This window comes from Castor canadensis, chromosome 3 (assembly GCF_047511655.1).
Source record: "Castor canadensis chromosome 3, mCasCan1.hap1v2, whole genome shotgun sequence".
NCBI classification, from domain to species: Eukaryota; Metazoa; Chordata; class Mammalia; order Rodentia; family Castoridae; genus Castor; species Castor canadensis.
Window position 1 is genome coordinate 35,818,194 of NC_133388.1, and position 144,179 is coordinate 35,962,372.

Here is a 144,179-nt window from a genome sequence, read left to right on the forward strand (position 1 = left end):
TAGTTTTTGGACAGGCATTCAGGGTTGTTCCAGGGAGACTGACAAGACCAAAGGATCCCATTCTTCAGGAGTCTGTCATGATGCTTTTGGATCGCAATCTGGGCCTTGCAAGGAATGTAGTATTGCCTCTGGCGAACAGGGATGGCTCCCAGTTTTAATTCTACCACCACTGGAGGTATGTTCCAAACCAGTCCATACTCCTCGAATCTTAAAGGGAGGTTCAGGAACTCCCTTTAAGGTTGTCTCAGGAATTTCTTTTTTAGAGGCATAGAGTCACGATTCCTCCTCCTGTGCAAACATGAGGGTCAGAATCTTGGCTTCAGGTCCTCTCAGCTTTGAAGTCGCTGTGCCATCAGAATCAAAGGTTATCTGTGCCCTTAGTTAGCACAAAAAATCTCTGCCCATCAAGGCCACAGGGCATTCAGGAAGGTAAAGGAACTCATGTCTTACTTCATGCTTTCCAAGATTGCATTTTCTGGATATGAGAAAGGGACAGTGAGTCTGATCTCCCATGGCCTGACAGTGACTGCATGTCTCTGTAAGAGAGGGTCCACAGGTTGTATTACAACTGAATGGGTCATGGTAGTGTCCACCATTAGGTCAACAGGATGGCCCCCCTATCTTCATTCAGACCATTGGCTCATGGGGCCCAGTAGAATGGAGCCTGGTCTGTCCTAGTCTTCACAATCCTCAAAAGTGGCCAGTCTAATGATGTCATCTTCCCAGGGGTCTCTTCTCCCCGAGCAGGCTGATACTTTCCTTCAACAACTTAGCCTCTGCCTTTGGTTGGAGGAGCCTTTTGGGGGTTCCTGGGCCATTGGGAACATTCATTTTTCCAGTGTCCTTCTTGATGACAGTACACACACTGGTCCCACCTTACTTCCTCTCTAGGGTGAAGCCATTCCAGGGGTGCTGTCGCCATCCATGGGGATTGCCTCTTCCTCTGCCATGGCCTGCACACTGGGACTGCCTGTCTGCAGCAAGAGGAGGGCCACAGCAAGGAGGTCCACCTTCCTTTTCATCTCTCATTGGCCTCCCGCTTGGCCTCCTGATCTCAATTGACAATTACTTGTGGCCACCTCTAGAAGCTGGCTGGTGTTTATACCAGCAAACCCCTCAAGCTTTTGCAATTTTTGCCTACATCCCCCTGGGCCTGGCTAACAAAGGCTGCATTAATCATCCTCTGGTTTTCAGCTGCTTCTGGGTTGAAAGGGGTGTACAGGCGGAAGGCTTGTAAAACTGACTGGGGTTCTCATCCGGCCCTTGGTAGATTTCTGTAGTCTGACTCATATTCATGGCTTTTTTTCCTCCTTCCTTCATGCCTCCTAATAATGCCTCCTGATACTGCTCAAGTCGCTGGTAATTTCAGTCATCATTAGGGTCCCAGTGGGGGTCCTCCTGAGCATAGGCTTGAGCATTTAGAGTGTCCACAGGGGCATGGTCTTCAAGCCACTTTAGAGCCACCAAGGTCATACGGCATCACTCCTCAGTATTAAACAGAGTCAGAAGAAGCTGTCGACAGTCTGTCCAGGTGGACTTATAAGTTTGGATGATGGACTGCATTAGATCAATCAGGACCTGAGGCTTTTCCATAAAGGAGGGGGTATGGTGCTTCCAATTAAGGAGATCTGTGGTGGTGAAGGGCTGGTAGACAAATATTTGCCTTTCTTCTTGTATTTGACGATGCTGGTCATAATATATTTGGCCCTGGACCTCTCTCAGGGGCTTCTGCAGGGTGGTGAGTTACAGGGGAGAGGCTAGGTCCATACTGGGACTGTTCAAATGTTCCTGGTTCAACCTAGGGGTCAGTCTCACAGGGAGCTGTGGAGTGAGGACTGGTGGGCTTGGAGTGAGCAGGAGGTTCATGGGGCCTGAGGAAAGTGGTGGTGTTGCAGTCTCAAGGACTCCTGGGCTCAGCCTTGTAGGTGTATTTGCTGCTGGGGCTTCCCTGTCTGATGCTGCTTCCCCTTCTGAGGGTAGAGGTTAAGAAGTGGATGGCGGTGGCAAAGGTGGGTACAGTGGCACATAAGCAAACGGGGTCCCTTTGGGGTCCCTGTTAATATGGGTTTCTCCAGCTTTTTACATTTTTCCCCGCACTTGGAAGCTGATGCCACCCTGGCTACCATGACCCTACATGACTCCTCTAGGTGGAGCTTTGTCCACATGGGCCAACTGAGGTCTGCATCCTGCCAGCAATCAATATAAGGAACTTGATCTAGGAGTCCAAGTTCCCCTACAACCACTACAAAAACTCTATTGACTGTGACTTTATTGAATGACCCCTCCAAGGGCCATCCTACACCAAAAGCAGGCCAGTCTATTTCACAGAAGGTCCTAAGCTTGCCAGGAGTCAGCTTGACCCTGTAATCTCCATTAAATCCCCTCTTAAAGTTCTTAAGCATGCATTCTAGGGGGGTATTCTTACTCTGACCTCCTCCCATTCCTCCAATTTGCCAGATGTCAAGACAGAGACAGAGATGGAAGGAATGAGGGCTGTGGAGAAGAGGTAAGGGGTCCTCCTCTCCAGCACACAGGAGAAAACAAATAATACCACTTACTCTTCTGTCTCCAGTCACTCCCCACATGGGGGTTTAGGTGTCTCTTGACCATAGTGAGTCTGTATAAGCCCCAGATCAGAGGTCCTGTTAAGGCTCACCCTAGACCATATGAGTTTGCCATGGACCCGCAGTTTGGGACTCCACAGTCAGTTTGTAACCAGCCTACGTCTCAGGTTCACACTTTCACACAGCACAGTACTTCCACCCCACTCCCTGAAACTGAAAGACACAGTTCCACCCCCAAAGGAGGTTACTTGGATGTCCTTGGGAATTGATCAGACTCCCCTTCTGCCTCCTCAGGCAGGCCTGAATTGAAACCCTGGTTCTAACCAGTCTGATGAGCGGGGCTCCCAAGTTGGTTTCTGAGCCTTTCCAGGTTCCTTTGTACAACTGGAACTCACCCCCTTGGCTCTCTGGGAGAGAGGTTCCCTCAGATCAACATAGTCTGGTGGCACCTGGCAGGGGCAGCTCTCCTGGCAGGCCAGGGATGCTAAGATGGTGACAAGGAGGTGAAAACACCACTCTCTGAATCCTGGACAAGTCTCACATCCCACACAAGCTTGTCCTAGAAACCTAACTGAGGGCAATGGGAGATGTAGAAAAGACAAAAAGACAAAAGACCAAACATACATAAAGCTGGGGCCAGGTAGGCTGAGTGCTCAGATGGAGACACACCAGCACCCCCACCTCCAGTGCATTTATTATATACAGTAGGAACACGAGGTGGAGAGGCAATTCTTGGGGGAGGGGGCGTGACACCATGAGCCTCCAGAACAGGAGGAACCTCTGACAGCTTCTCTCCAAATGTAAACATTAAAGGAAAAAACAGCTGTACTGCATCTTGCCCATTTCTGCAACTGAGGCTGTGCCAATCAAGTGTGCAATTTTACTGGGCATAACTATACTTGTTCTCTTCTGTGGTTTGGGGCTGTGCCAAACTCAAACATGCAGCTTATTCAATACACCTGTCGGCTCCCCACAGACGAGCACCCCAGAAATGTTGCAGGAGGGCTCAGAGAGAGAGAGAGGGCACCAAAGCTTTCTGGAAGCAAGTTTATTAAGCAGGCCGGCAGCAACTCAGCAGACTTGAGTCCAAAGGCTGAGCCCTGAGAACAAAGGGGGCTTTCCTTATATACCATTTAGAGCAGGTAACAGAAATGGGGGGTACAGCTTGTCCCATACATGGTCACATGCTATTTCATTGGCCACTTTAACTTCTGAGGCAAGGTGACCTTTCTCTGGTCTCACCCAGGTAACATTCCCCAAATCTGTTTTTTCTCTTTCACTGTAGCACTCATTATCTCCTTTCCCCCTCCCTGCCTTCCTGTCACAATGCATGTATTTATTCCTTCAACAAACATTGTTTGGCACTTACGATATGGAAGACACCCTGTCAGGGACAATGTAAATAACAGGACAGCTCTTCCCACCTCCAGCAAATAGTTATCTGGCCCCAAATGTCACTAGTGCAAACCCTGATCTATAGGATGTCCTGCTGACTATGTTCATGTACAATATAGTCATGTTAAAAATAAGTCATTATCCACTTTTTCATCTACTTGTTACTTGTTATTCCTCATCTGATTAATAATGCCTGGTCATATAAGTCAGTATCTCAAGACTTATTTTTAATTCCTCACTCTCCCTCACCAGGCTCACCTATTAATCACTAATTGCCTTTTGATTCTATCTCCTAAACATCTGAAATCCTTTCTCTTTTCTCTCTACCACTTCCTTTGTTTTACTGTAGACCTTGTTTAGTTTGCAATGACCTATATGCACTCTCTGTGTTGAGTCTTATAAACCCCTCTGAGTCCTCCTCAAATAATCTTCCCAAACTATCTTGGTCACATTTCTTCCATTGACTATAAGGTAAATGGTTGAATACCCAGGTCTGGTTTATCATGTTTACCATGTGTTTTATTATCCACAGGCCCTGTGCAGTCACAATTCTTCCTAATTGTCTCTCCTTGTAAAAACACAAGGAAACAATATCAGTAAAACAAAAGGCTTGACGTTTCCTCTTGGAAAATTCTCTCTTTCAAAACCATGCTAGGTGTAGGTACTACATGTGTTGGGACCCTTATTTTATACGTACCGTTTCAGGCATAAAATTGAAGTACAAGCAATATGCTTTTATTACACTGAGATTTTTAAACATTTGAATTACCCATCTATGAGGTGGAAAATCCCAATTAAATTAATAGTCCTCCTTTTTTGGTCCTGAGTCATGGTTAAATTCTGGGAGAGTCTTCCTAGTTCCTAGTTTAGCAGAAGGATATGATATAGGTACCCAGCCCCACTCCTCCTTCAGCTTTTTGGGTCTTTCAGTCTCTGTGTCATTTGCAGATATCTCCATTTTGCTTTTGCATAGTCACCTAGGAGCTTTGGGATTTTTCTGAGGCTTTCTATGCCTTCCCCATACCACAGGATCATTTCATGTCTGAAGTCTTGCTACCTGTTCCCAGACCACCTGGAATGCAGACATTAGGCCATTACACTGGGCATTCCTTTTAATTTTGTTCATAGTTTACTTCAGAAGCACTTTCTGTCTTGTGATTTTGTTGTTTTAATTTGATTTAGGTTTCCATTTTTTTGGGTGGGGCTGTGATTTGAACTTAGGGTTTCATACTCACAAAATAGGTACTCTACCACTTATACACACCTTCAATCCATTTCACTTTGGTTATTTTGGAGATGGGGGTCTCTCAAACTATTTGCCTGGGCTGGCCTCAAACCTCAATCCTTGTGATCTCTGCCTTCTGAGTAGCTAGGATTATAGGTATGAGCCATCGACAACCAGCTTTGGTTTAGGTTGTTAATTGGTTTAAGTTTTTAATGGGTTTTTAGTTACAGGGAAGCCAGTGACTGAAGGTGGGGCATGTCTGAAGTGGTAGAGCACCAGCCTAGTAAGCACAGGGCCTTGAGTTCAAATCCCAATACCTCCAAAAAGAAGAAAAAAACCTCTCAAATTCTTTCTGCTAAATCCTGTCCTCATTTGAGACAGGGTGAAAAATAGAAGAGCCAGTAGCTCCTAAATTCGTTGAATACACAGTCATACTTATTTATTTACCTATTTACTTAGTTTGCGAAGGGTCTCCCTATGTAGCCCAGACTGGTTTTGAACTCATGATCCTCCTGCTTCAGTCTCCTGAGTGCTGGGATTACAGACGTGTACCACCACGCCAGGATGACGCAGAAGCTTTTAAAGTTAGAGACCTTCTCAACTTCCAGCTCTGCAGTATTACAATTTGTCATTTTGGCAAATCTGTCATTTTTGACCAGGGAGATGAACTCCGCTCAATGTGTTTGCCTGTAGGAATTCTACTTTTTAATCCAGTAGTGGACCCCCTACCCCTTCGCCTTCGCCTTTCTTTGGCACTGCCCTCTCCTTCCAGCCTCTTCCCGCTCCGGAGAGCCTGCCTTGCCGCGCCCGCCCCGCCCCTTCCAGTCCTCCTCCCACCTCCCCGCCCCGCCCCTCAGCTCCCCGCCCCGCCCCTCAGCTCCCCGCTGCTCATAGCCACGCCCCTTTAGTTCCAGTCTTTCTCCCATCTCCTAATCCACTCATCTCTTTTCTAGCTCTACCGCTTTCGTACGTTCTTGCGACTGCTTCGCGCTTGCAGTTCACATTTTTGACCCTCTTCACCACCCATCCTTACTTTCAACCCGCGGTCGTCATTACCCTGCGCCGGAAGGGAGGACCTGTAAGTGTTTTTGGAATTATGGCGGCGGTGGATATCCGAGGTAATTATGCTCCCCTGCCCCTGGTTGTGAATTGGCTTGAGGGTTTATAGCTGTCCGTAGATCCTCTTGTTAGGTCTCTCAACTTCTGAAAGGTTTCTTCCGACGACCTAAGGCTCTAATTTGGCTAAAATGTGCCGAATTTCCCCGTTTCTGACGATGTCTTAAAGGCATTGACGCGGAGTTAGAAGCGGCTCTGAGCTTTGAGCACTTAGCCCTGGAGCACCGTTGAACGCACATATCTCTGCAGCAATATTGGGGCTGTTTTATCAGGGTGAAGGGACTGCCTTTGGGTAGAGATGGCTGTGGATTTAGCCTGTTCTTGACATTATACTCCATGGTTCGCTAGGCAGAAGTCCCTACATCTTTTATTGTAATTTTTATTTTGAGTCTGTAATACCTCTGTCTAACATAACTGAGGGCAGCGATGTTCTTTTTCACAGCTGAACTGTAGAGGTAATGAAATATTTGTTGAATTAGTCAGTATATGGAGATGCAACCCCTTAATTGCTTCTTGATCTTGGGTAGCATGTAGGGCTCATTTTACTTACCAGAATCTCAGAAGAGTTAATAGGTATGTGCATAAAATGATGATGGCCTGGTTGAAGGCAATGGCAATGCACAGAAATATAACGACAACATTTTTAGGAAAAAACGTCAATTTCCTAAGGAAATTAAAGAGAAATGCCTTAAGTGGTTCTGCCGTAAACCTGTTAATAATTGGGCTGTAGAATTTAAAGGTGAAGGTAACAATTATCTTTATTTGCTTTTCAACAGAAATAATATCTCATTCTCAAAAATGTATTTTCTAGTCTGTTGTGTATTTGGCTATAGCATGACCCATGTATGATGAACTGTATGAATGGTATCTCATTACTTTGGTCATTGACATACTTTATCTGTTTGTGTCTTTATTTTAGAGCACATAAAGCACATTTTGTGTTTTTACTTTTTAAAATAACTTTCTCCTTTGATTCATTTTGTTTAGAACGGCTTGTCACCTTGAATTAGGTCTGACTTTTTCAAAGATGTCATAAGTACTTGCAATATAGGAGAGGCTGAAGCCTTTTAACTAGTATATAAATGTTTTGATGTTTATAACTTAAACCTAGTATTGTTTACAATAAAAGCTTATAAATTAAAGGTATTTATTTACCTTTTTTTTTTGAGACAGGTTCTTTTGTAGCCTATGCTGGCTTTGAACTCATGATCCTTCTGCCTCTGCCTCCTGAGTGCTGGGATTGTGTGTGTGCACCAACATGCCCACCTCTACCATATCTTTTAAATTAAGATTGAATTCAGCTCTGAAATATGAAACAGTGTTGCAATAATAAGGGAATTTTACTTGCTCTTTGCTCCTTAACTTTTATGTCATTATCTTCTTATTTATAATGATACCTTATTTGTCCCTAATTGAGAGATTAAACTGCTGGTTATGGATGCTTTGAAAAATTTTTAATTAGTTTTCAACATAAAAACTCAGGATTTCCAATCTTTAGAAAGCTCTTTCTAGATCTCAAATCTTAGCATTTCTTTACCTAATCAAATTATAATCTAAGCATATAATTTATTTTATATTTTCATACTTTTGTATATGAGTACTAAGTGCTTAGAATTACTTTATCTTTTTTTTTCTCCATGGTGAATCTCTGTTTTTTAACATACAGTGCAAAAATCTATTTCCTACCTATATGAAAAATCATTTCCATTCCATGCTCTCATATCTCATTTATCCTTACCTTCATCATACTACTTATTATATTGTGTTGCCACTGTTTTCTTGTGTATATCTCTCTTCTGTTAGATAGTGAGAGTATGTAGGTTAGAATCTATGTCATTCTTATAGTCATAGTGCCTACTACATTATGTGCATAATAGATATTTGTTGGATTGGTTTCTTTCTAATCCTTTATCATTTTTTCTTTTTTATAGATAATCTGCTGGGAATCTCTTGGGTTGACAGCTCTTGGATCCCCATTTTGAACAGTGGCAGTGTCCTGGATTACTTTTCAGAAAGAAGTAATCCTTTTTATGATAGGACATGTAATAATGAAGTGGTCAAAATGCAGAGGCTAACATTAGAGCACTTGAAGTAAGTTATTATAAAAAGGTAGCATCTTTGTCACCTAGAGATTTTGTAGTGAATAGTTCTTGTGAGTTGTAGATCATGAAGTACAAAGTAGAACTTTTGGAAAAAAAACTAGTTCTGTTTGTGTTTGTCCAAATTTAACATGCAAGGAGATTATTAGTAGTCACTTGTCTTTTCTATATAATTTCATAAATCCCTTTAAAATAGAACTGAGGTTTAGATGTTGCTTTGATGAATGATTTTTAGCAATGCAACTGCTGTCAACCAGACAACCATAATTATCACCTCTTTAAATCTAATTTAATGTCTTATAGTCTGGTTTATAGTAGGCTTTCCTTTGCATTATAATACAGGAAATTTTGACTCAACATACACAAAAGATTCTTTAGACTCTAGGATGCTAAATAATTAAGAATTTCTTACTATTAAAAAAATTTCTGAAATAGCTACATAATTTATCATTTGTCACCTAAATATTGAAGATGGAGTGGGTTTTGTGAAATTAAATTTCTATGGTGTATTTTAAATTGTTGTTATGAAGTAAATATTAATAGCTGTTAAGACAACTTATTGTTGCTTTTAAACATAATCTGGTCAAAAAATACGTTGGGATAAGATAAAGCTTTGGATATTTTCCATTTGGGTAGAATATATAATTGGGTTTTCATGTCTATTTTTATACCTTATGTATATTTATTATAGGTCTTGGTCAGGGAGTATAATGGTATTTTGATTGGCTTCTTGAAATAGACACTCTTCAGTGTACTTTCGTGATTGAAAATACTCAGATTTAAATTCACGACGAATTTTTGTAGAGAAATTTTGTTTTTGTCCAAAAACCAAGTAATACTTTATCTATGTACCATCTACATAGAAAGAAAATAGTTTTACTCAGCAGCCAGGTTTTAACACCAAACATAGACATTTTTAATCCTATTTACAGTATTGCCACAATTTATTTAGTAATTTGAATGCCCTACAAAATTGTTATGAGCATTCATAGATCTTTGGATGTTTGTCTGTTTCAGTCAGATGGTTGGAGTTGAATACATCCTTTTACATGCTCAAGAGCCCATTCTTTTCATCATTCGAAAGCAACAGCGGCAGTCCCCTACTCAAGGTAAATGTATAAATTATAGGCATTGTTTTCATCTTAAAATGCCACAATTTATTTACTTTCTGACCTAAATATTCTCATTTTTGGGGGATTGAGTTCTGTTTTCAGGGTCCATCAGATCACATACATATTCAGTCCTTTGTCAGGTGGACTCATTAGAATCAGCCTGTCATTGTACTCATAACTAAAATTTATTATGCTACACAGTGAGAATATACAGCCAGATTAGTAATGGAAAAAGACATACTGGGTGGGGTCTATAGGAATCCACATACAAGTTGCCTGTGCTTTCCTTCCTGTGAGGAACCACACAAAGTATGCTGGCCATTCAGCAGACAAGCAGCCATACGTGTCTGTCTGCTTAGGAAAGCCCATTTGATACCCTGAGACCACGATTTTTATTGAGAACTGGTGATGTAGGCGTCCTCTGCCCACTGGAATTTCAGATTCCCAGATGGATATCACTGGGAATCCTGTGTCCACTTCCATTGTTTGTACATCTTGGCTGAGCCAGCTGGTGTAGCAGGTATAGAAAATATTTCAGAAGCCAAGGAAATATTTCAGAAGTGAAGTTCCACTAGTGATATGCTTAGACACCCAGACTTTTGCAACATGCCCAAGGACAGCTCCCTAAGCTCTAACTATCAGAGCAGTTACCTCTGACTGTGAGCACAGTTGTAGGAATCCCACAGAACCTTAAGCATCCCAAGGAAGTTTTCTTCTCATTTCAGTCACGGAGTTAATTCTGTTGTAAAATACATGGCAGTGCAATTATATCACATTCATAAGGGTCAGTTGAATATTCTCAAAGATACCTTCAATCAAAACTCTTACTTGGGTTTTACTACCAAATGGAAACTTGTTTAAGAAATAACATTAAAGAGTAATGAATCTAGATTTGGTTTTAAATCAACACCTATTCTGAAGACGGCCAGAACTTTAACACACCTTGGAATCAAACAGAACTTTGGGAAAAAAATCACACTAAAGAGATGATTCAAGGTAGAGAAGCCAGGTAGTGTTGTGCCAGCTACATCTCTCAACTAGATGCCCACATTAAGATATTTAGGAGTAAATGTTACTCTGGTATTGATTTTAGAGAATGAATTGCTGAACAAGTTGTGTTTCCAGAATCCAAATTTAGTTTCAAAATGAAAGATCTAGAGTCTCTTCCCAGAGAAAAGAGAACCTTTGAAGAAAGGCAAGACCGTGTGAGAGGATTCAGGGTATAAAAGCTATACAAGATGGCTCCAGACTCAGTAGTAGCTGTTGTATTCCGTAGAACTCAGCCCTGGAACTCAGAGGCAAATTTAGTGCATCAGATATCTTCACCCTGGGCTTCAAGTCTCTCTGGCTATAAGGACTTACTCCCCAAAGTTTGATTGACTAATAATACCATTAGCACCACTTGGGAACTTGTTTGAAAAGTACTATGCCTACCCCTTAAGAATCTCATTTTAACAAGCTCCAGAATGATTAGGTGTAATTTAGATGTGCATTAAAGTTTGAGAAACACTGCTCTTGAGTTAAGAGTTGGCATACTTTTTCTGTGAAGGAAAGTAAATTCTTTAGACCTTTTGGGCCTAACTACTCAACTGTTGCCAAAGTAGCTGCAGGTAATATATAAATGAGTGGGTGTGGCTGTTTTCCAGTATAACTTTATTTACAAAAAAAAAAAGGAATTACCAAACCTTCTCTTAAGGTTTAATATGGGAAAATGTCATGATGTCACATACTAGGATTCAAGCCCACGGCCTCATACATGCCAGGCATGTATGTACACTTAAGCACTAAGCTACATCCCCAGCCCTATTGGTTGTTACTTTTTTTTTAATTTTTATTTTATTAATATGTGCATGCAATGTTTGGGTCATTTCTCCCCCCCTTCTCCTACCCCTCCCTTACTCCCTCCCCGCTCCCTTCCTTACCCCCCCCTTACCCCTTGCTATCCGGCAGAAACTATTCTGCCCTTATCTCTAATTTTGTTGAAGAGAGAGTAGAAGCAATAATAGGAAGGAACAAGGGTTTTTGCTAGTTGAGAAAAGGATAGTTATACAGGGAGTTGACATTCATTAATTTCCTGGACACGTGTGTTACCTTGTAGGTTAATTCTTCTTGAACTAACCTTTTCTCTAGTTCCTGGTCCCCTTCTCCTATTGGCCTCAGTTGATTTTAAGGTATCTGCTTTAGTTTCTCTGTGTTGAGGGCAACAATGCTATCGAGTTTTTTGGGTGTCTTATCTATCCTTATACCTCCCTTGTGTGCTCTCGCTTTATCATGTGATCAAAGTCCAATCCCCTTGTTGTGTTTTCCCTTGATCTCATGTCCGCATATGAGGGAGAACATACGATTTTTGGTCTTTTGGGCCAGGCTAACCTCACTCAGAATCATGTTCTCCAATTCCATCCATTTACCTGCGAATGATACATTTCGTTCTTCACCATGGCTGCATAAAATTCCATTCTGTATAGATACCACATTTTCTTAATCCATTCATCAGTGGTGGGACATCTTGGCTGTTTCCATAACTTGGCTATTGTGAATAGTGCTGCAATAAACATGGGTGTGCAGGTGCCTTTGGAGTAACCTGTGTCACAGTCTTTTCGGTACATCCCCAAGAGAGGCATTGCTGGATCATATGGTAGATCAATGTTTAGATTTTTAAGAAGCCTCCAAATTTTTTTCCAGAGTGGTTGTACTAAGTTTACATTGCCACCAGCGGTGTAAGAGCATTCCTTCCCCCCCGCCCCCGCATCCTCGCCAACACCTGTTGTTAGTGATGTTGCTAATGATGGCTATTCTAACAGGGGTGAGGTGGAATCTTAGTGTGGCTTTAATTTGCATTTCCTTTATTGCTAGAGATGGTGAGCATTTTTTCATGTGTTTTTTTGGCCATTTGAATTCCTTCTTTTGAGAAAGTTCTGTTTAGTTCACTTGCCCATTTCTTTATAGGTTCATTAATTTTGGGCGAATTTTAGTTTTATATACAGTTTCCCTGTATATTTTGGTTATCAGTACTTTGATGTGTAGCTGGCAAATATTTTCTCTCACTCTGTGGGTGGTCTCTTCAGTTGAGAGACCATTTCTTTTTTTGAGCAGAAGCGTTTTAGTTTTATGAAGTCCCATTTATCTATGCTATCTCTTAGTTGCTGTGCTGCTGGGATTCCATTGAGAAAGTTCTTGCCTATACGTATTAATTCCAGAGTATTTCCTACTCTTTCTTGTACCAGCTTTAGAGTTTGGGGTCTGATATTAAGATCCTTGATCCATTTTGAGTTACTATTGGTATAGTGTGATAAACATGGATCTAATTTCAGTTTTTGGCAGACTGCTAACCAGTTTTCCCAGCAGTTTTTGTTGAAGAGGCTGTCTTTTTGCCATTGTGTATTTTTAGTGCCTTTTTCAAAGACAAGTTGATTGTAGTTGTGTGGCTTCATATCTGGGTCCTCTATTCTGTTCCACTGGTCTGTTTTTGTGCCAGTACTATGCTGTTTTTATTGTTACTGCTTTGTAATATAGTTTGAAGTCGGGTATTGTGATACCTCCAGCATTGTTCTTTTTACTGAGTATTGCCTTGGCTATTTGTGGCCTCTTGTGTTTCCATATAAATTTAACGGTAGATTTTTCAATCTCTTTATTGAATGTCATTGGGATTTTGATGGGAATTGCATTAAACATGTAGATTACTTTTGGGAATATAGATATTTTTACTATGTTGATTCTACCAATCCATGAGCATGGGAGATCTCTCCACTTTCTATAGTCTTCCTCAATCTCTTTCTTCAGAAGTTTATATTTTCTTTGTAAAGGTCATTCACATCTTTTGTTAGGTTTACACCTAGGTATTTCGTTTTTTTTTTTGAGGCTATTGTAAATGGAATTGTTTTCATATATTCTTTCTCAGTTTGTTCATTATTAGTGTATAGAAATGCTAATGATTTTTCTATGTTGATTTTATATCCTGTTACCTTGCTATAGCTATTGATGGTATCTAGGAGCTTTTGAGTAGAGTTTTTTGGGTCTTTAAGGTATAGGATCATATTGTCTGCAAATAGGGATATTTTGACAGTTTCTTTACCTATTTGTATTCCTTTTATTCCTTCTTCTTGCCTAAATGCTCTGGCTAGGAATTCCAGTACTATGTTGAATAGGAGTGGAGATAGTGGGCATCCTTGTCTAGTTCCTGATTTTAGAGGGAATGGTTTCAATTTTTCATCATTAAGTATAATGCTGGCTGTAGGTGGTTTGTCACATATAGCTTTTATAATGTTGAGGTACTTTCCTTCTATTCCTAGTTTTCTTAGAGCTTTTATCATGAAATGATGTTGGATCTTATCAAAGGCTTTTTCTGCATCTATTGAGATGATCAAGTGGTTTTTGTCTTTGCTTCTGTTAATGTGGTTTATTATGTTTATTGATTTTCGTATGTTGAACCACGCCTGCATTCCTGGGATGAAGCTTACTCGGTTGTGGTGAATGATCTTTTTGATGTGTTGTTGAATTCGGTTTGCCATTATTTTATTGAGGATTTTTACATCAGTGTTCATTAAGAGTATTGGCCTATAGTTCTCCTTTTTGGAGGTATCTTTGCCTGGTTTTGAGATAAGTGTAATACTGGCTTCATAAAATGTGTTAGGCAGTTTTCCTTCCCTTTCTATTTGGTGGGACAGTTTAAGGAGGGTTGTTGGTATCAGTTCTTCTTTAAAAGTCAGATAGAATTCAGCAGAGAATCCATCAGGTCCTGGACTTTTCTTTTTAGGGAGACTTTTGATTGCTGCTTTAATTTCATTTTGTGTTATAGATCTATTCAGGTGATTAATTAATTTCCTCTTGGTTCAGTTTTGGATGATCATATGTATCTAGAAATCTGCCATTTCTTTTAAGATTTTTGAATTTATTTGAATATAGGTTCTTGAAGTAGTCTGATGATTTCCTGGACTTCCATGGTGTTTGTTGTTATCTCCCCTTTTGCATTCCTGATTCTACTAATTTGGGTTTTTTCCTTCCTCATTTTAGTCAGGTTTGCCAGGGGGCTGTCAATCTTGTTTACTTTTTCAAAGAACCAACTTTTTGTTTCATAAATTCTTTGTATGGTTTTTTTAGTTTCTAGTACATTGATTTCAGCTCTTATTTTTATTCTCTCCTGTTTGTGTTGGGATTTGCTTGTTCTTGTTTTTCTAGGAGTTTGAGATGTATCATTAAGTCATTGATTTGAGGTCTTTCAGTCTTTTTAATATATGTACTCATGGCTATAAACTTTCCTCTCAGGACTGCCTTTGCTATATCCCAAAGGTTCCGGTAGGTTGTGTTTTCATTTTCATTGACTTCCAGGAACCTTTTAATTTCCTCTTTTATTTCATCAATGACCCATTGTTCATTAAGCAATGAGTTACTCAGTTTCCAGCTGTTTGTATGTTTTTGGTCTTTATTTTTGTCGTTGAGTTCTAGGTTTATTGCATTGTGATCAGATAGAATGCATGGTATAATTTCTATTTTCTTATATTTGCTGAGGCTTGCTTTCCTATGATATGGTCTATATTGGAGAAGGTTCCATGGGCTGCTGTGAAGAATGTACATTGTGTAGAAGTTGGTTGAATGTTCTGTAGACGTCAAGTAGGTCCATTTGATCTATTGTATATTTTAGATCTAGGATTTCTTTATTGAGTTTTTGTTTGGATGACCTATCTATTGATCATAATGGGGTGTTAAAGTCTCCCACAACCACTGTGTTGGAGTTAATATATGCTTTTAGGTCCTTCAGGGTATGTTTGATGAAATTGGGTGCATTGACATTGGGTGTATATAGGTTGATAATGGTTATTTTCTTTTGGTCTATTTCCCCTTTTATTAGTATGGAATGTCCTTCTTTATCTCATTTGATCAATGTAGGTTTGAAGTCTAGTTTGTCAGAGATAAGTATTGCTACTCCTGCCTTTTTTTCGGGGGCCATGGGCTTGGTAAATCTTCTTCCAGCCTTTCATCCTAAGCCTAGGCTTATTTCTGTTGGTAAGATGGGTCTCCAACAAATTGTTGGATCTTACTTTTTAATCCATTTCATCAAATGGTGCCTTTTGATGGGGGAATTAAGTCCATTAACATTAAGTGTTAGTACTGATAAGTATATGGTGATTCCTGTCATTTAGTTGTCTCAGTTGTTTGAAGGTTTGATTATGTGTACCTAGATTGAGGTTACTGTGTACTTTCTTGCTTTTTCTTTTCCTGTAGTTTGGTGCTGCCTGTCCTTTCATAGTTATGTTGGGTTTCACTTTCTGTGTGCAGAATCCCTTGAAGAATCTTTTATAGTGGTGGCTTTGTGGTCACATATTGTTTTAGTTTCTGCTTATCATGGAAGACTTTTATTGCTCCATCTATTTTGAATGATAGTTTTGCTGGGTTGAGTATCCTAGGGTTGAAGTTGTTTTCATTCAGTGCCTGGAAGATCTCACCCTAGCTCTTCTTGCTTTTAATATTTCTGTTGAGAAGTTTGCTGTGAGTTTGATGGGTTTACCTTTGTATGTTACTTGTTTTTTTCTCTCTTACAGGCTTCAGTATTCTCTCTCGGGTCTCTGTACTTTGTGTTTTAATGATAATATGCTGTGGGGTAGTTCTATTTTGGTCTGGTGTGTTTGGTGTTCTGGAGGCCTCTTGCATCTGTATGGGCATATATTTCTCTATATTTGGGAAATTTTTTGTTATTATTTTGTTGAGTATATTGTGCATTCCCTTTGCTTGCACCTCTTCTCCTTCTTCAATGCCTGTGATTCTCAGGTTTGGTCCTTAATGGAGTCAATGAGTTCTTGCATTTTCTTTTCACAGGTCTTGAGTTGTTTAACTAATAGTTCTTCAGTTTTTCCTTTAATTACCATTTCATCTTCGAGTTCTGAGATTCTGTGTTCTGCTTGTTGTATTCTGTTGGATCATCCTTCTATTTTGTTTTGCATTTCTGTTTCGTTCTTTTTTCTGAGGTTTTCCGTATCCTGGGTGGTTTCCTCTTTAGTGTATTCTATTTTCACCCTGAGTTCATTTATCTCTTTATTAATTGTGTTCTTTGTTTCACTTTGGTGTTTTTACAGTGCTTCAATAGTTTCTTTAATTTCTTCTTGTGCTTTCTCAAATTCTCTATTTTTGTTGTTTTGGAATTTCTTGAGCGTCTCCTGTACATTTTGGTTGACCATATCCAGTATCATCTCTATAAAATTCTCATTGATTACCTGTAGGATTTCTTCTTTCAAATTATTCTTGTCGACTTCATTGGGTTCTTTGGCATAGTTTATCTTCATTTTGTTAGAGTCTGGTTCTGAGTGTGTTTTCTTTATTTCCCTCTGGTTCTTGTACTAATTTTTTGCTGTGGGGAAACTGGTTTCCCTGTTTTTTCTGTCTTCCCATCATTGTCCTTGGTATTGTTACTGTCCCTGTACTGTGTGCAATTAAGTATTTTCTAGCTCTTAATAATAACAATGGTGATATTTAGAATGGAAGGGTGAGAAGAGAGGGAAAGCAAAGAAGGTAAAGAAAAAGGGAAAAACAAATAAGTAAAAAAAAAAAAGCCAAAACAAACAAACAAAAAAAGTTTCAAAGATATAATCAGGGAGAGATAGTGTACTAATCAACAGTAAGCTAAACAGGCATTAGAGAGACAGAGAGAGGATTAAAATAAAAAAAAATCTCCAAGTTCAAATGCAATAAAGTTTCAGACTTAATAATTTTGGTGTTAGTCCCTCAGCTTCCAATCCTGGAGATGGTGTCTCAGAAGTAGTTCTGTCATCTCATCAAAGGGGAAAAAAACCAAAAAAAAATCAAAACACAACAAGGTGTCCCAAGTTCAAATGCAATATAGTGTCAGTAAGTTTTTCAGCATGCAGGTGTAGATTGGTTGTTGTCTCATCAAAGGAAGAAAGAAAAAAAAAAAGTCTGGAGATAGCTTTGTGAATGTCTATCTGAGGCTGCGGCTCCCCTGCCCGCTACTGTCAGCCAGCTGTTGCTGGAGGCTTTATTTATGCAGATCTCAGGAGTCAGCTTAACACTCACCTAGCCCCTCAGGCTTTGTTTTCTTAGAGTTCTCCTGGGCAGAACTGCCACTGTTAACAAGCTTTCCCTTTCCAAGCACATTGGGGTAGGTGTCACTACACATGCCTTCTCCAGCTGGCATGTTTATTTACAGTTCATGTGGGAAGTGGCCCTTCCCCCCTCTCCAGTGGAGTTTTCCTCCCATTGCCACTTTTACAAGCTTTCCTGCTCCAAGTTTCCTGGGAAGGTGCCTCCACTCTTCCCTTCTCCGGCCAGCTTGTTTATTTACAGTTCTGTGAGGGATTTCCCCTCCCCCCCACCCAACCGTCTTCGGGGCTGAGGGCGCTCCGCCCTCTTTGCTACTTGTGTTTGTTGTTGTTGTTGTTTATTCAGTTTGTTTTTTTTTTTCTCTTTTTTCCCTGGGTGGTGGTCGGTCTGTCCAGGGGGCTATGCTGATCTGGCTCAAGGTTGTCTGTGGGAGTACCGAATGCCGCTTAGCTCACCTTGTGGTCTGCGTCTTCCCAAGTGGCCTTGGAGCTGGCGTCTGGCGGTGGCAGAAGCCCTCCTGGTTTCTCCGTTTAACATGAAGTGGGGATGGTATGCATGGGCTGGGGGTGTGGAAGAGTCAAAGTTTTCCGTCTTCTCAGTGGTTTTTCCTACCAGGTTGTGTCTCCAGCGTCTCTCCAAGATTTTATTTTAGGAAGCATACTTTCTGCTTCCTCTCTCTAGTTGCCATCTTGGAATCTCTTGCTTGTTATTTTTAAGAAAATCTGTTTAGCAGTTTATATTTAGAGATGTGTTCATAACCAAATTTTTGTTCCTGCTGCTGTAGTTATCCCACTAGCTGATTACTATATCATTGCTGGAGTGATCTATCAGGCACCAGACTTGGGATCAGTTATAAACTCCAGAGTGGTAAGTGTCCTCACATTCTTTAAACATTAAAGAAAACTTTTATTGAGATACCCTGCTTCCAAGAATCAAACCAGAGCTCTTTTCCCTTGTGTAAAATGATATAAAATGTTGATTACTAGAATGTCTTCAGAATTGTTTACTGTGGACCAAGTCAATGTTAACATGTACAGTTAGCCTTCGTTATTCATGGGTTCCACATCCATGGATTTAACTACTATGGATTGAAAATACTCAGAAAAAACAAATTGCACCTGTACTGAACATGTTCAGAGTTTCTTACCATTATTCCCTGAGCAGTACAGTATAACAACTATTTACATAGTATTTACCTTACATTAGGTCTCATAAGTAATCTGTAAATGATTTAAAGTATATTGGAGAATGTGTGTAGGTTATATGCAAATGCTACGTTATTTTATATAAGGGATTTGAGCATCTATGGGTTTTAGTATCTGGGGTTCTTGGACCAAACCCTGGAGGATGATTGAAGAACTCCAAATTACATAATAATTTAGATTCTGAAAAACAGGAAAGTACTATCTTTGCATATGTGTTATGTTGTATTTACTTTAGAAGTTTTGGTTGACCAAATGAGAAATTGAATATTTGTTTTCTTTTTTACAAGCTTACTGCAGTGCATGGTATTCAGTCAGCTTTTGATGAAGCTATGTCATACTGTCGATACCATCCTTCCAAAGGATATTGGTGGCACTTCAAAGATCATGAAGAACAGGGTAGGTAGAGTACCTAGACCCTCCTAAAATGTTTTGTGTGTGTTTGTGGTAATGGGGATTCAACCCAGGGCCTTTTCTTACTGTACAAGTGCTCTACCACTGAGCTACATCCTCAGCCCTCTAAAATGGCTTTTGATCCTTTGGGGATGAAGCCATTTTCTTTAGGAAGAAGGCTGTTGATGTTTTTTGATGTGTTTTACTTTTTCATAAGACGATAATATCATTGTAGCTGTGATTCATGTAAATAGGTATAGTAGTAATAGCTTTCACATAGGAAGAGATAAGTTTCATCTGTTAAGTAACTGGTAATTTTTATAAAGGTGATTCAAGTCACCTTTATAAAATCTTAAAATATTTGGAGTATAAAGAGGAGAAACAGTGGTGAAGAAAAGGAAGGACACTTCCAACTTACCTAAGTGTTCAGTCATTTGGAATTTGCAACCCTTTATTCCTTTAGTTTTCAAAGAGGGGTAGATGAGAAGTTGCTCTTACAGCCCTTTCTCCAGGTGGCCAGGCTGTTTCTGATCCTTCTATGTTATCACCTTTTGTGGCACCAGGTCTTCTGTTCCCCATGGCTCTTAATCTACCACTGTTTTTCACTGTGTTTTGCCAGAAAAATTGCAACCAGAAATGTTTCTATAGCAGTATTTCTATACTTTCTATTTCCTTCTCTGATAGTAGCAAGTCAGTACAAATTATTATGGCAAAGGTAACCTTTATATAGAATTTAGACCTGTGGAATGGTCTTTCAGACACAGTTCTTCTGACTTAGCTATTTTTGGTGATGCTGCAGTTTGAACTCTGGACTGTGTACTTGCTAGGCAGGCATTCTACCACTTGAGCCACAGCCCTATCTCTATTTTGCTTGAGTTATTTTTTGGATACAGTCTTGTGTTTTTGCCTGGGCTGGCCTTGGACTGTGATCCATCTACCTACTCCTGTGTAGCTAGCTTTACTGGGACACACCATTATGGCTGACTTACTGCTTAAGATGGGATCTAGCTAACTTTTTCCCTGAGCTGGTCTCAAATTTTGATCCTCTTGATTACCACCACCCAAGTAGCTGAGACTATAGGCATGAATCACTGTGCCTGGTCCTATTTTAATTCTTAATAGTAGGTGTAGGCAACAATGTTTGATGTAGGGAAGTTCGCCTTAGTTAAATAAAGGTGGCCCCAAGGGCTATTTTTCCCTCACCTAATGGAGTGGAATAACACTTTGCAGGAACCCCTTAATTTAGAGACAATTCTCCAACTACTTCCTTTGCTCCTATATATGCGAATAACTTCAGAATTTCTCTTTCCTTCAGGTTTTTGTTTAGTGAATTACAGTCTTTATAATTGAGCATAGTAGCTTCAGTTTCTGAAACCCACTTTTTGTTCCTATTAGGTTTTATGGGAAAACATCATTTAATACAATTAAAATACTCAAAAGTAATTTTCACACTAATAATCTGAATTGTGATTTAGGCAGTTATGAAAAACTTTAGCCTTAAAACTCTTATGTATCCATATCATATACTGAAATTGAAGTATCTTTAAAAGATATGTATATCAGTTATTTATTTAATCTGTTAAGTGGTATAGGGGGTTTTTGCATTGGCTAGTTTTGAGATAGTGTCTCGCTTTATGCGTGAGCTGGCCTTGACCATAATCATACTATTTGTGCTTCCCTGAGTAGTTGGGGTGACAGGTGTGCACCACTGCACTCAACCATTGGTTGAGATGGAGAAGGTGGGGTGTCTGTCATTCTTTTTGCCTTGGCTGGCCTCTAACTGTGGTCGTCCCTATTTTGAACTCCCAAATTGTTAGGATTACAGCTTAAGCTATTATGCCCAGCTCAGCCTTTTAGATGTTAGAATTTAACATCATTTGGGAAAAAGAGTTAGAGCACTTCTTTTTATATGCTCTGTTTAGCTTATTTGGGGAATTGTCTTGGTATAGCAGTCATTAAAAATAATGAAGCTTAATGCTGGGGGAATGACTCAAGTGGTAGAGTACATGCTTAGCAAGCCTGAGGCCCTGAATTCAAACCCCAGTACCACCAAAAGTAATGAAGCTTAATATGTTCATAATGGATAAAGATTTATAAAATATGAGACTGATTATGTAATATATTGATTTGGATTTCATATTTTAATAGATAAAGTCAAACCGAAAGCCAAAAGGAAAGAAGAACCAAGTTCTATTTTTCAGAGACAGCGTGTGGATGCTTTACTCATAGACCTTAGACAAAAATTTCCACCCAAATTTGTGCAGGTAATAAGAATGTGTGGTTAATTTTAATTTAATATTTTTTCCTGATGTGCATATTTACTTTTAATTGAGAGCTCTTTTAGGTATGACCTGAAAATACTGGCTTTTTCCTCACGAGATGAAAAATTACCAGAGGGAAGGTTTCAAAAGTCTTAATGGAGGAATGAGTAAAGGGAATGAATTTAATATTGTTCTGTGTTCCTTAATTGGATTTTTGCAAATTCTTGAGGTCTGCGTATAGATAACACTTATTCAAAAGATTGCAAAACTAGAAAATGACACTTGCATTTTCTACTCTACATGTTGCCTTTCCAGTATAATGTAAGTATCTAAGCTCCTTAAATGATGGAATAGTTAAAACTTTTGAAATAAAAAGAATAGAACATTTGTGGTAGAAAGTATGGTATGAAAAAAGGGGGAAGTAGGATTAATAGTAGAGTTACACCATATTGGTGTTTAAGTTATTTAATTCCACTGTGTGATTAGGGTGGTGGGTGTTGTGACAGCAATAGCAAATCCTCCTGCTGTTCTGTTAAATGAACTTTTGAAGTGAAGTAAAGAGATAGAATATATGAATATGTTTTTCTCATGGTTAGTCTCAGTTCTTATGGATCTTTACAGGACTATATATACTCATCAACATACATACTGAGTTCTTAGGAGCTATTTAAGGGATCTTCAAAGGTTGTTTTAAATTAGACTTTTCACATTATAAGTTAAGATGACTGTAGAACAGGCCTCCTCTTCCCCTGTCCCTGACTCTATGATAGTGAGAAATATGTTATTAGAATGGTTTTGTGATAGTGAAGGGAGCAGAGGACTGAACTTGAAACAGAGAATAAGAAAGCCAGTTTAGAGAAATCTCACAAATTGTACTTGAAGATGGAACAGTGTCTATTGAAGAAATAAATAAATGAATTACAGCTTTGTGTCAGTAGATGAGTAACCACCATAAGACATACATATGGTTGATAATACTGATTCGTTGGTATATAGTACACACTAAGTTGCCTGAGGGAAGAACTCTAGACTTGTGCTGTCTGATACAGTAGTTGCTAGATACATGTGACTATTCGACTTAGAAGCACAGCTAGTCCAGATTGAGTTGTGACATAATTATAAAATATAAACTGGATTTAAAAGACTTGTACCAAAAGTTTTTTAATAATTTGAAAATACCGATTAGATATTAAAATAATATTTTTGCTTTTAGGTATATTTTGTTAAAACATAAAATTCATGTGTTTCTTTTAAAAACGTGGCTAGAAAATTTAATATTACATATATAAGTTGCATTGAGGCTTATTTTTGAACAATGCTAATCTAGAAAATGTTAATAGAACATGTAAAATCAGAAACTTAAGTATTAGAATATGCTCTGAAAATCCTTTGAGAGTTTTCTCAGAGTATTTGTGGAGAGGAAGAATAATGGAAGATAAGACTTAAAAGATGGATTAAAGTCAGATTGAGGATTTTGTGTGCTATGCAAAGAAGTTTGGGTTTGATCCTATAGGCTAGTTTTTCTTAACTATTTAAACTTATAATCCATTACTGCCCTCATAAACATAGCAGGCTTCCATCTGCATTCAAAGTTATTTGAAGTATTAAAACAATAGCTATTACCCAAGGTCCTGGGTTCAATTTTCAACACTGCAAACAAAACAATAGCTATCATAGAGGCAAACAAAATCAGTGATAAATTTTGTAAATATATATAACATTTTTTGGTGGTGCTGGAGATCAAACCCAGGGCCTCACAAATGCTAGGTACATACTGTACCTCTGAACTACCCCCCTCCCCCATATATAAATATATGTATATATTAAGTGCATACTCTCTTGGAGTGTATTAGAATATCCTCCGCTTATCTCAAAGATCATTTTCAGTGACCAGCTGATACTTATATTACTCGTGGCATTAGAGACCTATTGGATGTTTAAAAGCAGTCACAGGGGGTAATGTGTAATAACCCTCCTTTTCTGTAGTTTTATTCTCTGTAGTTTGAGTGGCAGTCAGTCATGGTCTGAAATAGTAAGTGAACAATTCAGAAATAAAAAAATGTGTAAGTTTTAAATTACATGCGTTCTAAGTAACATGGTAAAGTTTGGTACTATCCTGCGTGTCCCTCCTAGGATGAGTCATCCCTTTGTCTAGTGATCCATGCTCTATATGCTACTCATCCATTAGTTACTTAGTAGCTGTCTTGGCTATCAGATGACTGTCCTGGTATCACAGTGCTTGTATTCAAGTAACCCTTATTTTACTTAATAATGGCTTCAAAGTACAAAAGTAGTGATGCTGACAGTTTTGTTATGCCAAAGAGAAGCTGTAAAGTGCTTTCTTTTAGTGAAAAGGTGCAAGTTATCAATTTAAAAAAAGAAATGATAAAATGTTATTGCTAAAATCTGTAGTAAAAATGAATCTTCTATCCATGAAATTGTGAGAAAAGTTAAAAGAAATTTGTTCCAGATTGGCGTTCACACCTTGAACTATAAAAATCATGACTATAGTGTATAAGATAATAAATTAAATTTGTGAGTGGAGATATGAACAGTAAACATGTTTGGATTGACAGCAATGTGTTGCACCAGAAAACATTGAGCCTACACAAAGACTTAAGCAAGGGAATCCCTGAAATGAGAGACACTAAGCCATTTACTGGAAGTAAGGGATGATCACACAGATTCAGGACTAGGTTTGGATTAAAAAATATAAAAATTACTGGGGAGGCTGTGTCTGCCAATGAAGAACCTCTTTCTGGCAGAGCTGAAGAAGTTGATTAAGGAGACATATTGGCAGGAGATCCGTAGTAGCCTAATGTGTTACAATGCCCATGTTATTCACTTCACTTCATCTTGTCATGTAGGCATCATTACTTACCATGACAAGTAGATATTCTCTCACTTCATTAAGAAGAAGGGTAGGTACAATACAATAAGGTGTTTTGAGAAGGAGAGTAATCTCATTCGCATAACTTTTTATTATACTATATTGTTAGAGTTGTTTTATTTATTGTCACTTACTGTTCATCCCCTTTTGTTCGTAATTTATAAATTAAACTTTATCATAGCAGTATATAGGAAAAAACATAACGTATTTATGAATTGGCACTATTTGCAATTTTAGGAATCCATTGGGGATCTTAGAAGGAAGCCTCTGTGGATAAGGGGAACTGTTGTGGTCACTTTTGTATTTTTGGAAAATTACTGAAACAGTATAGGGAATGCTTAGGGGACCAACGTTTGAAGTCAGGGAACTTATACTGAAGAAGGCCTGAATTTATTCTGTGGCTCTAAGAGAAGAACAGATTCAAGAGCTATTTCAGAGTTAGGATTTTTTAAAAAAAATTTTTATTCATTTATTCACATGTGCATACATTGTTTGGGTCATTTCTCACCCCTTCCCCCGCCCCCTCACTCTCCCCTCACCCCCACCTTGCTCCAGGCAGAACCTATTCTGCCCTTTTCTCCAATTTTGTTGAAGAGAAGACATAGGCAATAATAAGAAAGACAAAGCATTTTTGCTAGTTGAGATAAGGATAGCTATATAGAGAGATTCCTAGCATTGCTTCCATACACAAGTGTGTTACAACCCAAGTTGATTCATCTCTACCTGACCTTTTTCACTAGTTCCTGATCCTGTTCCCATATTGACCTCTGTTGCTTTAAGGTTTCTGTATTAGCTCCTCTGCAGTGGGGACATCAGACAATTTAATTTTGGGTTTTCTACCTATCCCCATTCCTCCTGTGTGTGCTTTCCCCTTAGCATGTGACCCAAGTCCAACAACGTTGCTGTATTTGCCCTACATCTAAAGTCCGCATATGAGGGAGAACATACGATTTTTGATCATCTCAGCCTGGCTAACCTCACTCAGAATGATGTTCTCCAGTTCCATCCATTTACTTGAGAATAGTAAGATTTCATTCTTCTACACTGAGTAAACTGCACTGTGTATAAGTACCACATTTTCTTAATCCATTTATCTGTAGTGGGGCTTCTTGGCTGTTTCCATAACTTGGCTATTGTGAGTAGCACTGCAATAAACATGGGTGTGCAGGTGCCTCTAGAGTAACCTGTGTCACATTCCTTCGGGTATATCCCCAGGAGTGGGATTGCTGGATCATATGGCAGATCTAGGTTTAGATTCTTAAGAAGCCTCCATATTTTTTTCCAGAGTGGTTACACTAGCTCGCATTCCTGTCAGCAGTGTACGAGGGTTCCTTTTTCCCCACAACCTCGCCAACACCTGTTGTTGGTAGTGTTTTTGGTGTTGGCTATTCTAATGGGTGAGGTGGACTCTTAGTGTGGTTTTGATTTGCATTTCTTTTATGGCTAGAGACAGCATTTTTTTCATGTGTTTTTTGGACATTTGAATTTCTTCCTTTGAGAAAGTTCTGTTTAGTTCAATTGCCCATTTTTTAATTTTTTCATTGGTTTTGGGAGACTTCAGCTTTTTAAGTATCCTGTATATTCTGGTTATCAGTCCTTTGTATAGCTGGCAAAATACTTTCTCCCACTCTGTGGGTGGTCTCTTCAGTTTAGAGACCATTTCTTTTGTTATGCAGAAGTTTTTTTAATTTTATTAAGTCCCATTTGTCCATTGTTTCTCTTAGTTTCTGAGCTTCTTGGGTTCTATTGAGGAAGTCCTTGCGTAGTTCTCTCACTTTCAGAGTATTCCTTGCTCTTTCCTGTGCAAAAGAGTTTCGGGTCTGATATTAAGGTCCTTGATCCATTCTGAGTTGATACTAGTATAAGGTGATAAACGTGGATCTAGTTTTAGTTTTTTGCAGACAGATAACCATTTTTCCCAGAAACATTTGTTGAAGAGGCTGTTTTTTTCTCCATTGTGTGTTTTTGGGGCCTTGGTCAAAAATAAGGTGTGTGAACTCATATCTGGGTCCTCTATTCTGTTCCACTGGTCTTCATGTCTATTTTTGTGCCACTATCATGCTGTTTTTATTGCTATTGCTGTAAATGTAGTTTGAAGTTGGGTATTGTGATACCTCCAGCATTGCTCTTTTTGCTGAGCATTGCCTTGGCTATTTGTGGTCTCTTGTGTTTCCAAATGAACTTTAGGGTAGATTTTTAAATCTCTGTAATGAATGTCATTGGGATTTTGATGGGAATTGCATTAAACATGTAGCTTGCTTTTGGTAGTATAGCCATTTTTACTATGTTGATTCTACCAATCCATGAGCATGGGAGATCTATCCACCTTCTGTAGTCTTCCTCAATCTCTTTCTTCAGGGGTTTGTAGTTCTCCTTGTAGAGGTCATTCACATCCTTTGTTAAATTTACTCCTAGGTATTTGATTTTTTTTTGAGGCTATTGTAAATGAAATTGTTCTGATATATTCCACTTCAGTTTGTTCATTGTTGGTGTATAGAAAACCTAATGATTTTTGTAAGTTGATTTTGTATCCTGCCACCTTGCTATAGCTGTTTATGGTGTCTGGGAGTTTTTGGGTAGAGTTTCTAGGGTCTTTAAGGTATAGGATTATATTGTCTGCAAATAGGGATATTTTGACAGTTTCTTTAACTATTTACCTTTTATTTCTTCTTCTTGCCTAATTGCTCTGGCTAAGAATTCCAGTACTGTGTTGAATAGGAGTGGAGATAGTGGGCACTCTTGTCTCGTTCCTGATTTTAGGGGAAATGATTTCAGTTTTTCACCATTAAGTATGATGTTGGCTGTAGGTTTGTCATATATAGCCTGTACAATGTTGAGGTACATTCCTTCTATTCCTAGTTTTCTTAGAGCTTTTATCATGAAGTGGTGTTGGATCTTATCAAAGGCTTTTTCTGCATCTATTGAGATGATCAAGTGGTTTTTGTCTTTGCTTCTATTAATGTGCTGTATTACATTTATAGATTTGCATATGTTGAACCATCCCTGCATCCCTGTGATGAAGCCGACTTGGTGAATGATCTTTCTGTTGTGTTGTTGGATTTGGTTTGCCATTATTTTATTGTAGATTTTTGCATCGATGTTCATTAAGGAGATTGGCCTATAGTTCTCCTTTTTGGAGGTGTTTTTGTCTGGTTTTGGGATGAGTGTAATACTGGCTTCATAAAATGAGTTAGGCAGTGTTTCTTTCCTTTCTATTTCGTGGAACAGTTTAAGGAGGGTTGGTATTAGTTCTCCTTTAAAGGTCCTGGACTTTTTTTTGGGAAACTCTTTATTGCTGCTTCAATTTCGTTTTGTGTTACAGATCTATTCAGGTGGTTAATATCCTCTTGGTTCAATTTTGGATGGTCATAAATATCTAGAAATCTGTCCATTTCTTCAAGATTCTCAATTTTCTTAGAATATAGGTTCTCAAAGTAGTCTCTGATGATTTCCTGGATTTCCGTGGTGTTTATTGTTATCTCTCCTTTTGCATTTCTAGTTTTACTGATTAGGGATTTTTCTCTTCTCATTTTAGTCAGGTTTGCCAGGGATCTGTCAATCTTACTTATTTTTTCAAAGAACCAGCTTTTTGTTTCATTGATTCTTTGTATATTTTTGTTGTTGTTTCTATTTCATTCATTTTGGCCCTTATTTTTATAATTTCTCTCCTTCTGATTGTTTTGGGATTTGCTTGTTCTTGTTTTTCTAGGAGTTTGAGCTGTATCATTAGGTCATTTATTTGAGATCTTTCTGTCCTTTTAATATATGCACTCATGGCTATAAACTTTCCTCTCAGGACTGCCTTTGCTGTGTCCCAAAGGTTCCAGTAGGTTGTGTTTTCATTTTCATTAACTTCCAGGAACCTTTTAATTTCCTCTTTTATTTCATCAATGACCCATTGATTATTGAGCAATGTGTTGTTCAGCTTCCAATTGTTTGCATGTTTATAACTGTTATTTTTGTTGTTGAGTTCTAGGTTTAATGCATTGTGATCAGATTGAATGCATGGGATTATTTCTGTTTTCTTATATTTGCTGAGGCTTGCTTTGTGCCCTAAGGTATGATCAATTTTGGAGAAGGTTCCATGTGCTGCTGAGAGACTGTATATTGTGCGGAAATTGGATGAAATATAATGTAGACATCAGCTAGGTCCATTTGATCTATGGTGTGATTTAGTTCTAGAATTTCTTTATTGATTTTTTTGTTTTGATGACCTATCTATTGGTGATATGGGGTATTAAAGTCTTCCACTACAGCTGTGTTGGAGTTAATATATGCTTTTAGGTCCTTCAGGGTATGTTTGATGAAATTGGGTGTTTTGACATTGGGTGCATATAGGTAGATAATTGTTATTTCATTTGGGTGTATTTCCTCTTTTATTAGTATGGAATATCCTTCTTTACCTTGTTTGATCAACCTAACTTTGAAGTCTTCTTTATCTGAGATAAATATTGCTACTCCTGCCTGTTTTCAGGGGCCATTGCCTTGGTGAATCTTCTTCTAGCCTTTCACCATAAGCCAGTGCTTGTTTCTGTCAATGAGATGGGTCTCCTGTAAGCAACAGGTTCTTGGATCTTCCTTTTAATCCAGTTTGCCAAACTGTATCTTTCAACGGGAGAGTTAAGTCCGTTAACATTCAGTGTTAGGACTGATAGGTATGTGGTGATTCCTGTCACTTAGTTGTTTTTGTTGTTTAAGGGTTTGATTATGTGCAGCTGAATCAGTGTTACTCTACTTTCTTGTCTTTTCTTCTCCTGTAGTTTGATACTGGCTCTCCTTTCATATCCTTTGTTTGCTTTCACTTTCTGTGTGCAGAATTCCTTGGAGAATCTTTTGTAGTGGTGGCTTAGTGGTCATATATTGTTTTAGTTTCTGCTTATCATGGAAGCTTTTTATTGCTCCATCTGTTTTGAATAATAGTTTTGCTTGGTAGAGTATCCTAGGGTTGAAGTTATTTTCATTCAGTGCCTGGGAAAACCTCACTCCGTGCTCTTCTTGCTTTTAAGGTTTCTGATGAGAAATCTGCTGTGATTTTGATGGGTTTACCTTCATATGTTATTTGTTTTTTTCTCTCTTATAGCCTTCAGTATTCTTTCTCTATTCTCTGTGCTTGTTGTTTTAATGATAACATGTCGTGGGGTAGTTCTAGTTTGGTCAAGTCTGGTGTCCTGGAGGCTTCCTGTACCTGAATGGGCATAGTTTCTCTACATTTGGGAAATTTTCTGTTATTATTTTGTTGAATATATTACGAATTCCTTTTGCTTGCACCTCTTCTTCTTCTTCAATGCCCATGATTCTCAGGTTTGGTCTTTTGATGGAGTTGGTGAGTTCTTGCATATTCCTTTCACAGGTCTTGAGTGTTTGACTAATAGGTCTTCAGTTTTTCCTTTAATTTCCATTTCATCTTCAAGTTCTGAGATTCTGTCTTCTGCTTATTGTAGTCTGCTGGAGTGGCCTTCCATTGTGTTTTGTATTTCTGTTTCTTTTTCTGAGGTTTTCCATATCATGGGCCACTTCCTCTTTAATATTGTCAATAATCTCTCTGTTTATGGTGTTCTCTGTTTCACTTTGGTGTTTATTTAGGGCTCCTATGAGTTCTTTTATTTGTTTTTGTGTCTTCTCATATTCTTTATTTTTGTTCTTTTGGAATTTCTTGAGTGCCTCTTGTACGTTTTGGTTGACCATGTCTAGTAACATCTCCATGAAATTCTCAGTGATTGCTTTCAGGATTTCTTCTTTCAGGGTGTTTTGTGGTGTTTGTTGGGTTCCTTAAAATAGTTTGTTTTGTTGGAGTCTGGAACTGGGTATCCATTTTCTTCACTTCCCTCTGAATCCTGTATTAATTTCTTTTTTGGGGGGAGAATGGTTTCCATCCCTTTTTTGTCTTCCCATCGCTCCACTTGGTGCTGTTTCTGTTCCTGGTCTGTGTGTAATTTAGTATTAGTTAACTTACAATAGTAGAACTAAGAAAACAAAGCAAGAAAAACAAAAACAAAAAACCAACAACAACAAAAGAGCACCAAAGACGTCAACAGGGAGAGATGGTGGACAAACAGGGAAAAAAGCAAACACAAAAAAATTCCAGGTTCAGGAACAGTAGAATTTCAGTCTTAGTAGTTCTGGTGTTACTCCTCCAGCAGCCAGTCCTGGTGTTGGTATTTAAGCAGAAGCTCTGTCTTAGTCTTGCCAGGTGATTTGGGAGACTTGTCAGTTTTTTTTTCCCATCTATCAGTGGCAGCTGCTTAGTCAGCTCCTCCCTCAGTGAGGTGTGGCTTGTCCTCAGGTTCCAGAGATCAGCTCTGTAGCCCACCATCCATCCTGCTTTTGAGTTGGGTTTTCGCTGTAATGGTTTATTGGGGACCTGTTTCTTTGCCTCGCCCCCTTTCTCTGGGGCATGGTCAGTAATCTGTCAGCTGGCTCCCTGCTGTCAGCGTGTTATGCTGGTTTGCTGATTGTTTTTCAATTTTGCAATGTTGTTTGACTTTGGATGTTGCTCACTGGCTTAGGAGGTGAGTTTTGTGGAGCTTTGTGGACCACTATCTGCCCTATTTCAGGCAGTGGGTTATCACCTGCCCACTGTTGGCTGTCTGCCTTGCCAGTCTTTGTTTACTGTAAATTCACTCAGAGATCAGCTCCTTGCTCCTCCCCACTTCTCCGGCACGCTTACGGCACCCTGCCTTCTCTGCTGCATGTTCCTTTTCAGCTCCTTGTTTTTTATTATTATTATTATTATTATTATTATTTTGTTTATTTATTCTTTTGGGGGGTCTGGGGGTCAATATGTCCAGGGTCCTATGCTGTTTTATCCCAGGAGTGGCTGTGGGAATACTGTGTGCCGCTTATTTGCTCATCTGTTGGTCTGCTGGATGTCTCCCAAGCAGGTTTGGACCTGGCATCTGGCAGTGTGGGAGCCCTCCTGTTTTCTCAGTGTAATGTGCTGCGGAGAAGCTTTGTACAGGCTGGGGGTTCAGGGTGTTGAAGCCCTGATTCCTCTTGGTGTTTTTTTTTCTGCCAAGTGTGGCTCCAGCATCTCAGCAAAATTTTTGATTTACAAGCTCATGCTGTCTGCTTCTGCATTCTAGTTGCCATCTTGGATCTAGGATTGCTTAAATTTGGAGGTTGGATTTGGAGAGGTTGGCAATAAGGGGTGATTCTAGGGTTCTAGGCCTAGAATTACAGTAGGTGTTAGTAACTAAAATTTAAAATACAGGAAAAGCAACAGATTTTCATTGAAATATAGTTGTTAGGGGTTTTGTTTGCATTGAGCAACCTTCAGAACATTCATCAGCTTACTTCTGTATTTGGGTGCTGAGGTACTCTAGGGAATGAGTACCCAGGAGACTATTGGAAATATCTTGCTTTCCTACTTCTTGGGTTTTTTGGGTTTTTTAATTTATTTCCCTGGTACTGGGATTTGAACTCAGGGCCTCATGCTTGCTAAGCAGGCACTCTACTACTTGAGCTACTTTACCAGTCCTCCACCTTCCTTTTCAAAATATGGTTCTGTCTGCTACTGAAACCTCAGGGCCTTCCTGCTATCACCACTTTGAAGGATAGCTTCTCTCTGGCTGCTCCCGTCACTTCTCTAGAGATGTAGGAATGGATGGATGCCATTAGGCCACCATCATTTTCATTCTTGTCATTTTGCTTTAAACATAGGATGCAGAGTGTCCTTGGCTGATAGTAAGGAGTGGGTCGTGAGCCTTGAGGAAGAAGAAAGTATTTTAAAGCATTTAACCTGAATAATGGGACAAGGAAAAAATGGCTGCCTAATCAAGTAAAAGAGTTGTACAAAATGAAGGTCCTGGCGTTGTTCCTGACCCCATCACTTTTTCTTGCACTTTGATTTACAATAGAAAATTCATCATACCTGTCATCATAGGAAGATAGCTTGTTTTCCTTTTCAATGAACATGCCTGCCAAAAGTCAAAGGGTTCATCTACACTTCATTCTCCTTTCTTACAGTTTGTATCCTCTAAGCAAATAAGCCTATGGAGTCTTGAAAAGTTCCATTATTTTCTCTCACTGGATTCTACTTAACTACTTCTATAAAGTATTATAGCCTTTGTTTGGAGGCAGAGGACTTGGTTAGATGTTCAAGGGTTTTTATCAATGACTATTCGAGTTGTAGATTTGTATCTTTTTTGGAATGGGAGGTAAGAAGTACAAAATGACAAACTTAATTTTTATTGTCCATGAGTAGTAATTTTTATGGTACGTGAACAGTAATTTTTCTTCATGAAGTCATTTATAAGGCAATTCAGTTGAAGTTGTCATTTTAATAAGAATTAGAAAATCAAGAAAACTTTGGTAACCTAGCCTGTTTTCTTTGTTTCCTCTTTCTCTCCCTCCCCACTCCCATTCCTGTTTTTTTAATTATAGCAAAAGTCTGGAGAAAAGCCTGTCCCAGGTATGGTTTATCTAATATTCTTATTAAACTTGAAATAAGACCGAACACTCTGTTTAATGTCTTAACAACGTCATTTGAGATAAGCTATGGTCATTTTGTCCTTCTAGACTCTCTCATGTGGTTTGTCACTCCTAATCTTTGAGAACTGCTGAATTGTCAACAGGTGGTACTTGTATGGTAGTGATACTGGCATTTAAAAATTAAATTTGGGTGCGATGAGTAGCTATTGAGGGAGTGTATAGAAGCCAACATGACTTGAGGTAGTTTTTATCTTCATTATTGAAAAGTTATTGACCTGTCATTGAAACTCAAATAGAATAATTATATATCTTGTTTGTATGTTATTTAAATGCCATGTGTTTTTGACTAGTATCACAGATTTCCTTGAGTTAATAATAGGTTTCTAGGTTTATAACTGAGTTTCTGCCTGAGGAAATAGCTGAAATAGAGATCTTGCTGTAAGCAGTTGGAGATGAATTTGAAAGAGTGAACTATTCATCTTAACCATTGTCTAAATTTATTTTATACTTTACTCTCATTCATATAAAAAAAATTGGATTTTAATGTCTAGTGGAGCAGACAAAGAAAGAGACAGAGCCTACACCAGAAACTGTAAAATCCGAGGAGAAGGAAACCACAAAGAGTGTCCAACAGACAGTGAGCACTAAAGGCCCTCCTGAAAAACGCATGAGACTTCAGTGAGTATTGAACAAAGGAGAAGCTTGGAAGATTCCTCTTGTCAATTATTATACCTTAGTGCTCTGACAGGCTCTTGAACTGGAATACACTTTGTCACACCCTGCCATTTGCATGGAATGTACTTGTTCTTTAAGAAAGAGTGTTATCCCCATCTGAATCTTTTTTTTTTTTTTTGGTAATAGGGTTTGAACCCATGACCTTATGCATGTTAGGCAAGTGTTCTACCACTTAAGCTGTATCCTCCGATTTCCATGCTTTCTATGTGAATATTTCATATGTATCTTTCGTAACCTTTCCTTTACCAGACTTGGGCAAACCCCCTACTCACATATGTGCCAGTGTAGATCTTTAAATACAAAATAAAGGTATTTGTATATGTTGCTTCATCATGGCTTTTTCCTCATTATTGTTGTCTCTGAAACTTTTAAGATACAATTTGAAGACAGAAAGGATTAATGCGAACATAGTAATCATGAAGCATATTTTCTTACATTAGTTACATATTCCTCTGTATTAAAATAATAGTTATTGACAATATGGAAAAACCTCTGCAAGTGTTATAATTTTTTTTTCTTTTTCTGTACAGAGGAAAACTATGTTTTTAAGCCACAGTTTGTAATGATTCTGTTCATATATTTTTACTTTATCATATCATTGTCATCATTTTCTTTTGTATACTTGGCTCTTATAGAACATCTATTTTATTTTATTTTTTCTTTATTGTTGTGCTGGGTGGGGGTACATTGTGGCATTTACAAAAGTTCTTGCAGTGTATCAAATATATCATACTTAAATTCACCCCCCCCCACCACTCTCCTTTATTCCCGTTTCCCCCATTCCTGGCATAGTTTGCATTTACATACATGTGTGTACATTTTTTGCACATTAGTCACCCTCCCATCCTACCCTCTTTCCTCCACCACCTCCCCCCTCCTACTGGTACCACCACCATTCTCACCCTCCTGTTCTGCCATCCTGTTTTCTGATTTTGTAGTAGAAAAAAAGAAAAAAGTTGGTATTTTTTGCTTGTTGTTTGAGATAAAGATAGCTACACAGGGAGTTTCCTCGTGATATTTCCATGTATATATGTATTAAAACTGCAATTGCTTTATTTTCTCTGATTTTCTTTGTTCTACCTTTATCTCTTTCATATGGTGGTTTTAGCCAGTTTAAGATTTCTATATTATTCATGATAAAAGCTCTAAGAAAACTAGGAATAGAAGGAAAGTACCTCAACATTATAAAAGCTATATATGACAAACCTACAGCCAGCATTATACTTAATGGAGAAAAACTGAAACCATTCCCTCTAAAATCAGGAACCAGACAAGGATGCCCTTTATCTCCACTCCTATTCAACATAGTACTGGAATTCCTAGCCAGAGCAGTTAGGCAAGAAGAAGGAATAAAAGGAATACAAATAGGTAAAGACACTGTCAAAATATCCCTATTTGCAGACAACATGATCCTATACCTTAAAGACCCAAAAAACTCTACTCAGAAGCTCCTAGACACCATCAATAGCTACAGCAAGGTAGCAGGATATAAAATCAACATAAAAAATCATTAGCATTTCTATACACTAATAATGAACAAACTGAGAAAGAATATATGAAAACAACTCCATTTACAGTAGCCTCAAAAAAATCAAATACCTAGGTGTAAACCTAACAAAGATGTGAAAGAGCTCTACAAGGAAAACTATAAACTTCTGAAGAAAGAGATTGAGGAAGACTATAGAAAGTGGGGAGATCTCCCATGCTCATGGATTGGTAGAATCAACATAGTAAAAATGTCTATACTCCCAAAAGTGATCTAGATGTTTAATGCAATTCCCATCAAAATTCCAATGACATTCACTAAAGAGATTGAAAAACCTACCCGTTAAATTTATATGGAAACACAAGAGGCCACGAATAGCCAAGGCAATACTCAGTCAAAAGAACAATGCAGGAGGTATCACAATACCTTACTTCAAACTATATTACAAAGCAGTAACAATAAAAACAGCATGGTACTGGCACAAAAACAGACATGAAGACCAGTGGAACAGAATAGAGGACCCAGATATGAAGCCACACAACTATAACCAACTTGTCTTTGACAAAGGTGCTAAAAATATATGATGGAGAAAAAGCAGCCTCTTCAACAAAAACTGCTGGGAAAACTGGTTAGCAGTCTGCAAAAAACTGAAACTAGATCCATGTATATCACTCTATACCAACATTAACTCAAAATGGATCAAGGATCTTGATATCAGACCACAGACTCTAAAGTTGATACAGGAAAGAGTAGGAAATACTCTGGAGTTAGTAGGTATAGGTAAGAACTTTCTCAATGGAACCTCAGCAGCACAGCAACTAAGAGATAGCATAGATAAATGGGACTTCATAAAACTAAAAAGGTTCTGTTCATCAAAAGAAATGGTCTCTCAACTGAAGAGAAAACCCACTGAGTGGGAGAAAATATTTGCCAGCTACACATCAGACAAAGGACTGATAACCAAAATATATAGGGAACTTAAAAACTAAATTCTCCCAAAACTAATGAACCAATAAAGAAATGGGCAAGTGAACTAAACAGAACTTTCTCAAAAGAAGGAATTCAAATGGCCAAAAAACACATGAAAAAATGCTCACCATGTCTAGCAATAAAGGAAATGCAAATTAAAACCACATTAAGATTCCACCTCACCCCTGTTAGAATAGTCATCATTAGCAACACCACCACCAACAGGTGTTGGTGAGGATGTGGGGAAAAAGGAACCCTCTTACACTGCTGGTGGGAATGTAAACTAGTACAACCACTATGGAAAAAAATTTGGAGGCTACTTAAAAAGCTAAATAATGATCTACCATTTGATCCAGTAATACCACTCTTGGGGATATACCCAAGAAGACTGTGACACAGGTTACTCCAGAGGCACCTGCACACCCATGTTTATTGCGGCACTATTCACAATAGCCAAGTTATGGAAACAGCCAAGATGTCCCACCACTGACGAATGGATTAAGAAAATGTGGTATCTATACAGAATGGAATTTTATGCAGCCATGAAGAAGAACGAAATGTTATCATTCGCTGGTAAATGGATGGAATTGGAGAACATCATTCTGAGTGAGGTTAGCCTGGCCCAAAAGACCAAAAATCGTATGTTCTCCCTCATATGCGGACATTAGATCAAGGGCAAACACAACAAGGGGATTGGACTTTGAGCACATGATAAAAGTGAGAGCACACAAGGGAAGGGTGAGGATAGGTAAGACACCTAAAAAACTAGCTAGCATTTGTTGCCCTCAACGCAGAGAAACTAAAGTAGATACCTTAAAAGCAACTGAGGCCAATAGGAAAAGGGGACCAGGAACTAGAGAAAAGGTTAGATCAAAAAGAATTAACCTAGAAGGTAACACACACACACACACACACACACACACACAGAGGAAATCAATGTGAGTCAATGCCCTGTATAGCTATCCTTATCTCAACTTGCAAAAACCCTTGTTCCTTCCTAGTATAGCTTATACTCTGTCTACAACAAAATTAGAAATAAGGGCAAAATAGTTTCTGCTGGGTAGCATAGGGGGAGAGTGAGGAGGTGGAGTGGGTGGCAAGGGAGGGGGTGGGGGCAGGGGGGAGAAATGACCCAAGCATTGTATATATATTTATATGAATAATAAAAAAACATTAAAAAAAGATTTCTATAGTCATTCTTGTATAAAGAGTATATCAACTATATTCATCTTCTAGTTTCCTTCTTTTACCCTATCCCTCTTACATTTAACCTCCCCTTAGTGTGATCAGTATTTCATAATATTGCTGGATTTGTTGTAGGTCTGTATTCCACATATGAGAGAGAACATGCAGCTTTTTGGCCTTTTGAGCCTGGCTAACTTCACTTAAGATGGTGTGTTCTAGTTCTATCCATTTACCTGAGAATGACAAAATTTCATTCTTCTTTGTGGCTAAATAAAATTTCATTGTGTATAAATTCCACATTTTCTTAATCCATTCATTAGTAGTGGGGCATCTTGGCTGTTTCCATAGCTTGGCTATTGTGAATAGTGCTGCAGTAAACACGGGTGTGCAGGTACCTTTGTTGAATTCTAACTCACATTCCTTTGGGTATATTCCTAGGAGTGTTATTGCTGGATCGTATGGCGCATCTATTTTTAGTTTTTTGAGGAGCCTCCATACTGTTTTCCAGAGTGGTTGTACTAGTTTACATTCCCACTAGCAGTGTATGAGGGTTCCTTTTTCCCTGCTTCCTTGTCAACATTTGTTGTTATTTGTGTTCTTGATTTTAGCTAGTGTAACAGGAGCGAGCTGGAATCTTAATGTGGTTTTGATTTGGATTTCCTTTATGGACAGGGATGGTGAGCATTCTTTCATTTTTTTTTTTTTTTTTTTTTTTTTTTTAGCTATTTGGACTTGTCCTTTGAAAAGACTGTTCAGTTCATTTGACCATTGCTTCTTTGGGTCATTGATGTTTTGGGAGTTTAATTTTTTAGTTCCCTGTATATTTTGGTTATCAGTCCATTGTCTGATGTATAGCTGGCAAAGATTTTCCCCTATTCTGTGGGCAGCCTCTTCAATTTAGAAACCATTTCTTTTGTTGTGCAAGAGCTTTTTAACTTCATGTAGTCTCATTTGTCAATCCATTCTCATAGTTGCTGAACCATTTGAATTCTAATGAGGAAGTCATTGCCTGTGCCTGTTGCTTCCAGTGTATTCCCTGCTCTTTCCTGTACTAGCTTCAAAGTTTTAGGTCTTATGTTAAGATCCTCAGTCCACTTTGAGTTGATACTTGTACATGGTGAAAGACATGGATTTAGTTTTAGTTTTCTGCAGGCAGATACCCTGTTTCCCCAGCAACATTAGTTAAAGAAGCTGTCTTTTCTCCACCGTATGTTTTTGGCACCTTTGTCAGAAATTAGGTGGGCGTACCTGTGTGGTCTTCATATCTGGGTTTTTTATTCTGTTCCACTGGTCTTCATATCTGATTTTTGTGTTAGTACCATGCTGTTTTTATTGCTATAGTTCTGTAGTATAGTTTGAAGTTGAATATTGTGATATAACAACCTCCAGTGTTGTTGTTTTTGCTCAGTAGTACCTTGGCTATTAACGTATCTTTTTTTTTATGTCTTTCATTACTGAGGCTTGAACTCAGGGCCTTTACCTTGAGCCATTCCACTAGCCCTATTTTTGTGATGGGTTTTTTGATAGGGTCTCATGAACTATCCTCCTGATCTCTGCCTCCTGAGTAGCTAGGATTATAGGCCTGAACCACCAGTGCCCAGCTGTTTGCAGTCATTTGTGCTTCCAAATGAACTCTAGGGTTGATTATTCAATCTGTGTGATAAATATCATTGGGATTTTGGTGGGAATTGCATCGAACATGTAGGTTTTGCTTTTGGTAGTATAGCCATTTTTACTATGTTGAGTCTACCAATCGATGAGCATGGGAGATCATTTCATCGTCTGTGTCTTCTTTGATTTCTTTCTTTAATGGTTTGTAGTTTTTCTTTCTAGAGGTCATTCACATTCTTATTGGATTTTTTTTGAGGCTATTGTAAAAGGAATTTTTTTTGCTATATTCTTTCTCAATCTGTTCATTGTTGGTGTATGGAAAGGCTACTGATTTTTGTAAGTTGATTATGTATCCTGCTACTTTGCTGAAGCTCTTTGTGGTGTCTAGGAGTTTTTTGGATCTTTGGTATAAGATCATGTGGTCTGTGAATAGAGATAGTTTGACTTTTCCTTACCTATGTGTATTCCTTTTATGTCTTCTTCCTGTCTTATTGCTCTGGCTAGGAATTCCAATACTATGTTGAATAGGAGTGGAGAGAGTGGACAGCCTTGTCTTGTTCCTGACTTTAGAGTAAATGGTTTCAGTTTTTATTATGTTGACATACATTCCTTCTATTCCTAGTTTCATTAGCAGTTTTATGCACGGGCTTATTTCAGTTTTCTTATATTTGTTGAGACTTGCTTTATGCCCCAAGATATGGTCTATTTTGGAGAAAGTTCCATGGGCTGCTGAGAAGAATGTATATTGTGTTGTTGCAGTGTGCAATACTCTGTGGATATCTGTCAGGTCCATTAGATCTGTTCATTATATATTAGATCTGTCATTAGATCTGTGTCATTTAATTCTAGAATTTCTTGATTTTTTTTTTTCTGGGTAGCCTAATTATTTGTGGTAGAGGAGTATTGAAGTCTCCCACTACCAATATATTGGGGTCTATTTGTGTTTTTAAGTCCATTAGTGTATGTTTAATGAAGTTGGGTTCACTGACATTGGATGCATATAAGTTAGTTGTTCTTTCCTATTGTTGTATTGCTTCTTTTATTAGCATGAAGTGAACTTCTTTGTCTCTTCTGACTAATTTAGGTTTGAAGTTCCCTTTATCTGATGTAAGTTTTGCTATTCCTGCCTATTTTCATGGCCATTAGCTTGGTAAATCTTCTTCCATCTTTTCATTCCAAGACACTTTTTTTTTTCTGTCAGTAAGGTGGGTTTCTTGAAAACAACAGATTGTTGGGTCTTCCTTTTTAACCCAGTTTGCTAAACGGTGTCTTTTGATGGGGGAGTTGAGTCCATTAACACTCAGTGTTATTATTGAGAGGTATATGGTGATTCCTGCCATTTAGTTATTTTTGTTGTTTAAAGATTTGTGTGTGTGTAGCTAATTCTTGCTACTCTCTGAGTACTTGTCTGTTCCTCTCTTGAGGTTTAATATTTTCTGTCCTTTCGTGGTTATGTTTATTTTCATACTCTTTGTGTAGGATTCTTTTCAGAATCTTTTGTAGTGGTGGTTTGGTGGTCATATATTGTTTTAGTTTTTATTTATCATGGAAGAATTTTATTCCTCCATCTATTTTGAATGATAGCTTTACTTGATAGAGTATCCTAGGACTTAAATTGTTTTATTTCAGTGCTCAAAATACTTTACTCCATGCCCTTCTTGCTTTTAAGGTTTCTGTTGAGAAATCTGTTATTTTGATGAATTTACTTTTATATGTTATTTGATTTTTTTCTCTTTTAGTTATTGAACAATTCCTGATTATACTCAGGTTTCTTAAGCTCTGTGTGTGTGATATGATTTTTTTTCCAGGTTGTATTATTTTGAATAAGGCTGCAGTTAAATACATTTGTATATAATACATTTTTTTTAGAATAGAATGCCAGTGTAGAGTCATTATAGAGTATATTTTTATTGAATGTCTTTATTGTTCTTAGCCTATATTACCAAGTTATTTTTCTCAGAAGGTATGAACTAATTATCACTCAAATGGCAAAATAAGAAAGTGCCAGATTCTTTGAATTTTTTACCACTTGAATATTGTCATTTACATTTTTAATGCTAATTAAGTAGTAAAAACTAGTGTTTCATGAAAGTGGTAGAACAGTTTGTTTTCTCCTTATATGAAATGTTTGCTTTTCTGTGAAATTTTTGTTTTAGCTTTGTATTTTGACATAATTTCAGACATATAGAAAAGTTATAAGTGTAGTATTAAGAATTTGTATATGTATCTTTTATCCCTATTCTTTTTCTATTAACATTTTTCTGTAGTTTATCTTTTTTTTTTTTGCTAGTAACTTTATAACTCTTTTTTTATTTAATCCTCACAACAGTTCTTTGCAATACAGTATTCTCTTTGTTAGACAGATTTCAAGTACCCCACCACCACCACTGACCACAAAATCTGTATATGTTCAAGTCCATTTTTTGGAAATACAGTTATTGCAGATGTTATTAGTTATGAAGAGGTAATGCTGGAGTGAGATGGGCTCCTTATCCGATATGACCAGTGTCTTTATAAAAAGAAAGCCAGGTGAAGTGGCAAAAGGAGAATGCCATGGGAAGTTGAAGTATTGAAATAGTGCATCTATAAGGCAAGGAATGCCAAAAATTGCTGGCAAATCAGTAGAAGCTACAAAGAAGCAAGGAAGGATTCCCCTGCAGATTGCAGAGGAAGCCTGGCTTTGTCATTGACTTGATTTTGAACTATCTACCTCCTGAACTTTGAGATGATGAATTTCTTGTTTGAAGGCCAACACCCAGATTTTTGTACTTTGTATGGCAGCTATGTAATAGGAAACATATTAGAAATGATTACTTTTTACATGTGCTCGTTTTACTATCTTGTTCAAATTGCTGTGTTATAAGTATGCCTTCATTCAACTTAAGTTGATGATGTCAAAATATTTTCCAAAGTAGTGGTTTTAGCAGTTTATATTCCAGCCAGTAGTGTACAAGTGTTCCAGCTGTACCACAGAATTGTTGACCCTTCAGTTGCTGTCAGTTAAAGGAATATGTAGTCATTCTGTGAGTGTTTAGTGGTATCTTGTTGAGGCTATGGCTTACATTTTCTGGTATTTTATGATGTTGAGTGTCTTTTCTTGGTGTGGTGGTGGGGTTTAAATTCAGGGCATTGTACTTGTTTAGGCAAGTGCTTTACCAATTAAGACATACCCCCAGCCCTTTTTGCTTTTAGTTTATTTTTCAGATATGGTCTCCCACTTTTGCATGGGTTTGACCTTATGCTACAATCCTCCTACCCCTGCTTCTCAAGTAGCTGGGATTCTGGTCTAAGGATGTATCTCAGTGGAGCACTCACTTAGCATGTGAGAGGACTGGGTTTGATCTCCAGCAGAAAAATGACAAACTTTGGGTACTGTGATAGCAGTGTTGGTTTTCCTACTCCTCAGTCATAGGATATCTTTTCATGTATTTGTGTCCGCTTTGATTTCTTTGACCATAGAAGTTTTTCATCTCCTTAGTCAAATGTATTCCTAGGGCTTTTTTTTTTTTAAGCTATTATAAATAGGATTGCTTTCTTAATTTCTTGTTCAGATAATTCACTCTTGGCATGTAGACATTACTGTTGGGGCCAGCTTGGCTATTTCCCTGATTTACTGTGTCTGGTATTCACCTTGGTTTCCCCATGTTGAGTCTACAAGCAGCTTTCTGCTAGCTCTGTAACACTGCAGCTACCTGCTAGCCTTGCAAAGTTTCTGGCAACTGTAACCACATAGTAAAAGCGTGGATTAGTAAAGGGAGATGAAGGGCAAACTCTCTGTATTTAACCAAGCCAGTGACACAGATCAGAGCTCAGCGCTTTGAGAAATTATCTCCCCTGAGTCCACTAGCGTAAAAAACTCCCTGCTTCCTGCAAAAATGGGCTCGGTGACTTTGTTTCTCTCGCCGTGTCCTGCAACAATACTATTGACTTTTATAAGTTTATTTTGTATCCTGCAAGTTTACTACATTTTTTATTCTAACAGTTCTCTGATAACATCTTTATGATTTTCTATATATATGATCATGTCATCAGCAAATAGGGACAAAGTTGCATCATTTTTTCCAATATGCATGCTTAGTAGTTCTTTCTTCTGCCTAGTGTTCTGGGTAGGACCTACAGTACTTTGTTGAATCGATGTGGCAAAAGTGTGTGTCTTTGTCTTCTTCCCAATCTTACAGGAAAACTTTCAAGTTTCCTCCTTTCTCTTTGATTTTTGTTGTATTGGCGGTATTTTGAATACTTAATTTGTTCAGCATTTTATTGTGAAGGAATGTTGGTTCTTATCAATAGTTTTAGTACATCTGTTGAAATAATCAGATGACTTTTGTCTGTGATATTTTGTTGTAGTTTATTCATTTGCCCTCATCAAACCATCCTTGCATCTCTGGGATGAATCCCACTTGATCATGGTGATCTTCTTAGCATGCTGTTGATTTTGTTTGATAGCATTTGCTGAGAATTTTTTCATGTATGTTCAACAATATAGACTTTAATTTGTGTGTGGGGGGGTGGTTGTTTTGGTAATAGGGTGATGCTGGCCTTGTAGAATAAATTTGACAGAATTCTCCAACTTTTTTGCAATAACTTGGAAATTTTCTGTGTTTTATAGAATTCAGCAGTGAAACCAGTGGGTCTTGGAGTTTTTTTTTTGGGAGACCTTTGTATTTCTTCTGACTGTTGTTACTTATTAGTCTGCTCAAGTTTTCTATGTCTTTATGGTTCCATCTCATATCTTGGTAGGGAATATGTATGCAAGAATTTGTTCATTTCTTATGGGTTTTCTAATTTATTAGTTATAGTTATTTGTAATAGTCTCTTATGATCCTTTGTGTTTCTGTAGTATCAGTTGTAATGTTATCTTTTTCATCTCTGTTTTTTTTGAGAGAAGATCTCACTATGTAGCCCATGCTGGCCTGGAACTTGCTTTGTAGCTAGGCTAGTGTTGAACTTCCAATCCTCCTGTCTTTGCTTCCCAATTGTTCAGATTGCAGGTGTGTGCCACCAAATTGGTTTCATCTCTGATTTTAGTTGAGTCTTTTATCTTCTTTTTTTTTCTTAGCCTGCTTAAGGGTTTGTAAATTTTGTTTGTCCTTTCAGAAAACCAACTCTTCATTTCATTGATGTCTTACATTACTTATTTAGCCTTTGTTTTTGCTCTGCTCTTTATTCTTTCCTCCTGCTGGTTTTGGGTTTAGTTTATTCTGGTTTCTCTAGTTCATTGAATGTAATATAAATTGTTTATTTGAGATCTTCCTACCTTTTTTATGTGTCTAGTGCTATAAACTTCACTATTAGCACTGCTTTTGCTATGTTCCATTTATTTTGCTATGTTGTGTTTCCATTTTTGTTTTTATCAAGAAATTTTAATACTTCCTTTTAAATTTCTTTATTGATCCATTGGTTTTTCAGTAGGATGCTCTTTACCTTACGTGTATTTCCTTGATTTCTACTGTTCCTTGTTAATTGCTTTCTAGTTCTACTGCTTCATGGTCAGAAAAATTAATTGATGTGATTCTGTTTTTTAAAATCTGTTTATACTGGATTTTTGACCCAAGATGCAGTCTATCCTGGATAATATTCCATGTGCTGGATGTGCATTTTTCAGCTATTGAATGAAGTGTTCTCTGTAAGTGTCTGTTAGGTCCATTTGCCCTACTGTTGTTTAATTCACTAGTTTCTTTGTTGATTTTTCTGTGTGGATAGGTGGTCTGTCCATTGTTGAAATCGGGGTTTTGAAGACTACAATTATTACTTTGCTGTCTATATTCCCTTTAGGCCTATTCATATTTGCTTTATATATTTATGTGTTCCATATTATGTGCATAAACATATGAAATTCCTTTATCCTCCTCTTTTTTTTGGTGGTACTGGGATTTGAATTCAGGGCCTCACTCTTGCTAGGCAGATGCTCTACCACTTGAGCCACTCCACCAGCCTCTTTTTTGTGTTGGGTATTTTCAAATTAGGGTCTTGCTAACAGTTTGTGCAAGTTGGCTTCGAACTGTGATCCTCCTGATCTCTGCCTCCTGAATAGCTGGGATTATTGGCTTGAGCCACTGGCGCCCTGCTGTCCTCTTCTGTTAACCCTTTTATAAAATTTCCTTTATCTTCTTTTACAGTTTTTAGAAACAGAATTTTTCTATGTAGTCCAAACTGGCATTGAATTTATGATTCTCCCATCTCCACCTCCCAGGTGCTGGGATTACCAGCATGCACCATCATGCCTAGCTTTCTTTTTGCAGTTCTGAGTTTAAGTTTATTTTGTTTGACACAAGTATAGCTTCTTCTCTTTTTTTGGTTTCTGTTTGCATGGACTTTTTCCCATCTCTTTAGTATACATATCCTTATGTAAATTGAGTTTCTCAAAGGCAAGAAAGAGCTGGGTTTTTGAAAAAAAATCATTCATTGACTATATGTCTGTTAATTGGAGAATTCATTTAAATTTAGGGTAATTAATGATAAATAAGGACTTACTACTAACGTTTTCTTATTTGTTTTATAGATCATTTCCTTTATTTCTTGCTGTCTTTGTAGTTATGGGATTTTTCTCTAGTAATGCTTTGATTCCATACTTTTTACTTTTAGTGTATCTATCATAAGTTGTGGCAAACTCAACACATTTGTTCTACTCCCTTCTCTCTATTTAAAATTTATTTTTTCTTTGTGGAGATAGTATATCACTATGTAGCTCAGGTTGTACTGGAACTCACTGTGTAGCTCATTCTGGCCTTGAACTCCCAATCCTGGTGCCTCAGCCTCCCAAGTGTACACCACCATGCCTGGTTCCATTTTTAATCTCTGTCACAATTTTCATCTTTTTGTTGCCTGTCCATTATGTTGTAGTTAGAATCCTTTTTTGTAGTTCTGCCTTTTAGTCTTCATATAAAGAATGAATGTGGATTACATACTACAGTTACTGTACTATATTATTCTAAATTTGTGCATTTTTTTTACTAAGCTTTTTTTTTGGGTACACATCAGCATCTTGAGACCCTGTCTCAAAGATAAAAAAAGAAACCAGCAAGTATAATGAAAAAAATAAATTGGACTTCATGAAAATTAATAACTTTTGTGTACCAAAGAACACTATTAACAGTGAAAAATAGCTCACAGAATAGAAAATATTTGTGCACATATCTGGTCCGAATATATATGTATATATATTTAAAACTTCTATAACTCAGCAACAACAAAAACCAAATAACTCAATTTTTAAAATGTTTAAAGCACTTGAATAGACATATCTCAAAAGAGATGCACAAATAGTCAAACACTAACCATGAGGGAATGCAAATCAAAACCACAATAAGATCCTATCTCACTCGTTAGTATTGTTATTATAAAATAAAAAAAATCAACCACTGAAAATCACAAGTGTTAGTGAGGTGGTGAATTTGGAACCCTTGTGCACTCACTGCTTGTTGAATGTAAAATGGTACAACTGCCATAGAAAGTAGCTTGGTGGTTTCTAAAAAAAAATTGAATTACTATTTGTACATACACAAAAATATTGTAAGCAGGGACTCAATCACAGCTGTGTGTTAATGATCACAGCAGCAGTGTTTAAACCCCAAATGGATGATAAGAAAAGATGAATTCCTCTGACTGAGACACTTCTTCCCCCTAGTGACAGAGCACTCTAAAAAGGTTCCAAGTCTTCCCAACCTCACAATTTCTAGACTTGAACTGAGTTCAGGGAGGTGCCAAACTTCCCCAACATCGTGGATTCCTTTACAGAAAACATATTCCTACCCCAGCTCATTAAAAGCATTGTCAGTATCGGTAAGGCTATAGTTCCTGAGACCAACCAAGAGACAAAAGGTATGATGGGGCTAGCATTGACCAGCATGTGTAACTCTTGACTTTTCATTTTGGCTTGGGGAAGCAGAATATTTGATAGGCTATATAACAGTAAATCACCTTGTTCCAGGAGAGGAACCTAGCCTGGCCTTCCCATGCAGTCTGAGTGCAACCTTGGTTTTCCTTTTAGGCCCAAATAGCTCAGACATCTTGCAAATTAAAAATCTTTTCCAGACTTGCAGCAAATCTGGGTTAAGGGTGACAGTGCTAAAAAGAGACAGTGTTCCTAAGTAAAGGAACTCTTAACAATCTGCATAAGACCCAGACATACATGACCTTAAGAAGACAGACTGTGTTAGACACCAAAGACTTAAATAAATACTTCTTTGAGGCAAAGACATAGATGCATCCACAAGACTAGATCATACTGGGAGCCATGATCTCGCCAATTGTAACAAACAAGATAACTGTGACTGATCTTCAGATGGAGATATAAGGTCTTTCAGACCAAAAATTAAAAATGGCCATTAAGTCAATGAAAGTCAAGAGAACACAAAGCACTGATTCAGAAAATCATCAGAAAAATTTAACAGAGTTTGAAAATAATTTTGAAAATTAAGTAGAAATTCTAGAGTACAAGTTGCAGTCACTGAACTTAGGGACACAGTACCTCAACAACAGATCTGATCAAGTGGAAGAAAGACTCAGTGAGCTTGAATAAAGTTGAAAATACAGTCAGAGGAGAGAAAAGGAGTGAAGAGGAATTAAGGTAACGTTCAGGGTATATGGGGACAATATCAAAAGTAAACCTAAGGGTCATTGGGATGTACCACCACACCTAACTTTGCCTTTGAATCTGATATATCTAAGAAATCATTGCCAGATTCATTGTCAGTGTATGTTTTCTTCTAAGTGTTTTGTCCTTAATTCTTTTTACTAGTGTATATTAATTTTACAAAGTGGTTGTAGAATTTGTAGAAATTTGTGGAAGCTTTTTAGTTTAATGTAATTCCATGTGTCTATTTTTGCTTTGTTTCCTGTGCTATTGTGGTCTTGTTCATAAAATCCTTGCCCATTCCAACATTCTAAAACATTTATCATTTTATTCTAGTAATTTCCTAGTTTATGATTTACATTTAGGTATTTAATACATTTAAGCTAAATTTTGTAACTAGTGAGAGATGGTGGCCTACCAGTTTCACCCTTTTGCAAGTGGTTATCCAGTTGAGTACTATTTATTGCGAAGACTGTAATTTCATCAATGCATGCTCTTAGTACCTTTGTAAAGAATCACTTGGCTGTAGATGTATCTAGGCTCCTTAGAGTGTTCCATTGGTCTGTGTGTCTGTTTTTGTGGCAATATAATGCTGTTTTGATTATTACAGCTTTGTAGAATACTTTGAAGTCAGGTAACATAATACCTCCTGCTTTATTCTTTTGGCAAAAGATGACTTTGGCTATTCCAGACTCTTTGTGATCTGATACAAATTTTAGGATTTTTTTTCTAATTCTGTGAAGAGTATCAGTTTTTAAAAAGCAGTTATATTGAGGATTGAACCCATGGCCTTATATATGTTAGGCAAGTACTCTACTATGTGATCCATGCCCCAGCACCCCCCCCCCTTTTTTGTATTTTGTTTTGAGATAGGGTCTTGCTAAGTTTACTTAAGCTGGCCTTGAACTTAGAATCCTCCTGCCTCCACCTCCTGAGTATCTGGGATTACAGATGTGCACTGCCACACTTAGCTTATCATTAGTATTTTTGTACTGACAAAGAGCTTTGAGCGTAGGTCCAGTAGGTGATAAGTCCTCCAGTTCTTTGCTTCTGCAGGGTGATTGATGGCTGAGTGGGTCTGAAAGCTCTTGAGACTGGCAGTCACAACACTGGGTTTCCTTAGTTTTCACCCTCCAGTGCAGATCTCAGTGCTCACTTTGCCCCACCACTCTCCTATACACTTAGGGAAGCACCTAGGTTTGAACCTTTGTTGCCACTGGGTGCACAAACTGGTGGGTCTGGAGTGAGAAGTAAGATGCCCTCTCACAGGCTGGAAGGTTCATTCAGGCCAGCACTGCTCTGCTACACAAAGAAGGAAAGCTTCTAAAGCAAATGCAAACCTGACACCAACAACTGACTCTTCATTAGCCTGGCCCTCAACCTGGATGTAGCACAAGTTTGCAAAAGTTTGCTATGGTTGTTGCTGTTTATGGCAGTTTTTTGTTTTGTTTTGTTTTTTCCTTTCTTTTTTTTTTTTTTTTTTTTTTTTTTTTTTCATTTTTCTTTTATTATTCATATGTGCATACAAGGCTTGGTTCATTTCTCCCCCCTGCCCCCACCCCCTCCCTTACCACCCACTCCACCCCCTCCCGCTCCCCCCCTCAATACCCAGCAGAAACTATTTTGCCCTTATCTCTAATTTTGTTGTAGAGACAGTATAAGCAATAATAGGAAGGAACAAGGGGTTTTGCTGGTTGAGATAAGGATAGCTATACAGGGCATTGACTCACATTGATTTCCTGTGTGTGGGTGTTACCTTCTAGGTTAATTCTTTTTGATCTAACCTTTTCTCTAGTTCCTGGTCCCCTTTTCCTATTGGCCTCAGTTGCTTTAAGGTATCTGCTTTAGTTTCTCTGCGTTAAGGGCAACAAATGCTAGCTAGTTTTTTAGGTGTCTTACCTATCCTCACCCCTCCCTTGTGTGCTCTCGCTTTTATCATGTGCTCATAGTCCAATCCCCTTGTTGTGTTTGCCCTTGATCTAATGTCCACATATGAGGGAGAACATACGATTTTTGGTCTTTTGAGCCAGGCTAACCTCACTCAGAATGATGTTCTCCAATTCCATCCATTTACCAGCGAATGATAACATTTCGTTCTTCTTCATGGCTGCATAAAATTCCATTGTGTATAGATACCACATTTTCTTAATCCATTCGTCAGTGCTGGGACATCTTGGCTGTTTCCATAACTTGGCTATTGTGAATAGTGCCGCAATAAACATGGATGTGCAGGTGCCTCTGGAGTAACAGTCTTTTGGGTATATCCCCAAGAGTGGTATTGCTGGATCAAATGGTAGATCGATGTCCATCTTTTTAAGTAGCCTCCAAATTTTTTTCCAGAGTGGTTGTACTAGTCTACATTCCCACCAACAGTGTAAAAGGGTTCCTTTTTCCCCACATCCTCGCCAACACCTGTTGTTGGTGGTGTTGCTGATGATGGCTATTCTAACAGGGGTGAGGTGGAATCTTAGTGTGGTTTTAATTTGCATTTCCTTTATTGCTAGAGATGGTGAGCATTTTTTCATGTGTTTTCTGGCCATTTGAATTTCTTCTTTGTTTTTTCCTTTCTGAGTTCTACTGGAGATTGAGCCCTCAAGAGAAGACTATTCACTAAGAAGTCAACTAAATTAAGTTGGAAAAGATATCCATCCCCCAAAATGTGCTAATTGCAACTAGAAACACAAGACATATGAAAAAGTAAAACACTATGACTTCTTCCAAAATTCATAACTCCTCAATAAAGGAATCCAAAAGTATGGAAATAAGTTACTGAAGTGCCAGAGAATTCAGAAATCTAGTTTTGAAAATGATTAATAACCTCAAAGAGGGTTCAAAAATACAGCCATATGAAATAAGGAAGTCAATCCAAGACCTGGGTTGAGAAAGCAACACAGATGAGAAAGTCAGCAACATGGATGAGAAATTCAGCAAGGATATTGAGGTTCTTGGAAACAGAAATGTTGTAAATGAAAAACCTCAATAAATCTAATAAGAATTGCAATGGTAAGCATCAACAATAGACTAGCCACGTTTGAAGAAAAATCAGTGCTAGAAGACAAAGTTGAGGAAATATTATATGCAGACAGCAAAAAAAAAAATAAGTGAGCATGTCTACAACTTTAAGGAACTATGGAACATAAAAGACCAAACCTAAAAATTCATGGTGTGGAAGAAGAAACAGATACAAACTAAGAGCATAGTAAACCAATGAAATTACAGCAGAACATTTCCCCAACTCTAGAGAAAGATACGAGTATCCAAATACAGGAAGAATGTAGAACCCAAAAATGGACACGACAAGAACCTTTGCATACTACATTATGGTCAAAATGCTGAGTAGAGAAAAAAGAAAGAATATTGAAAGCAGCAGAAGAAAAATGCCAGCTCACTACATCAGAGTTATCAGAATTACATCATTTCTTTAAGCAGAAACCATAGAAGGCAGGAAAGCATGAAATGATGTATTCCAAGCCCCAAGAGTAAATAACTGCCAATCAAAATTACTGTATCCAGCAAAGTTATTTTTTAAGTTTGATGGATAGGCACAAACTAAAGCAATTCATGATCATTAAGCTAGCATTGCAGAAAATACTTAAAGGAATTTTACACACAGATGAGGAAGAAAGTCACAAACATCAAGAAGTTCGGGAAACATGTTTTAGTAGAAGAACAGATAAATAAGGAAAGAATCAAGCATACTCAACTTGGTAAACCAGTGAACTCTTAAGAACAGTAGAAGAAGGAAAGAGCAAACAGTACTTGAGACAACCGGGAACAAAACAAAAATACAGGAATTAGCAAACACCTCTCAATAACTAAATATAAGTGGTCTTAACGTTCCAGTTAAAAGGTACAGATTGGCTGATTTGATAATAAAACAAGATCCAGGAAGACACACATCATTAGCAAAAATATGCACTGACTGGAAGTGAAAGGATGAAAAATGACACACCCTGCAAGAGGAAACTGAAAGCAAGCAGGAGACAAAGCTGATTTTAAAACAAAACTAGAAGAGATAAGTCACTAATATTAATAAGGGGAATATTTCATCAAAAGATAAACACTTGTAAATTTATATGCACCAAACATTGATGCATCCTGTTTCATGAAACAAACACTTCTGAACATATAAAAAGGATCAGATAGGTCTAGACATGACAATAGTGGTGAGTTCATTGCTCCACTCTCATCAGTTGATTATCTAGATAAAAGATATCAACAAAGAAACTTTAGAATTAAACTACCCCACAGAGCAAATTAAACAGATATATAGAGAATATTCCATCCATCGCCTACAGAATATACATTGTTAGCAGCCCGTGGAAGTTTCTCAAAATAGATCACATTTTAGGCCATAAAGCAAAGTCTTAACAAATTCAAGAAAATTGGAATAGTTTCTTGTATCTTACTAGATCATAATAGAGTAAAATTAGACATCAATAGCACAAGAAACTTTAGAAAGTATACAGAACACATGGACATTGATTAATATGCTTTTGAATGATTAGTGGGTCATTGAGAAACCAGGGAGTCATTGAGGAAATGAAAAAATTCCAATAATTAAATGAAAATATAGCATGCAGAACCTGTAGAATACAGCAAAGATAGTTCAAAGAGGGAAGCTTATAGCTATTAGTGATTACATTAAAAAGTCAGATACATCTTAACCTAGTTACTCATGCAAGCTCTTAAAAAAACAAGGAAGCTAAACCAAAATTGGTAGATGGAAAGAAGTAATAAGCATCAGGGTAGGAATTAATGAAATGGAACCTAAAAGAACAATACAAGGAATCAATGAAACAAAGAATTAGTTCTTTTGAATAGATAAACAAGATGACAAACTTAGCTAAACTACCCAAAGGAAAGAAGACTCAGTAAAATTAGCAATTAAAGAGGAAATACAACAGATACCAAAGAAATTCAGAGGACTATTGGAATACTTTGAAAACTTACACATTAAAAAAAAAACTAGAAGGGATAAATTTCTAGATGCATATTACCTTTCAAAATTGAAATAAGATCTGTAATAAGCTATGAGTTGAAGCAGTAATAAAGGGTCTCCCAATGAAGATAAGCCCAGGACTTCGCTGATTTACTGCTGAATTCTATCAGACCTTTAAAGAAGAACCAACTCCAGTGTTTATCAAACTATTCCATAAAATAGAAAGGGAAGGAACATGCCCTAACTCATTCTACGATGCCAATATTACCCTGATAAAACTGGATGAGGACCCAATAAAAATGAAAACTATAGAAAAATTTCCTTGATGAACATAGATGCAAGATTTCTCAATAAAATACTTACAAACTGAACCCAACAACACCTTAGAAAGAGCATGCTCCATGATCAAGTTGAGTCATTATGGGAATGCAAGGATAGTTCAACATATGCAACTCAACATACATACTACAGCACACAAAGACTAGAACAAAAATCATGACTGTCTCAATAGATGCAGGAAAAGGTTTTGACAAAATTTAACATCCCTTCATGATAAACCCCAGAAGAAATTAGGAGTAGAAGGGCTGTACCTCAGTAAAGTCTTTATAAGACAAACATAACCAACATTATATTAAATAGGGAAAAATTGAAAGCATCTCCTCTAAAATCAGAAATTGGACAGGTAGGCCATATTCTCCATTGTTATTCAATGTACTGCTTGAAATCTTAGAGTAATAAGGCAAATGAAAGAAATGAAGTAATACAAATAGGAAAGAGAAATGTCAAATTATCTATATGCAGATTATGTGATCCTATATTTAAAAGCCCTTAAAGACCACTAAAAATTTTTAACTCAGCATGGTGGTTCATAAAAAAACTGAAAATAGAGCTACCAGATGATCAGCTATATTATTGTTGAATATACTTCAAAGAAATGTAAATCAGCATGCAATAGAGATGCCTCCACATTCATATTTGTTGCAGCACAATTCAGGATAGCCAAGTTACTGGATCAGCCTAGGTGCCCATGCATAAATGAATGAATAAAAAATATGGTACATATACACTATGGAGTATTATTTGGCCATAGGAAAAGTGAGATGGTATTTGCAGGAAAATGAATGGAACTGGAGATCATCATGTTAAGCAAAGTAAGCTAGACTCATAAATATTGCATATTTTCTCTCATAAGCAGAATCTAGATCTAAAATAAAAAGGACATGAACATACAATGGAACTATTTGAGTGAGGGGTAACCAGCAGGTGGAGGAAAGGGAAAAGAGGGCAATTGAGGGGAACAACATGATAAGAGCACATTTTATGCAATATGTTAAGGTTACAAACGAACCCATTTTAAAATTTTGTAAGAAAGTTTGATAAAAGGGGGAATGAGGAAGGGGAGAGAATGGTGATAGAGGATTGAATATGATCAAAGTACATTATATGCATGTATATAAATATTACAATGAATCCACTCACTTTGCACAATTAAGATACACTAGTGAAAATTATTCTTACTCTTTTTTGTTTTTTCTTTTATTTTTAATTGACAGAATTGTTGGACATATTTGTGGAGTCCAATGTGATATTTCAATACATGCACAAAATATAATGTTTTGATCAGATGTAGTCATCACCTCAGACATTTGTGTTACAAACATTCAAAATCCTATTAGCTATTTTAAAATATGCAATTAAATATTCCCGGCAATAGTTGAGGTCCTGTAGTATAAAATGTTAATGACTGTTCATCCTATCCAGCTGCACTCCTGTACTTGTTAACCAGCCTGTCTCTATCCTTCCCCCTCTGCCCTTCCAACTTCTGGCAACCACTGTTCTACTCTGTTTATAGGAGATAAATGTTGTTAGCTTCCACATATATATGAGAATATGTGATTTGTCTTTATTTACCTGAATTATTTCACTTTAATATAATGTCCCCTAGTTCTATCCATGTTGCCACAAATGAGAGGATTTCATTCTTTATATGACAAATAATATTCCATTATATATATATATATATATATATATAAAATGGAATGTTATATAATATTATATATATTATATGTATATGCACACACACACGTCTTCTTTTGCCACTCATCTATTAATGAGCACCTAAGTTAGTTCTGTGTGTTGGATATTGTTAATAGTGTTGTAGTTAACAGGGGAGTGTATTATCCTTTCAATATACTGACTTCCTTTCCTTTTACTGTATTCCCAGTAGTGGGATTATTTGTTGTATGATAGTTCTGTTTTCAGTTTTTTGGGGAGCCACCATACTGTTTTCCACAATGGTTGTATTAATTTACTTTTTACCAACAGTGTATGTGATTTTGCTTTTCTCTATCATCTTGCTGGCATTTATTATTTTTTGTTGTCATTTTGATAGTGGCCATTCTAAATAGGGTAAGATGACATCTCATTGTGGTTTTGATTTGCATTTCCCTGTGATTAGTGATGTTGAGTGTTTTTTCTTGTTTTGCTGTTTATTTTTAATAGACTTTATTTTTTACAGCAGTTCTGTGTTCACAGAAAAATTAAGCAGGAGGTAGAGAAATTCCCAATATGCCTTCTGACACTTCACATAACCTTCCTCACCATCAATATACCACACTAGAAAAGGACATTTGTTACCACTGATGAACTTATATTGACATATCATTGTCACCCCCAAATCCATAATATTACACATTCTATGGGTTTTCAGAAAAAGGTGTAGTAGCATATTTAGATTTATCAATATTTTCTCTTATAGAATACTTTTACTATCCTAAATGTTCTCTTTGCTCCTTTTCTTCCCTTCTTCACCTGAACCCCTGGCATTAGTCCTTTTATTGTCTCCAGATTTGATTTTTCTAAAATGTTATATAATTGGAATTACATAACATGCAGCCTTTTCAGATTGACTTCTTTCTTTGAAAAACACACACTTAAGTTTCCTCCATTTCTTCTTAGCACTCATTTCTCCTTAACATTGAGTAATATTCCATTGTTCTGGTGTTCCATAGTTTATTCATTCACTTCTGAAGACATCTTAGTTACTTCTAACTTTTGAATAAAACTGCTATAAACATCTGTGTGTAAGTTTTAATATAGACAAGTGTTCAGCTTCTTTGGGTAAATACTAAAGGGTGTGATTGCTGCATCATACGGCAAGAGTATGTTTAGTTTGTAAGAAACTGCTAAACTGTCTTTCAAAGTACATTTTGCATTCCTACCAGCAGTGAATGAGAATTCCCGTTGCCCCACATTCCTACCAGTATTTGCTGGTGTCATTGTGTTGGATTTGTATTGACTATTCTAATAAATGTATAATGACATCTCATTGTTTTAATTTGTAGTTCCCTAAAAACATATTCTGCTAGCATCTTTTCATATGCTTATTTTCCATGTTCTTTTTTAATGAGATGTCTGTTAAGGCTTTTGCCTATTTTCTAATTAAATTGTTCGTATTGTCAAGTTTAAGAGTTCTTATGTATTTTTATAAGTTCTTTGTTTTGTGGTACTGGTGGTTGAACTGAGGGCCTCACACTTGCTAGGCAGGCACTGTACTACTTGAGCCACTCCACCAACCCTTTTTATAAGTTCTTTATTAGATGTGTCTTTTGCAAATATTTTCCCCAGTTTATAGCTTATCTTTTCATTTTCATCCCGACATTCTTTTACAAAAGATATATTTTTCATTTTAATGAAAACTTTCCAGTTAATTTATTGATGTTATCTTTAATATTGCAACAAAAAAATCATTACAAAACCCAAAGTCATCTAGATTTGTTTCCAATGTTATCTTGTGGGAGTTATATACTTTGGGCTTTGACAGAAGCTGAGCCTAGTTCCTCCTCTGAACTCAGAAAAACTCAGATGTTTTTCTGATTGTCTACATTTCTTTTTGGGTATCTCAAAAGCACCACAAATTCCAAAAAGCCAAGAGTATATCCATGATCTCCCATTGCTTCATTTCTATATCCATTGAATGACCTCACAGTCCATGTAGTTATACCAGCCAAGAAACTAAGACTGTTTCCTGATACTGTCCTTTCCTATCCACTAAACATAATCCCTCAGTATAGACTGTCATATATATCTATTTAATATTTCTTAAATCCTTTCATGTTCTTGGTCTCCACTGCCACCTTAGCCCAATTTATCATCATCTTTGGTCTCTTCCTTTATATACTACTAATTTGTGTACCTCCATCTATTTTGGTATCAATTCCATGCATTCTCAGCAGAACAGAACACACAATTCTAGAAGCAAATCAGTTCATATTATCTTTTTTTCCCTTGTGCGGTATTGAGGTTTGAACTCAGGGCCTACAGCTTGAGTCACTCCACCAGCCCTTTTTTATGAGAGGTTTTTTCAAGGTAGGTCTCAAAAACTATTTTCCTGGGTTGGCTTCTGATCTCTGCCTCCTGAGTAGGTCGGATTACTTGTGTGAGCCACCAGCACCTGGCTTCATATTATCTTTTTGAATTCTCTAATAGTTTCCCATTGTTTGTAGGTAGTCACATTCATTATGGTCTATGAAGATTTGCATGAGCTGCAAGATTTCCTCTTGTATCTTGTCTTGCACCATTACCATCTCCTTCCTTTTTGATCCAGGCATATTGACTGTCACTACTGTGTAGATGCATGGTAGAGTGCTTTCGTTTATGTTGTTCTCTCACACTAGCACACTGTTTCTTTCCTTGTTTCCTTCATTAACTCCTATTTAATCTTAATATCTCAACTCAAGTGTTGTTTTTTTGTTTGCTTGCTTTTTGAATCAGGATCTTGCTATGTAACCCAGGCTAGCTTCACACTCATGATTCTCTTGCCCCAGCCTCCCAAGTGCAGGGATGACAAGCATGATCTTCCACAAATGGCTCAAGTGTCACTTTTTAAATAGAAAGCTTCTTTGACTTTCTTCAGATCAAGTCCTCATACAGTATCATATAGTCGATTGTTTTTGTAGTTGCACCCATTGTGATTTTGCATTTGTTCATATGAGTACTTGATTAATTTTTACATTTCTCATTGGTTAATAAACTACCTATTAAGATATAGGCTTAACTATTTTGGCTCACTATGTAGTCCCAAGTCCCAATATAATGACTAGAGCAGAATTTCCACTCAAAAATAACGACTGAATGAATACATGACTAAAATCAGTCTCTGACTTGGTCTACTTAACACTTCCTTCCATTTGTGATATGTTAAGCTATAAATGTACACTAAATGACTTTTAAGGTACAACTTGAAGAAAAATAATATATCTGATTATATTCTTTCTATTTACCCCTTTGCTTTAAATCTTGAGTTTAGGAATTTAAGCTTTCAGAACCTCTGACCTATGTATTATCTCATATAACATAAAAAATACTATGCTTTTGATGCATAGATGGTACCAGGTGAGTGATTTACTTAAGATTATACAACTAATTAGTGGTAGTCATGGGTCTAGAATGCTAGTTTCCTAATACTCAATTCAATTCAATTCTTTCCCTACTTATAAGTCACTAGGAACTATCCCATTAAAAGCAGAATAGATTAAGTCAGATTGCAGATAATTGCTCTAAAAAATGTGTAGATCAATTTACCCCTGCCATGATCTGTGGGAAACCTAAAGACCACCACTTGTTACTAGGTTTAATTCAAACATATGCTCCCACAAGAGATCTAGCAAGACAATCTCTGTAGTCTCCTAAGAAGTATATTTAGTCTTCATGTCTGGTCTTATCCTTTTCAGACATGTGGTTCCTCCTCTACTTCAGCCCTGTGGGAAAACAGCATTCATCTTTCGAGAGGACTCAGCAACAGAATGCCATGTTGGGTGAAGTAGAGAACAGCCCTCACCAGACAAACCAAACATGTTGGAAACTTAAACTTGACCTGGATCCTACTTCCAGAACTGATGAATCAGTCAAGGTTCTTCAATGAAACAGAACCATCAGCATAGATATAGACATACACATAGTTATAGATTAAGAGGTAGATAAATGAGAATTGGTTCATAGAATTATGAAGGCCAAGGTGGCCCACAGACAGGGCAAGATAGATGTCTCAGTGTTACTGGTATATGGGGTATTCTAGATGTCTCCTTGGCTCTTGATACAGGGTCCAAGACTAGAATGCTGTGTCAGGCGGTAAAAGAACCATGAAGAGACTGGATATGACTGTCCAAGCCTGTAATCCTAGTTACTAGGAGGGTGGAGATCAGGAAGATAGCAGGTTAAGGACAGCCCAAGCAAAAAGTTCACAGGATCTCATCTCAACCAATGACTGTATGAAATGGTGTGTACCTGGCATCCTAGCTACGTTGGGAAGCATAAATAGGAGGATTATAGTCCAGGCTGGCCAGGGCATAAATATAGGAGTCTGCTTCAAAAATAACCAAAGCACAAACAATTGGCAGCATGGCTGAAGTGATAGGTCACTTGCTTAGCAAGTGCAAGGACCTGAGTTCAAACTATAGTACTGCCAAAAAAAAAAAAAAAAAAGACAAGACAACGAAGTAGTTAATGATAGTAAAGAGTGATATATTAGCCAAGTATAAAGTACACCATGAGGCATGAGGCAGGTAAATTGGATAAAGCCAACCACCTAAACAGGGACAGTATACCTCAAAGGAGGTAAATTCACTACGGAAGCTCAATGTTGAGCATTTTTTTTCAAATACTTATTAGCCATTTATGTATCTTTTGAGAAATATCAGATTATTTGCCTATTTTAAAATAACTTTTTTCTTTTTATTGTTGAATTGAATTTCTTATATATTCTAGATATTAATCCCTTGAATCCCTTGTCAGGTATATAGTTTGCAGATATTTTCCCCAATTGTGCAGATTGTCTCCACTTGTTGATGTTTCTTTTGCTGTACATATTTTTAGTTAATTACAATCTTGTTTGTTTAGTTATGGTTTTGTTTCCTGTGCTTTTGGGGTCTTATACAAAAAATGTTTGCCAAAACCAATGTCCTGATGCATTTCACCTACATTTTGTTTTAATAGTTCCATTGTTTGGGGTCTTACATTTAAGTCTTTGCCCATTTTGAGTTAATTTTTATAGCTGGTGAGAGATAGGAACCCAGTTTCATTCTCTGCACGTGAATATCCAGTTTTCCCAACATCATTTATTGAAGCTGCTGCCCTTTCTCCCCAGTGTATGTTCTTGGAACCTGTGTTGAAATCAATTGGCTGAAAATATATGGACTTATTTCTGGGTTCTCTATTCTGTTCCATTGGTCTGTATGTCTGTTTTTTATGCCAGTACCATGTACTTACTTTCTTCTTCTTTTTCCTCTCCTCTCCCCACTTATCTCTTCCCCTCCTCCCCCTTCTACCTACCAAGTTGCTGTTACTACAGAAATTTGCCATCACTCCTGGCTTGTATCATGCTCTTTTGGTTAGAATATCTTTTTAGTGTCTTCAAAGTCACGTATTGTGATATCTTCAGTTTCTTCTTTTTGTTCAGAATTACTTTGTCTAGTCTGGGTATTGTTTTTGTTCCCTAAAATTGTAGGAGTGTTTCTATTTCTGTAGAAAATGTCATTGGTATTTTAAAAGGGATTGATTATATGTTTTGATCATTTTTTAGTATTAAAAAGGCTGTTTATTTTTAAGGCAAATGAATATATTCTCTTTCCCTTTATACCACTTTTTTTTATAATTCTGAAATCATTAGGGAACGTAGAGTGCAATCCCCATAATGTTTTTTATTTCAGTGAACTGTGGTGCTGTGACTAAAACAAAGGAGAGGTTCTTTTAGGGCCATCATTGTATGTTCTGTATTTGATCTTAGAATTTTAGTGTCTTGGAGTTCATTGAAAGAGTCTTTAGTGTATTTCAATCCTTCTATCCCATCCCTCAGTACTTGAGATATTTACAATGTCATCATAATAGTCACTTGGTTCCCCCACACTCTTATGTCAGCAAGGTATTTCATCGCAATCAGCATTGAATGCTAATTTAATTAATTGTGATGCCACTCCACATTGAATGGGAGGTCAGCAGTGTGCTTAAGGCCATGGACATGCCCAAACCAGCTCCAGATTTTCATTATGACTCAGAATCACTCCTCTACCAGGTCTTGTATGTCAAGATCCGAGTCCTGAAAAGAAACCCACCAAAAGAAATTACCATAGGAAAATTTGAGAAGATGTTAGAGGACTGAGAAGATAAAACAAGAACACTGTGGTACACAGAGGTAGGATCTTCCAGAAGGAGCTACAGTTCCAAGAAAAGGGAAACAATTGGGGTTATGGTAACCTAAATGCTTTTATAGTTAGTCTCATGGTTCTAGACTGGAATTATGTAAAGGATATGATACTGGTGATTTTGGAACTTAGGAAAAGAGTTATGCAGCTGATATCTTGCCCCCTTAGAAAGTGATAGTGAGGTAGTACTGGTACCTTAGGGGCTTAGGAGAAGATTCTTCAAAAGCTATGACTCAGATCTCAGAGGGAGGACACTACACACTTGGGGCTGGTATTAAGGCTATTTATGGCATGGCCTGGTAGAACTGGTAGTGGAACATCTGAGAAAGAGACATTGTCAGGCTGGTGTTGGTTGCCCAGGGGCCTTGAGGATGGTCTGGTATGACTAGTTCTCAGAATTCTGAGGAGGGAGCATTATCTGAACGTGCTCGTGGAGCTTTCTTTGGTATGTGGTAATATCACCGCTGGAACAGTGTTGGTACACAGACAGCAACAGTAACATACTTTTAGGAAATATGTTTTTGACTTTTACTGTCCCTCTAGTGCACTTCTAGGTAAAACTCTTTGAAGAGCCAGGTCACTGCAGAGAAATGTAATGTGAAGAATGCCATAACTACCTTAATAAACTAAGTATAAAGTTTAGGCTTAGAGTTCAGAAAACAATTGATCATCAGCATAAGAACTCTCATTTTTGTGGTGCAGGCAATAGCAGTTACATTTATCTATGTGAAGCTTTCCTGTATTTTCTACTCTATTGTGTTTCATTTATTTGTGGGGCCCTGATTTTGTGCCCTCCTGTGGTTTGTGACCCATGTTTGAGAAATGCTGAAATAGGTCATGACCAAGTAAGTGGAGATGTGGTTAGGTAGGGATTTTTGAGGAGTTTGAAATAGCCCCTTTTAATTGAAAAACTAATGGTTGAGGCAGAGAGATGCTCATGGTGGTTGAAGTTCAAGTGATGCCAGTAGAAGGTGTGATACCAGTTCATATAATTAATGGGAAGGTGATGTTCCTTCAAGACTTGTCTTTGGAGTGATGCACTGATGACAAAGACTGTCCTGCTCCTAAGATTCTTTGCAATAAACTTTTCTATTGTTAACTGTCATATTTTGACAATGCTTTGTATATGTTACTATATCCTCTCTATTCATCTGTTTTTGTACTCCTATATCAATTCACCCACTCCCACCTTTTTTTAAAAATTATTTTCTATTTACTTAACTTAGCAATGCTGTTCAAATTTCACAAGGGTGGACCACTTGGGTTTTCATTTTGCATAGCAGACTCATGCCCATTCCCATCCTAATCTCCAAAACTCTGTGACAGATACCAAGGATATAATCATAAGAGACATAGAGAGGAAATCTTGTGATTAGATTTCAGCCTTACCAGACATGCTTTTCCTGAGAGGTTTCATCTAGTGATTGGCTTCCTCTTGTACCATCTAGTGGCCATTCAATAGTTTTAGGATCCTACCTATATGGTTGCATGCTTTATTGACAAAATAATGCCAAGGACATTGCTTACACTTTGTATTACTGATCCCATTTATATCCTTATTTAGAATATTTAGGCTACTACTATGTGTGTCCAAATTTACTAATTATTAATACTACTTGTATATGCAAGTGAATGACCAAAATTAATTTTATCTCAGCCAAAATTTACATTTTCAACAGTAATGAGGTTTTAATGTTCACTAAAGTCGTGGTTTGCTGAATATTTTAATGAACTGACTGTAGGCCTAAGTTCCTTAATACAGCTTTTTTTACAAAATTGAAATTGAAATGGATAGATTCAGGTAACTCACCAGCCATGTAAAAGCTAGAATTGAGTCTATATTGACAGGACAGATGAGCACAGTAGGCTATGTGGAGAGAAGGCTGCTGCCTTTATGCTGTGATTGGAGGAAACTGAGCTGTGTGCTCTGTCCACAAACAACAAGGCTATTTGTGCCCCACCCTCTGTTGCCCCATCACTATGCCCCTCTTCATTTGAATGACAGGGATTTTTTTCTGTTTTTTTTTTTTTTTTTTTTTTTTCGAGATAAGGCCTCACTATATAGACAAGGTTGAACACAAACTTGATTGTAACCCAGGTTGGCATTGAACTTTTGATTCTCCTGCCTCTACCTCTCAGATGCTGGGATTACAGGTGTATGCTACCATGCCTCTCTTGTCCAGGACTTTTGTGCAGATAAGAATGCATTATAAAATAAAAATTTGTCTTGGAGGAGATCTTCCAATACTAATGAGTATTTTAAGTGGACCTTTTGATTACTAATTTAGACCAGAATTGGGTCTGTATAAGATGTATGTGGATAAGAAAGGGGAGATGGAGCAAACTGCATGAATGAAGGAATAGGTTTTGTATGTTGTTCACATGCTTGTTGAATGTGCAGTTTGCCGGTAGATTTTTGGTTTGGTGCTAATATCTCTTTTTCTTTACGGTACTGGGATTTGAACTCAGGGCCTTCACCGTGAGCCACTTCACCAGCCCTTTTTTTGTGATGGTTTTTTCAAGATAGGGTCTTGTGAACTATTTGCCCAGACTAGCTTCAAACCCAGATCCTCCTGATCTCTGCCTCCTGACTAGCTAGGATTATATGCATGAGCCATAGGCACCCAGCACTACTATCTTTTTTAAGATGGAATATTCTGCAATTTTACATTTTAAAGAACAGTGTTTTAATGAATCCTTATGTATTCACCATCCAGGCTTGAGGATTATCTGCTTATGTCCAGTCTTCTTTATCTATTCCACTGGAAACCCCTTTATTCAGATAGATGGATAGATAGATAGATAGATAGATAGATAGATAAAGAGTATGAGAATCCAGTACATTTTTATTGCTTTAAATCTTGTCCCAGTTCAAGAATCACTTTATCCTCACTTTCTCTCACTCTTCCCTGCCTCACCCATTCCATCCCAGTTCTTCTTTTTATTTTTTTAAAATTGTTTTCCAGTCTTCTTTTTACTTTCATTTTCAGCACTGCAGTTCTGATGGTCCAATTCTTCCAGGACACAGATCCATAAAAGTCAGCTCAGCACTCTGAGAAGTTCAGAGAAAGCCAGACCAGCAGTTCCTCATACCCTACCTTCTCTGGACAGATGGCTCCATAATGACAGCTCCACAAATGCCAGGAGTGCACATCAGGGTCATTCTTCTGCTGCTCTGGCTTGGGGCATCTCTATCCATTCTTGGCCTCTTCCAAAGTCTGCTTTGTCAGATATGAGTATAGCTACTCCTGCCTGCTTTGGCATCCATTGCTTAGGAGATCATTTTCCACCCTTTGACTCTAAGTCAGTGTTTGTCTTTGCCAGTGAGATGCATTTCTTGAAAGCAAAAAATGGTGGGATCTTCCCTTTTAATTCAACTCACCATTCTATGTCTTTTGATTATTGAATTACGGCCATTAACATTAGTGTTAGCTTTGAAAGGTATGTAATAAACCCAATTATTTTGTTGTTTTTCTCTCTTTCTTGTTTGCTAATCTACTGGGTGAGTAGGGTTCATTCTTTCTTTTATTTTCTTGACTGTACCTATCTCCTTTATCTGTATGTAGGATACCTTTAAGTATTTTCTGCAGTGATAGTTTGGTGGTCAAGAATTCCTTGTAATATTTTTATTTCTCCTTCAATTATGAAGGACAGGATAGTTTCGCTGGCTAGACCAGTATAGGTTGACAGTTTTTTCTTTCAGGTCTTGAAATATATCATTCCATGCCCTCCTTGCATTTAGAGTTTGTGTTGAGAAATCTGCTATAATTCTGATGGGTTTACCTTTGTATGGGACTTGTCACTTTTCTTTTGCAGGTTTCAATATTCCCTTTTTGTTCTGCATAATATGCCTAGGGGAGTTTCTTTTCTGATCTCATCTGTTTGGTATCATCTTTCTTGAGATTGGGGAAGTTTTTTGCTATTTTATTGAATAAGATATCTGTGCCTTTAGTTTGTATTTCTTCTCCTTCTATAAACATGAATCATAGGTTTGGTCTTTTGATCATGTCCCAGTGGTTTCGCATATTGTTTCGAGAAATGACAAGGGAAGCAAAGACATCAAGACCACTTTGCAGGAAGCAGGAATTTTATTACTCTAGCAGACTCAGGGGAGATAATTTCTCAAAGCCCTGAGCCCTGATCAGTGTCAGGAGATGAGTTATATACCCCCCAGGTAGGTGATGTAACCAGGTAGTTTTTGCAGTATATGGTTCACAGGTGGTCAGAAAGACAAGTCAGTTACAGAGAAACAAGGTGGTTACAGAGTTTCCCCTCAACTCCCCTACAGAATATGGTCACAGTCACAGGAAAGCTTGCAGAGCCTAGCTGGAGGTCTGTGACACTTTTGAGCTTGCAGAAAGCTGCTTGTAGCCCCCAGAGTAGGGAATTCAAGGTAAATTCTAGACACACAGTAAATCCCAGAAAAATAGCCACGTTGGCTCCAACATTCCCCCCTTTGATGCTTTGACATTTTACTTGTCAAAATGCATCATCTTTTTCATCCTCAGGAATGGGATTTGTAACAGATGTAATTTTGCAGCTGTTTTTTGTTCCATAATGGCTGCCAACAGGGTCAATACATACCGCATGACCAGTGGGAGTATAAGACAGCCCAGCACTATAATTACTACAACCCCAAACACTGTTTTAAATCTCTCTTGTAGAGAACTATAACGGGGGGTGAGGGGCTTAGGTTTGCAAAAGGAACCAAGAATAGAAGCAACCAAAGACAATACCAAATCCTGTCAGTAGGAGGAGAAAAATTGTCAGAAAGAGCCTCTTGATTCCACTCTGTCCTGCTGGAGTAGTTACTGTTATTGCTACTGACTAAAACAAGGTTACAATACCAGAAAGAGAGATGGGTAAGGGATGGCAGAACTCAGACATCACCACAGAACATTGCCCATGAGAAACAACAGTCCATTAACTGTCTGTCTATTTGACTCCTCAAGCTTCTGCCATGTGTAGGCTAGTCAGCTTCCAGTTTGTGACTGGGGCAAGGCTGAAGGTCCCCTCCTCAGGGTCAGTTTGAGTGGATCGCTGGAGTCCAGTTGACTCTTTCACTCAGGAGTCGCCTCCTTCATTTGGGTGTTATGAATCCACGGGGTGATCTCTACCACCTTGATTGCTGTGGGAGTGGTTAGAATCACTGAATAGGGCCTTCTCCGCTGAGGCTGGAGAGGCTGAAAATTCCACTCCTTTATCCAAACCTGGTCACCTGGCTTAAAGGAATGTACATCAGTGGTTAAGCTAATAGGGAGTCTTTTTCGAATATGGCAGTATAAGTCATGGAGCACTTTTTCCAAACCGCACATCTGTTGGAGCAAAGTTAGATTTTAAAAATTGCTTTTAGATCTCCCTTGGTGGGCTTTCATAGAGAATCTCATAGGGTGAGAATCCAGTCTGTTTGGTGGGACTACACCTGACCCTAAGTAAAACTAATGGCAAGACCTGTTTCCATGTCAGGTGTGTTTTCTGACAGCGTTTACTCATCTGAGTTTTTAGTGTCCAATTTATTTTTTCAACTTTGCCTGAACTCTGAGGCCAGTATGCTGTATGAAGGCTCCAGTTTATTTTTAGTCCCTTTGCCAGTTGTTTAAGAACTTCTGCCACAAAAGCTGGTCCATTGTCTGACCCAATGGAGATGGGGATCCCATGCCTGGGAATTATTTCCTTTAGTAAAGCACGGACCACTTCTTGGGCCTTCTCTGTCCGGGTTGGGAAAGCCTCTACCCACCCAGAGAATGTGCACACAATCACCAGAAGATATTTGTAGGCTCTGGTTTGAGGAAGATCAGTGAACTCTACTTCCAAGTCTTCAAAAGGGGATCTACCCATATAACTGGATTCCCGGTTTAGGGAGGGGCCCCAGCTTGCGGTTATTTTTGGCACGTTTCACATTGCTTATAAATATTGCTGGCTAGACTGGTGAGGCACCTGGTTACCAAGATCAGGGCAGCTTGAGAAGACTTCATTAATCACCTCAACACAGTCATGCTCCGGAGGCCCCGCAGCCAACAGGAGAAGGGTCACTGGGTTTAAAGTACGGAGAACTTCTAGCTTCACTTGTAGATTTTCATAAAGCATGCTCTGGTATCTGACCATCCTGGCATTTGTCAGACAATACTGTCCCTTGTGTTCCAGTAGCGTCACTATAGAATGTGTGACCCTAATGGTTATTTCCCGTCCCAGTGTTAACTTTTCTGCTCTGATACCAGCAAGACTGTGGCTTCAAGAGCTCCCAAGCAGGGAGGCCATCCCTTTGCTATTGAACCCAACTGCTTGGAGAGATAAGCCACTGGCTGATGCCATGAACCTAGGAATTGGGTCAGGACTCCAATTGCCATGCCACTTCTCTCATGCACATAGAGGAAGAAAGGCTTTCTCACATCTGGGAGTCTCACAGCAGGGGCACTGACTACTGCCTCCTTGATGGCACAAAAAGTGTGTTGCTATTCAGATTCCCACATTATGGCCTTCCTTTTGCCCCCCTCCCCCACCCTTTGTGGCTTCATACGAAGATTTTGCTAGCAATGAGAAATTAGGTATCCAAATTTGGCAGAACCCAGCTGCTCCCAAGAACTCACAGATTTGTCATCTTGAAGTTGGAGTCAGGATTGAACAGATGCTTGTTTTCTTTCTGCACCAAGGTTCCACTGGCCTTGGGAGATGTGAAACCCCAAATATTTGACCTGGTCTTGACAGATCTGGGCCTTCTTTTGAGATACCTTATATCCAGCTTCCCATGTGAGATGGAGTAGGAGCTCTGTCCCTTAAGACAGTCTTGGTGGTTAGCTGCTGCAAGGAGCAAGTATTGTAAGAGAGTGCTGCCAGCTTCCTCTGCTGGCTGTGCTCTCAAATCTGATGCCAGAGCAGTTCCAAAGATGGTTGGGGAGTTCTTGAAACCCTGTGGGAGACGAGTTCAGGTTAACTGTTGTTGCCCCCCCGACTGGGGGTCCTCCCATTGAAAAGAAAAGATGGGTTGGCTCACAGGTGCCAACTGGACACAGAAGAATGCATTTTTTAAGTCCAAGCATGAGAAGTAGGTTGCAAAGTGTATTGGTTAGGAACCAGTGGGTACAGAGTCACTGCTGTTTGATTGACTGCTCAGAGATCATCACTGGTGCCTGGCTTCTGAACTGGCAGCAAGGGAGTGTTTTAGGCAGATTGACAAGGTCTCAGGATTCCATAGTTTAAGTTTTTCTGGAGGTGATGAGATATCTCTTCTCGTGCCTTTATGGGGATTGGGTATTGTCTCATTCTTATTGGAGTGACACCTGGCTTTATATCTGTTACCACTGGAGGAATGTTGATAGCCCCAGAGGATTGTCTTCAGCTCATACCCCCGGAACCTTAAAGAGCATCTCTGGCCCTTTTAAGGCAGTTTCTTCCTGGAGAGTGATGAGGGCTAGGACCTTAGGGGGCCCTGAACCAAAGCTCAAAGCTGCTTGTCCATCCTCCTGAAAACTGAATTGGGCCTGCAGCTTGCTTAGCAGATCTTGGCCCATCAGTGCCACTGGACATTCTGGTATTTAGAGGAGCATTTTTTTCTTTCTTTTCCTTTCTTTTAACAGTCCCAGTATTTGCAGTCCTTGCCCTTATGATCTTGCAACTGTCTTTAAAGCATTTTCTTAAGCCAAGGAGGAGGATGAGCTGCCAATGTCTGCCATAGGTCTACGTAGGGGAACTGGTCAGGATGACCTGGAACCCTGTCACTACCTGACAGACCCTATGACTGGTTTCTCAATCCAGAGATCCCTCAGAAGGCCATTGAACCTTAAAGGACACCTGATCTATTTGACAAAATTTCTAAAGTTTCTGGGGTGTGAGTTCCATACCATAATCACCTGTGTACCCTCTCTTGAAGTTGTCAAGCATACATTGAAAGGAGTCTTTTTTAAAAAATACATTTATTCACATGTGCATACATTGTTTGGGTATGCACAATTTTATAAACTAATGCTATAATGGCACTGAATAGAGTTGCAATTAGAGCCAGGCTGATTGTGCACACCTGCAATTCCAGCACCAGGAAGACTGAAGTAGGAGGATCAAAGCCAACCTGCTATGTAAAGGCCCTGTCTCAAAATACAAAAACAAAATCCACAATCAGCTCTTGTGAATAGTCCTACTCTAACAGCACTGGAGCATGTACCATGAGCCACAGGCTATGATAACTACCCTGGACCTTGTACATGGTAGACAAGTGCTCTTTGAGGTCCAACCCCAAATTTAACCTTTATTTTATTTTATTTTGTTTTTTGGCAGTACTAGGGATCAAACTCAGGGCCTCAAGCTAACTAGGCAGGAGCTCTTCCACTTGAGCCATGCCCCAGTCATTTTTGCTTTGATGATTTTTGAGGTATGCCCAGACTGGCTTATTTATTTCACATAGCTGGGATGATAAGTACATCACATTGCACAATTTATTGGCTGAGATGGGGTCTTGAGACTATTTTGCCTGGCTGGCCTTCAACTCAGGCCTCTGGATCTTTGCCTCCTAAATAGATAGGATTATATAGGCTTGTGCTTGGCCCAAACTGAAATTTTTCTTTTTGGTGGAAGTGGGGTTTGAACTCAGGGCTCCACCACTTGAGCCACACCCCCAGTCCATTTTGCTCTGGTTATTTTGGAGATGGGAGTATTGACTCACCTATGTCTTGCCAATCTAAGCCTCCCAAATAGCTAGGATTACAGCTCCTGGCTCCAAATCGAACTTTTTATGCAGCAGGAGAACCAAGATTCGAAACCAGAGGGAAAAAATTCATTTATTCACATGTGCATACATTGTTTGGGTCATTTCTCCCCCTGCCCCCTCCCCCACTTTCTCCCTCCTCCCCCCTCGCTTCCAGGCAGAACCTGTTCTTCCCTTATTTCTAATTTTGTTAGAAATTAGAAGACAAAGCCTTTTTGCTAGTTGACTTAAGGATAGCTATACAGAGAGATTCCTAGCATTGCTTTCATGTACAAATGTGTTACAATCCAAGTTGATTCGTCTCTAACTGATCCTTACACTGGTTCCTGATCCCCTTCTCATGTTGACCTCTGTTGCTTTAAGGTTTCTGTATTAGTTCCTCTGGAGTGGGGGACATCAAACACTTTTGTGTTTTGGGTTTTCTCCCTATTCCCATATCTCCTGTATGTGCTCTCCCCTTGTCATGTGACCCAAGTCCAACAACATTACTGTATTTGCCCTAGATCTAAAGACCGCATATGAGGGAGAACATATGAGTTTTGGTCTTCAGAGCCTGGCTAACCTCACTCAGAATGATGTTCTCCATTTCAATCCATTTTTTTGCAAATGACAAGATTTCATTCTTCTGTATGGCTGAGTAAAATTCCATTGTGTATAAATACCACATTTTCTTAATCCATTCGTCAGTAGTGGGGCATCTTGGCTGTTTCCATAACTTGGCTATTGTGAATAGTGCTGCAACAAACATGGGTGTGCTGATGCCTATAGAATAACCTGAGTCACATTCCTTTGGGTATATCCCTAGAACTGGGATTGCTGGATCATATGGCAGATCTATGTTTAGTTTTTTTAGGAAGCCTCCATACTGTTTTCCAAAGTGATTGTACTAGCTTACCAGCACTGGATGAGGGTTCCTTTTTGCCCACATCCTCACAAACATTTGTTGGTGGTGGTGTTTTTGATGATAGCTATTCTAACAGGGGTAAGGTGGAATCTTCATGTGGTTTTCATTTTCATTTCCTTTATGGCCAGAGATGGTGAGCATTTTTTCATGTGTTTTTTCACCATTTGGATTTCTTCCTATGCAAAAGTTCTGTTTAGTTCAGTTGCCCATGTCTTTATTGGTTCATTGATTTTGGGGAGTTTAGTTTTTTGAGCTCCCTGTATATTCTGGTTATCAGTCCTTTGTCTGATGTATAGCTGGCAAATATTTTCTCCCACTCTGTGGGTGGTCTCTTCAGTTTAGAGACCATTTCTTTTGTTGTGCAGAAGCTTTTTAATTTCATGTAGTCCCATTTGTCCATCCTTTCTCTTAGTTGCTGAGCTGCTGGGGTTCTATTGAGGAAGTCCTTGCCTATACCTATTCCTTCCAGTGTATTCCCTGCTCTTTTTTGTACTAGCTGCAGCGTTTCGGTCTTATATTGAGATTCTTGATCCATTTTGAGTTGATACTAGTACAGGGTGATAAACATGGCTCAACTTTCAGTTTTCTGCAGGCAGGTAACCACTTTTCCCAGCAACATTTGTTGAAGAGGCTGTCTATTTTCCATAGTATGTTTTTGGCAACTTTATCAAAAATAAGGTGGGCATAGCTGTGTGGATTAATACCTGGGTCCTCTATTCTGTTCCAGTGGTCTTCATATCTGTTTTTGTGCCAGTACCATGCTGTTTTTATTGCTATTGCTTTGTAATATAGTTTGAAGCCGGGTATTATGATGCCTCCAGCATTGTTCTTTCTGCTGAGTATTGCCTTGGCTATTCACTGTCTCTTGTGTTTCCAAATGAACTTTAGGGTAGATTTTTAAATCTCTGTGATGAATGTCATTGGGATTTTGTTGGGAATTGTGTAGCACATGTAGATTGATTTTGGTAGTATAGCCATTTTTACTATGTTGATTCTACCAATCTATGAGCACAGAAGATCTTTCCACCTCCTGTAATCTTTCTCAGTCTCTTTCTTCAGAGGTTTGTAGTTCTCCTTATAGAGGTCATTCACATCCTTTGTTAAAATTACTCCTAGGTATTAGATTTTTTTTGAGGCTAGTGCAAATGGAATGGTTTTCATATATTCTTTCTCAACTTGTTCATTGTTGGTGTATAGAAAAGCTAATGATTGTTTGTATCCTACCACATTGCTGAAGCTGCTTATGGTGTCTAAGAGTTTTTGGGTAGTTTTTTGGGTCTGTGAGGTGTAGGATCATGTTGTCTGCAAATAGGGATATTTTGCATGTTTATTTATCTATTGATATTCTTTTTATTTCTTCTTCTTGCCTAATTGCTCTGGCTAGGAATTCCAGGTCTGTGCTGAATAGGAGTCGGGAGAGTGGGCACTTTTGTCTCATTCTTGATTTTAGGGGAAATGGTTTCAGTTTTTCTCCATTAAGTATGATGTTTGCTATAGGTTTGTCATAAATAGTCTTTGTTATGTTGAGGTACATTCCTTCTATTCCTAGTTTTGTTAAAGCTTTTATTATGAAGTGGTGTTGAATCATATCAAAAGCTTTTTCTGCATCTATTGAGATGATCAGGTGGTTTTTGTCTTTGCTTCTATTAATGTGCTGTATTACATTTATAGATTGTGTATGTTGAAACACTCCTGCATCCCTGAGATGAAACTGACTTGGTCTGGTGAATGATCTTTCTGATATGTTGTTGGAGTCAGTTTGCCATTATTTTAGTGACAATTTTCGCATCGATGTTCATTAAGGAGATTGGCCTATAGTTCTCCTTTTTGGATGTGTCTTTGTCTGGTTTTGGGATGAGTATAATACTGGCTTCATAGAATGAGTTAGGCAATATTCCTTCCCTTTCTATTTCATGGAAACGTTTAAGGAGGGTTGGTATTAGTTTTTCTTTAACAGTCTGATAGAATTCAGCACAGAATCCATCAGGTCCTGGACTTTTCTTTTTAGGGAGACTCTTTATTGCTGTTTCGATTTCATTTCATGTTATAGATCTATTCAGGTGGTTAATATCCTCTTGGCTCAGTTTTGGGTGGTCATAAGTATCTAGAAATTTGTCCATTTTGTTAAATTTTCAAATTTATTGGAATACAGGTTCTCAAAGTAGTCTCTGATGATTCCCTGGATTTCCATGGTGGTTGTTGTTATCTCCCCTTTTGCATTTCTGATTTCCTAATTTGGGTTTTTTCCCCTCCTCATTTTTTTCAGATTTGTCAGGGGTCTGTCAATCTTGTTTATTGTTTCAAAGAACCAGCTTTTTGTTTCGTTAATTCTTTGTATGGCTTTTTTGGTATCAATTAATTTTGGCCATATTTTTATCATTTCTCTCCTTCTACTTGTTTTGGGTTTGGCTTGTTCTTATTTTTCTAGGAGTTTGAGATGTAGCATTAGGTCATTTATTTGAGATCTTTCTGTCCTTTTAATATATGCACTCCTAGCTATAAACTTTCCTCTTAGGACTGCCTTTCTTGTGTCTCATAGGTTCTGGTAGGTTGTATTTTCATTTTCATTAACTTCCAGGAAACTTTTAATTTCCTCTTTTATTTCACCAATGACCCACTGATCATTGAGCAATGTGTTGTTCAGCTTCCAGTTGTTTACATATTTTTTGCTGTTGTTTTTGTTGTTAAGTTCTAGTTTTAATGCATTGTGATCAGATAGAATGCAAGGGATTATAGAAATAATCCCGTTATATTTCTGGAGGCTTGCTTTGTGCCCTAAGATATGATCAATTTTGGATAAAGTTCCATGGGTTGCTAAGAAGAATGTATATTGTGTGGATGATAGGTGAAATATTCTGTAGAAACCAACTAGGTCCATTTGATCTAGGATGTGATAGTTCTAGAATTTCTTTATTGATTTTTTGATTGGATGATGTATCTATTGGTGATAGGGGGTATTAAAGTCTCCACTAAGTCCATTAGTGTAATAAACTCCCTGCTTCCTGAAAAATGGACTCAGTGACTTTGTTTCCCTTGTCATTCCTGCAACATTTCTGGTGATTGGCCAGGAATGAGAGAGACCAAAGTTGGTATTTTTGCCTCCCTGACTGTCAGGCCTGTGGCCAAGCTCCTGGATACACGACCCTGCTGAGGCATCTCTGGACACTTAGTCTGGACAGCTAGGGAAGCCTCCCACAGAGTCTGGGCCTTCAGGTCCATACACACCAATGGAAGCTGGGTAGAGAACTCAGGAACCAGGAACAGCGGCACCCACCTGGAACAGGTAGGACCTGGGTCCATCTGAATAGGTCCATCCATAAGAGGACAGAAGAGGGGCTTGATCACCCCCTAGGTACATACCAGTATTCCTTAATTTGTTTTTTTGGTTTTGGGTTATTTAGGAGGAAGCTGTGAAACCTTCCAGACTAGGTTTGTTGGGTTGGATGAATGTGTGTTGTGTAACTGAGAGCATGAATAAGTGTGACTTTAGTCACCACAGCTAAAAGGTGTCTGAAATATCTCCATGAGGAAAATGGCTAAGGACAGACAAAGCAAAATTGTCTGTCTCCCCTTCATGTCAGAAATTGAGGACCCCTCACCTCATTTCCAAACTCCCTGATCCTCTTGTGTTTTGTCTCAATATGGGTGGGAACCAGAGTAAACTGACTCCTTTACAATGCATGCTTGACAACTTTAAAAAAGGATAAGGACTGGTGTGGTATGTTAAACATGAAAAGTGTTATTAACTTAATTCCTCTTTTACATGCTACCTTGCCTTATGTTGAGAGGTGCTAATTTAAGCTTGATTAAATGGTAGTTTTATGTTTTGTTATAGCCTGAGTACATACTTTTCATAGTTCAGATCTGCATGTGGTCTAATTTTTAAAGCACGATTTATAAAATTATATAAACATAAAAAAAAGATATACAGGTGATTACAGGGTGAAGCCCAGACCCCAAGATCTTTAAAAATTCTGTCAGATAGGTTGGGTGTCTTTTAAAGTGGGATGGCCTTCCTAGGGATCTCTAGATCAAGAAACCATTTGTAGCGGTTATCAGGTAGTGACAAGGTCACCAGGTCACCCCAACCAGTTCCCCTACATAGACATATGGCAGTCATTGGCAGCTCATTCTCTTCCCTGGCTTGAGAAGTGCTTTGAGAACAATTGTAAGAGTCTGATGGCTAAAACAATGACCACTGGGACTGTTAAAAGAAAGAAAAAAATGAGGCTCTTAAACTATGAAATATCGAGACCTTGCCAATCTGCCTGAAATACCCCCATATTGCCAGTCCAGAGCCAGGCACCAATGATTACCACTCAGTGCACAATCTCCAAGTGTTCAATCATGCAACAGTGACTTTGTACCTGGTGGTTCCAAGCAAGCTGCTTCTCATGTTTGGACTTAAAAGATGCATTCTTCTGCATCCAGTTGACACCTGTGAACCAACCCATATTTGCTTTTCAATTTGAGGACCCTCCCAGTCAGGGGCCAAGAGCAATTAACCTAGACCCCGCTCCCAAGGACTTCAAAATTCCCCAACTATCTTAATAACTGCCCTGGCATCTGATTTGTGAGCATACCTGAGAGAGGAAGCTGACTGCACCCTCTTGCAATATGTAGATGACCTCCTTCTTGCAGCAACTGATGGCTGGGGCTGTCTTAAAGGGACAGAACTTCTACTCTGTCTCCTATGGGAGGCTGGGTACAAAGTATCCCAGAAAAAGATTCAAACATATCAGGATCAAGTTCATTGCAAGCAGGACCTTTGTATAAAGCCAAAAAGGGCAGTAAATGGGAGCCCTTGACTTGTGAGTCCAAACAACAACAAGCTTTTCATGCCATCGAGGAGGCATTAGTCAGTGCCCCTGCCCTGGGATTCCAAGATATGAAGAAGCCTTCCTTTTCTATGTGCTTAAGAGAAGCGGCATGGCAATTGGAGTACCGACCCAATACCTGGGCTCATGGTATTGGCCAATGGCTTATCTTTCCAAGCAAGTAGACTCAGTGGCAAAGGCATGATCTCCCTGCCTGCAAACTTTCGCAAGCACAGCCTTGCTAGCATCTGAGACACACAAGAAAAGCTAATGCTGGGAGGGGAAATAACTGGCCAGGTCCCACATTCTGTTGTGACTCTAATGGACTACAAGGGACAGTATTGGCTAACAAATGGGAGGATGGTCAGATATTAAAGAGGATTGAAAATTCTTTGACATTCCTCCCTTTGGGTTTTGGGTCTATGTTACATTTCTTGAATATACATTGACCAAACAGAATGGCTATCCCAGACCCAGGCTCAGGATTTAAGAGTATTAGAAGTTTCTGCTTTCTTAGTCTTGGAAAGCAGCTCAACAGGTAGACTATCCAAGGACATCAAGATGTGAGAAGCTTAGGACATGTGGAAAGGCCCTGGGGAATAAAACATCATTTAAACAGAGAGTCCAAAGATTACTACATACAATATATCAAGAAGATAATAACAATTGTTAACATATTTGTATCAAATGTTGTTGTAGTCAAATTCATAAAACAAACACTACTGGACAAAGGGAAAGATAGGTCCATGTACAACAATACTGGGAGATTTCACTACCCCAACCTCATCAACAGATTACCCAGACAAAAAATTAACAAACTTAAAACTATTCCACACATAAAAAGGATTTAATAGACATCTACAGAAGTTCTCAGCAGTCTGGAACTTTCTCCAAAATAGATGACATTGTAGACCATAAATTTTAGCAAAAACAAAAACAGAAATAACTTCTTTTCTCTTTCAGATCATAAAGGAATAGAGCTAGCAACCTATAGCAAAAGAAGTTACAGAGCTGGTGGAGTTGCTCAAGTGATAGAGCACCTACCTAGCAAGCATGAGATCCTGAGTTCAAACCTTAGTACCACCCAAAAAAATTTCCAATGTCAGGCTGGCAGAGTAGCTCTAGTGATAAAGCATCTGCCAAGAAAGCATGAGGCCCTGAATTCAAGCCCCACTACTGCAAACATACATTCCAATGTCATTTTGGGCTGTTGGATGGCTGAAGTGGTAGAATGCCTATCTAGCAAGTATGAGACCCTGAGTTCAAACCTTAGTGCCACCAAAAAAACTTAAAAGAAACTACAAAAACATATGGTGATCAAACAATATGTTTTTGAATGATCAGTGGGTATTTGAAGAAATTAGGGAGAAATTTAAAACATTTTAGAATTAAATGATAATGAAAACACCGCTCAACTGAATCTACAGGATACATCAAAAGCAGTTCTAAAAGGCAACTCTATAGCTGTGTTTCTAGCAAGATCTCAAATAAATGACCTAATAATGAACCTCTATGTTTTAAAAAAGAACGAACAAACCAAACCCCAAATTAGTAAACATAAAGAATTAATAAAAATCAGAGGTGACATTAATGAAATGGAAAAACTAAAGTACCAAAAAATCAATGAAACAAAGACTTGATACACAAGATTGACAAATCTTTATCCAAACTAAACAAAAGAATGTGAGAGAAAGTCAAAATCAATGAAATTAGGAATGCAGATGAGAGCAAGTGCTAGAGAAATCCCACTTTGCCTGCCCCAATCCCCATAGGGTCTCTCAGGAGAGAAAGCCCCTGTATTCTTTCCTAGAGTACTCTCCCAATATGTGCAAGGTGACATGCCAGCCCTCATCTCCAGGTGGCTTTTTGGCCCAGGAGGATCAGCCTGGGAGTGAGGACAGAAAAGAAGCCCCAGCCGTACCTACCACATACCCTCTTGGTTCATTTGGGACCCAAGGTCTTGGGGACGGTATGCTTATCCCTGCTCCTCAGATGTCCTAGATGTAGGAGAGGGCCATCACTGTGGGAAAAGGCCAGGGATTTGGTGGCAGAGTGGCCCAGGCAGGACTGAGTCCTGGAGCGGACCTGTGGCCCCTGTCTGCCCCCTACAGCTCTTTTGCTGTGTCCTATTTGTTCTTTTGACCCACAGCCCTGTGTTCCTGTCACTTCTTCTTAAGGAAAAGTCCTGTTCCAGATCCCTCTGTCCCACCCATCCTGTTCCCTGAGAAAATAAGCTATCATTGTATTTGCAATCTATGGATTAGAGGTTTAAGTATTTATTATTATTGGTTAAGTATTATTAATAATTATATAAATTTTGCCTCCTGTCTGTTGTATTGGGTTTCTGAGGTGACCCTGGGTGTGGAGGATGCACTGGCTCCCCACTCTTCACCCCCCACCCCTTTACTGTCCAAGAGTCAGTGGTCTGCGGCCACTGTTGGGTCCCCAAACTCTGGGGTGGGTCCTGTGGCCCCGCCACTCCCCGTGCTAGGGCATGGGTTCTTTCCTGAACACAAAGGGCATCCTGGTCTCAGTCTCTCTCTGCTCTCACTCTTGTGACCCCAAGGTGAGCAGGCAAGATGGGAAGAAGATTCTGTCTCTGCTGCCTCCTCCTCCTGTGTGCTGCCAGAGGTGAGGCCCCAGCTGTTTCCTGGTCACTTTCTACCCACTGACCCAAGTATGGAGAGCTGGTTGAGTCCTCTGCAAGCCTCTTCTGCCCCTCACACCTGGCCACTGCTTGGCATTGGGATTATCCAGAATGGACTTGGTGCCCTCTTATTACTGGCTGGAAAGTTCAGTGGAGGAGAGGTGGCCAGTCCCCTGCTCAAGGCTCCTGGTTCCTGAGGACTAGGGTGCTGGACCACCTGCCACAACAGAACCCTGCCCCAGTGGGCCGCACTTTTCATGTTCCTTCCTTTTGTATTTGAAAACAATGTGTTGTAATAAATCCTGAGATGGATGTGTTAAAAATAAATAAAATAAAATGAGGGATGAAAAGAATGTCAGAGGCCAGTGAAATCTAGAGGATAATTTGGGAAGAGTTTGAAAAGTTACATTCCAATAATTTGGAAGGTCTAGAATAAATGAATAAAGTTCTAGACTTATATGACTTACCAGAATTGAGCTAAGAGGATATGAAATCCTAAACAGGCCTATAAAGACCAATAAACTTGAATATTAATAAAGACTCTAGGCAAAAATAAAAAAAAAAACTCAGGACTAAATGGAATCACTGATGAATTCTACCAGATCTTTAAAAAATTACTTTTATTAGCATATATTTGTTGTACAAGGGGATTTCATTGTGATACACTTACAATGTACCTTGGTTAGTTCACCATCATTTTCCCTCATTCCCCTCCCTGCTACTTAAAACAATTTCAACAGGTTTCATTGTTCTATTTTCATAAAAGTATATAAAGCACATTGACCATATGAATCCTCCTTCACTCTCTCTACTCACCCATCCCCTCCCATTAATGCACTCCCCCACCAGGACCTATTTTGCTTTCTTGTCCTTCATTTTTTAAGTGTATAAATTTCACCCATGAAGATATTGTACTTTAACCAGACTAACCCTCTATTACTCTACCTTACCTTTCCCCATCACTCTATAATTCAACACCTTTCAGTGTGTTTCATTGTAGTCTTCCTACACAGATGCAATGTATTTTGATGTGACTCGTGTGCAATCATTTTTTTCCTCTCCACCCTTCCCCTCGTCCCCTCAAATAGTACCACTATCACAAACATGTTCCACATGTGATCATGTTTGTGTTTGTATACATTTATCCTTGTGATTTATCTTCCACATATGAGTGAAACCTGTCACCTTTGTCTTTATCAACCTGGCTTACTTTACTTAACATCTTAATCACCAGTTCCCTTCATTTTCCTGCAAATGAAATAATTTCATTATTCTTTATTGTGGAATAAGATTCTACTGTATATATCACATTTTCTTAACCCATTCATCAGTTGCAGGACATTTGAACTGTTTCCGTAGCATGGCAATTGTGAATAGTACTACAGTAAACATGGCTGAGGAAGTGTTTCTATTGTGTCGTGACTTACATTCTTTCAGATATGTGCCCAGGAGTAGTATTACTGGATCATATGATAGTTCTTTATAGCTTTTTGCAAAGCCTCCATACTGCTTTCCATAGCAGTTGTACTAATTTACATTCCCCCCAACAGTGTATAAGGGTTTCTTTTCCCCACCTCCTCGTCAGCATTTGTTGTGTTCTTGATGACAGCCATTCTGACTGGAGTGAGGTGAAATTTCACTGTCCTTTCAATTTGCATTTCCTTTATGTCCGGAGATGTTGAACATTTCTTTGTATTTATTGGACATTTTACTTTTTTTGAAAACTGTCTGTTCAGTTCATTTGTAATTTATTCTTGGATTGGTAGGTTGTTCACTGGGAGTTTAGTTTTTGAGCTCCTTGTAAATTCTGGTTAGTTATCCCTTGTCAAACGTATAGCTGGCAAAGATTTTCTCCCATTCTTTGAGTTATCTATTCGATGTCATGATGGTTTCCTTAGCTGTACAGAAGATTTTTAGTTTATTGCAGTCCCATTTGTCAATCATTTCTCTTATCTGATGAGCTATTCGAGTTTCATGTAAGATGATCTTGCCTAAGCCTATATGTTCCAGTGTTTTCCCTTTTCTTTCCTGGAGTAGTTTCACAGCTTCAGATCTTAAATTGAGATCTTTGATGAACTCTGAATTGATATTAGTACAGGGTAAGAGACAGGGATCTAGTTTCAGTCATGCACATGTGAATATCCAGTTTTCCCAACCCATTTGTTAATGAGACTGTCTTTTCTCCAATGTAAGTTTTGGGCTCCTTTGTCAAATATTAAATGCCTATAGTTTCATGGATTTATATCTGAGTCTTCTTTTCTATTCCATTGGTCTTCATGTCTGTTTTTGTGCCACTCTCATGCTGTTTTTATTACTATGGGTCTATGATACAGATTGAAGTCACATATTGTATTACCTCCAGCATTGTTCTTTTTGCTAAGGATTGCTTTGGGTATTGAGGCCTTTTGTGTTTCCATAGGAACTTTAACACTGATTTTTCTATATCTGTGAAGAATGTCATTAGAATTTTGGAAGAGTTTCCATTGAACATATAGATCGCTTTTGGTAGTATAACCATTTTCACAATATTGATTCTTCTGATCGATGAGCATAGATCTTTCCATCTTCTGATGTCTTCTTTGATTTCTTTCTTCAGTGATTTATAGTTTTTGTTGTAGAGGTCTTTCACATCCTTTCTTAAATTTTTTCGTAGGTTTTTTTTGAGACTATTGCAAATGAGATTGTTTTCCAGGTTTCTTTCTCAATTTGTTTATTGATGATATATAGAAAACCCACAGATTTTTATATATTGATTTTTGTATCCTACTATTTTGCTAAAAATGTTTATGATGTCTAAAAGATTTTGTGGAGTTCTTAGGGTCTTTTACATTTGCAAATAGAGATAATTTGACTTATTCCTTCCCTATTTGGATCCCTTTTATTTCTTCCTGCTGTCTTACTGTACTTTCCAGGAATTCCAATACTATATTGAATAAGAGTGGAAACACTTGTCTCATTCCTGACCTTACAGGAATTGTTTAAGTTTTTCCCCGTTAATATGATGTTGGCTATAGGTTTGCCATATATCGTCTTCATTATATTGAGGTACATTCTTCCAATTCCTAGTTTCTTCAGCATTTTTAACATGAAAGAATGCTGAATTTTGTTAAAGAATTTTCTGCATCTATTGAGATGATCATGTGATCTATGTGCTTGCTTCTGGTTATATGCTGTATTACATTTATCAGTTTTGGTGAGTTGAATGATTCTTTCATTCCTGGACTGAAACTGACTTGATTATGGTGTATGATCTTTATGATACTTTGCTGAATTCAGTTTGCCTGTATTTCATTGAGAATATTTGCATCTATGTTCATTAAAAAGATTGTCCTGTAACTCTCCTTTTTTGTTGTGTCCTTATGTGGTTTTGGAAGGAATGTAATACTGGCTTCATAGAATGAATTTGGTAGTATTCATTTCCTTTCAATTTCATAGAAAAGTTTGAGGAGTATTGGCGTTACTTCTTTAAATGCCTGGTAGAATTTGGCAGTGAATCCATCAGGTTGTGGGCTTTTCTTTATTGGAAGACTATTACTGCTTCAATCTCATTGCTCATTATAGATCTATTTAGGAGGTTTATATCATCTTGGTCCAATTTTGGTAGATCAAGTTCATGTAGAAATGTACCAGTTTTGTCTAGATTTTCCAGTTTATTTTAATCTAGATTTTCAAAGCATTCCCATATGATCCTCTGGACTTCACTGGTATTTTTTACAACATCCCCTTTTTCACCTCTAATTTTGTTCATTTTGTCCTTTTCCCTCCTCTTTCTCATTGGATTGGCTAAGAGTTTATCAATCTTATTTAACTTTTTGAAGAACCAGTTTCTTGTTTCATTTATTATATAGGGTTTTTTGGTCTCTTGTTCAACTTCTGCCCTAGTATTTACCATTTATTTCCATTTCTTAATTTTTTGTTTGACTTTTTCTTAATTTTCTATGTGCTTGAGGTGCACCATTAGGCTCTTTATTTGACATCTCTACGTGTGTGTGTGTGTGTGTGTGTGTGTGTGTGTGTGTGTGTGTGTTTAATGTAGATACTCATACCTACCACTACCTTTACTGTGTCCCATAGTTTCTGGTAGTTTGTGTTTTCATTTTCATTTGATTCTAGGAACTTTTTTGATATCCCCCTTATTTCTTCAATGACCCACTGGTCATTCATTTTCTTTAGTTTCTTTTGTTCTTGTTTCATTCCGTTGTGGTCTGATAGAATACAAGGAGTTATTTCAACTTTCTTATGTTGGCTAAGACTTGCTTTGTGTCCTAAAATAAGATCTATTTTGTAGAAAGTTTCATGGATTGTGGAGTAGAATATGTATTATGCTATTGCTGAATGAAATACTCTGGCAATATATGTTTAGTCCATTTGTTCTCAAACATCACTTAATTCTGAGGTTCCTTTGTTGATTTTTGGTCTGGTTTACCATCTATTGGTGATAATGGGATGTTGAAGTCTCAGGCTATCATTGTGTTGTAGTCCATCTGTGTTTTTAAGTTCAGTGCTGTTTGTTTGATGAAGTTGGGTGCACTGACATAATGTTAACATATATGGCACAAATCTGTTGTGTTTACTCATGTTTCCCATCAGGGACCTGGATTAACCTGGTGGGGTTGCCCAGATGTAACCAGGTGGGGGTGCTCTTTATTAGAGCAGCTGCTGGATGGAGATGGGGCCATTGCAGGTATGGAGGTTAGCAGTTGGAGGGTGGTTGGTTGGGTCTTCAAGCACAGCTTGTGCATTAGAAAGCCCTCTACCAGTTTCAGAGCCTGTGCTTTTCCTTGTTCAGGGAGTCCAATGGCTGCTGTGGCTTGTCCATGATGAACTTTTCCCCCCCATTTCTACCTTGACCTCTGGTTATGTGTTTTGTTTTGGGAGTGAGGGACCAATAGCTTCTGTCACTTGTTTATATGCATACACTGCTAGGTTGGGCAGTAAGTTAAGGGCTTTATAGAGCAGACCAGCTTGATTTGGTGCACTGCTTATCTTGGTATAGAACCCAGATGTTGAGGTCTAGCCATGTAGCCTACACATTTTCTGCTCCTTCCTTGGATAGAGACCCAGGGCTGAGTAGCTTTATCCCACCTCCACCAGGGCTAGTCTGGAAACCTTTAATCAGCCTGTTTAGCCAACAGTTTTATTGGGGTCAAATGTATTTGTTACCATGTGGTGAACTATCCTATGTGGTGGCCCTCAGGAGTGAAACTGGCTTGCTCACCCAGTTGTTTCTGTGCCAGTCTTTGTGGTCCAGAAGGTGATGTATGGTAGTTGGTCCACATCTGTATGGTGACCCATGCAAGACTTTCCAATCTTCTCTTAGCCTTCCATGCAGTTGTTTGGCTCACAGAGCAGCCCTCGCAAGAAGAAATTCAGGTTTGGACAGGGAGAAAAAAAGAAATACCTGGGCTTGGAGGGTGTGCAATGGAACAGGTCCAGATCTGTGCAACTGCAGCCATGGCCCATTTGCATTTTATACGTTTGATCAGATATAAGTGTCTCTAGCTACTGTCTTTATACTTTGCCCTCTTTTTTAGTGCACTCATCTGTCCACTTCTCCTTGCAGCCAATTACCTGAGGTTTTATTTCAGAGTTGCAGAGAGATAGGGAAGCAGTGCCTGAAGCAATCTGCCATCTTGGGTGAAATCTGAATTCTACCAGAGCTTTAAAGAACTAACACTAATGATCCTTCAACTATTCCATAAATATGAAAGGGAAGGAACACTGCCAACTCATATTACAATTCTAGTAATAACACTGATACCAAGAGAATGATGGATGGGGCAAATTTAACTATGACATATTGTAAGAACTGTCATAAATGTCACAGTGTACCCACAGTACAGCAATAGTATTTTAATAATTAAAAAACCCAGATGCCAAAAATAGATAAGAATAAAAGAAAAAAGAAATCTATGGTCCAATTTTCTTCATGAATAGAGATGAAATAATGCTCAATAAAATACTTGCAAACCAAATTCAAGAACCCATTAAAAAGATCACACACCACTATCAAGTAGGTTTCATTGCAGAATGCAAGGAAGGTTCAATGTAGGCAAATCAATAAGCATAATACAGCCCATAAACAAAATTAAGGATAGAAATCTCAAGATAATTTCAACATATGCAAGAAAATTGACAAAATTCAATATCCTTTCATGATAAAAATCCCTGAAAAAACTAGGAATGGAATTATACCGCAAAATAATGAAGACTTTACATGATGGACCTATAGCCAACATTATATTCAATTGCGGAAAACTGAAAACATTTCCTCTAAAATCAGAAATGAGACACTTTTCACTCTTATTCATTATGGTGCTTGAATTCTTAGACAAAGCAATAGGCAAGGGAAACAAATAAAAAGGACACATGTAGAAAAGGAGTAAGTCAAATTTTTCCTATTAGCAGATAACGTATTTAAAAGACCCAAAAGATTCAAACAGATGACTCTTAGATCTTACAACCACTTTCAGCTAAGTAGGAGAAAACAAAATCAACCTACAACAATCATTACTTTTTTTGTACACCAAAATAAACTTGCTGAAAGAAGTTAGGAAGCATTTTCAATCACAATAGCCTCAAAAAAAGAGAAAGCATAGGCACAAATTTAACCAAATATGTTTAAGACCTGTGTAATGAAAGCCACAAAGCACTAAAATTGTGGAAGACACTAGAAGATGGGAAAACCTCCTATGTTCATGGGAAGAGCATGTGGGACAATATGATCAAATTCGTTGTACACACATATGGAATGGACATAATAAGACTAATTTTAAAATTTGTAAGAAACAAAGTGTAGTTCAGGGAAAGGGTGGATAAAAATAATAATAGGGTGAATATGATCAATGTACATTATATGTATGTATGGAAATTTCACAATGTAACCCTCCCCTTGTAAAATTAATATACACAATTAAAATAATTAAAAAACATGAAAAGAGCAAATAATGCAATCAGTTAGTGGGCAAATGAACTGAAGACACCCTTTTCATAAAAAAATACAAATACCCAATACATACATGAAAAAATGTTCAAAATCTTTAGCCATCAATGAAATACAAATCAAAACTCTTTAAGATTCCATTTCACCCAAGTTAGAATGCGTATCATCAAGAAAATAAAACCTACAAATACCGGTGATGACGTGGGAGAGCGAAGGAACTCTTCTACACTGTTGGTGGGAAAGTAAATTAACCTAGTTACTATGGAAATCATCTGGAGGGTCCTCAAAAAACTAAAAATAGAGCTGGAGGTGTGGCTCAACTGGTAAAGCACCTAACTAGCAAGTGGGAAGCCCTGAATTTAAATTCCCTTACCACAAAAAACCCTAAAAACAGAAGTACTATGTGATAAAGCTACACAATTCCTGGGTATACACCCAAAGGAATCAAAGCAGCATAAGTAGAGATACCTGCACACCCAGATTTATTGCTGCATTTTTCACAATAGCCAAGTCATGGAATCAGCCTAACTACCCATCATTGGATGAATGGATAAAGAAGATGTGGTATATGTATATATATACATAATGGGATATCATCCAGTCATGAAGAAGAATAAAATCATGTCATTTACAGGAAAGCAGAAAAGGAAGTAATGCTTTATTAGTTTGCCAGCAAACAAAAAGGAATACAGTGGACTTCAAACCTCAAAAACTACAGTCCTTGTCCCAAAGGATTTTAAGGGAAAGCCTAGGAGTTTTAAGACTTGGCTCCCCTTTGCTGCAATCTCTGATTCTGCTTATCTTTCTGACAAAGATTTTGCTGGAGTTAAGGAGATGGCAGCTTAGCAGGTGGCGATGAGAATGTTAATCTTGAACTTCTCAACATTGGGCAATGGGAGGGGAAGAGAGAATAACAAAGGAAGAAAAGAAAATTTTAAACTTGTGTCACGAGCAAAGCAGGCTGGCTAGTGAAATGATTTAGCTTCCAAGCTAAAACTATGGTTGTGAACATATTCAGGCATCTACTAGGTTCTATTCCCATTCATTATACCATGCTCTTGGTTAGATGGATAGCCAAACTCTATACCATTGCCTGATCCTTATGATCACAAAAAGGCAGGCTACCACTACCCTGACAGAGGGAATTTTCGTAGTTGTTGCACACCCCTCTGAAATTGCATTTGTTCATATTCCAGTCCATGCTCATATCTTGATAATAAGCACAATTCTATTGTAGACAGTGCTTTCCAGGGGCAAATGATACATGATCCACTCTTATTCATGGGGTCTTCCTGGGCCCAGGCCCTCCTGAGAGGTACACAATGGCTGCCTGTAGACTGGACACTCTTGTCTGCTGCTCCCGTGCCCCACCAGGATGGCACTTCACTTCTGAAGTTCACTCTGAAGTTGGGATCGCCAGGAAAGTGCTCCACAGAAAGGGTAGAAATGAGATGATAGTCAAGTCTCGACCTGAAAGTGTGCATCATACTCAAAACATCTTTCTTCTTTAATATTTTGTACCATTATCTGACAAAATGTAGTGTGCTCACTTCCATCTGGAATATGCAACACACTACCACAGTGCTGTATTCTCCAAAACATCATTATCTTCCCATTTCAAAGGTTTTCCTTCAGCACATGGTTATTCATTAAAGTCAATTTTATTAGCATGCTTGTTCAAGATCTTTTATTCTGTGGCAGAAAAGGACTTGACATGCAATTCATGATCACCACAGTTTCTTGTCACACATGTATATAGTGATGAACATGGGTTCCATCCTAGATCTAAAAGCATGTGGGCAGCAATGAATTTTCCCATCACAATATTGTAGTACACCACCAATTTAAAGCATGTCCTGCAAATCAATCCAGAGAGCATATTTATGGTCTATTCAGCCACCTTACACATACTGGTGGGATACAAGAGCAGCAGATAGGGGTCAAGAGCATCCAGAGCACATGCAGCCAGAGAGCACCTGTCACTAGGGCCTGGGCTCAGCAGACCCCAGGAGTAAGGGAGGCTTGGACCAAAGAAAGTGAGGTCAAGTGGAAGGCAGGCAAGACTATCCCTAGGACATGGACTTTTCCATCAGGGCTGTCGGGAGGAGACTATAGTGAGGCTGCCGGCTTGGCAGCCCCTGAGATGTGAAGGGGAAGGTTAGTCTATTAAAGAACAATGCTGTGTTGGGCTGGAGGTGGAGAGAAGGGAATGGAGGGGAGTTCAAGTGGTAGAGTACTTCCCTAGCAAGTGCAAGGCCCTGAATTCAATCCTCGTTAATGCCAAAACAAACAAACAAAAAACCAAAAACCTGTTGAGCTCCTCAGGGAGGTTGTCATCAGTGACCTGAGGACCATCGGACATCAGCAGTAAGGGGGGAAATGAGAAGTATTCAGAAAAATAGTGTCTACTGGGGCCAGAGAGTCTCATGTCCTGCAAAGAAGTTATAAGTGGGAAAGAAATAAGTGGGTTTGGTATAAATTTAGGATAATTAATGATTTTTTTCTCACACTGGAATGAAGCAAGTGACTACCAAGTCCATTTGAAACATGGACTTGTAAATAATGGTAAGGAGAGTACAAATTTCTTCTTATGGAAAATCTGAGAGGAGAAGTAGAGTTTACAGAAGTTGAATAGAATTGAGATGACTGATGAAATGTAAGAGTAAACAAATGTCATGTATGGGGAAATTAGGGTGTGTAACAACAGTGTCTTTTTTAAACTTCTAAATCCAATTCTTACCCTATTATATGCAGTTTCCAGGCCTAGGATATTATACACAAAGTCTTCTCTATAAATGTTCATAACTGCATTCGTCTTTTTATTACACAAAATGGGAGCAAAAATAGTTCACATTGTAGTATAAAGCTGCTATATTGATTCAATGTGATGATTATCTGGAATAATATGAATATACCTCTAATAGATTCAAGAACATGAATGAATTTCACATTGTGATGAAAGAAACTAGATCTGAGTGCTTAATACATGATTTAATTTGGATGATTTCTAAAATATTATAAACTAGACTGTGAGACTATTGATGTAATTTTAGCAGGGGTTTATTGAAACTCCCCCTTGCTCTCTCTTGCTTCCTTTTCCCTTCTGCCCCTGTCTAATCATGAAGAGAAACTCTTCCTTAGGTTCTAGTTAACTAGCTGCAGCAGAACAATGTAGGTTCCCAAGAGACAAGAGGAAAAATGACACACCTCTGGATGATGAAGACCCTGCCCCACCTGTAGACTTCCTGTCCATGATTTCTCTGTAGGCCCCATTTTTTCCCTAGAAAACTCTCAATTAGTATACATTAATAATATGAGGGGATTTCAATGTGATAATTCCGTACATGCACACTGTGTTCTTTAAACAAGTTCACGCCTTCCTTGATATCTCCATTCCCCCTTTCCCTCCTCTCTTTTCCATTGTTTGGTGGGTTTCATTATGCTGTCTTCAAATGCATATGTGAATCACATTTCTATCCTCTCACCCCTCAGTGTCCTTTGCTTTCCCCTTCCCCTCCCATTGAATCCCCCTAGACAGTCCTCCTCTTACATTCATGTCCCATTGTCATCATCATCAACAACACTTTAATGGGCAAGAACATGAAATATTTGGCCTTTTGACCTTGGCTTGTCTCATTCAGTATGATGATCTCTAGATCTGTCCATTTCCCTGCAAATAACATGGTTTGAGTTTTCTTTGCAGCTGAGGAAATAGTATTATCTTATCCATTCGTGAGGTTCTTGGGCATCTAGGCTGATTGCACAACTTGGCTTTTGTGGACAGTGGTACTATAAACATGGTGTGCAGGTATTGGTCTTGTGTGTTGATTTACATACATATGGTTACATATATGCCTGAGGATGTATCTGGGTTATAAGGTAGCTCTATTTTTAGTTTTTAGGGGAAACTCCAGCTGATTTCTATAGTTTATATTCTCACCAATAGTGTAAGAGGGCTCCTTTTCCCTGCTGTATCTTGAACCAATGCCTCCAGCCCATTTGTTGCCATTCTGACTGAGGGGAGATGGAATCTTAGTATAGTTCCATTTGTATTCTTTTTATGGCTAAGGATATTGAGTATTTCTTCATGTACTTTTTAACCATTTATACTACTTCTGAGAAATTTCTGTTCGATTCAACCATTTATTACTTGCGTTATTTGGGGGGAGTTTTGAGGTTTATTTTTTCAGCTCTTTGTATTTTCCGCTATTAATCCTTTATCTGTTGAATAGCTGTGAAGATCTTCTCCCATTCTGTGGTTGTCTCCTGATGTGCAGAAACTTTTTAATTTGACAATTCTTGCTCTTATTCTGTGGGCAACTGAAGCCCTATTCAGAAAATAATTACCTGTGCCTATATCTTCCAGGATTTTCCCTATGTCCCGTAGTAGTTTCAAAGTTTCACATCTTATATCAACATCTTTGATCTTTTGGGAGTTAATTTTTGTATAGGATGAGAGATAGAGGTCTAGTTTCAGTCTTCTACATGCAAACAACCTATTCTTCCTGTCCCATTTGTTGAAGAGGCTGTCTTTTCTCTGTGTATTTTTTTACATCGTTTCCAAAACATCAGATGGCTGTTTCTTTGTGGGTTTATTTCAGGGTCTTTTGTTCTATTTGATTTGTATTTGTGTCTGTTTTTGTGCCACTACCATGCTGTTTTTGTTTTATGGCTCTGTAATATAAAGAATATGAAGTCCAGTATTATGGTACCTCCAGGGTTGCTCATTTTGCTCAGGGTTACTGTTTGTATTTGGGGTCTTTTGTGTTCCATATGAATTTAAGAATGGTTTTTCAATTTCTGCAAAGAAACTGAAACTGAAAGTTCCAATGGAACTTGGATGGGCATTGTGTGCAATTTGTAGATTGCTTTATGTAGTATAGCCATTTTCACGATGCTAATTCTGCAAATCCATAAACGAGCAAAGTCTTTTCATCTTCTAGCATCTTCAATTTCTTTCCAAGGTTTTATAGTTTTCATTGTACAGGTCTTTCAGTTCCTTTGTTAAGTTTATGTCTAGGTATTTTTTGATGCTATTTTGTACTTTTTTTTCTTTTTGGTGGTACTGGAGTTTGAACTCAGGGCCTCACACTTACTAGGCAGGCACTCTACCACTTGAGCCACTCCACCAGCCCTTGATGCTATTTTGAAAGGAATTGTTTTCTTGATTTCTTTCTAAGCCTGTTCATTATTGGTATACAAGAAAGGTACTGATTTTTGTATGCTGATTTTTATGTTCTGCTATTTTGCCAAAACTGTTTATTAGACCTAGGAGATTTTTTTAAAACGGTACTGGGTTTGAAGTGAGGACCTACACCTTTAGTCACTCCACCAGCCTTTTTTTTTGTGGTGGATTTTTTTGAGATAGGGTCTCATGAACTATTTGCCTCGGCTGGCTTCAAACTGCTATCCTTCTAATCTCTGCCTCCTGAGTAGCTAAGATTACCACCTATTGGACAACCATTTAGCAAGACCCCTCACCCAATGGCTGAGTGCCTATCATCTCAGCTGTGCAAAAAGCACAACTAACAGGATAGCCTTCCTGGCCAATCTGGGCATAAAGCGAGATAATAACTCAAGCATAACCAACACTAAAAGGGCTGATGGAGTGGATTAAATGATAGAACACCCACCTAGCAAGCATGCAGCCTTGAGTTCAACCCCCTAGTACTTTAAAAAAATTCACTAATGAATTCAGCATGTAAAATTATTTTACATAAAATCCAAAATGACACTTTCAGGTCCACTTGTATTTTCTTTTTTCCTCCTCACATATAGAACTTCTCCACACACATTTTTTTGTAATTAAGCTGTGTTTTTTATTAGCACATAATAGTTGTGCAGGGGTGATACATTGTGACAATTACATACTGTTTATATCTTAATTAGATTCACCCCCTCTATAATTCTCCTTCATCCCTTCTTCCTACTCTCTTAGAGCAATTTCAACAAGTTTCATTGTTCTGTTTCATACATGAACACAAAATACATTCACCATATTCACCCTCTTTCACTGTTTATTGTCTCCCCTCCCACTGGAACTCACCCCAGACAAGAACTGTTTTACCCTCCTATCATTCATTATTTAAAGTGGTATTGATTGTTCTAGGGGTTTCGCCTTGGTATTTCAGACAATTATATATCATGCCTTAATCAGATTAACCCCCTCTGTTAGTTACTCTTTCACCACATTTCTTCCAGATATAAAAATCACTTGATATTGGCAAGATACCATTTTATCTCTAAAACTTTGTTGGTAATGAGAACCAGGACTATAAAATAGGCACAAGTATGTGTGGGTGGGGTAGTAGTGGGAGGGGAGAGGGTGAAGGAAGGAGATTAAGGTGAGTGTATATGGTTGATGGACTTCACATACCTATATGAAACAGAATTTAAAAACCTCTTGCAATTACTTTATTTGTGGTGGGGAGGGGGTTGTGTGCGAGAGGACCATGGGGGCAATGTAAATAATGTGCAATATAAGACTGATCAGAATTGTCACTGTGAATCCCCCCATAATGAATATATCCTAATAAAAATTTTATAATGAAAAATAAAACTTTGTTGGGATAAAAATATGATAGTTTACCAGTGTTAACCCTATAAAATATTTACATAGTGCAGCAATTAAACTTTAGGCAACTAAATCATATAAAAAAGAAGGTAAGACACCCATTTTACATGTTTGCAATAGGTGTTCACTGGTCCCTACCTGGTGACTGTACACAAAGGGCAGCAGAGGCAACAGGCGGTAACTTCAGAGGACTTTGAAAGCTATGATCTGGAAGCACATTATGATGTGCTGCCACGTAGCACACCACCTTTTTCCAAGGTGGTCTCATAGTTCTAGAATGGCAGATAGAGTTGACACAAAATGAAGACAGCCAACACAATATTTATCCTGTGGAAATGTCCAACTCATACTATGCACACACTGTGATTGTGAACATAATTTACCCCACCACTTGTTATGATTATCCTTCTTTTCTAGGTTGGGTGATCCATCAATTTTGTACTTAACTGTTACTGCTTTCCTGGCACCATAAGATCCAAAAATGACTTGGATAACAACTAAGGGCTGTACATATGCCTTGTGCAGTTTATTCCCATAATATGGAAAATATTTTAACTTTGTAATTAGGATAACTGCTATGCTTTCATCCTTTTTTTTTTCCGTTAGGATTTTTATTTTTTTTTATTTTATTTTTTTCTTTTTCTTTTATTATTCATATGTGCATACAAGGCTTGGTTCATTTCTCCCCCCTGCCCCCACCCCCTCCCTTACCACCCACTCCGCCCCCTCCCTCTCCCCCCCCCAATACCCAGCAGAAACTATTTTGCCCTTATTTCTAATTTTGTTGTAGAGAGAGTATAAGCAATAACAGGAAGGGACAAGGGTTTTTGCTGGTTGAGATAAGGATAGCTATATAGGGCATTGACTCACATTGATTTCCTGTGTGTGGGTGTTACCTTCTAGGTTAATTCTTCTTCAACTAACCTTTTCTCTAGTACCTGTTCCCCTTTTCCTATTGGCCTCAGTTGCTTTTAAGGTATCTGCTTTAGTTTCTCTGCATTGAGGGCAACAAATGCTACCTAATTTTTTAGGTGTCTTACCTATCCTCACCCCTCCCTTGTGTGCTCTCGCTTTTATCATGTGCTCATAGTCCAATCCCATTGTTGTGTTTGCCCTTGATCTAATGTCCACATATGAGGGAGAACATACGATTTTTGGTCTTTTGGGCCAGGCTAACCTCACTCAGAATGATGTTCTCCAATTCCATCCATTTACCAGCAAATGATAACATTTCGTTCTTCTTCATGGCTGCATAGAATTCCATCGTGTATAGATACCACATTTTCTTAATCCATTCGTCAGTGGTGGGGCATTTTGGCTGTTTCCATAACTTGGCTATTGTGAATAGTGCCGCAATAAACATGGGTGTGCAGGTGCCTCTGGAGTAACCTGTGTCACAGTCTTTTGGGTATATCCCCAAGAGTGGTATTGCTGGATCAAATGGTAGATCGATGTCTAGCTTTTTAAGTAGCCTCCAAATTTTTTTCCAGGGTGGTTGTACTAGTCTACATTCCCACCAACAGTGTAAGAGGGTTCCTTTTTCCCCACATCCTCACCAACACCTGTTGTTGTTGGTGTTGCTGATGATGGCTATTCTAACAGGGGTGAGGTGGAATCTTAGTGTGGTTTTAATTTGCATTTACTTTATTCCTAGAGATGGTGAGCATTTTTTCATGTGTTTTTCGGCCATTTGAATTTCTTCTTTTGAGAAAGTTCTGTTTAGTTCACTTGCCCATTTCTTTATTGGTTCATTAGTTTTGGGAGAATTTAGTTTTTGAAGTTCCCTATATATTTTGGTTATCAGTCCTTTGTCTGATGTATAGTTGGCAAATATTTTCTCCCACTCTGTGGGTGTTCTCTTCAGTTTAGAGACCATTTCTTTTGATGAACAGAAGCTTTTTAGCTTTATGAGGTCCCATTTATCTATGCTATCTCTTAGTTGCTGTGCTGCTGGGGTTTCATTGAGAAAGTTCTTACCTATACCTACTAACTCCAGAGTATTTCCTACTCTTTGCTGAATCAACTTAAGAGTTTGGGGTGCTTTCATCCTTTGAAATACATCTTATGTTTGGTTCTCCTTCAGGCTTTTATCCAATTATTTGGTTCATTTTCATAACAACACAAGGTTGTCCTTGGATATAGCCAAAATCAGGATTATTCATTCCACAGCATGCTTGAAAAAAGCATGAAACTGACTTGCAACATAAAGTGGACCCTTTTGTTCAAAAAGTGGTACATCAGTACAGACTGTGTCTGATCTTCTAAGGTCTTTAATATATCCTTTATAGAAATTTGGATCAGACACATTAAATGTATCATCCAGTGCAGTCATTGGTTTTGGAAAAACCCTAAGTCCCCAACTCTTGGTGGTGTGCCTCAGGAACTCTCTGGTGGTCAGGTTGTAGATGAACAGTATCCACTCTGCCAGACTGGTTAAATGACTTCTTATCCATCACAGTGAGTGTTCAGAAGGTGAAGGGAGTGGTGTTTGTAGGAGTTGATGCAACTAGAAAAGCAGTGATGTGTCGTGGCTCAGACCAGTGATTCTGCTTTTCTTTTATTTTTTTAAGGAATAATACTAATTACCTATACTTAGTACAGAGGATTTGCTATTAATTTGGCTGCATGGGCATGCAGCACCAAAACCCATACCCCAAAATCAGTGTAGCCATTTAGTGTTTTACCTTGCTATTAGGCTTAAACTAGACTAACAAGCTCAACATTCTGGACTTAGGTTTGTACTGGAAGATCCTTAGTCATCCTGGAGAATTAGGAGGGCAAGTATAGGAATCATCATTTAACAATCTTTCTCCCTAAAAATCTTTTCCAAGATGAATCTTCTTCACCCCTTTGCCCTATTGTTCTTTGAAAGGCTTCAGCTTCAGTTTTAATAAAAGGAATCCCTTGCATGTTTTTATATCTGTTCTTTCCCCTAAGCCTATGCCACCAGATTTTATTTCAGCACTTGGTCAAATATCTTTGGGAATATCTGTGAACCTCTGACAATCACTATCCACATCGAAAGTTTCTTCCTTTAGGACCTACAACATACTATATAATGATGTGTAAAAATACAAACCCCCTAGCCAAGATGATACTCTTTGACCCTAGTTGGGTCCAAGCATCAAACTGGGGGAATGATGTAGCAGGAAAGAGGGCCAGAAGAGAAATAGACAGGCTGTGTTCTGATAATGAGGCAGGAGGAAGGGATGGCAAAGAAGAGAGATAAAGTATTAATACATGATGAAGATCACATTGTAGCAAGAATGGGGAGGCCAGGAAAGAAACAGACAGGCTAGTGTTCTGCTGACAAGATGGGCAGGTTACTGCAAAGGCACCTGCACACCCATGTTTATTGCCGCACTATTCACAATAGCCAAGTTATGGAAACAACCAAGATGCCCCACTACTGATGAATGAATCAAAAAAATGTGGTACTTGCACACAATGGAATTTTACTCAGCCATGAAGAAGAATGAAATCTTATCATTTGCAAGTAACTGGATGGAACTGGAGAACATCATTCTGAGTGAGGCCAGCCAGGCTCAGAAGACCAAAAATTGTATGTTCTCCTTCATATGCAGACTTCAGATGTAGGGCAAATGCAGCAATGTGGTTGGACTTGAGTCACATGACAAGGGGAGAGCACATATGGGAGATATAGGAATAGGCAGAAAACCCAAAACATGAAAGCATTTGATGTCCCCACTACAGAGGAACTAAAACAGAAACTTTAAAGTGACAGAGGTTAACATGAGAAGGGGATCAGGAACCAGTGTAAAGATCAGTTAGAAATGAATCAGCATGGGTTGTAACACATTTGTACCTGAACGCAATGCTAGGAATCTTTCTGTATAGCTATCCTTAACTAACAAAAATGCTATGTCTTTCTTATTGTGCTTATATCTTTTCTTCAACAAAATTAGAGTTAAGGACAGAACAGGTTCTGCCTGGAAGTGAGGGGGAAGGGGGAAGGGAAGGAGAGAGTGAGGGAGGGGAGCAGGTGGGAGAAATGACCCAAACAATGTATGCACATGTGAATAAATGAATAATAAAAAAATTTTTTTTAAAAGACAGGGGGAGGGGATGGCAAAGCAGAGAGATAAAACTTAAAGAATTGAAACATGAAGGTCACATAACACTGGGGAGATGAAATACCCAATGAAGACACATGCAGCCATATGTGGGTTGAGCTTTGCTTTCTCCTTCTGTAACCTGCTTGCAAGGGTATATAAGGTGAGACCTCTTTGTTCTCAGTGCTCAGCCTTTGGACATGAGTCCAGTGGGTCTGGGCCGGCACAATAAATATTGCTTCCTGCTAATCTGCGTCAGAGACTCCTATCTCAGCTCATAATTTCCCACAACATTACTTGGGGGCTTACCGGGATTACTGGGAGATGGTGAGTTATCACCTCCTTTGTCACAAGGGTGCATCCCTTGGGGTAAGGGGTGAAGGCTGTGGATGCACAAAGTAACCCACTGAGACCCAGGAAACAACTTAGGAGCACCTCTCTTCGTTCTATTAAGAACCCGGTTCAAATTCAGGCCTGCCTCAGGAGGCAGAAGGGGAGCCTGATCACCTCCCAGAGACCGCTAGTAATTGCCTGTTGGGGTGAAACCATGTCTTTCTGGTTTAAGGAGCAGGGTGGAGGAATTGTGCCATGCGAGAGTGTATAAAAGTGCGAGCCTGAGACGCAGCCCAGCTGCGAAGTGAGAAGTCCCAATCCTCGGTTCCATGGTGAACTCATAAGGTCAAGGGTGAGCCCCAACGTGGCCTCTGGTCCAGGGCTTATAGGGACTCACTAGGGCCAAAGAGTCACCTAAGTCCCTGCGAGGGTAACGGCAGGAGACAGAGGAAGTGAGTGCTTTTCCAAAACCCCTCCCCCTCTATGTCTGTCTTGTCATCCGGTAACAGGATGACATGGGTGGAAATCAGAGTAAAAACTCCCTTGGAGTGTGTGGTTAAAACTTGAAAAAGGGATTTAATGGAGATTATGGAGTTAAGTTAACTCCTAACAAGCTCAAGGTTCTTTGTGAAATAGATTGGCCTGCATCTTGGTGTAGGGTGGCCCCTGAAAGGGTCACTGGATAAAACTATGAATAATAAAGTTTACAGAGTAATTGTAAAAAACAAAACAAAACAAAACCTAACACCCAGGAGAATGGGAAAAGCCAAGAGGCTAAAACTGGTCTTCAAAAGCCAGACTCTGCTGTTTATTTAAATTTAGGTACCAATTTATTGGGAGAACTGAGGAGAAATCAGAGTGTTTCCATCTTGATGGGTTGCTTTGATGTCCCAGTTTGCACATCTTCACCCAAAATAGGCATCCTGAAGGAGGACTGAGACTCAACACTAACTCAGCTCTTACAAAAATTAACACATGAAGGATGGACTTGCCCTGATTCATAAGATCTGGTCTGACTTGAAAGAAAAGGAATGTTGCAAAAGGGTTGTGAATGTAGAGAGAAGGAAATGGAGAAAGAAAAACAAAATTGGGATGAGGTCTTCATGGATAAAATGCAGAAAAAAATGAAATGTCATAAAATGTTTAAAGACAAAAAAGGATGAAAGGTTTAACACTCCTTCAGTTGAGTTTTTATGTCTTAAAAATGAAAAGCAAATAAAAAAACAATTTAGGATTATTACAATATGCCAGAAATACTGAATTTGCTGACACCTTTATTTCTAGGGAGCATAAACAGGGAGAGCTACCTAAAAGGATGAAAAAAAAAAAAGAGCAACTTTAACTGTTGCTTAAAAAAAAAAAGCTGTTCCAAAAGGTTAGTGAAGTAAGCTTGGTCTGTTATTGAGACAGTCATGAGATGCTTATGTTTCCCTTGCTAATGGCTGGTCAGATTATGCATCCATCTAATGGTGTGCTGACAGTGTGGGTGTATATGTAAACATCTTAAAAACAGTTCTTATTATAGAGGCAATGTAAAAATTATTACTCTGTTCTATTGCTACTTTTAAGAAAACAGGTTATTAAACTTATTTCAATCAGGTCTCATTAAGATGCAGGCATTCAGGGATTAACACTCCAGCTTAGACCAGAAGAGAGAAAACAAAAAGAAAAAGAAAAGTGGGACCACACTTGCAACAAAAATCTTGGAATTTGGGTAGTTAAAGAAATGGCCTTCACATGTTTCATTCTGCCAGAAATACAATCTAAAATTAAATTCTCTCTTATAATACATGGGTCTGTTAACAAATGAGCTTTCTATAAATTGCTTTTATACAAAAATAATTTCAAGGTTGCTTTCTTTCTTGTTATTTCATACAAATGTAAGGCTCTAAGTTAAAAGGTTATATGAGTTATTTTCAACAAATAACAAAAATATATATAAGGTATTAAGGATATGCTTTTTTAAAAATAAAAGGTAAAAAAAAATCCTTTTAAATAAAAAAGGATAATGACAAGCTCCCCCAGAGGGTATATATTAAATTGTCACAAAGATATAGATGCTTATGTAAGTGATTAAGTTAACTAAAATCTAAGAGTTACATTGAAGATTTTGTAAGGTCAAAATTTAATGTACTGATGTTAAACTAAAACTTAATTTTCTAAGCTCATAACATAAAGCCTATCTTTAAAATATTCTATGGTTCTTAATAACATTTACAAAAAATTGTCTTAAAATGGTTTTTGTTTTGTCAAGATAACTGTCAAAAATTTTTGGTGCTACATGTTAATCCACAAATTTGTCAAGACAACAAGAGTTTATTAAAACATACACAAAAAAGACAAGAGAAAGCTCAGCACAGGTAGAGCTGCTGCATTGGCATAAAGATCGAGACAGATTTACTTAAGTAAAACAAAGCCAAAGTACACCCTCCAGATAAGATTAAAATAAAAAAAATTTTAAACTCAAAAAGAAACAATATATTGAAAGTCAAGACCTCCAATTTTTATTGAACTCAACAGAGTGGAGGTTTTAGTCCTATCCCTTCCACATGTTGGATGGAGGGAATTTTTACCCTGGGATGGCCAGATTAGACCTATTATTTTAGGGGGACTCCATTGACTACAGATTGATGGGATCTTGCTCTATGTCATGAGCCATATGTTCATGTCAACAATCTGGGATGTTATCCCTTGTCAATATCTGAGCTGTGATTCTTGGCCACTATATTTCCTAACTCCACACTTAGTCCCCATAAATATTTACCTGTGTTCTCTGGTGATTTTGTCAGGGTTTTAACCACTAAGATAACTGAGTCATGTTTATTTAAGAGTTGTTTTATGTTGGGGTTAACAATAAGGGCAGCCATGTTTGGACTAGATCTCCTCTCCCTTACAGATGGCTTACCTTTATCTTCCTGGATAGATGCCAAGGACAGTTGGGCAGACAGTGACCTAACTACAACTTAACTTTCTTGGTTGCCCAACAACAATATCCCTTAGTGATCTTCCTGGTACTTTTCTACTAGCCCCTATATCTACCCCAAGCCTGTGTATGGCAATGGGCTCTAGCTCTCTTGTTGGGGTCATCCTCTACAGGGCTCCTGCCTAAACAATAAACCCTGTACTGGGGTTTGAGCCATCTCTCTGCCTCTTCCCTACTTTTTAATTTCTAACAGTTTATATAAAACTTTCTAGATGACTTCATGGTTAAACAATTGTTTCTTGGGTGATGCTAATACAGTTGATATCCTGTATGTGTCTGTGACTGGGCTATTTGGGGTCACTGACCCTGTTCTCCTCCCCAACTGATAAAAATCTAGGTTTTACTTCAAGAACAACTAAACTAAAATGTGTATATAAGCTCTATAGAGTTGCGATGCTGTTGCTGGTTCCTTATACTAAATATATTTATGTTTTTCAATTAAATCAAGCCTTCTAAAATACAAAATTTAGATAAACATGATAACAAAAGGTTAATGGTACTGATATACTGTTCTGTTAGTTGATAAATTGTCCATCAAAATTTTTACCAAAATTTTAAGTTTTTGTCATTACAATTCTGATCCTTTGGGACATTTACAATCAAGTCCATAAAAAAATGACTCTAATAAGTACTTATAGGTCAACAAGGTTAGCTTTTTAGACATCTGCTTTTGTTAGACTTTGTTCTATACTGTCCTTGTCTAGAAGCCCATTGCTTAAGAGTTACTCCTTCTAAGCCTCTTTGTTGCTTAAATTTGGCCAAAAGGGTCTATTTGGTATTGACTCCCACCTGATCTCCTCGTTATTCCCTCCCAACATGGGACAAAGACCAACTAAACAAACAAAATCCAGGAAATGATGATGACCAATCAAGAAAGATCTTTAATCTATGGCCCTACCACCCTAAACGCACCCTATCTTGTCTGGTCTTGGAAGCTTAGCAGGGGCAGGCCTGGTTAGTACTTGGATCAAAGACAGATCTTCAGAAAAGACTGCTCAGAGACAAGCAGTTTGGAGACAAAGGGGGGAATGCCATCAAAGTTTATTGGAGTCTCTGATGTCAGACCTCTCAAAAATAACCAAAGTCAAGAGGATTAAGGAAATGGTTCTTATACATATGTGGCTATGTGGCATTAAAGCCCTTCTAGACACAAACTCATATTTTTAGACAGGGTCTTGTACTTAAATAGAGACAAAATAACTATTTTTACTGGCTCTAAGCATGTCCTTTGATACTTAAAGATGGTGGTTTTAACTTTTTTTTAAAAAAAACAATGTGTTTTCTTGGACATATATACTGATAATATATTGTTGTCATGGTAATTCTACCCAGTTAAAAAAAAGGACATTGTCTAGATTAAAAAAATATATAAAATGTCCACCCATTAAAACCCCATTGGAGATGCCCTTTTGTTGTTATTTTGTCTACTCCCACCACAGTTAAAGTAGCAGAGATTGCTCCTTGGATCCACCACAGTCAAGTCAAACCAGCTTCTCTCAAATGGGAGTGCATTCCTGATCCAGCTTCACTGTGTAGAATCACCTTCTGGAACCTGAGTACCCTCCCCTGACAGGACTCCACTTCCCAGGAAACAACAGGGAACAAAGAACGGTGGGACAACAGCCCTGTGCTAGTCACTCCCCAGAAGCTGGCAGAAGCTTGAGGAATCAACTCTACAACAGGCCAACCAGACTGTTTTTTTTATTATTATTATTCATATGTGCATACAAGGCTTGGGTCATTTCTCCCCCATGCCCCCACCTCCTCCCTTGCACCCACTCTGCCCCCTCCCTTTCCCCCCCACCCCCTCAATGCCCAGCAGAAACTATTTTGCTCTTATTTCTAATTTTGTTGTACAGAGAGTATAAGCAATAATAGGAAGGAACAAGGGTTTTTGCTAGTTGAGATAAGGATAGCTATACAGGGAGTTGACTCACATTGATTTCCTGTGCATGTGTGTTATCTTCTAGGTTAATTCTTTTTGATCTAACCTTTTCTCTAGTTCCTGGTCCCCTTTTCCTATTGGCCTCAGTTGCTTTTAAGGTATCTGCTTTAGTTTCTCTGCATTAAGGGCAACAAATGCTAGCTAGTTTTTTAGGTGTCTTACCTATCCTCACCCCTCCCTTGTGTGCTCTCGCTTTTATCATGAGCTCAAAGTCCAATCCCCTTGTTGTGTTTGCCCTTGATCTAATGTCCACATATAAGGGAGAACATATGATTTTTGGTCTTTTGGGCCAGGCTAACCTCACTCAGAATGATGTTCTCCAATTCCATCCATTTACCAGTGAATGATAACATTTTGTTCTTCTTCATGGCTGCATAAAATTCCACTGTGTATAGATACCACATTTTCTTAATCCATTCGTCAGTGGTGGGGCATCTTGGCTGTTTCCATAACTTGGCTATTGTGAATAGTGCTGCAATAAACATGGATGTGCAGGTGCCTCTGGAGTAACAGTCTTTTGGGTATATCCCCAAGAGTGGTATTGCTGGATCAAATGGTAGATCGATGTCCAGCTTTTTAAGTAGCCTCCAAATTTTTTTCCAGAGTGGTTGTACTAGTCTACATTCCCACCAGCAGTGTAAGAGGGTTCCTTTTTCCCCACATCCTCACCAACACCTGTTGTTAGTGGTGTTGCTAATGATGGCTATTTAACAGGGGTGAGGTTGAATCTTAGTGTGGTTTTGTGTTTCCTCTATTGCTAGGTATTCACCATAGTCTTTGCCATAGGCCTGGCAGAAACCACCCTTGCTGATTGGACTCACAGTGAAAGATTTTTATTTGCTCTCTTCTATCTCTTTTGGGAAGGATGCATAATTACTGTTTATTGTTACTGATGTGGTTTCCCTTCATGGCCTCAGAGCCCTCCTCCTGTGACCTATGTAGGATACTTCTCAGGCAGGAAATATTGTCAGTAGGACTTTGCTATTCCATACTTACTATTCCTGTGCAGGCACTGTCATCAGGTCATGCACTCACAACCATACTGTCTATTTAGTGTGTTCCCATGGTAATTAGCATATCTGCTTCAACCCCACTTAACTGCCCTCGGGAGCAATGGTTAGAGATCAGGAGCATCTGCAACCTTGGGAACCTCGTCAGCTGCAGATAGGTGTTTAATCCTGATAAACCAGTGTCAATGCTCTTTGATGCATGTGCAGCCATAGACAAGGGTGGATGTGGAGGCACAGGCTGTGGCTGAGGGAGACTACATCTAATGAAAAGTATATATGCCGGGGAGACAACTCTTGGCCATGGGATGATATGGGTTCTTATTATTGTGCTTGTTGGAGTTGTGTTTCATGGGCCACATGACAGAGGGCTAGGCACACAGCCCTCCTTCACAAGGGAAGAGCTGCCCCTGACTGCACCGTGGCACCTGTAACCCTGTGAATTTCACAGTACTTAAGCCATCTGATTAAACACGGGGACATATACTTGGCATAAGGATTGATGGAAAAGACCTTGACCCTAAAATCCTGAGGCACCTCAAATTAGTAACGTTACCCATGAGAGCTCCTCCTACCAAGTTTTTCACTCCTTTTATGAGAAAATGAGAAATAAAATTTCCATCTCTGCCAAAGCTAAAAACTTGTTCCTTTCAAATGGACAAAAATGGGATGCTTTACAAGTTGGCAATTAAAAAGTTGATAAATGGCCTCCTGAGCAATTAAAAAGTTGATAAATGGCCTCCTACGGTCCTGCCACCTGGGCAAAAGATGGGTCCTGGGGCTGTCACACCCCTATATATGCTTAACTGCAACATCAGGCTACAGGCTGTTCTTAAAATTAAAATTAATAAAAGTACAAGAGCTCTCAATTTGCTGGCAAAACAAAGCACCAAGGTGCACAATGCCATCTATCAGAACTGCTTGGCTTTAGACTATTTGTTGGCCTCCAAGGGAGGAATTTGTGAAAAATTTAACCTAAACAACTGCTGCTTATAGACTGATAATAATAATTTAAGAAACGGTCATAAAAGAGATAACAGACAAAATGAGAACATTTGCCCATGTCCCCATCCAGAACTTGGAGAGGATGGGATCCCAATGACCTGTTTGGAGGATGGTTTTATGCCTTAGGTGGATTCAAAACTCTGATGGGGCAATAGGCCTAATCCTAAAAATATGCTTAATACTGTCTATCTGGTTCCCCTGGTGCTATGGTCTATGAATACTATTATGGAGGCAATTAAAAAAAAAAACAGCAACACATAATGAAGCTATGGACCCCTAGATCAAAGTGATGCTCTTTGACCCTGACTGGGTCTGAGCATCAAAGGGGGGAATGTAGCAAGAAAGAGGAGGCCAGGAAAGAAACAAACAGGTTGGTGTTCTGACAACACCAGGAGGAGGGGATGGCAAAGCAGAGAGATAAAACTTTAAAAATTGAAACATGAAGGTCATATAACATTAAGGAGATGAACTAGCCAATGAAGTCATATGCAGCCATATGTGGGTTGAGCTTTGCTTTCTGCTTCTGTAACCTGTTTACAAGTGAACATTAGGAGAGATCTCTTTGTTCTCAGGGATCAGCCATTGGACGCGAGTCCACTGGGTCTGTGTCAGCACAATAAAATGTTGCTTCCTGCTAAACTGCTTCAGTGTGCCGAATCTCAGTTTCAGATTCCCGCAACATGATAAAACATACACAATGGAGTTTTACTCCATCATAAAGGGGAATGAAATCATGTCATTTGCATGGCAATGAGTGGAACTAGAGCTCATCATATCAACTGAAATAAGCCAGTCCCACAAAGACAAGTATCACATGTTTTCTCTCATATGTGGAGCCTAATGGGAAGAAAAAAAGAGAAGGAAATGAAAGTAAAAGGGATGTGGAAGTAAAAGGAGAAAAGGGGAAAGGCAAGGAAGCACAAGAATAATGGTGAATAGGTAGAATTGCTGGGGAAAGGGGGAACATTCCAGTAGGAAGCAGAACCAGTGACCATTTATCTTTCAAAAACGCTTTACACATAAAGTAGCAGAAAATGTTTCAAACTGTAGAGAAAAACATCCTGTTTTCTTGGAGATCTCCCCTGACCTTGGATAGGGGGTGTGGACAGACAAGGAGGAGGGAGGAAAAGCAGGATGGACTTAATGGGAACTGCTGGTTGTTCTTGATGCTAACAGGGTGGATGTAGCTCTCCAATGTACACTAGTAGTGTTGGCAATCAGCCAATAGCATAGCACTTTCATGAACCTAATTAGCATGTAAGTTGAGCCACACCCAGACCAGGTCTATAAGAATCCATAAATCCCACTAATCCCCCTCACCCCAATGATGTCCCCCCACCCTCAACCCACTGAGGACACCTCCCTTTCCAAAGGAGCTTAATAAACTTTCCCTGTGTTAAACTGACTGTTCATTGTCTGTCAGGTTCCTTTGTCAGCTTTGTGAGACAAATAACCCAGAATGCCTTTTACTCTGGCTAAAATGCTGTTAACACTTAATTAAGCCAGCAATATTGAGTGGAGGCTTTAGGTCCTGCATGAATATCCTGTATCAATGAGGCTGGGAGGGAGTGAGAGAACATCAAATGACATTGTTTGCACATATGAAAAAGTCATAATGAAACCCCTTACTTTGTACATCTAATATGCAGTAATTAAAGAAGAAAAGTGCATATGAATGATGGGGAAATTCACATATTGCTACAAGGAATATCCTATAAAATTGGGTAGTCTTTAAAGGAATGATTTTGGATTTTTAAAAGATGATCTAATAAAAATTTAAAAAATAGAGTGCTGCCATCACTTGAGATAAATTTGACAAACTCCCAACACTGCTTGGTTTGGGATCAAGAAGGGAATCTTAACATCCTTGAATGAAGGGGAAAGTCATCCTGTTCCTATTTCCTGACTCTTTCCAAAGATTGCCTGCTTTGATTATTTTTGGAGCTCAAACTTTCTTCAGATGCAAGTCAATATTTTTCTTTTGTTTTTCACAGGTTTACATGAGAATTTAGGTGATTTTTTAAATGTAGAGCAAGGCTCTTTTGCTACCTCTAACTTCTTTTACTTTGTAAACTGCTAACTACCTAACTGATCTGTGCTATGTATTTGGTATCTCAGAAAGTGTGTGTGTATGTAGTCTGTTCACTTACTCTCTTCTTGGCATGATTTCAGAAAGCACAATGTTGAACTGCAGCGACACTTTGGTTACTTGGAGCACACCAAACTTGCGCATTTTGGTGATTACTCAGAAGAAAAGGAAGATAGGAAAGATGACACAGATGGACAGCTTATTTCAGTTGGCGTTGGGGCCAGCTTGACTATTTTCCTGGGATTTACTTTTTTTTTTTTTTTTCACCATGGTTTCCACTCTGTGTCTACAGGCAACATTCGGCTAGCTTTGAAAAGTTGGAAGCTTCCAGCTAGCTCTGCAATGTTTTCTGTAACTGTGACCACATTGTGTTGGGGGTTTGGGGACAAACTTTGTAAGTATTTAACCCAGCTCCTGACACAGATTGGGGCTCAGGGCTTTGAGAAATTATCTCCCCTGAGTCCACTAGAGTAATAAACTCCATTTCCTGTAAAAATGGTGTTGGTGACTTTGTTTCCCACCCCATTTCCTGCAACATTTCTCATGCATTGGCCAGGAATGGGAGAGACCAAAGTTGGCATTTTTGCCTCCCTGGATGTCAGGTTTGGCCTAACTCCTGGGAGCAACCCAGCTGAGGTGCCATACCATGGAGTCTGAGGCCTCGGGTCTGTACAGACCAACTGAAACTGGGTGGAGACCTCAGGAACCAGGAAAATTTAGAGCATGGCCCATTTGGAACAGGAAGGACCCAGGTCCATCAGAATAGGCCCATCCATGAGAGGGGCATGATCCTCCCCTAGGTCCCCGCTAGTACTCCTGAGTCTTGTTCTTTGCTTTTTGTGATTATTGAGGAGGAAGCTGGGATACCTTCCAGACTAGATTTGTTGGGTTGGGTGAATGTGTGATGTGCAACTGAGATGAAAAGAGTGTAACTTTGGTCACCACATGGTATATGGAGTTCGTTTCCAAAAACCAGGGATGTTCTCATTTGGTCTAGGGCAACCCCCATTGGGGCACATGTCCGGGGTTGATACGGACTGACTATGGCTATCATGTCTGAAATATCTCCGTGAGAAGAATGTCTAGGGATGGACGAAGCCAAAGTTGTCTGTCTTCCCTTTGTGTCAGAAACTGAGGACCCCGTACCTCATTTCCAAACTCCCTGATCCTCTTGTACCTTGTCTCAATATGTTTGGGAGCTGAAGTAAAAAGACTCTTTTACAATGTATGCTTGACAAATTCAAGAGAGGGTACACAGGTGATTACAGTGTGGAGCTCACACCCCAGAAACTTTGGAAATTCTGTCAAATAGATTGGTGTCTTTTAAGGATGGATGGCATTCTGAAGATTCTCTAGATTGAGAAACCATTTGTAGGGTCTATCAGGTAGTGACAGGGACACCAGGTTATCCGGACCAGCTCCCCTACATAGACACATGGCAGACATTGGCAACTTATCCTCCTCCTTGGCTTGAAAAATGCTTTAAAGATTGGACTGGGGAATGGCTCAAGTGGTAGAGCACATGCTTAGCAAGCACAAGGCCCTGAGTTCAAACCCCAGTACCAACCAAAAAAAAAAAAAAGACATGTATGTCCTGATTTGCATATTAAACATTGTATTCATGTTTGGGGTTGGCAGAGTGGTTGAAGTGGTAGAGAGCCTGCCTAGCAAGTGAGAGGCTCTCAGTTCAAATCCCAGTACCACCAATAAATAAATAAATTTTAAAAAATGCTTTAAAGACAAGCGTCAGATTACAATGGCAAGTGCAACAAATATTGGAACAAATGATGTGTGAGCCTATGCCCAGACAGCTTTTCAGAAGCTGAACCTGCATGGGACCCAAATGCAGCAGACAGCCAAGACAATTTGCATAGACATAGAGAGGCTCTGATGGCAGGTCTAAGAGAAGGGGAAAGAAAGGCCACAAACTTGAACGAAGTCTCAGAGAACTTATAGAAGTCTGATAAAAGCACAAACAGTTCTATGAGAGACTAAGTGAAGGATATTGTCTATATTCTGCTTTCAATCCTGAGGCCCCTAAAAATCAGTGAGTGATTAATGCCTCCTTCATGGGGGAAGGCCAGAAGAAAGTTACAAAAATTAAAAGTATTTACAGGCATGAATGCATCCCAGCTCCTGAAAGTGGCAACTAAGGTGTTGGTTAACCGAAACCAGGAGGCCCAAAAGGAGGCAGAACAAAAAATGAAGAAAAAGGTAAATCTCCTGCCAGCTGCATTGAATGGATGGGGAGGACACAGTTCCTGTTGGAATAGAGGCTGAGGAATAGGCAAAGGAGGTCCCTTAGGAAACTCCCCACAAACATGGCCCAAGGGATCAGAACCCCTAAAGAAGAATCAATGTGCCTTCTGTTGCCAAGAGGGACACTGGAAAAGTGAGTGCTCTCAGCTCCAGCCCAGGCACAGAGAGACAAAAGCCACCAGACAATTGTGGGGGCTACAGGGATCCAGACCCACCACCCATTTCTCCAGCCCTGAAAATGTACTCTGAGAGGGCATCTCGTGACCCATGAGTTTCTCTATATGCCAGAATATCCAGTGGCACTGATGGCCTGAGACCCGCTAAGCAAGTGGCAGGCCAAAGTCAGTTTTCAGGAGAATAGACAAGTGGCTCTGAGCTTTGGCTCAGGGTTCCCTAGGGTCTTAGCCCTCATCAATCCCCAGGAAGAAGAATGGAGATTAAATTCAGTAAAGACTGCCTTAATGGGGCCATAGATGCCCTTTAAGGTCCTGGGAGTATGGGTGACAGACAAACCTCTAGGGCTAGCCATCAACATTCCTCCAGTGGTAATAGAGATAAAGCTGGAAGTCATCCCAGTAAGAGTGAGACAATACCCAATCCCGATAAGGGCACAAAAAGACATATCTCATCACCTCCAGAGGCTCTTAAACTATGGAATCCTGAGACCTTGTCAATCTGCCTAAAACACTCCCTTGCTGCCAGTTCAGAAGCCAGGCACCAACGATTACTGCCCAGTGTAAGATCTCTGGACAGTCAGTCAAGCATCAGTGACTTTGCACCCAGTGGTTCAAACCCATATATTAGTTGGCCCTGATACCAGCAGAAGCAGCCTGCTTCTCATCTTTGAACTTAAAAGATGTATTCTTCAGCATCCAGTTGACACCTGTGAGCCAACCCATCTTTGCTTTTCAATGGGAGGACTCCCAGTCAGGTGACAACAGCAGTTAACCTGGACTTCTCTTCCACAGGGTATAAAAAAATCCCCAACAATCTTTGGAACTGCTCTGGCATCAGATTTATAGGTGTACCCAACAGAGGAAGTTGGCTGCACTCTTACAATATGTGGATGACCTCCTCCTTGAAGCAGGTAGCCACCAGGACTGTCCTAAAGGGACAGAGCTCTTACTCTGTCTCTTAAGAAAAGCTGGATACAAAGTATCACAAAAGAAGGCTCAGATCTGCCAAGACCAAGTCAAATGTTTAGGGTTCCACATCTCCTAAGACCAGTGGAACCTCAGTGCAGAAAGAAATCAAGCTTTCTGCTCAATCCCAACTCTGACTACAAGAAGACAGATCCATGAGTTCTTGGGAGAGACTGAGTTCTGCCAGATTTGGATACCTAATTTCTCATTGCTAACAAAGCCTTTGTATAAAGCCACAAAGTGGGGCAAAAAAGAGCCCCTAATCTTGGAGTCAAAATAGCAACAGGCTTTTTGTGCCATCAAGGAGTCATTAGTCAGTCCTTTGCTCAGGGACTCCCAGATGTGAGAAAGCTTTTTTTCTTCTATGTGCCTAAAGAAGTGGCATGGCAGTTGGAGTCGTGACCCAGTACCTGGGCTCATGGCATCAGCTAGTGGCTTATCTCTCCAAGCAATTGGATTCTGTGGCAATGGGATAGCCTCCCTACCTGCAAGCTCTCACAGCCAATAGCCTTGCTGGTATCAGAGGCAGAAAAGCAACACCAGAGGGAGATAACTGTCAGGGTCCCACACTGGGTTGTGCCTCCTCAGTCTTAAAAGCTTGCTGGCACGTAAAAACAAAAGGCAGAGCTCATTGCACTGATGCATGCCTTCCATCTGGCATTTGAGAAATTATTAATATATACACAGACTCTAAATATGCTTTTTCCACTCTTCATGTACATGAGGAGATATATATATATCTCCTCATATATATATATATATGATATATATATATATATGTAAAAAAACCCTAAAACCTTCACACAGCATACCGGCCTCAGAGTTCAGACAAGGTTAAGAGGATGAATCGAACACTAAAAACTCAGTAAACTCTGTCAGAAGACTCATCTAACTTGAAGACAGATCTTGCCTTTAGCTTTACTTAGAACAGGTGGAGCCCCACCAAACAACCTGGGTTCTTGCCCTATAAGATTCTCTTTAGAAGGCCAACTCACTAGTAAAAGGCATTAAGAGAAATTTTTTTTAAAAATAGGAAATCTAACCTTGCTCCAACAGATGTGCTGTTTGGGAAAAGGGCTCAGAAACATGGTGCTACACTGCTAATGCTCAAGAAAAAAAATCTCCCTATCATCTTAAGCACTGATGTGCATTCCTTTAAGCTGAGTGAATGGGTTTGGATAAAGGAGTAAAATCTTCAGCCTCTCCAGCCTCGATGGAGAGGGGCCTATTCGGTGATCCTGACTACACTCACAACATTCAAGGTGATGGAGATCACCCCGTGGATCCACCACACCAGAGTGAAGAAAGCAGTTCTAGAGTAGGAGAGTCAGCTGGACTCTAATAATCCACTCAAACTAACTCTAACGAGGGGACACTCAGCCTTGCCCTAGTCACAAACCAGAAGCTGATTAGTCAACGCATGGTAGAAGCTTGAGGAATCAACTAAACAGACAATTGATGGGCTTCTGTTTCTCATAGTGTTCTGTAGTGATACTTCAACCTGCCATCCTTTGCAGGTTCTTGATCTCTGTTCTTGATATTGTAACCTTGCTTTGCTTTGGTCAATAGGGATAACAGTAACTGCCCCAGCAGGGTAAAGCCAGATCAAAAGGGTTCTCTGACAGTTTTCTTTTTCTCTCCTACTAGCAGGATATGTCATTGTTTTTGGTTGCTTCTATTTTGGGTTCCTTTTGCAAACCTGAACCCCTTGTCCTATAAGTTGTGCTTACCTACTACTTGAACTAAAAAAAGTCACAGATAAAATGAAAAAGATTACTCATGTTCCAGTTCAGACTTGAAAAAGGGTAAAATCCTGACAATTTGCTTAGAGGATGGTTCTCTACAAGTGGAGGATTTAAAACAATATTAGGAGCTGTATTGGGCTGTCTTACACTCCAGGGCTTGCTCTCACCGGTCATGCAGTCCATATCAACCCTGATAGAAGCCATAGTGGAATGGAAATCAAACACACAATTATATTACAAGGTTACCAAAAAGTAAATCCCATCCCTAAAATGAAGGATGACTCATTTTGACAAATAAAATGTCAAAGCTTCATAGAGGGGAATGTTGGGGCCAGCTTGGCTATTTTTCTGGGATTTACTGTGTCTGGTAGTTCCCCCACTCTGAGTCCATAGGCAGCTTTCTCCTAGTTCTGCAAAATTGCAAGGCAAGCCTCCAGCTGATCTGCAATGGTTCCTGTAACTGTGACCACATTCTGTAGGGGGCTGGGAGACAAACTCTGTATTTAGCCCAGCTCCTGACACAGATTGGGGCTCAGGGCTTTGAGAAACTATGTCTCCTGTGTCCACTAGCATAATAAACTCCCTGCTTCCTGTGAAAATGATATCAGTGACTTTGTTTCCCTCGCCATTTCCTGAAACAATAGTAGTATTAAGAATATGACAATGGGCGGGACTGTAGCTCAGTGGTAGTGGAGTTGCTCATGCCTAGCATGAGCAAGTCTCTGGATTTAATTTCCAGCCCTGAAAAAATAGTGGAAATGAAGTGCTAAATAATTTAATCATGCAGACCAATTTCTACTCTCCCAGTGATTTTATTTCATGATGACACCTCAGAATCACAAAATGACTATGGAATTTCCAGAGGGATCATTGACTATTTCTTCCAGGAATTTACAGTATGATTTTGTTCATGGTGTGACTCCCATTTCTATTTACACAGTTTGAAAACTTCCACATCAGCGCTTTCCCAAGCGATGCTTTAGAACAAGTTTTGCATGTGTGTATCCACCATAAAGAATTGCACTCATAAGAAGAATTAAACGAAAACACATTATAATGAGTATCTTGTTGGTAGTCACAAGTATGTTGGCTCTAATACGTTGTTGTTGTACGTTAGGTGGAGGGCCACTCTCTGGACTACCACCCAATCCAACCTCTTGACATGTTGGTGGTTTCCAACCAGGCATACAGTGGCAGTTTTTGTTATTGTTACACACCCCTTTGAAATTGCATTTCTTTACATCACAGTCAAAATGCATGTCTTGGTGAAAAGTGCAGTTCTGTCTGAGACAGAATTGTGCTGGGCCACAGGTTGAACCATCTACTACAAGCCCCATTTCTGGCAAATCTGTCCCATGGTGCGCATCATATCCAAAGCAATGGTCCTCTTTAGCACCGTATACTTTTATATGACGAAATGTGGTGTGCTCACCTCCTCCAGGGATTTCTCTGACACCATCACAGTGCAGCATTCCACAAAAAACATCATCTTTTTCACATACAGAAGGAACGCTTCCTGGTCTTTGGATTTTAACCCCACAGTTTCCAAATCGATCACCTACTACATTTAATTTTTTGTAACATTCTGGCGAGCCATCTTTTGCTTGGTATCCAAAGAGGGCTTTGCATTGCATGTCACGGTCACTGCAGTTTCCTCTCACACAGACAGATAGCGCTGAACATGGGGTTCCATCCTGGATATAATAGTCGTTTGGGCAAATTTCTGACTTTCCATTACAATATTCTGGCAGATCACAAATACCATTTATATCTCTGCAAACAAACCCAGAGGGTGCATATTTACAGCTTTTGCAGCAACCTCCTGAGTCACAAACACTGCCATTTGTGAATTGGCAGTCGGTTGTACAACACTTATCAAATGTACATTCTTTTAAGGAGCCACAGTCACATTGCTCCCTTGTATCTTTGACCTTATCCCCACAACGACCAGTTATATAAGGAAAATTATGATATGGAACATTCGGACTACTCAGACAAGTATCCCACCCAACAAATCTAGAAATTAGTTCCACATAAGTACAATTGCTCATCATATCTAGAAGACTAGGCGTCTGAGCCATGACACAATTGCTTCTTCGATAACAAATACAACCTGGTCCATCATGATTTGCTCCAAAGTTATGACATATTCCATGTGCTACAATAGTTGCGGCCAAAAATATGTGATACCTTGTTGCATACACATATAATGCTCCCCAATTTGGGTTGCATAACCCATTATGATTGGCAAAATAATTGGCTCCTTTAATTTCGTGTCCTGTTAGAAGCACTGAAGTGGAATGTGAAATCTGAGTGAACCAACGATGCCATTTCCACAAACCAAACTCACTTACAGCATTTGCAGCATTTCCCCTATTTAAATTAACCATATCTTTAACTTCCCAGATGAATATAACCCTTAAAAAAATGTTGTAATTGACTGGTCTGAAAATGGAATGGAGGATGCTGGTCATAATCACTATCCTCTCTACTATTCTGGTTCTATTTCTGTCCTGATGGGTTAATGATACAGAAGTTGTGAAGTGAAGTCTCACGTGCTTCATGTGTCTTCTCCACAAATAGACGGTGCCTGCTCTAGGACTTTCAGCAAGTTGTATCTCTTCAAGTAATTGATTTGTCTCTTCATCTTCAACGCTACATTTTTCAGTCTCTTCTGACACAAGGAGAGAAAGCACATGCTCAAATTTGGAAGAAGCCTTCAATGGTTTGATTTCATAAGAAAAGTCATCCACCTGCAGCATGCCTCGCAGACCTCCATAGCAGGTGTCCAGTGTAGCCATGGACCCAGGAACCCCTTCCAGGTAGCTGTAGTAATAACAGTCTTGAGGGACAAAGGGGTAGTTCTCCTCCATGGCGCCTTGGTCATTATCAGTAATAACAGGAAAATGTCTGGGCAGGAAGTTTTTCTTTCGCTTCATATGGATCACGTGTCTTTGGCCCCGGAAGCGCATGGTATAAGAGAGCTGGTCTGGCATGTCACTTCCACCCCTTTTGCGGGGCACCTTCCTGGGGATCACAACTTCAGAAGAAGTGAAGCGCCATCCTGGTGGGGCACGGGAGCAACAGACAGGGGTCAGGAGCATCCAGAACACTGGCAGCCACAGAGCACCTGTCAAAAGAACCTGGGCCCAAGCAGGCCCCATGAAGAAGGGGAGCCTTCGACCAAAGCACAAGCAGTCAAGTGGAAGACAGGCAAGAGTATCCCTAAGACATGGACTTTCCCATCAGGGCAGCTGGGAGGAGAGTAAAGTGAGGCTGCTGGCTTGGCAGTCCCTGAGATGTGAAGGGGGAGGGTTAAGCTATTACATAACAATGCTGTGCTCCTTAGAGGATTCTGTGCTCAGTGACATGGGGATCCTAGGGCCCCAGGGTATTTGGGAGGTACTTGGAAAATAGTGTACACCTAGGCCAAAAAGTCTCATGTCCTAAAGGGAAGTCATAAGTGTAGGATGAATAAGTAGACTTGGTGGAATGTGAGGACAGACGTGAATTTTTTTCTCAAAGCCATATGAGGTAAGATTCAATGTTTGAGGAAGATAGGAAGCTTAAACAGAAGTAAGAATTCCTTTTGGGAATTTTGGGTGAGTTTTAGTGTTTCTAGAAATTGAACCAAGTGTTGGGTGATTGATAGAATATAAGACTAAACAGATGGCATGAAAGGAAAAATTTAGGTGTGGATCAATATTTTCTTACCAAGTTCAACCTTACCTTTCCCGTGATCTTGTGAATCGATTTCATTCGTAAGAAGTTATATACAGACTCTTCTTGTCTGTGAATGTTCATAGCAGCATTATTCCTAAGTTTATTCCACATACCAGAGACAAAGAACCAGTCCTTAATAAACGATAAACAAATTTGTGTATTCAGTGCGATGGTTTTCTGTGTTGACATGAACAGATTTCTAATAGATGGCAAGAGCATGGATGAATCTCACAGATATGAGAGAAAGAAGACAGACCAAACAGTGTGCTTAACTTGTGATTTAATTTGGGTGAAGTTCTGGAATAGGGCATGGAATCTATGGGATTGGTAATGTACTCAGTAGTTTCCTAGTGTGATTGTTCAGGAATGCGGATGAAGGATCTTTCTGAAGTGAAGGAAAATATCAGTTAGGATTCTAATTCACATGGTGGTTTCAAATGGAAACTCATCAATCTGCATCCTTAAAATGGTTATCTTTTATGGTATTCTAGGTATACTATCAATGAGTTAGTGTTTAACAAGGGTCTGAGTTTAACTTCTTTTCGAGCAATTCTAGACTTAGCACATCACTAACTCAAAAGCCATCTTCCTTACCTTTTCAGAGATCATTTCAACCTAGAACTATGTAAATATGTGATATGGAAATAAATACATGTAAACCCAGATCAACACAGGAAGTTGATGACTTCAACTTATCTCCTTCATTTTTCCCTCTTTTAGGTCATTCTTTCTAGTTTGGAAGAGTATCACACAGTAATATTTAAAAATCAATTAAGAACGTACTAGATTTCAGATGTGTTTCATAAAATACATGGGAATATTTTAAAATTAGTACAAGCAAAATATTTTAAAAGTTCCAACTACAACTCTACATCAGCTTTGAATCAATTAGCCATGAGGAGAAAAAGTAATTTCTAAGAAAGCATAATTCATGAAGGGGGTGCAGGAATGAACCTAATTTTAATGGGTATGAATTGCATAATTGGATAATTCATACACTAAGTATGCATTAAGAATTATGTTATTAAAAATATCAACATACCAAAAGGATTGGGTCATTTGGAGAAACTGTAGTAACCAGTAATTCGGTATTATAGCATGACCAGAAAATGTTGACTTATCTGTGAGAATAAGGACGATAGGAGAAAGGTAATGATGGAAAGGTAGTTAGGCTACTTTTAATATTCAGGTCCTAGAAAATGCTGTCAGGAACCTTCCCAGACAGAGTATTGCTAAGCTCATGGAGCATTCAATTACCTGAAGAGGACTGTTTACACACATAGGAGAACACAGAAATGAGTTTCTAGTTGAATGATCCTGTGTGTGTGTGTATTTTTCAGATCTACTACCCTGGCACATTTCAAGCATTCAATACATTATTGTTAACAATAAGTCACCATAATGCACATTAAATCTCTCAAGAACTTACTCATCTGGCATAACTCAAAATTTGTATCCTTTGACCAGTATCTCCATTTGTCTTCCCCAGTTCCTGGAAACACAATCTACTCTCTGCTTCTATGAGTTAGAATATTGTAGGTTCCTCATCTAACTGAGATAATGCAATATTTGATATTAGGATAATGTACTCTAAGTTCATCCATATTGTCACAAATGACTTCCTATTTTAATCTGAATAATACTCCATTGTGTGTGTGTATGCACATACATGCACACACACAATGGAGTATTACATATATCTAATATTATATTTATTATCTATACCATATTCTCTTTAACCATTCATCCATCAATGGACTCTTTGGTTGTTTCCATATTTCTGCTATTGTGGAGAGTGCTGTAATGAACTTCGGAGTACAGATACCTTCAAGAAGTTGTGATTCGATTTTCTTTGGGTATATACCCAGAAGAGGGATTGCAAAATGATATGGTAGTTCTATTTTCAATACCTGAGGAACCTTCTGTTTTAGTTAGCTAAAACAATGACTTCTTGTGTTAGTTAGCTTTCCTTAGCTGTAACAAAATCTCTGAGAAAACTACTTAATGTAAAGAATTATTTATTTTGTTTAGTTTTTTAAGAAGCCTCCAGATTGTTTTCCAAAGAGGTTGTACTAGCTTACATTCCCACCAGCAGTGTACGAGTGTTTCTTTTTCCCGGCATCCTTGCCAACATTTGTTGGTGGTGGTGCTCTTGATGATAGCTATTCTAATAGGAGTTGAGGTGGAATCTTAGTGTGGTTTTGTTTTGCATTTCCTGTAAGGCCAGGGATGGTGAGCACTTTTTCATGTTCCTTTTGACCATTTGCACTCTTCCTTGAAAAAGTTCTGTTTCATTCAGTTGCCCACTTCTTTATTGGCTCATTGATTTGGGGGAAGTTTAGTGTTTTGAGCTTCCTGTATATTCTGGTTATCAGTCCTTTGTCTGATTTATAACTAGCAAATTTTTTCTCCCACTCTCTGGGTGGTCTGTTCAATTTAGAAACCATTTCTTTTGTTGTTCAGAAGCTTTTTAATTTCATGTAGTCCCATTTGTCCACACTTTCTCTTAGTTGTTAGGCTGCTGGAATTCTACTGAGGAAGTCCTTGCTTATACCTATTGCTTCTAGAGTATTCCTGCAGATCTGCCATATGATCCAGCAATACCACTCTTAGGGATATACCCAAAGGAATGCGACTCAGGTTATCACAAAGGCACCTGCATACCCATGCAGAACTATTCACAATAGCCTAGCTATAGAAACAGCCAAGATACCCCATTGCCAATGAATGGATTAAGAAAATATGGTATTTATACACAATGATATTTTATTCAGCCACAAAGAAGTATGAAATTTGTCATTCACAAGTAAATGAATAGAACTGGAGAACATCATCTTAAGCATAGTTAGGCAAGCTCAGAAGGCCAAAAATCTCTCTTATATGTGGATTATAGCTCTGAAATAAATGCAGTAGTACTATTGTAGATGGGTCACACACTAAGGGGAGAACGTGTATGGGAGGAATAGGGATAGGAAAGGAAACTTAAAAGTTAAATGTGGTTGATGTGCTCATTGTAGAGGAGCAAATGTAGTAATATTAAACTGGCAGAAGCCACTCTGGGAAGTGGACCAGGAAGTAGTGAAGAGGTCTGATAGAGATGAACCATGTGGGTTGCAATGCACAAGTGCATGGAGGCAACGCTAGGAATCTCTCTGTATAACTATCTTATCTCCAACTAGCAAAAACTCTATGTCTTCCTTATTATCTCTTACGTTGTCTCTTCAACAAAATTGAAGAACAAGAGGGTAGAACAGGTTCTGTCTGGAAGCAGGTGGGGGCAGGGAAAGGTGGCCCAAACAACATATACACATGTGAGATGTGAGTAAATGTAAAAATGATAAAATGAAAAATAAAACAAAGCAAAACAATAAAAAGAATTATTTATTTTGGCTCAACGGTTTCAGAGGTTTCAATTTATCATGGTGGGAAGTGTGTGGCAGAGAAGCTCACTTCAGAGTAGTCAGGAAGCTGAGACAATGTCTGTCCTAGCTCCCTCTCCTTTTCCCTCTTTTATTCCACTGGGACCCCTACCCTAATTGGATAGTGCTACACACACTCAAGGCAGGTCTTCCCCCACCTCAGATAATCTTCTCTGGAAACACACTCACAGACACATCTAGAGGTGTGCTTTACTAATCTTCTAATCACTTCTCAATCCAATCAAATTAATAATCAAGATTAACCATCGCACTGCACCAATCTACTTTCCTGCCAACAGTGAACGAGGCTTCTCTCTTCTCCACATCTTCACCAACATGTTATTTCTTATATTTTTAAAATACAATTTGTCCAAATGTGTATGAGATGATTTCAATTTTGTGTTTGGATTTGCATTTCTCTGATGATTAGTGATGTTGATTTTCATATACTTCTTGGTCATTTCTATGTGTTCTTTGGAGGAATGTGTATTCAGGTTATTTTTCTCATTTTCAATCAGATTATTCCGGTTTTTGTTTTCTAGTATTGAGGTTTCTTAGTTACTTATAGATTCTGGATCAATCCCTCTTCTGTAATTCCTTGCAGCCACTGTTCTTTTTATTGTGTCCATGTCTTTGCCTTTCTAGAATGTCACATAGTTGAAATCATGTTGTATGTAGCCTTTCCTAGTAGTATACATTAAGGTCTCTCCATGCCTTTTCATGGCTTCATAGCAGCTTTTATATTTACTTTTTAGCCCTGGATAGTATTCTATTATCCGAATATACACAGTTTATCCCTTCACCTACTAAAGGACATACTGATTTTTTCCAAGTTTTGAAAACTATGAATACAGCTATTATAATTTTTGCACAAGTTTTTGTGGAGGCAAAAGTTCTCAGATATGTTAGCCCCCTCACCTCTTTAGGCTGCCCAGGGCAGAAGTGAAGCAAAGCAGTAGGTTCTGCTGCATGGAGCTGTGAAACACTGAAAACTCAGTGGGCTCAAAGCCCTTAAGAAAATTTGAAACAAAGATCATACATGGAAGTAAATCAATGGATTCTGGTATATCCTTGGACAATAGTTACAAAATGAATTATTCTGAAATGGGTTTCTGAGTAATAATTAATAAGAACTTTGATAAAAAGCACTGGAACGGCACTTGGTCTAGGACAGATGTAGACACAGTGAACCTCAGAGAAACATCAGTGAACTTGAAATATGAAGTTAGGAATAAAAATGATCTTACGTGTGAAGAAATCGTGGAATTACTGCACAATGTTTCTAAAGAAGATAACAGTAAAAAAGGAACAGCTGTATTTGTGTAATTCTAAGCCGTAGTGATGAAGGAATAATTTTTGGAACAAATGGACCTATTGACCTGAAAAATTGATAAGTTTCTTCAGAAGGGATTATTGCAGAACTCTAACAAGGAAACCTGGGGAGGGGGAAATGGGATGATAGAAGTATACTGTGTTATTGAGACAGACAGTGGCATTGACGATGACATAGCATGCCAGAAAATACCAGTAGAGGCCAACTTCTTGTATGCATATTCCACAGCACTTGGTTACTATTCCCAGTGAAATTCAAAGGGTGGATCATGGTTCATTCATTCCCTCTGTTCTATGCTCAAACCATATGTGCACAAGCTCGAGTTTACACAATTCTTACTCTGCTCAAATAGAAGGTAGCCATGGAATTTGAGTCCTTCTCCCTGGACTCCACTCTTCATGAAAGGAAACTGATTCCATGTATTATATTCATGCTCACCAAAGAACTGTATTTTTATCACTAAAGAAATGATTGACTGCTTTTTTTTTAGTTTGTATGCCATGTGAGGAAACATAATGTGAGCCAGGCACCAGTAGCTCACACCTGTAATTCTAGTTACTCAGGAGGCAGAGACCAAGAAGCAGGACCCTATCTTGAAAAAAAACCATCACAAATAAAGGGCCAGTGGAGTGTCTCAAGGTGTAGGCCCTGAGTTCAAACTCCAGTACTGTTAAAAAAAAAAGAAAGAAAACAGAATCTGATACTTTATTTCCCTCTCATCTACATCTACTCTGATGTCCCAGATGGTACTTGGAAACACATTGCTATCCCTACCAATAGAACTACAATGAGGCTACCTCACACTCAATATTGGGTACTTGAAACTGAATGTAATTAGGAGCAAATAAGTATGGGTAATGGCACTACCATTATGAGAAGATATTATTACAAATTTATGTCTTTCATAATTAGCAAGATTTGGTAGTGGTATCTGTGAATTTTCAAGTAATTATAAGAAATTAGACATTGCAGTAATGAATTTTTAATGAAACTCTTTACACACATTAAGACTATGCATTCTAATTTTTGTCAAGCTATAGAAATTGAATGCTGTATCTGAGGACTCTGGGATCCATGACCATGGGGAAAGGCTTGATCTTTTATTTTAGAATTGGTGTATGGAAATGAGTCAACTTTATTTTTAGATCATTTATCAAAGCTCATGGTGATGTTTTTGATGTAGAATACATTTACTATTGAAAAAGAAATATTTTGAGAGAAAATATGAGCACACTGAGTTGATTCTTTTAAGGTTAACATGCAACATTAATAAAGGGACATATATATCTATTCTAATCTGTCTTCAAGCAAATCAGCTGAGATTTATGGACCAGCAATTATTTGTAGAGCCATTATGTAAAAGCCTCAAATTGATTATTAGGATGATATGAAGAAATTCTACAGCAACATACTAAAATACTATTTGTACAATAAACAATGGTATGTAAGGAAAGAATGAGAAATGGATCAGGTGGGCACTTGGAGCAGAGACATAGTCTAGCCTATTCAATAAAAATAAGAGTCATGCACTGGACTACAGAAAAGGACCACTGGTTAGTTTCTTTATACACGTACAGGTATGCACAGGGGAAAGTAACCCAAATCAGAAACTTCTGAAATGGAACTTTTCCAAAGTTGGTAAGAATCAGAATATTTGTAGTAAAATTTGTAAGTATGTTATTTTCTGTTGAAGTTTATAATCAAAGGAAAACTGTGGTACTGTTTATACTTTTTCCTGAAATAAAAGGACCCGTTGTATACAGCACTTTGGAATTATCCAGTCAAAGCCCCTGCTGTGTGCACATGGGGAAACTGCAGACCAGTGCTCAGCCCCAACCAGGGAGGCTTAGCAACTAAGAAAGATAAGCTGTGGTTAGGTCACTCATCTGTCCTTGGTCCCTGGTGATAATGGCTAAAGGTCAATGTTTGTCCTTCTTTAGGGTTGGGACAGGAGAGGGGGTTTCCAGTAGGCCTCCTACAAGGGGGAGGGAGTGTGGTCCTAAGATGGCTGCCCTTATGTTCACCCTAACATTCCTGCCTTTTGATACATGTATATTTTTGGGAAAGGGATGATGACAGTCTGTTAACGGTTTCCTGCTGAACCTGGGTATTGAGGTCTCTTAGGGAGCCAAGGGTATTGGCAGGGTCTTTTTTGTCTTAGATGGCTATAGCAGGCTTGGTAGAGGAACAGGATCAAGTTGATCTGTTTTTGGGTAGTGTCCTGGAAAAAAGCTGGAGCCTCTGGGAAACAAGCCAAGAGAGTGTTTGAAAGAGACAAGGTCTAATAGTCAGCAAAGTTATGTATAGTTAAACAATCCCAGTCCCAGATCATCAGGTGTGTTCTGGTTGACCATTATCTTAGGGTTTTGAGAGGGGTTCTGGGGCAGATGCTATCACTGTCATATCATAACTTGAGGGGAGCAATTTGTTTCCCATGAGATGATTCCTCCTTCTCCAGGATGCAACCTCATCCTTATAGGTAATTGTCTTCATTTGGAGGAGTGTTTTGTCCTGTTCCTCTTTTCCTTACTGAAAGTTTCAGTCCCTTGTCATAAAGATGTTACAGATCATTCTTGTCCTTTCTTGATTCCAAGGTGGCTATCATAGAGAATGGCTCAGAGCAAACGCCAACAGGTACAAAATGGAGGCAGAGACGCCAAACTTTTTCCTGTGTGTAGTTAATTTATGGACCCAAGTAAGGAGTCAGTGCTATTGAGCAAAAGCAGTTTAAGCCCCTCTTATGGTTCCCCCTTTATGTTTGAACATTTCTTAATCTTGAGGGAATTATGGTTTTTTGGCTGGTGATAAATTAGTACAGAAAGACGGGACAGCTGACAGTAAAGTCAAAAGTACTTGTTTAAGTCTAAAAGTAGAAACAGAGTAAGTAAAAGTCAGAAGACTTGCAGTTAAATAATCTGTGGGGGGGACCTATTTTAAAATAACTTCATGAGACTAAAATATGTGTTTAGAGTCAGCAAAAATAGTCATTTTTGTCTCTACTTAAATAGAAGGCCTTGGCCAAACAATATGAGTTTGCCTTTTATCAGATGTGCCTAAAGAGCTTAGCTGTCTAGTAGCCATGTGTAAGAATACTTCTTTAAAACCTCACTCTTTGTGAGGTCTGGCACAAGTGACTCCATCTAGATTGTGACAGCTTTCCCCACTTGACTCCCAACTGTCTCTGAGCAGTTTCCTCTGAAGGTTTTGCCAATTAACCATTATGGTTAATGAAAGTCTCTCATCATCAAGATTAGCTTTTCCCCCTCTAGATTGTTTAAGCTGATCCTCCATAGGAGGGGAAACAACAGGCAGGTCTGGGGTGAGTCTGTGCAAATAAGACCCATTTGGCCAAATTGTAAGCAACTGAGAGATTTAGAAGTGGGCTTACCTGGTATCCATTTTTAATTCTGTCTTATAGATGATGTCATGACATCTTAAAAGTGCTGTAGAATGTCAACAAACAGCAGTTAAAAGTTTTACAAGGAAAATACAAAAAAATCCAACAAAAGCAAATATTTAAAAAGCTGACTCAATTGATAAGTAAGTACTTCTTAGAGTCATTTTGGGGGAATTTGATTGTAAATGTTTCAGAGATGGGCCCAGATTGTGAATGACAAGACTTAGAATAGGCTTGGTTAAAGTACTAAAAAGCAATTAGCAATTATCAGAATATCTAGTTATTTTTAAAGCATACAGCATGTTAGGAAAATAATTATGACTGACAGTATCACAACAGCAACACTAAGTGCTCCTTGTTAGAAGGCCACCCCACTAGTAAAAGGCATTAAGAGAAATTTTTTTAAAAATAAGAAATCTAACCTTGCTCCAACCGATGTGCTGTTTGGGAAAAGGGCTCAGGAACATGGTGCTACACTGCCAATGCTCAAGAAAAAAAATCTCCCTATCATCTTAAGCACTGATGTGCATTCCTTTAAGCTGAGTGAATGGGTTTGGATAAAGGAGTAAAATCTTCAGCCTCTCCAGCCTCGATGGAGAGGGGCCTATTCGGTGATCCTGACTACACTCACAACATTCAAGGTGATGGAGATCACCCCGTGGATCCACCACACCAGAGTGAAGAAAGCAGTTCTAGAGTAGGAGAGTCAACTGGACTCTAATAATCCACTCAAACTAACTTTAACGAGGGGACACTCAGCCTTGCCCTAGTCACAAACCAGAAGCTGATTAGTCAACTCATGGTGGAAGCTTGAGGAATCAACTAAACAGACAATTGATGGGCTTCTGGTTCTCATAGTGTTCTGTAGTGATACTTCAACCTGCCATCCTTTGCAGGTTCTTGATCTCTGTTCTTGATATTGTAACCTTGCTTTGCTTTGGTCAATAGGGATAACAGTAACTGCCCCAGCAGGGTAAAGCCAGATCAAAAGGGTTCTCTGACAGTTTTCTTTTTCTCTCCTACTAGCAGGATATGTCATTGTTTTTGGTTGCTTCTATTTTGGGTTCCTTTTGCAAACCTGAACCCCTTGTCCTATAAGTTGTGCTTACTTACTACTTGGACTAAAAAAAATCACAGATAAAATGAAAAAGATTACTCATGTTCCAGTTCAGACTTGAAAAAGGGTAAAATCCTGACAATTTGCTTAGAGGATGGTTCTCTATAAGTGGAGGATTTAAAACAATGTTTGGAGCTGTATTGGGCTGTCTTATACTCCCGTGCTTGCTAAAACTGGTCATGCAGTCCATATCAACCCTGATAGAAGCCATAGTGTAACAGAAATTGGACACACAGTTATATGTGTTGCAAGGTTACCAAAAAGTAAATCCTATCCCTAAGGATAAAAGAGATGACACATTTTGAAAAATAAAATGTCGAAGAATCAAAGGGGGGAATGACTATTTTCCTGGGATTTACTGTGTCTGGTAGTCACCTTGGTTTCTCCACTCTGGGTCTACAGGCAACTTTCTGCTAGCTCTGAAAAGTTTCAAGCCTTCACCTAGCTCTGCAACGTTTACTGTCACTGTGACCACATTCTGTAGGGGTTGGAAACCAACTCTGTAAGTATTTAACCCAGCTCCTGACCCAGATCGGGGCTCAGGACTTTGAGAAATTACTTCTCTTCAGTCTGCTAGCATAAAAAATTCTCTGCTTCCTAAAAATGTTCTTGATGACTTTGTTTCCTTTGCTCTTTCCAGCAACATTTCTACAAAGAAATCTTTTGACCATTCTTAATATTTTTGTGGCTTCTTTTCACAACTTTGATATTCTTCCTCTCACAATGGATTGCTCTCATCTGTGTTTTTTTTTTTAATCCTCACCCCTTTCCCACTTTCCTTATTGGCCATAACTCTTATCTTCTTTATGGCTTCCTTGCTCCTTCTCCTCCATGTTTCCAGCTGTTTCTAAACAGTAAAAAGTTATATGGGAGCTCGAGACTCTGAAGTGTTCTGCCCTCATATTGAGTAAATAACTGCAATTCTGTTGAGAAGAGTGTGAAGAGTTTGTCTCAAATACCTGGAATCAGTAGATATTGCTTTTAAACATGGCTTAACACTGACAATGCCACACTTTATGATTTATGTCTCATGAGTGGAATCATCAAATACTATTTAGAAATACCAGATCACATTGTGCCTCAAGTTGTAACAGTAAGTTCACTATTTGAATAAACACAGAGAAAACTACACCCAAACATACTACAGATAAAACAGTTTGATGGAAACAAAGTCCTTCACAAATACCACACACAAAAAAAAAGATCAATAAGGCTATGAGCAATTATTGGGAGAAGAAATAGGAAAACAAGGCCTTCAGATCCACAGTTACCATGCTTTGGCAAACAGGCTGTTCAATCATAAACAAAATAACTATCTTCCTAATAGGATACAGTGTGGTTTCAATAATTGCCTTCAGATCAGGAAAAAACAGCCTAGTTTAGTAAATGGTCATCTAGTTACTTTTAGTAGGTAGTGGTGTCAGGTGCAAATGTAGCTAAGGATGTTGAGATATGCTAAGTAAACAGGCTCTCAGAATTATTTTGGATGAAGATCCACATTAGTCTTCCACATAGGGGATCTGAGCAAGAAACACTGGTCAACAGCTCTAATATAGACAACCTATAATGTCACAGTGGCAACCTCACCTATTCTCTGCTTGTGTGTCCTTCCTTTCCCCTTTAGTGGATCCCTGATCCAGACTCTAAGATATGAACATGAGGCCTTTGTTACTTAAAAAAAAAGTGTAATCTTTATCACTCTTTAGATCCTACTTTAGTGAACTATTCTGAAGTGATTTTTTTCAGTTTCCTTTCATCTATATTTTGTCTGTATATGTAAATGTCATATACATATATAATTTATACACAGGCTGTATTTAGTTAATGCAATCCCATGCCTTCAATCATCATAGGCATTAAGAAATGTGCTACATTATGGCCCATGACTCCGTATGGGATGGTTTAATAAAGAGAAAATGTCAAAGGCTTTATATGTGGAATATCCCAGGTTTAGCATGACCCAAGAATAAAAATAAGAGTGATGACAGATAGCAGCTAGCACATATTCAGTGCCTATAATATTCCAGGATTTTCTTAGGTGCTATCAGAAATATCAATTACTTTTGGAGAAGTTCTTTTGTCTCTAAATGTTACATATAGTAAACAAAAGTCAGAACGATTTATACTGTCTATATCCATCTACACAGCAAGTTTCAGAATCACTATTGAGATTTAAGATGGCTAAAACACAGTTTTTTTAGTCCTCCATCTGTATCATTGACAAATTTCACTTAGTATGCTTATAACTTTTACAATAGCAATAAAATGGACAAATAACAAAAGCTTGTGCACACCAGTTGGAAACACTGTGACAGTGTTAAAACTGGTGTGAAATAATTCAATAAAAATTTGGAATTTCGGGGTACTTATCAAAGGTACATTCTTTCTAGGGAGCCAAAGTCACTTGCTCCATTGTATCTTTAACCTTGTCACTACAACAACCAGTTATAATAAGGAAAATTATGGTACTGAACATTCAGCACACTCTTGCAAGTATCCCATCCAATAAATCTAGAAAATAGTTCCATATAAGAGGCATGTGAAGGGAGAGCAATGTTGCTGGCTCTGATGCAATAAACATCATGCCTTGAGCAAGCAGTCTGTGGGGCAAGCTGCTTTTACACAGCCTAACTAAATTTGTGAGCAGGAACTGCAAGACCATCTTTGCAGCTGCAGAAGAGGCTTGGTGGTATTTCTCAGGAGTCCCCACCTGCAGCAAAAACACACTGAGAACAGGTGACAAAACTACAATAAATGCACACTTCGGAGACCAGCGAACTTTGGAGGGATGAGGAATAAAGGAGGAGCTAAAAGAGCAATAAAAAGGTAAAAGGGGAAACCCAAAGCATTTCACCAGACTACTGGTTTCTGGGTCCCTGCTACTTGACTCTCTGAGCAGCTTTTGCTTTCGCTTTGTAACTATAAAGAAATCTGCTTTAACTTTGCCAGTGCTCCTAGTTTTAGTTCTTTAAAGTTTAGAGAACAAGAAACCACAGTAGCCGAGCACCTCGGACCTGTCTATCATCATCTAGAAAATTTAGAACCCACATCTTAAATAATCATAGTTTGTCTTGTTAGGGAATGTAAGACTTTCTGCCTCACCTATAGTAGTATTAAGAATATGACAATGGCCGGGACCGTAGCTCAGTGGTAGTGGAGTTGCCTAGCATGAGCAAGTCTCTGGATTTAATTTCCAGAACTGAAAAGAGAGTGGAAATGAAGTGCTAAATGAATTTAAACACACAGACCAATTTCTACTCTCCCAGTGACTTTATTTCATGATGAAACCTCAAATCACAAAATGACTATGGAATTTTCAGAGGGGGATCATTGACTATTTCTTCCAGGAATTTACAGTATGATTTTGTTCACGGTGTGACTCCCATTTCTGTTTACACAGTTTGAAAACTTCCACATCAGCGCTTTCGCTTGCGACGCTTTACAAGTTTTTTTCTTTTTGTGAGTCCACCAAAAAGAAACGTGAACATCAGAAGAATTAAACGAAAACACATTATAATGAGTATCTTGTTGGTAGTCACAAGTATGTTGGCTCTAATACGTTGTTGTTGTACGTTAGGTGGAGGGCCACTCTCTGGACTACCACCCAATCCAACCTCTTGACATGTTGGTGGTTTCCAACCAGGCATACAGTGACAGTTTTTGTTATTGTTACACACCCCTTTGAAATTGCATTTCTTTACATCACAGTCAAAATGCATGTCTTGGTGAAAAGTGCAGTTCTGTCTGAGACAGAATTGTGCTGGGCCACAGGTTGAACCATCTACTACAAGCCCCATTTCTGGCACCTCCGACCCAACGTGCGTATCATATCCAAAGCAATGGTCCTCTTTAGCACCGTATACTTTTATATGACGAAATGTGGTGTGCTCACCTCCTCCAGGGATTTCTCTGACACCATCACAGTGCAGCATTCCACAAAAAACATCATCTTCTTCACATTTAAAAGGCAAGATTCCCGGATCTTGCATTCTAATCCCACAGTTTCCAAATCGATCACCTACTACATTTAATTTTTTGTAGCATTCTGGCGAGCCATCTTTTGCTTGGTATCCAAAGAGGGCTTTGCATTGCATGTCACGGTCACTGCAGTTTCCTCTCACACAGACAGATAGCGCTGAACATGGGGTTCCATCCTGGATATAATAGTCGTTTGGGCAAATTTCTGACTTTCCATTACAATATTCTGGCAGATCACAAATACCATTTATATCTCTGCAAACAAACCCAGAGGGTGCATGTTTACAGCTTTTGCAGCAACCTCCTGAGTCACAAACACTGCCACTCGTGAATTGGCAGTCGGTTGTACAACACTTATCAAATGTACATTCTTTTAAGGAGCCACAGTCACATTGCTCCCTTGTATCTTTGACCTTGTCCCCACAACGACCAGTTATATAAGGAAAATTATGATATGGAACATTCAGAAGATTCATGCAAGTATCCCACCCAACAAATCTAGAAATTAGTTCCACATAAGTACAATTGCTCATCATATCTAGAAGACTAGGCGTCTGAGCCATGACACAATTGCTTCTTCGATAACAAATACAACCTGGTTCATCATGGATCGCTCCAAAGTTATGACCTAATCCATGTGCTACAATAGTTGCGGCCAAAAATATGTGATACCTTGTTGCATACACATATAATGCTCCCCAATTTGGGTTGCATAACCCATTATGATTGGCAAAATAATTGGCTCCTTTAATTTCATGTCCTGTTAGAAGCACTGAAGTGGAATGTGGAATCTGAGTGAACCAACGATGCCATTTCCACAAACCAAACTCACTTACAGCATTTGGAACATTTCCCTTATATAAGTTAACCATATCTTTAACTTCCCAGATGAATATAACCCTTAAAAAAATGTTGTAATTGACTGGTCTGAAAATGGAATGGAGGATGCTGGTCATAATCACTATCCTCTCTACTATTCTGGTTCTATTTCTGTCCTGATGGGTTAATGATATAGAAGTTGTGAAGTGAAGTTTTACGTGCTTCATGTGTCTTCTCCACAAATAGACGGTGCCTGCTCTAGGACTTTCAGCAAGTTGTATCTCTTCAAGTAGTTGATTTGTCTCTTCATCTTCAACGCTACACTTTTCAGTCTCTTCTGACACAAGGAGAGAAAGCACATGCTCAAATTTGGAAGAAGCCTTCAATGGTTTGATTTCATAAGAAAAGTCATCCACCTGCAGCATGCCTCGCAGACCTCCATAGCAGGTGTCCAGTGTAGCCATGGACCCAGGAACCCCTTCCAGGTAGCTGTAGTAATAACAGTCTTGAGGGACAAAGGGGTAGTTCTCCTCCATGGCGCCTTGGTCATTATCAGTAATAACAGGAAAATGTCTGGGCAGGAAGTTTTTCTTTCGCTTCATATGGATCACGTGTCTTTGGCCCCGGAAGCGCATGGTATAAGAGAGCTGGTCTGGCATGTCACTTCCACCCCTTTTGCGGGGCACCTTCCTGGGGATCACAACTTCAGAAGAAGTGAAGCGCCATCCTGGTGGGGCACAGGAGCAACAGACAGGGGTCAGGAGCATCCAGAACACTGGCAGCCACAGAGCACCTGTCAAAAGAACCTGGGCCCAAGCAGGCCCCATGAGGAAGGGGAGCCTTGGACCAAAGCACAAGCAGTCAAGTGGAAGACAGGCAAGAGTATCCCTAAGACATGGACTTTCCCATCAGGGCAGCTGGGAGGAGAGTAAAGTGAGGCTGCTGGCTTGGCAGTCCCTGAGATGTGAAGGGGGAGGGTTAAGCTATTACATAACAATGCTGTGCTCCTTAGAGGATTCTGTGCTCAGTGACATGGGGATCCTAGGGCCCCAGGGTATTTGGGAGGTACTTGGAAAATAGTGTACACCTAGGCCAAAAAGTCTCCTGTCCTAAAGGGAAGTCATAAGTGTAGGATGAATAAGTAGACTTGGTGGAATGTGAGGACAGACGTGAATTTTTTTCTCAAAGCCATATGAGGTAAGATTCAATGTTTGAGGAAGATAGGAAGCTTAAACAGAAGTAAGAATTCCTTTTGGGAATTTTGGGTGAGTTTTAGTGTTTCTAGAAATTGAACCAAGTGTTGGGTGATTGATAGAATATAAGACTAAACAGATGGCATGAAAGGAAAAATTTAGGTGTGGATCAATATTTTCTTACCAAGTTCAACCTTACCTTTCCCGTGATCTTGTGAATCGATTTCATTCGTAAGAAGTTATATACAGACTCTTCTTGTCTGTGAATGTTCATAGCAGCATTATTCCTAAGTTTATTCCACATACCAGAGACAAAGAACCAGTCCTTAATAAACGATAAACAAATTTGTGTATTCAGTGCGATGGTTTTCTGTGTTGACATGAACAGATTTCTAATAGATGGCAAGAGCATGGATGAATCTCACAGATATGAGAGAAAGAAGACAGACCAAACAGTGTGCTTAACTTGTGATTTAATTTGGGTGAAGTTCTGGAATAGGGCATGGAATCTATGGGATTGGTAATGTACTCAGTAGTTTCCTAGTGTGATTGTTCAGGAATGCGGCATGAAGGATCTTTCTGAAGTGAAGGAAAATATCAGTTAGGATTCTAATTCACACGGTGGTTTCAAATGGAAACTCATCAATCTGCATCCTTAAAATGGTTACCTTTTATGGTATTCTAGGTATACTATCAATGAGTTAGTGTTTAACAAGGGTCTGAGTTTAACTTCTTTTCGAGCAATTCTAGACTTAGCACATCACTAACTCAAAAGCCATCTTCCTTACCTTTTCAGAAATCATTTCAACCTAGAACTATGTAAATATGTGATATGGAAATAAATACATGTAAACCCAGATCAACACAGGAAGTTGATGACTTCAACTTATCTCCTTCATTTTTCCCTCTTTTAGGTCATTCTTTCTAGTTTGGAAGAGTATCGCACAGTAATATTTAAAAATCAATTAAGAACGTACTAGATTTCAGATGTGTTTCATAAAATACATGGGAATATTTTAAAATTAGTACAAGCAAAATATTTTAAAAGTTCCAACTACAACTCTACATCAGCTTTGAATCAATTAGCCATGAGGAGAAAAAGTAATTTCTAAGAAAGCATAATTCATGAAGGGGGTGCAGGAATGAACCTAATTTTAATGGGTATGAATTGCATAATTGGGTAATTCATACATTAAGTATGCATTAAGAATTATGTTATTAAAAATATCAACATACCAAAAGGATTGGGTCATTTGGAGAAACTGTAGTAACCAGTAATTCGGTTATTATAGCATAACCAGAAAATGTTGACTTATCTGTGAGAATAAGGACGATAGGAGAAAGGTAATGATGGAAAGGTAGTTAGGCTACTTTTAATATTCAGGTCCTAGAAAATGCTGTCAGGAACCTTCCCAGACAGAGTATTGCTAAGCTCATGGAGCATTCAATTACCTGAAGAGGACTGTTTACACACATAGGAGAACACAGAAATGAGTTTCTAGTTGAATGATCCTGTGTGTGTGTGTATTTTTCAGATCTACTACCCTGGCACATTTCAAGCATTCAATACATTATTGTTAACAATAAGTCACCATAATGCACATTAAATCTCTCAAGAACTTACTCATCTGGCATAACTCAAAATTTGTATCCTTTGACCAGTATCTCCATTTGTCTTCCCCAGTTCCTGGAAACACAATCTACTCTCTGCTTCTATGAGTTAGAATATTGTAGGTTCCTCATCTAACTGAGATAATGCAATATTTGATATTAGGATAATGTACTCTAAGTTCATCCATATTGTCACAAATGACTTCCTATTTTAATCTGAATAATACTCCATTGTGTGTGTGTATGCACATACATGCACACACACAATGGAGTATTACATATATCTAATATTATATTTATTATCTATACCATATTCTCTTTAACCATTCATCCATCAATGGACTCTTTGGTTGTTTCCATATTTCTGCTATTGTGGAGAGTGCTGTAATGAACTTCGGAGTACAGATACCTTCAAGAAGTTGTGATTCGATTTTCTTTGGGTATATACCCAGAAGAGGGATTGCAAAATGATATGGTAGTTCTATTTTCAATACCTGAGGAACCTTCTGTTTTAGTTAGCTAAAACAATGACTTCTTGTGTTAGTTAGCTTTCCTTAGCTGTAACAAAATCTCTGAGAAAACTACTTAATGTAAAGAATTATTTATTTTGTTTAGTTTTTTAAGAAGCCTCCAGATTGTTTTCCAAAGAGGTTGTACTAGCTTACATTCCCACCAGCAGTGTACGAGTGTTTCTTTTTCCCGGCATCCTTGCCAACATTTGTTGGTGGTGGTGCTCTTGATGATAGCTATTCTAATAGGAGTTGAGGTGGAATCTTAGTGTGGTTTTGTTTTGCATTTCCTGTAAGGCCAGGGATGGTGAGCACTTTTTCATGTTCCTTTTGACCATTTGCACTCTTCCTTGAAAAAGTTCTGTTTCATTCAGTTGCCCACTTCTTTATTGGCTCATTGATTTGGGGGAAGTTTAGTGTTTTGAGCTTCCTGTATATTCTGGTTATCAGTCCTTTGTCTGATTTATAACTAGCAAATTTTTTCTCCCACTCTCTGGGTGGTCTGTTCAATTTAGAAACCATTTCTTTTGTTGTTCAGAAGCTTTTTAATTTCATGTAGTCCCATTTGTCCACACTTTCTCTTAGTTGTTAGGCTGCTGGAATTCTACTGAGGAAGTCCTTGCTTATACCTATTGCTTCTAGAGTATTCCTGCAGATCTGCCATATGATCCAGCAATACCACTCTTAGGGATATACCCAAAGGAATGCGACTCAGGTTATCACAAAGGCACCTGCATACCCATGCAGAACTATTCACAATAGCCTAGCTATAGAAACAGCCAAGATACCCCATTGTCAATGAATGGATTAAGAAAATATGGTATTTATACACAATGATATTTTATTCAGCCACAAAGAAGTATGAAATTTGTCATTCACAAGTAAATGAATAGAACTGGAGAACATCATCTTAAGCATAGTTAGGCAAGCTCAGAAGGCCAAAAATCTCTCTTATATGTGGATTATAGCTCTGAAATAAATGCAGTAGTACTATTGTAGATGGGTCACACACTAAGGGGAGAACGTGTATGGGAGGAATAGGGATAGGAAAGGAAACTTAAAAGTTAAATGTGGTTGATGTGCTCATTGTAGAGGAGCAAATGTAGTAATATTAAACTGGCAGAAGCCACTCTGGGAAGTGGACCAGGAAGTAGTGAAGAGGTCTGATAGAGATGAACCATGTGGGTTGCAATGCACAAGTGCATGGAGGCAACGCTAGGAATCTCTCTGTATAACTATCTTATCTCCAACTAGCAAAAACTCTATGTCTTCCTTATTATCTCTTACGTTGTCTCTTCAACAAAATTGAAGAACAAGAGGGTAGAACAGGTTCTGTCTGGAAGCAGGTGGGGGCAGGGAAAGGTGGCCCAAACAACATATACACATGTGAGATGTGAGTAAATGTAAAAATGATAAAATGAAAAATAAAACAAAGCAAAACAATAAAAAGAATTATTTATTTTGGCTCAACGGTTTCAGAGGTTTCAGTCTATCATGGTGGGAAGTGTGTGGCAGAGAAGCTCACTTCAGAGTAGTCAGGAAGCTGAGATAATGTCTGTCCTAGCTCCCTCTCCTTTTCCCTCTTTTATTCCACTGGGACCCCTACCCTAATTGGATAGTGCTACACACACTCAAGGCAGGTCTTCCCCCACCTCAGATAATCTTCTCTGGAAACACACTCACAGACACATCTAGAGGTGTGCTTTACTAATCTTCTAATCACTTCTCAATCCAATCAAATTAATAATCAAGATTAACCATCGCACTGCACCAATCTACTTTCCTGCCAACAGTGAACGAGGCTTCTCTCTTCTCCACATCTTCACCAACATGTTATTTCTTATATTTTTAAAATACAATTTGTCCAAATGTGTATGAGATGATTTCAATTTTGTGTTTGGATTTGCATTTCTCTGATGATTAGTGACGTTGATTTTCATATACTTCTTGGTCATTTCTATGTGTTCTTTGGAGGAATGTGTATTCAGGTTATTTTTCTCATTTTCAATCAGATTATTCCGGTTTTTGTTTTCTAGTATTGAGGTTTCTTAGTTACTTATAGATTCTGGATCAATCCCTCTTCTGTAATTCCTTGCAGCCACTGTTCTTTTTATTGTGTCCATGTCTTTGCCTTTCTAGAATGTCACATAGTTGAAATCATGTTGTATGTAGTCTTTCCTAGTAGTATACATTAAGGTCTCTCCATGCCTTTTCATGGCTTCATAGCAGCTTTTATATTTACTTTTTAGCCCTGGATAGTATTCTATTATCCGAATATACACAGTTTATCCCTTCACCTACTAAAGGACATACTGATTTTTTCCAAGTTTTGAAAACTATGAATACAGCTATTATAATTTTTGCACAAGTTTTTGTGGAGGCAAAAGTTCTCAGATATGTTAGCCCCCTCACCTCTTTAGGCTGCCCAGGGCAGAAGTGAAGCAAAGCAGTAGGTTCTGCTGCATGGAGCTGTGAAACACTGAAAACTCAGTGGGCTCAAAGCCCTTAAGAAAATTTGAAACAAAGATCATACATGGAAGTAAATCAATGGATTCTGGTATATCCTTGGACAATAGTTACAAAATGAATTATTCTGAAATGGGTTTCTGAGTAATAATTAATAAGAACTTTGATAAAAAGCACTGGAACGGCACTTGGTCTAGGACAGATGTAGACACAGTGAACCTCAGAGAAACATCAGTGAACTTGAAATATGAAGTTAGGAATAAAAATGATCTTATGTGTGAAGAAATCGTGGAATTACTGCACAATGTTTCTAAAGAAGATAACAGTAAAAAAGGAACAGCTGTATTTGTGTAATTCTAAGCCGTAGTGATGAAGGAATAATTTTTGGAACAAATGGACCTATTGACCTGAAAAATTGATAAGTTTCTTCAGAAGGGATTATTGCAGAACTCTAACAAGGAAACCTGGGGAGGGGGAAATGGGATGATAGAAGTATACTGTGTTATTGAGACAGACAGTGGCATTGACGATGACATAGCATGCCAGAAAATACCAGTAGAGGCCAACTTCTTGTATGCATATTCCACAGCACTTGGTTACTATTCCCAGTGAAATTCAAAGGGTGGATCATGGTTCATTCATTCCCTCTGTTCTATGCTCAAACCATATGTGCACAAGCTCGAGTTTACACAATTCTTACTCTGCTCAAATAGAAGGTAGCCATGGAATTTGAGTCCTTCTCCCTGGACTCCACTCTTCATGAAAGGAAACTGATTCCATGTATTATATTCATGCTCACCAAAGAACTGTATTTTTATCACTAAAGAAATGATTGACTGCTTTTTTTTTTAGTTTGTATGCCATGTGAGGAAACATAATGTGAGCCAGGCACCAGTAGCTCACACCTGTAATTCTAGTTACTCAGGAGGCAGAGACCAAGAAGCAGGACCCTATCTTGAAAAAAAACCATCACAAATAAAGGGCCAGTGGAGTGTCTCAAGGTGTAGGCCCTGAGTTCAAACTCCAGTACTGTTAAAAAAAAAAAGAAAGAAAACAGAATCTGATACTTTATTTCCCTCTCATCTACATCTACTCTGATGTCCCAGATGGTACTTGGAAACACATTGCTATCCCTACCAATAGAACTACAATGAGGCTACCTCACACTCAATATTGGGTACTTGAAACTGAATGTAATTAGGAGCAAATAAGTATGGGTAATGGCACTACCATTATGAGAAGATATTATTACAAATTTATGTCTTTCATAATTAGCAAGATTTGGTAGTGGTATCTGTGAATTTTCAAGTAATTATAAGAAATTAGACATTGCAGTAATGAATTTTTAATGAAACTCTTTACACACATTAAGACTGTGCATTCTAATTTTTGTCAAGCTATAGAAATTGAATGCTGTATCTGAGGACTCTGGGATCCATGACCATGGGGAAAGGCTTGATCTTTTATTTTAGAATTGGTGTATGGAAATGAGTCAACTTTATTTTTAGATCATTTATCAAAGCTCATGGTGATGTTTTTGATGTAGAATACATTTACTATTGACCATGTCTTTGATGTAGAATACATTTACTATTGAAAAAGAAATATTTTGAGAGAAAATATGAGCACACTGAGTTGATTCTTTTAAGGTTAACATGCAACATTAATAAAGGGACATATATATCTATTCTAATCTGTCTTCAAGCAAATCAGCTGAGATTTATGGACCAGCAATTATTTGTAGAGCCATTATGTAAAAGCCTCAAATTGATTATTAGGATGATATGAAGAAATTCTACAGCAACATACTAAAATACTATTTGTACAATAAACAATGGTATGTAAGGAAAGAATGAGAAATGGATCAGGTGGGCACTTGGAGCAGAGACATAGTCTAGCCTATTCAATAAAAATAAGAGTCATGCACTGGACTACAGAAAAGGACCACTGGTTAGTTTCTTTATACACGTACAGGTATGCACAGGGGAAAGTAACCCAAATCAGAAACTTCTGAAATGGAACTTTTCCAAAGTTGGTAGGAATCAGAATATTTGTAGTAAAATTTGTAAGTATGTTATTTTCTGTTGAAGTTTATAATCAAAGGAAAACTGTGGTACTGTTTATACTTTTTCCTGAAATAAAAGGACCCGTTGTATACAGCACTTTGGAATTATCCAGTCAAAGCCCCTGCTGTGTGCACATGGGGAAACTGCAGACCAGTGCTCAGCCCCAACCAGGGAGGCTTAGCAACTAAGAAAGATAAGCTGTGGTTAGGTCACTCATCTGTCCTTGGTCCCTGGTGATAATGGCTAAAGGTCAATGTTTGTCCTTCTTTAGGGTTGGGACAGGAGAGGGGGTTTCCAGTAGGCCTCCTACAAGGGGGAGGGAGTGTGGTCCTAAGATGGCTGCCCTTATGTTCACCCTAACATTCCTGCCTTTTGATACATGTATATTTTTGGGAAAGGGATGATGACAGTCTGTTAACGGTTTCCTGCTGAACCTAGGCATTGAGGTCTCTTAGGGAGCCAAGGGTATTGGCAGGGTCTTTTTTGTCTTAGATGGCTATAGCAGGCTTGGTAGAGGAACAGGATCAAGTTGATCTGTTTTTGGGTAGTGTCCTGGAAAAAAGCTGGAGCCTCTGGGAAACAAGCCAAGAGAGTGTTTGAAAGAGACAAGGTCTAATAGTCAGCAAAGGTATGTATAGTTAAACAATCCCAGTCCCAGATCATCAGGTGTGTTCTGGTTGACCATTATCTTAGGGTTTTGAGAGGGGTTCTGGGGCAGATGCTATCACTGTCATATCATAACTTGAGGGGAGCAATTTGTTTCCCATGAGATGATTCCTCCTTCTCCAGGATGCAACCTCATCCTTATAGGTAATTGTCTTCATTTGGAGGAGTGTTTTGTCCTGTTCCTCTTTTCCTTACTGAAAGTTTCAGTCCCTTGTCATAAAGATGTTACAGATCATTCTTGTCCTTTCTTGATTCCAAGGTGGCTATCATAGAGAATGGCTCAGAGCAAATGCCAACAGGTACAAAATGGAGGCAGAGACGCCAAACTTTTTCCTGTGTGTAGTTAATTTATGGACCCAAGTAAGGAGTCAGTGCTATTGAGCAAAAGCAGTTTAAGCCCCTCTTATGGTTCCCCCTTTATGTTTGAACATTTCTTAATCTTGAGGGAATTATGGTTTTTTGGCTGGTGATAAATTAGTACAGAAAGACGGGACAGCTGACAGTAAAGTCAAAAGTACTTGTTTAAGTCTAAAAGTAGAAACAGAGTAAGTAAAAGTCAGAAGACTTGCAGTTAAATAATCTGTGGGGGGGACCTATTTTAAAATAACTTCATGAGACTAAAATATGTGTTTAGAGTCAGCAAAAATAGTCATTTTTGTCTCTACTTAAATAGAAGGCCTTGGCCAAACAATGTGAGTTTTCCTTTTATCAGATGTGCCTAAAGAGCTTAGCTGTCTAGTAGCCATGTGTAAGAATACTTCTTTAAAACCTCACTCTTTGTGAGGTCTGGCACAAGTGACTCCATCTAGATTGTGACAGCTTTCCCCACTTGACTCCCAACTGTCTCTGAGCAGTTTCCTCTGAAGGTTTTGCCAATTAACCATTATGGTTAATGAAAGTCTCTCATCATCAAGATTAGCTTTTCCCCCCCTAGATTGTTTAAGCTGATCCTCCATAGGAGGGGAAACAACAGGCAGGTCTGGGGTGAGTCTGTGCAAATAAGACCCATTTGGCCAAATTGTAAGCAACTGAGAGATTTAGAAGTGGGCTTACCTGGTATCCATTTTTAATTCTGTCTTATAGATGATGTCATGACATCTTAAAAGTGCTGTAGAATGTCAACAAACAGCAGTTAAAAGTTTTACAAGGAAAATACAAAAAAATCCAACAAAAGCAAATATTTAAAAAGCTGACTCAATTGATAAGTAAGTACTTCTTAGAGTCATTTTGGGGGAATTTGATTGTAAATGTTTCAGAGATGGGCCCAGATTGTGAATGACAAGACTTAGAATAGGCATGGTTAAAGTACTAAAAAGCAATTAGCAATTATCAGAATATCTAGTTATTTTTAAAGCATACAGCATGTTAGGAAAATAATTATGACTGACAGTATCACAACAGCAACACTAAGTGCTCCTTGTTAGAAGGCCACCCCACTAGTAAAAGGCATTAAGAGAAATTTTTTTAAAAATAAGAAATCTAACCTTGCTCCAACAGATGTGCTGTTTGGGAAAAGGGCTCAGGAACATGGTGCTACACTGCCAATGCTCAAGAAAAAAAATCTCCCTATCATCTTAAGCACTGATGTGCATTCCTTTAAGCTGAGTGAATGGGTTTGGATAAAGGAGTAAAATCTTCAGCCTCTCCAGCCTCGATGGAGAGGGGCCTATTCGGTGATCCTGACTACACTCACAACATTCAAGGTGATGGAGATCACCCCGTGGATCCACCACACCAGAGTGAAGAAAGCAGTTCTAGAGTAGGAGAGTCAGCTGGACTCTAATAATCCACTCAAACTAACTCTAACGAGGGGACACTCAGCCTTGCCCTAGTCACAAACCAGAAGCTGATTAGTCAACGCATGGTAGGAGCTTGAGGAATCAACTAAACAGACAATTGATGGGCTTCTGTTTCTCATAGTGTTCTGTAGTGATACTTCAACCTGCCATCCTTTGCAGGTTCTTGATCTCTGTTCTTGATATTGTAACCTTGCTTTGCTTTGGTCAATAGGGATAACAGTAACTGCCCCAGCAGGGTAAAGCCAGATCAAAAGGGTTCTCTGACAGTTTTCTTTTTCTCTCCTACTAGCAGGATATGTCATTGTTTTTGGTTGCTTCTATTTTGGGTTCCTTTTGCAAACCTGAACCCCTTGTCCTATAAGTTGTGCTTACTTACTACTTGGACTAAAAAAAATCACAGATAAAATGAAAAAGATTACTCATGTTCCAGTTCAGACTTGAAAAAGGGTAAAATCCTGACAATTTGCTTAGAGGATGGTTCTGTATAAGTGGAGGATTTAAAACAATGTTTGGAGCTGTATTGGGCTGTCTTATACTCCCGTGCTTGCTAAAACTGGTCATGCAGTCCATATCAACCCTGATAGAAGCCATAGTGTAACAGAAATTGGACACACAGTTATATGTGTTGCAAGGTTACCAAAAAGTAAATCCTATCCCTAAGGATAAAAGAGATGACACATTTTGAAAAATAAAATGTCGAAGAATCAAAGGGGGGAATGACTATTTTCCTGGGATTTACTGTGTCTGGTAGTCACCTTGGTTTCTCCACTCTGGGTCTACAGGCAACTTTCTGCTAGCTCTGAAAAGTTTCAAGCCTTCACCTAGCTCTGCAACGTTTACTGTCACTGTGACCACATTCTGTAGGGGTTGGAAACCAACTCTGTAAGTATTTAACCCAGCTCCTGACCCAGATCGGGGCTCAGGACTTTGAGAAATTACTTCTCTTCAGTCTGCTAGCATAAAAAATTCTCTGCTTCCTAAAAATGTTCTTGATGACTTTGTTTCCTTTGCTCTTTCCAGCAACATTTCTACAAAGAAATCTTTTGACCATTCTTAATATTTTTGTGGCTTCTTTTCACAACTTTGATATTCTTCCTCTCACAATGGATTGCTCTCATCTGTGTTTTTTTTTTTAATCCTCACCCCTTTCCCACTTTCCTTATTGGCCATAACTCTTATCTTCTTTATGGCTTCCTTGCTCCTTCTCCTCCATGTTTCCAGCTGTTTCTAAACAGTAAAAAGTTATATGGGAGCTCGAGACTCTGAAGTGTTCTGCCCTCATATTGAGTAAATAACTGCAATTCTGTTGAGAAGAGTGTGAAGAGTTTGTCTCAAATACCTGGAATCAGTAGATATTGCTTTTAAACATGGCTTAACACTGACAATGCCACACTTTATGATTTATGTCTCATGAGTGGAATCATCAAATACTATTTAGAAATACCAGATCACATTGTGCCTCAAGTTGTAACAGTAAGTTCACTATTTGAATAAACACAGAGAAAACTACACCCAAACATACTACAGATAAAACAGTTTGATGGAAACAAAGTCCTTCACAAATACCACACACAAAAAAAAAGATCAATAAGGCTATGAGCAATTATTGGGAGAAGAAATAGGAAAACAAGGCCTTCAGATCCACAGTTACCATGCTTTGGCAAACAGGCTGTTCAATCATAAACAAAATAACTATCTTCCTAATAGGATACAGTGTGGTTTCAATAATTGCCTTCAGATCAGGAAAAAACAGCCTAGTTTAGTAAATGGTCATCTAGTTACTTTTAGTAGGTAGTGGTGTCAGGTGCAAATGTAGCTAAGGATGTTGAGATATGCTAAGTAAACAGGCTCTCAGAATTATTTTGGATGAAGATCCACATTAGTCTTCCACATAGGGGATCTGAGCAAGAAACACTGGTCAACAGCTCTAATATAGACAACCTATAATGTCACAGTGGCAACCTCACCTATTCTCTGCTTGTGTGTCCTTCCTTTCCCCTTTAGTGGATCCCTGATCCAGACTCTAAGATATGAACATGAGGCCTTTGTTACTTAAAAAAAAAGTGTAATCTTTATCACTCTTTAGATCCTACTTTAGTGAACTATTCTGAAGTGATTTTTTTCAGTTTCCTTTCATCTATATTTTATGTCTGTATATGTAAATGTCATATACATATATAATTTATACACAGGCTGTATTTAGTTAATGCAATCCCATGCCTTCAATCATCATAGGCATTAAGAAATGTGCTACATTATGGCCCATGACTCCGTATGGGATGGTTTAATAAAGAGAAAATGTCAAAGGCTTTATATGTGGAATATCCCAGGTTTAGCATGACCCAAGAATAACAATAAGAGTGATGACAGATAGCAGCTAGCACATATTCAGTGCCTATAATATTCCAGGATTTTCTTAGGTGCTATCAGAAATATCAATTACTTTTGGAGAAGTTCTTTTGTCTCTAAATGTTACATATAGTAAACAAAAGTCAGAACGATTTATACTGTCTATATCCATCTACACAGCAAGTTTCAGAATCACTATTGAGATTTAAGATGGCTAAAACACAGTTTTTTTAGTCCTCCATCTGTATCATTGACAAATTTCACTTAGTATGCTTATAACTTTTACAATAGCAATAAAATGGACAAATAACAAAAGCTTGTGCACACCAGTTGGAAACACTGTGACAGTGTTAAAACTGGTGTGAAATAATTCAATAAAAATTTGGAATTTCGGGGTACTTATCAAAGGTACATTCTTTCTAGGGAGCCAAAGTCACTTGCTCCATTGTATCTTTAACCTTGTCACTGCAACAACCAGTTATAATAAGGAAAATTATGGTACTGAACATTCAGCACACTCTTGCAAGTATCCCATCCAATAAATCTAGAAAATAGTTCCATATAAGAGGCATGTGAAGGGAGAGCAATGTTGCTGGCTCTGATGCAATAAACATCATGCCTTGAGCAAGCAGTCTGTGGGGCAAGCTGCTTTTACACAGCCTAACTAAATTTGTGAGCAGGAACTGCAAGACCATCTTTGCAGCTGCAGAAGAGGCTTGGTGGTATTTCTCAGGAGTCCCCACCTGCAGCAAAAACACACTGAGAACAGGTGACAAAACTACAATAAATGCACACTTCGGAGACCAGCGAACTTTGGAGGGATGAGGAATAAAGGAGGAGCTAAAAGAGCAATAAAAAGGTAAAAGGGGAAACCCAAAGCATTTCACCAGACTACTGGTTTCTGGGTCCCTGCTACTTGACTCTCTGAGCAGCTTTTGCTTTCGCTTTGTAACTATAAAGAAATCTGCTTTAACTTTGCCAGTGCTCCTAGTTTTAGTTCTTTAAAGTTTAGAGAACAAGAAACCACAGTAGCCGAGCACCTCGGACCTGTCCATCATCATCTAGAAAATTTAGAACCCACATCTTAAATAATCATAGTTTGTCTTGTTAGGGAATGTAAGACTTTCTGCCTCACCTATAGTAGTATTAAGAATATGACAATGGCCGGGACCGTAGCTCAGTGGTAGTGGAGTTGCCTAGCATGAGCAAGTCTCTGGATTTAATTTCCAGAACTGAAAAGAGAGTGGAAATGAAGTGCTAAATGAATTTAAACACACAGACCAATTTCTACTCTCCCAGTGATTTTATTTCATGATGACACCTCAGAATCACAAAATGACTATGGAATTTTCAGAGGGGGATCATTGACTATTTCTTCCAGGAATTTACAGTATGATTTTGTTCACGGTGTGACTCCCATTTCTGTTTACACAGTTTGAAAACTTCCACATCAGCGCTTTCGCTTGCGACGCTTTACAAGTTTTTTTCTTTTTGTGAGTCCACCAAAAAGAAACGTGAACATCAGAAGAATTAAACGAAAACACATTATAATGAGTATCTTGTTGGTAGTCACAAGTATGTTGGCTCTAATACGTTGTTGTTGTACGTTAGGTGGAGGGCCACTCTCTGGACTACCACCCAATCCAACCTCTTGACATGTTGGTGGTTTCCAACCAGGCATACAGTGGCAGTTTTTGTTATTGTTACACACCCCTTTGAAATTGCATTTCTTTACATCACAGTCAAAATGCATGTCTTGGTGAAAAGTGCAGTTCTGTCTGAGACAGAATTGTGCTGGGCCACAGGTTGAACCATCTACTACAAGCCCCATTTCTGGCACCTCCGACCCAACGTGCGTATCATATCCAAAGCAATGGTCCTCTTTAGCACCGTATACTTTTATATGACGAAATGTGGTGTGCTCACCTCCTCCAGGGATTTCTCTGACACCATCACAGTGCAGCATTCCACAAAAAACATCATCTTCTTCACATTTAAAAGGCAAGATTCCCGGATCTTGCATTCTAATCCCACAGTTTCCAAATCGATCACCTACTACATTTAATTTTTTGTAGCATTCTGGCGAGCCATCTTTTGCTTGGTATCCAAAGAGGGCTTTGCATTGCATGTCACGGTCACTGCAGTTTCCTCTCACACAGACAGATAGCGCTGAACATGGGGTTCCATCCTGGATATAATAGTCGTTTGGGCAAATTTCTGACTTTCCATTACAATATTCTGGCAGATCACAAATACCATTTATATCTCTGCAAACAAACCCAGAGGGTGCATGTTTACAGCTTTTGCAGCAACCTCCTGAGTCACAAACACTGCCACTCGTGAATTGGCAGTCGGTTGTACAACACTTATCAAATGTACATTCTTTTAAGGAGCCACAGTCACATTGCTCCCTTGTATCTTTGACCTTGTCCCCACAACGACCAGTTATATAAGGAAAATTATGATATGGAACATTCAGAAGATTCATGCAAGTATCCCACCCAACAAATCTAGAAATTAGTTCCACATAAGTACAATTGCTCATCATATCTAGAAGACTAGGCGTCTGAGCCATGACACAATTGCTTCTTCGATAACAAATACAACCTGGTTCATCATGGATCGCTCCAAAGTTATGACCTAATCCATGTGCTACAATAGTTGCGGCCAAAAATATGTGATACCTTGTTGCATACACATATAATGCTCCCCAATTTGGGTTGCATAACCCATTATGATTGGCAAAATAATTGGCTCCTTTAATTTCATGTCCTGTTAGAAGCACTGAAGTGGAATGTGGAATCTGAGTGAACCAACGATGCCATTTCCACAAACCAAACTCACTTACAGCATTTGGAACATTTCCCTTATATAAGTTAACCATATCTTTAACTTCCCAGATGAATATAACCCTTAAAAAAATGTTGTAATTGACTGGTCTGAAAATGGAATGGAGGATGCTGGTCATAATCACTATCCTCTCTACTATTCTGGTTCTATTTCTGTCCTGATGGGTTAATGATATAGAAGTTGTGAAGTGAAGTTTTACGTGCTTCATGTGTCTTCTCCACAAATAGACGGTGCCTGCTCTAGGACTTTCAGCAAGTTGTATCTCTTCAAGTAGTTGATTTGTCTCTTCATCTTCAACGCTACACTTTTCAGTCTCTTCTGACACAAGGAGAGAAAGCACATGCTCAAATTTGGAAGAAGCCTTCAATGGTTTGATTTCATAAGAAAAGTCATCCACCTGCAGCATGCCTCGCAGACCTCCATAGCAGGTGTCCAGTGTAGCCATGGACCCAGGAACCCCTTCCAGGTAGCTGTAGTAATAACAGTCTTGAGGGACAAAGGGGTAGTTCTCCTCCATGGCGCCTTGGTCATTATCAGTAATAACAGGAAAATGTCTGGGCAGGAAGTTTTTCTTTCGCTTCATATGGATCACGTGTCTTTGGCCCCGGAAGCGCATGGTATAAGAGAGCTGGTCTGGCATGTCACTTCCACCCCTTTTGCGGGGCACCTTCCTGGGGATCACAACTTCAGAAGAAGTGAAGCGCCATCCTGGTGGGGCACGGGAGCAACAGACAGGGGTCAGGAGCATCCAGAACACTGGCAGCCACAGAGCACCTGTCAAAAGAACCTGGGCCCAAGCAGGCCCCATGAGGAAGGGGAGCCTTGGACCAAAGCACAAGCAGTCAAGTGGAAGACAGGCAAGAGTATCCCTAAGACATGGACTTTCCCATCAGGGCAGCTGGGAGGAGAGTAAAGTGAGGCTGCTGGCTTGGCAGTCCCTGAGATGTGAAGGGGGAGGGTTAAGCTATTACATAACAATGCTGTGCTCCTTAGAGGATTCTGTGCTCAGTGACATGGGGATCCTAGGGCCCCAGGGTATTTGGGAGGTACTTGGAAAATAGTGTACACCTAGGCCAAAAAGTCTCATGTCCTAAAGGGAAGTCATAAGTGTAGGATGAATAAGTAGACTTGGTGGAATGTGAGGACAGACGTGAATTTTTTTCTCAAAGCCATATGAGGTAAGATTCAATGTTTGAGGAAGATAGGAAGCTTAAACAGAAGTAAGAATTCCTTTTGGGAATTTTGGGTGAGTTTTAGTGTTTCTAGAAATTGAACCAAGTGTTGGG

The 144,179-nt window shown here is 38.8% G+C and overlaps 4 protein-coding genes and 2 pseudogenes across 7 annotated transcripts in view; 3 read left to right on the top strand and 3 right to left on the bottom strand.

Annotated features, from left to right (window-relative positions):
• The first annotated feature begins 6,154 nt into the window (after positions 1–6,154).
• On the top strand, positions 6,155–104,909 carry Med6 (mediator complex subunit 6). 4 transcript variants are annotated; one of them, XM_074067669.1, is made up of 8 exons: positions 6,155–6,302; positions 8,232–8,391; positions 9,417–9,508; positions 18,345–18,427; positions 19,053–19,161; positions 21,304–21,419; positions 32,689–32,716; positions 33,288–33,801. In XM_074067669.1, the coding sequence occupies exons 1-8, from the start codon at positions 6,281–6,283 to the stop codon at positions 33,416–33,418; spliced, it is 741 nt and encodes a 246-aa protein (XP_073923770.1). In that variant the 5' UTR covers positions 6,155–6,280; the 3' UTR covers positions 33,419–33,801. The 4 variants fall into 4 exon arrangements, with proteins under 4 accessions (XP_073923770.1, XP_073923773.1, XP_073923771.1 ...); XM_074067672.1 differs by lacking the exons at positions 32,689–32,716; positions 33,288–33,801 and adding an exon at positions 104,536–104,909; XM_074067670.1 differs by lacking the exons at positions 32,689–32,716; positions 33,288–33,801 and adding an exon at positions 57,972–58,732.
• A 5,495-nt stretch (positions 104,910–110,404) lies between these two features.
• LOC109679465 (disintegrin and metalloproteinase domain-containing protein 20-like) lies at positions 110,405–112,787 on the bottom strand. The gene has a single exon (XM_074067673.1). The coding sequence runs from the start codon at positions 112,760–112,762 to the stop codon at positions 110,555–110,557; it is 2,208 nt and encodes a 735-aa protein (XP_073923774.1). The 5' UTR covers positions 112,763–112,787; the 3' UTR covers positions 110,405–110,554.
• A 5,006-nt stretch (positions 112,788–117,793) lies between these two features.
• LOC141421533 (caspase-3 pseudogene) lies at positions 117,794–118,536 on the top strand (annotated as a pseudogene).
• A 7,100-nt stretch (positions 118,537–125,636) lies between these two features.
• On the bottom strand, positions 125,637–128,211 carry LOC141421395 (disintegrin and metalloproteinase domain-containing protein 20-like). The gene has a single exon (XM_074066961.1). It carries the CDS (start codon positions 128,209–128,211, stop codon positions 126,004–126,006), a length of 2,208 nt encoding a protein of 735 aa, XP_073923062.1. The 3' UTR covers positions 125,637–126,003.
• Positions 128,212–133,244: 5,033 nt separating this feature from the next.
• LOC109679464 (caspase-3 pseudogene) lies at positions 133,245–133,987 on the top strand (annotated as a pseudogene).
• Positions 133,988–141,383: 7,396 nt separating this feature from the next.
• Positions 141,384–144,179, bottom strand: part of LOC109679466 (disintegrin and metalloproteinase domain-containing protein 20-like) — a 3,340-nt gene continuing 544 nt past the window's right edge. Inside the window, exon 1 of the mRNA XM_020154664.2 lies at positions 141,384–144,179. This exon is cut by the window's right edge and continues 544 nt beyond it. Within this exon, the coding sequence (XP_020010253.1) occupies positions 141,494–143,701 (2,208 nt within the window). The 5' untranslated portion in view covers positions 143,702–144,179 and the 3' untranslated portion in view covers positions 141,384–141,493.

What these genes read in the sequence shown, in the direction of transcription:
- LOC141421395 (XM_074066961.1), bottom strand. Translation starts at nt 128,211, where the DNA reads ATGGGGCCTGCTTGGGCCCAGGTTCTTTTGACAGGTGCTCTGTGGCTG.
- Med6 (XM_074067669.1), top strand. Translation starts at nt 6,281, where the DNA reads ATGGCGGCGGTGGATATCCGAG. An exon ending in GGCGGCGGTGGATATCCGAG is followed by an intron (nt 6,303 to 8,231) that starts GTAATTATGCTC and finishes TCTTTTTTATAG; the next exon opens with ATAATCTGCTGGGAATCTCT. An exon ending in TTCCACCCAAATTTGTGCAG is followed by an intron (nt 21,420 to 32,688) that starts GTAATAAGAATG and finishes TTTTAATTATAG; the next exon opens with CAAAAGTCTGGAGAAAAGCC.
- LOC109679465 (XM_074067673.1), bottom strand. Translation starts at nt 112,762, where the DNA reads ATGGGGCCTGCTTGGGCCCAGGTTCTTTTGACAGGTGCTCTGTGGCTG.